General features: G+C 41.1%; 2 protein-coding genes and 1 long non-coding RNA gene across 3 annotated transcripts; 1 reads left to right on the top strand and 2 right to left on the bottom strand.

Moving 5' to 3' along the window:
* Nucleotides 1-32,541: 32,541 nt before the first annotated feature.
* Nucleotides 32,542-35,642, bottom strand: LOC134174437 (uncharacterized). Its single transcript, XR_009968646.1, has 2 exons — nucleotides 35,546-35,642; nucleotides 32,542-34,441 (listed from the first exon to the last, which is right to left on the bottom strand). It is a non-coding gene; the product is annotated as an uncharacterized LOC134174437 (long non-coding RNA).
* Nucleotides 35,643-36,026: 384 nt separating this feature from the next.
* Nucleotides 36,027-112,114, top strand: USP7 (ubiquitin specific peptidase 7). Its single transcript, XM_062639391.1, has 31 exons — nucleotides 36,027-36,782; nucleotides 70,460-70,564; nucleotides 76,388-76,586; nucleotides 78,458-78,596; nucleotides 79,297-79,385; nucleotides 80,064-80,172; nucleotides 86,627-86,757; nucleotides 89,518-89,572; nucleotides 90,069-90,149; nucleotides 90,247-90,337; nucleotides 91,103-91,185; nucleotides 92,134-92,243; nucleotides 93,119-93,275; nucleotides 94,380-94,524; nucleotides 95,105-95,235; nucleotides 96,307-96,441; nucleotides 96,619-96,720; nucleotides 97,401-97,506; nucleotides 97,782-97,874; nucleotides 98,548-98,615; nucleotides 99,847-99,947; nucleotides 101,363-101,516; nucleotides 101,892-101,959; nucleotides 103,054-103,162; nucleotides 103,260-103,337; nucleotides 103,703-103,803; nucleotides 104,429-104,528; nucleotides 105,401-105,520; nucleotides 106,864-106,935; nucleotides 107,840-107,930; nucleotides 110,727-112,114. Exons 1-31 carry the CDS (start codon nucleotides 36,704-36,706, stop codon nucleotides 110,831-110,833), a joined length of 3,309 nt encoding a protein of 1,102 aa, XP_062495375.1. The 5' UTR covers nucleotides 36,027-36,703; the 3' UTR covers nucleotides 110,834-112,114.
* Nucleotides 112,115-116,922: 4,808 nt separating this feature from the next.
* On the bottom strand, nucleotides 116,923-121,680 carry LITAFD (LITAF domain containing). Its single transcript, XM_062639379.1, has 4 exons — nucleotides 121,437-121,680; nucleotides 119,139-119,204; nucleotides 117,824-117,983; nucleotides 116,923-117,386 (listed from the first exon to the last, which is right to left on the bottom strand). Exons 1-4 carry the CDS (start codon nucleotides 121,540-121,542, stop codon nucleotides 117,278-117,280), a joined length of 441 nt encoding a protein of 146 aa, XP_062495363.1. The 5' UTR covers nucleotides 121,543-121,680; the 3' UTR covers nucleotides 116,923-117,277.
* Nucleotides 121,681-121,896: the final 216 nt, after the last annotated feature.

Below are 121,896 nucleotides of genomic sequence, written 5' to 3' on the forward strand. Positions count from 1 at the left end.
ATTCACTGCCAGCACTGCAGTGGTCTGAATGCTTTTGCCTGAGGAATTCTCTAAGTTCCCACTACAAAGCCTGCATGAGTAGGGCAAAGGAGGCTGACAGCTGTCTCAAGCAGTGATGCAAGTACCAAGTGCATCCTCCCTGATGCACACATACAGAGCAGTGGCTTATGGACTTTTTGAGTCCAAGGTTTCATCCATTTCCAGTAATAACTGTCTGTTAATTAATACTATCCCTTTATAAATATAACCAAAACTCTTGAGAAATTACATACTGTGGGATTATTTTCAGCAAACCAGACTGTGAGTAGCATTTCACCTTCTGTCTGGCCCAGGAATGAGTGGCTCTGGCTATCCAGACTCTTACTGTTGTACTGAGGCGTAACTCGACAGGACACTCGACACTCCCCAGTATAAAACTGCAGCTGAAATTCTCTGCTCTGTGATAAGCAGAAAATAAGGCAGATTTTCATACAAGCATTTCAAGTAAGCATGGGAATATAAATTGGAATTCTAGATAAAGGCTTTGGTTGAAGCACTACCTCATTTCTGGGTTTAAACCCTTTCTCATTCTGGGCCCCATCCTTGGATACGGTTCCTCACTTTCTATGCTGTGTATTCTGTGTGCTATTAAGGGAATGTTATGTTCCACTTGAGAGGTGGTAAAAAGAAAATCATATAAATACTCGGGGAAGAGCTCCTTGAGATGCTTCAAGTCTTAAAGGGCTATGAATTTGCAAGCTCTAGTAGCATGATCTCCTTTTATGGCATACATTTGTATTGAAATATGGTATTCTCACACTCAGATTTGACACATGGATTCCTTCCAACAGGAATAGAGAGATGCCATCAGTCATCTGTATTTAAAATCCAAACAGACGAAGTTACATATAGCAACTGACATTAGGTGATGAGAGGGAGGATGCCAGTGATCCCTATTGATATCCTCAAAGTGTGACCCTGAGTGAGTCCCTAAACCTTTCTGTGCCTCAGCCTGTGATGCTGAGACACAATTACCATGTGCACTTTATCAGCAAGGATGTTGTTCAAGTTATTTAATGAATGCTTGCAAAATTATTTGTGGCACTTGAATGAAAGAGGCTATGTAATTGCCAAGCGCTGCTGCATTGTATAACTGTATATGTCGCAGGAAGTGTATGGCAAGCCACTTGCTGAATAGCCTGTGAACAAATGATCTTTTAGCCTGTTACATTGAAGCCTAAGTGCAGATCCTCTGCTTTTCTGGGCTTCCTTGTGCAAAACCTGGTGGTAGAAGCCTGCTACTGTGTGCTAAGCAGATTTTTGTACTGGTGTCTTCTGACTTGGAATTACTATTTAGAAGCAGAGAAAAATCCATCAAAGTCAGTAACTTCCATCTCAACAGCAGGGAGAAAATACCACATTTCAAGCATGTTTCCATCAGGATTGAGACCTTCTCACTGAAGGTGTCTTTGTCCCATAGGAGTGCAATCCTTGCATGTATATGGTCAGTCGCCTATACTGCTCACACATACAGCTGGGAGGTCAGACCCATGGATGTCTCTTATCACACAGTACTGAGCCCTTCTGAATGAACATGTATGACAGTGATGAGACTGGTTGCTGGATCTCACTCATGCCATATCACTTGCCTCTCTCTGCCACCTCTGACTTCAGGGCTGATGCCCTCCCTGATTTCCTGACCCCTGACGTACACCACACACAGCTCCAGCCCGTGCTTTGTCTTGCCTGTGTAAAGAAAACAACTGTTTTTTGATGTTTGCACTAGAATTCGCCAACTGCAGCAGTGCAGAGAGGAACCAGTTCAGCAGTCATTTTTGCCACCAGTGTTTCTCCCACACAGATGCCTTTTTGCAGAGTCCTGTTTTAAAGCTTTACTGCATGTGTCAGGTGGCTTTGACATTTAACTAAAAGCACAAAAGTATTTACTGTTAAAGGAAGTCTACAGGACCTGGTACAAAGAGTAGCCCATATGAAGGAGATGAATTCTTACTGATTTGGCCTTTTCCTCCAGCAACATACTGGTTTTATTGCAACTTTCTACTCATCTTTAGAATCTTGCTTATCCACCTGCAGAGGAGAGGCTGTGTGCATCTCACCCTGTGCATGCTCTGCAGGCACAGGAGTGCTGGTCACGGCACTGTTCTCCCCAGCGGCAGCACAGGGAGCCAACAGCAGGTTCAGTGCTGAGCTTTGTTCTCCCAGTGAATGGGAAATCCTCTATGCGGTCTTTATGTAGCTGTTTTCCTTTGGAAAGCACTGCAGGATCTGTGCATGTGTGTAACCTGTTTATACTGCATGACTACAGTGGTCATTTCACACGTGTGTCAATCAGGCTTGAAGAAGGGGTTGAGTCTGGCAGGGACAGAAAAGAACTGGAGCCTGTGCAGAATAGGTATGGCTGCTCCGGCGTTGATGGAGTCCTGCAAAGGCTACATTCATGGGTGCATGCTATATGAATAGGGGAATCATAGAATCACAGGCCGATTCGGGTTGGAAGGGACCTTAAGGCTCATCCAGTTCCAACCCCCTGCCATGGGCAGGGACACCTTCCACTATAGCAGGTTGCTCCAAGCCCTGTCCAACCTGGCCTTGAACACTGCTAGGGATGGGGCAGCCACAGCTTCCTTTGCCCTGTCACTGCATGCCCTTGTCAAAAGTCCTTCTCTAGATTTGGGCAAACATTTAAAACCCGTAGAGCATGATTACGGTTGCTATGGATATCCAAGCTAATCTGCTCTAAAAAGGTGTTTTGAACTCTCTTTTGATTACTAGGAAAAAATACTTCATCAACAGCCCCTGTATCCCAGAGAGGCTTCCTGGGTGCAGTGCAGCAGTCATTCATGGTGGCAGGACTGGGTGGCAGAGGAGGACAAGCAGCTGGGCATAGCACCTACATATTTCAGCTCTTCTTCCCATTAAAAAATAACAGGAAAACTTCCTAGCAGTGCCCCACTGGAACAGAAGGCGAGCAGGAAGTGACTTGTTGGTGCTGGAATATTCACTGCCACCTGAGCAGGCTCGACTTGGGAAAATACAGATTCCAGGAGCTGAATCCCAAGGCTTCTTCACAAGCATTGCTTTGTGTTCACACAGACATTGATGCACTGGAGTGCTGGGTGCATATTTGTTTAATTTCTTGAATTTCACCTTCCTTTCTCACTGTAGTAGATGAGAAATACCACAGAGCTCAGTTCTGCCTCTTTAGGGCAGTGAACACTACACAAACACCCCTTAGCTTAGGGTTTAAAAACACTATTTAAAGATTAGCATGCAGTTCATTTTGTTCCATGTCGAGGTATATGCCCATTCATTCTGAATGTGAATATGAAGTCCATAGATTCAACGTAAGCTGCTTCATTCCTCAGTGTGGATTTCACTGGGATGGAAGGAATAAAGCTGCTGCCCACCCCTGGACACAAGCTAATTTTTGGAGAGGATTGGCGTTAGCAAATCCTCTCCGAAGGACAGCACAAAGGCAAGAGGTGTGAATTGCTGTAGCTATCTTACCTAAATTTAATTTCAGTCTGTTTTCTTTAAGGAACTACTCATGAGCTTATTTGAACAAGTGGCCTTTAATAATAAGCCCAGGGGTGCTCGTGATTGTAGGTGATCTGTTTCTGTTATTAATGCTTTATTTTTCTATATGATTTTGGGGGAAAAAAATCCTGAAAGAGATTTTTAAACAAATCAGCCAGTTTCTTAGGCACATGCCAATTTAGGTGACAAGAAAGCTGGAGAGTGACTTTTTACAAGGGCCTGTAGCGACAGAACAAGGGTTTAACCTGACAGGCTTTAACCTGACAGAGGGGAGATTGAGATGAGATCTCAGGAAGTTCTTCCCTGTGAGGGTGCTGAAACACTGGTAGAGGATGTGTGAGAAGCTGTGGCTGCCCCATCCCTGGCAGTGTTCAAGGCCAGGCTGGACAGGGCTTGGAGCAACCTGATCTAGTGGAAGGTGTCCCTGCCTGTGGCAGGATGGAACTGGGTGAGCTTTAAGGTCCCTTCCAACCCAAACCAGTCTGGAATTCTGTGATAATCTGTAAATACTTATTATTTGTACCAGTGCAGTTTAAAACAACCATGACTCCAGCATGACCGTTTTGAGCTGTGTGTTAGAGAATGTGCTGTCAAAAATCAAGTCTTTGACTTTTTGTGTGAGCAAATGTGTGTCTTGGGCAGTTTGCAATCCACTTGGTGGGCTCAGGAGCAGGTCCCAGGGAAGTGCCACACAATTTGATGTGCTTTGCAGGTGATGGAGCTAAAACTTGGAGGAAAACTTGGCAAACATGAGAAGACTTGGGACTACACAAGGGCTAACCTGAGAACAAGGACTAACCTGAGCCATGGCTCTTCCATACACAAAGGCAGCAGTTCCCTGCTTGTGATCCAGCAGTGGGGTTCCAACACATGCTCTGGAATGACCCAGCCAAAAACTGCTTTGTGTGCTGTAAGGCATGTGTACAGGCTCTGAAGGACAAGAGCTCCTGTGCTGTTTGTGCGTAAGTACTTGTGACCAAGAAGCTCTGGACCAAGATGTGAAAGCCCTGAGGTGTGAGTATCCCAATTGGCATGGTCTCCAGTATCACCACATTGTACTGTGTGAGACAAACCCAAAGTTTTACTAAAGGCCCAAAAGCTATTTAGCTGGGAAAATATCACCCACTTAAATGGGCAAAATTTTTGATACCTTCCAAGAGGAAGGCTATCTGGGAAAGCATTTCAGATTTCTTCCTTTTGAATGCACATCTCATTTTTTAGGCCAACTGAACAAAATGTCTGTCTGGAGAGCTCCAGAAAGAGGAACAAAACTATAAATATTCAGCTCTTGACTTCAGGTTTTAATAAATGATGAGCTCTGGGAGAAGCATTTTTTCTTGCAAATATCAAATGACTTGATTCATTTTATAATTTGGTTATATAGTGCTTGTCACTTTCTCTCTGGATACAATACAGCAGTCTCTGGCAATGCTTTAAGATGACACATCCCAAAGGAAATTGGGTCCAAGAGTCTAATGAGGAACAACCAGCTGAAGTTTGTTCTAATGAGGAACAACCAGCTGAAGTTTGTATCTCTGTGTCTATATCTATAAATAAAATCTCCTGCACTGGAAGGTCTGATACAAAACATGATGTTCAAAGATTATTGACCTAAATATATATCTAAATGACTAAGCCCCCAGGGCAGGATGATGGGTAGAGGCTCACTCTGCTGCTGCTTGCCCACAGACCTAGGCTCTGCTTGCAGCACTGGCACTGACCAGAACTCTGCCTCCCAGATCTCTGCCAGCCAGCCTTGCATGGACAGAAGCCTGCCATCTGTGTTTCCAAACCACATCTGGCACACCTGGATGCTCATTCTTCTTGAAGATGGATCCTGTGGCCCATCCAGTATCACTGGCTTTTATTGAAAACCTTGACATGCAGACGCCTTCTACTCTAAGGGATGTTATTGTGAAGCCAAAGCAGACTAAGGCCCTTGTAAATTGTTAGTGTTCTACTTGCTTATATGCTATACATATCAATGTTTACCAAGAAGTACACGTGGCTGCTCAGTGCAGTGCATTGGCACCACCTGAGCATGCCTGATCCCAGTAATGACAAAATAGCTATGGTGTGTTGCTGGCTGCTTCCGTCTGCTGCTGTCCACTGCTTCTGCCCACTTCTGCCCACTGCTGCCCACTGCTCCCTGCTGCTGCCCACTACTGCCCGCTTCTGCCCACTGCTGCCCACTGCTCCATGATGCTGCCCACTACAGCCTGCTTCTGTCTACTGCTGCCCGCTTCTGCCCACTGCTCCGCGCTGGGGCCCAGTGCTCCCTGCTGCTGCCCACTACTGCCCCCTGCTGCCTGCTTCTGCCTCCTGCTGTTTGCTTCTGTCCACTGCTGCCCACTGCTGCCTGCTTCTGCCCACTGCTGCCCACTGCTGCCTGCTTGTCCACACTGCTGCCCACTACTGCCCACTGCTGCCCACTGCTGCCTGCTTCTGCCCACTGCTGCCCACTACTGCCTGCTTGTCCACACTGCTGCCCACTACTGCCCACTGCTGCCCCCTGCTGCCTGCTTCTGCCCACTGCTGCCCACTGCTGCCTGCTTGTCCACACTGCTGCCCACTGCTGCCTGCTTGTCCACACTGCTGCCCACTACTGCCCACTGCTGCCCCCTGCTGCCTGCTTCTGCCCACTGCTGCTCACTCCTGCCCACTGCTCTGTGCTGTTGCCCCCTTCTGCACGCTGCTGCCCACTGCTCCGTGCTGATGCCCACTACTGCCCACTGCTGCCCACCACTGCCCACTGCTGCCTGCTGCTGCCCACTGCGGCCAGCTTCTGCCCACTACTGCCTGTTTCTGCCCACTGCAGCCAGCTTCTGCCCACTATTGCCTGCTTCTGTCCACTGGTGCCCACTGGTGCCCACTGCTCTCTGCTGCTGCCCACTACTGCCCACTGCTGCCTGCTTCTGCCCACTGCGGCCAGCTTCTGCACACTCCTGCCTGCTTCTGTCCACTGGTGCCCACTGCTGCCCACTGCTCCCTGCTGCTGCCCACTACTGCCCACTGCTGCCTGCTTCTGCCCACTGCTGCCTACTTCTGTCCGCTGCTGCCCACTGCCTGCTGCTGCCCACTGCTGCCTACTGCTGCTCACTTCTCCCTGCTGCTGCCCACTGCTGCCTGCTTCTGTCCACTGCTGCCTGCTCCCTCTGTGCTGCCGGCTCCCTCTCCCTGCTGCCTGCTCCCTCTCTCTGCTGCCTGCTCCAGCTCCCTGCTGCTCGCTGTTGCCCCCGCTTCAGTGTCTAAATCAGACACCAGCGCCGGGAATCCTGGGCTTTCCCAGTTTACACAAAGCATTTGCAGTTGGGGTGTATCCCTTGAGTCAAGCGCTGCATGTGACGAGTATCCCTCTGGTGATCTTGAAACGATTTCTTGTAACTTGAGGCTAAGAGAGATTTTATCATTAGTTTAATGCCCACCTCTAGGGAAGGAGAAGTGTGGTCACCCTTCCCTGCGGGCTTCCATGCACTGACCTTCCAGGGATTTTTATGATTATTTTAAAATCGACACAATAATATATTTAGGAATTTCAAGGAATAACTTTCCTCCCAAACAAATCCTGCCCCGCACTGCGTGGGCTATCACACGTCACACCAGGCAGTTCAAAGTAAGAAAATGAATAATTAATCCTAAGTGGGATTGCACTGCACGTACAGCAAAACTTCAGAGGGAACATCTTTCCACAATAGAAACCAAAGGTTTAAATTCTACCTGCTGTTTTAAGCGGGAAATTTCAATTTACCCTAAGAGATTGCTAAACACTAACGTAACCCTGACTTTGGGAACCTGTTTAAAAGTGTTTGTTTCCATGAAAGAAAAGCCTTTGGGAAATGAAAATAGCATGAGTTATGTAAGGAGTGACTTAGAGAGCCATAATACAGAGAGAAAGCCTGAATTACAGATGAGTGTCTGCAGGGCTGCTCCAGGCTCCTCCAGAAAGCTGCCTGGCCACTGGCACACAGCTCAGTTCCCCATCTCCTCAGGGGCCAAGCACCTGCAGTCAGCTCACGTCGGGTGCAGCAGGTGAGGAGGGCACATGTCTGCCCAAACACACCTCTGGGGAGAGACTGGTAAAGGGAACACAAAGATCCAAAGAAACAGGCAGAGGTTTGTCTGAACCTCCTGGTTGTCTGCCCCTGTGCAAAGTGGCTGCTGTGCTTGAAAAGAGAAACATGCAGTGTATGAGAACCTCTGGACGAGCAGGTCTATCCCTGAAGTTCCCCTGGGATGCTGCATCCCTGCAGCCAAAGTGGTCCTTACTGGCTCAGCCTCTCCACCGCATCACCTCTACAAGGGGAGCAGTGTATTTATTTTCCTCTTCCTGCTTTCAAACACTGTATGGCGCTGTGTGTGTCCGCTTCATCCCTGAGCCTCCCAGGGAGGGAAGCAGTTTTGGGGGAAGCTGCTCATTGTGCTGGTGGGCCTCATCCTGAGAGCAATTCCCCAGCTCAGCCCGAGATGAGAAGGAGTGCTTTTGCCCAAGCACTGCCTCAAAAATCACAGAGCTTCACTTTCCCCTCCTCTGAAAGAGCAAGTTGTGGGTTAGAAAAAGAAAAATCATGTGAAATCCGGGCTGAAATTCTCACACAGTGACAAGATTCGGGCATGTGGAGCTATAAGAAAATCAAATCCCCCAAACACACCAAATACTGTGAAATGCCTCCTATAGTAATTAGGAATTGGCGGCGCTGCAGGAGCTTGTACACCTGAAAGGCCTTTCTGGCCAGGCAGCCAGCTTCAGGTACAAATGGTACCTGTTGGTACCATTAAGATCTCAAGATAAGGGCAGAGCCCAGGAATGCGGGATGTTAATGAGGCATCTCCCACCCTCTGGCACAGGGGTCTGGGTGGCAGCTGCCCTCCCCCCGGCTGGTCGTCACCTTGTCAGCACAAGAGCTCCCCTTCCCACTTCCAAGCTTTCCTTACTGCTTTCACTCTGCAAATCCCAATGTGCACTATTTTTAGCTTCTGCAAAGATGGACCATGGTTTACTTTGCTCTTGAGATTGATGTCCTTGTGCAGCATCCTCCTGCCTTCTGCTCTGACTGGCAGCATTCACTCACTTGGCATAAAGTCTCATTTTTTTTTTTTGCTAGAATCCTTATGTAGCAAAGGGGACTTGCATACACTATGTGGTGTGGGCTCCTTGCAGGCTCACTCTGTCAGCAACTCTTGTTAAGGCAAGACTGCAAAGGTTTAAACACAACCTCCTGCTCCCGCTGAGCACTCAGATGTGTTTAAATCCCTCTTGGTGACTCCTGAAGTATGAATGTGCTAAGATACAGAGTATTTGTCATTGTGCACTCTAAATGTTTGAACCGGTGCCATCGCCCGTGGCCAAAACAACGAAACTTCTCTCCAGAAGTGGAGCAGAGATGGCCCTTGCAAAGCTTGACTCTGTCTAACATCAAAGTGGGTTACACAAATCGAAGATGAATTCAGCAGCTCTGAGGAGGTTCCCCTTCCTGGCCTCACCTTAAGAAACCTTTGTGTGGAGCTGAAGCCTTTCAGACAGGGATTCAGGTAGGGGGAAACTCGGAGAGCTTGGCCTGGCAGCCATGAGTCTGGGGAGAGGCTGTGCCTGGTGCTTGGCAGCTCAGCACTAACACCCTTTGCTCTGGGGGAAGGAGGGAGCTGGTCCTCTCCCAGACATGTCAGATGAAGGGGAAGAGAGCAGCAGACTGGCACTGAGGACCAAACTGTGTCAAAGGGGCTGTATCCCACATGCTGGGTGCATTGTGGGAGCGGAAGAACACGGAGACCGTCCGTCATTATCCCCCGGTGCTGTTGCTCCGCAGTAATTCAGAGCAGGTTTAAGGTAACAGAGTTATTACAGTGTTTCGGTGAAAGCCACTTCCTCATGGTCACAGCATCCCAGGAAATCCCTGTACACCCATGTTGCTGCCTGTCAAGGAGGTACGTGCACTGCAGACCGCGACAGGCAGTGGAGCACCGGCTCTGTTCCAGGGCCAGCTGCAGGCTGCTCCGCTCTCCAGCCGGGAGCTGCAGAAGCACAGGGCTGTTTGGCTACAACAGACAAGATCCCTTTTCTTATAAAGGAGTGTGAAAGGTCTCAACAATGGGTGCTTCCTCACCAGAAATACTTATCTCCAATGCATTTGTCTTTTGCTGCATAATACTTGGCTCAGGTTCTTGGTGCCTTGGTCTCTATGTAATTTGTCTAGAGCAATATTCAAAATCCAAGTAGATTAAGAACTTATGTTCTTAAATTGGGTTTGGTTTTTGCTTTGTTGTTTTTTGTTTGTTTTTTTTTTCCACTGTGCAGCTGTACAACTATGTCTTTCTAAAGAAATAAGAAAACCAAACTATGATCCAGAATGCTTTAGACAGATATTCCTGGGATAACCAGTGAGTAAGTTTTGCTTTCTCGGAAGAAATCATTTCCACAGTCCTTAATGCTGATCTTTCACATCAAACCTGTTAGAGGGAGCAGAATCATTACACCCATTTCAGTTACACTTAACCTTTTGACTTCCAATACCTTTAGGTTCAGACAAATTACAAAATCCTGACGCATATTGGGACTTTGCATTTCATCATACCATATAGTTTCCTTGCTAACGGTGCTTCACAGACTCATGTGAGACAGATGCTACTGCCAGCTTCATTTCACTGACTGAAAAACCGAGGCAGGGAGGGATGGGATGATAAGAGCAAGACGGGAGACTGGCAGGGCTGAGCCTGGCCCTCCCCGGTTTTGTCTTCTTACAAAGACTTGGGCAAGGCTCCCTTTGAACCCGGGCTGGTTTCCTGAACTGCTTCAGGGACTGTGATTAGCCAGAGGAAAAAATGTAAATTTGTAAATGTGTATTTAAGAGAGAAAGAAGATTGAAAAGGTACACACAATAAAGCCAAGTGCTTTGGAAATCATGGCCATTAGGTCTGATTATCATTAAATCACAGCTTTGAGCAGAGCCCTAGGGCTCAGCTCAGCTCAGCTCAGCTCGGCTCAGCCCTGGTGTCATCCCTGGTGCTGCTAGGTTACTCCCGCTGAAGGGCTTTAGCAATCACAGAGGTGTCAGCTCCCTGCTTGGAGCACTCAAACCTGTCCTCAACTTGCTATTCAAGTACTAAACCTGCACAAAATAAGTAAATAACATCTATTGGGTACTGAGAGCTGAGACATGAAACACGAAATGAAGCAGTTGGTAACATACATTTATCTTTTGGCATTTTTAGAAGATTACAGGAGTGCAATGATCTCATAAATTTCCTAATGCACTGAAGTCCGTGCCATGCTGAACTGTGGGGCTGGCAAGGCGAGAAGCCAGCTTACATAGGAGAATGACATCACTGTCCCTCACATCATCCCATCGTTAGTCTTAAAGTACAACACATAAATGCCGCTGAACCAAAACTAACCCAAGTAATTTCTCACACCAACGGACCTATGGGGGGTTCTATGCTCTTCGGTTTCATGTATTTCAGATGCTGTATTAGGTACATCTAACTTACTGCAGGACCTGCTGCCTGGATGGGGGGCTCAGGAATGGGTGGCCATGCAGATGCAAGCACCCCATCTGTAAGCTTCCACCTGGGATGTCTGGCAGAGGGGGGTCCCCAGGGAGCTGTGCTGCACACCCCATAAAGGGGTGCTGCTGGGAGAGGCAGCAGACTCTGCCTGAGTCCTTGGGGAGTGGGCTGTGAGCAGGCAGACATACAGGCCCAGCTGGCCAGCTCTGCACTCATTTGGACCATCTTTAAGCACGTCTGTGTAGCCTGTGTATCAGTTCACACATGGCCCGTTCAGACGTGCTGGATGAGGAAACCTGGAGGGGACTCTGCTGCTAACCTCAGGAATTATCTGATGCCCAAGCACTGGCTGGGAGCAGACCATTTAGTTACAGCTTTTTAGAAGTCAGTTCCCCAGTCACGGAATGACTAAACTCTACAGGGAGGAAAACAGCAAAAGAAAATCTTCTCCAAGGCAAATAGATGTTCCAATAATATTATTCATTTGGTCAAATAACTGGCATAAAAGCAATATTTCCTGAACCTCTTGAGAGATGTTTTGCTTTAAGCAGAGACCTGACAATTAGGAGACCAAGGGGTGATGGAGACCTTGAAGGATTCAGACCCACACAAGGACAGAAATACCAGGACCAGGATCCCCATGAAAGGAAATAATTCTATTAGACTTCACTGCTTGTCTCCAGTAAATCTGCGTCAGTCCACCCACACTAACACTATCCGTTTTGGAAGTGAGAATCACTCAATAACTCCAGCCAAAGTGCATGATTTTTTTTTATGTTGGACAAGAAGATGTCAGAAATCATCAGTATTACCTTGTGAATTCTCAATGTCAAGATGGTTTTGCACTGAATCTGGAGTGTTGACTACATGGGGCCAGTGGGACTTTGTGCTTCTCACTTCACATGTGAGTTATACAGGATAGGTGACTGAGGGTGAGGATGGAGTGCATCTTGCTACTTCTTATCAAAGCTCTATGTGCTGGCACAGGTTGCAGAAAAACATTAAACCATAGCTACAGATAGAACAAGATTTAGGAGGCACAAGAAGCTTGCCTAGAAAATTGAAGAAGTGCCTCTTTGGGAATAGGCCTGTGTTAGCAGGGCATTTTGGCCAACTGAGAGAATTTGCATGCAGGTTTTGCTGCCTCAACAAAGCAAAAGAAAAGATTTTTCATCCTTTTGGCTGTTAATTCTTCCAGAATTTGCTTGCCAGGGTAATTGGGATGGTGAGTGATTAAGATCTGCTTGCAAACAGAAGTATAATGAGGTTTTAATATCTGGCATTTCCACAGCAATACTCTAGAATCCCCATAAGATAAAAAACACAGTCAGTAAGAACAACAGACATCTCTTGGGTTGTCACCAAGTAGTCTCTGGCTTCAGTGCCTTTGTGTGGTTTTTAAAAGAAAAAGGAATTGAGATGTGAGATTATAACTATCTGTGATGGCAACACAATGCTCACAACAAGAAAACAATGCTCCTTGGACTTCAAGCCAGGGCAGCACCCGTCCCTTCCTCTCTCCCTCCCAATGACTAGCTGCATTAGAACTAAACCACCACCGGAAGAGCAGGCACGCTGCCCATCGGCAGAGGGAGCACTCCCTGCCCTGCCCTGCCCTGCCCTGCCGTTCTGTGCCAGCCCAACTCTGGCATGAGCCATCGAAAGGCCCCCATGCCGCAGTAAAGTGCATTTGGGGCCCGTGCAGGAGGATACTGGATTATTTCTTGCTTTGAAACAGGAAGTCTGAGACAAGGCATTTCCCATTCTTGTTCCAGCATTATATGAATGGCCTTTTAAAGTGTTGTGGAGAACTAAACACAAAGGAATGTCCCACAGAGGAATGGGTTTTGACAAAGGCCCTGTTTTCTTCATGTCCAGCTGCTTGGCTGAGCATGATCCCTCACAGGTCAGTGTAATTCTGCTTGCTTCATGGTGTGGTGAGCTTCTTCCTTGGTCCCCTCCTCTTGATGTCACAAACCATGAGATCTCTTGCACTTTAAAAATGGTGTTTCCTCTGGGGCTTTAGGACTAATGATCATGTTTCCAACCAGTGTGTGGGGGTTTAGATCCAGACCCACTTTTCCAGGTGCTGCCCAAATCAAATGTTGAACGCTGACTTCAGTCATGGAGGAAGCATCCCTTCCATGCTCAAGTCTCACTGCTGAGGTCCCACCGCCTCCTAGACGTGGTTGAACAGGTTTCTACTGTCCTTGATGTGTAGGTAGAGCCTCTTCCAACTCTGCCTCTGCTTTCTGACCCTTCCTGGCTCCTTTCCCCTTCCACCACCTCACCCTCTTCTACAAACTGCTTTTCTTCCCACATCTCTCTCCCCACCTTAACCCCTTCTTCCACTGTGCCTCTAAAATAAGATCTTATGTTCAGTACCACAATTTACAGCACATCTTGGACTCATTCCAGTCATTGTGTCAACAACTGGATGTACAAAAGTATAGTTGATGCCTTCGCCATTGCCCATTTCATCCTGTTCTTCACCCATCAGCTACTGAGCAGAAAAGATGTGGGCTCTGCATCTCAGGAAAAGAGGATCTCTTCTGAGACTGACCCAAGGAGGGAGAAGAACAGGGTTTGCACAGGTTAGTGCTGGACTGTCTTGTTGATAGAAACCTGGTCTTGAAGCAGCTGCTGAAGCTATTTTCAGCTGGAAACCTCTCCTGAGGAGGTCTCAGGTATCCCAAGTCCTGTTCTGAGCAGACAGGGTGAGTCCCACCTTTCTGAATATTCTTATAATAAGAATCAAATCCATGTCAGAAACAGTGAGTGGTAACTTCTTTGGGTTTATTTGTTTGTTTGTTTGTTTGTTAATGATGACTAACGATAAAGCTCAAAGGTTTTAGCTAACTTGTGATTACAGTCCTGATTATGGCTTATGGTCAATGTTAGATCCCCTGTTCACACCTGTCACTACAAATCCACTGCTGACTGTGTGTTAAAAGGGAATTCAAATGATGGATTATTAGATGGAAATTGAGTTCCCTGTCCCACAGAGACTCCCAAGTTGTGCTGCTCTCAGCTTAGCAGTTTCTGATGAGTACATCTCCAAAACGTCATGTTGAAGGCTGATGCAGGGAAGCGGCAAGCACTCTGGATGGCTGGTAGAGCTGCCAAATGGCCTCCTGACAGTTCCTTTCTTTTTATTATCTTGATTATCGTTCACAATGTTTCTGCACTTTTACAGTATAAAACTGCAGACATGCCTCCTGGCTGCCTCTGTACACTGTCCGTTAATCAATGCTTAGCTAATTCATAAATATCCCCTTTAAACTTGTCTTCCAGCCTTTGGGCTGCTCCGTAAACTTTTCTATGGTGCATTTTGGAAAGAACTTGTAAATTATTCAAATCCCTGTGTCAAGGTCAGGTTGGACAGAGCCTTGGGTGATATGGTTTAGTGTGAGGTGGGGTGGCAGGGGGGTTGGAACTAGATGATCTTAAGGTCCTTTCCAACCCTAACTATTCTATGATTCTATGATTCTAAATATTGCCTGAATTTTTCGCGAGTCCTCTGCAGAGAGGTGACATTCATCTGAACAATCCATCTTTAATTTCCACCAAATGGGACAAAAAAAAGTTAATCTGTCTCCTCAAGGTCATGCAACAGTCCAGGTAGAGAAGTTTGTTTAGCAGTTTCTTGACTCTAGTCAAGACCTGGCCTCAAACCGTGCGGCAGGTTTAGCTGCAGATCTGCCACTAACAGCAGCGGTGTCTAGCAGCTGCTCAGACACACTCACCAGGCCAGTCTCACCTTAACAATGTAGCCATCGGTGGGGATGGTTTGTAACCTGTGTCACCTCACCAGGAGAGAAGTGCTTTGTGACTGATTCATATTTTGATAGTGCTGCATTTTATGTGCTGTATGTCAGGCTTTGGCACCATCAGAAAAAGTTCTAGTGAAACCATTTTGTGAGAGGCAGAATGGGAGGGGGACAGGAAGATGGCTCTTCACCCTGCCTTGGTGAATGGAATGAAAAATATCTCACATAAAAAAAGAGAAACTGCCAGTTCACAGGAATGTTACGCAGTCTGCCTGTGGCTCTGCCATGTACTAAGTTCAGAAACTCTAAAAACCCCGTGTTTTTTTTCCTTCTGGAATCCAGAAAAGCTGTATAATGTTCACATCCTTCTTTAACAGACCGAGGGGGTGAGTCACCTCCCTTATCTCACACTGTGTTTCCTGACAGCATCACCTGAGGCACTGAGCAGCATCACATTATTCAGGGTAGGACTGGGAGAGTCAGCACAAGGGCTGGAACTGGGGACCAGATTCACATCTGGCGGCTGAGTGGTGATGATACACACACAAGAAATCCAGCCGCAGCTGAGGTTATACTCCTTATACTTAAATTGGGGCATATTATTAAAAGATCTGAGAACTCTTGGTGCAGCCAAAACCCAAACAACTTAAACTTGGTGAGTTAGTGTTTCTTTCAAGCTTTTCACCCCACTTGTAACCTGGTTGGTGCCAAATTGTACTTGAAAGACAATTTTCATCTGATGCTTTATGTTATTCCACTGGATCAATGTAATATTAGTCACCAGACAGAGCAGAATGAGCTGAAAAACAGCACTGAAACTGCATTGCTCTAGTCTGGTGTACTCAGACACAGCTCAGCATCCAACTCTGTCACCTTAAATTGACCTTTTGTTCCTAATCCTACCTTCTCTGGAGATAATATCCAGTGAAAGCACTGTAACTTTATCTGGAGAAGTCTAATGTCAATCAAAGAACAGGGTACTTTAACATACAGAACATTGTGAGAAAAATACCAGTCTTAGAAACAGAGAGGATGCAGAGCATGCTACGTCCTTTCATAATGAGCTGTGACAGGGAAATAAAGTTATTCATCTAATACCTCTGAATTTAGGAGGACTGAAGAGATTTCAAATAGGTCCTTGTGTTACAACAGTTGCATTATTTTATCACATTTTTATATCCTTTTGTATACTAATAGAGACATTTCTACTTCAACATTTGCAATCGTTTATCTTTCCTGCCACTGTGTTCCAAATATCCATTTCTCCACTGAGAACCTTCCAACACAGCCATGTAATCACTGTCAACCAAGCACCTTAATGTTTGAGTATTGTATCATAGTTGCCTGTATCATGAACTGCAAGCTTCTTGGGACAGAGAGTGCAATGCACTTTTAGAAAAAATGTGAAACAATGGAGAGAAGATGAAAGTTGGTCTTGCTATAGAGCCTTCTCGTGACCTCCTTCAAGCCCTTCAAACCTCCTCTGCTGAACTTTGTTTCTTACTTTTTCACTAGAGCACTGTAAATCCTTACAGTCTCTCAATAAAGCAGGGCAGCACATTTTGTTCTCCCCCCTTAAAGGTGTCTTATGCTTTGGGATGCGAGGCAAGAGGTAAGCAAGTTGTTTTTGAAGGGCCTTACAGTCTGACACTATGCCAGAGCTTATGAAGGTTTAAACAAAAATGAAAAACAAATGACATTAACTGAAGGTGTTGATTGGAGAGGGAAATGAACATTTTGGGAACTGCCAAATATTTTTTGATCCAGTGTCAATCTACACGCTTCGCCTTCCATTGACTTATCACTTTATTGCTCTTTCAGCTCTTGCTTAGTTTCAGAATGACACAGGTTCTCCCAGGCATCTGGTAACCAGGGAGAATCCTTCTCTTCTGTAGTCTCGCACGCACTGCATACCTCACATTGGTGGCCTTGCAAGCTGTGATGATGTCCTTCCTGCAATATATCACAAGTGAAATAACAACTGAATGCTGTACAGAAACTTTGGTAACATCTATGTGCATTGCTTAGAAGTTTGCAACATTTAGCATGTTAGGGGCTTGCCACTGCCATACTCTGGGCTTTACACCGGGCTCTAATTTTGGATCTATGACAAGTTCCTTTTGCCTGGGCAGTATGTCTCAAAGTTTGCCTTTGTAATCCCCATCTTACTCTTGACTGGGAGTGCAGTGGAGCTCTCAACAATGCAGACCACATGGGAGACCTTATAGAATCATAGAATAGCGAGGGATGGAAAGGACCTTAAAATCATCCAGTTCCGACCCCCCTGCTATGGGAGGGACACCTCACCCTAGACCATGTCACCCAAGACTCCATCCAACCTGGCCTTGAACACTGCCAGGGATGGAGCATTTACCACTTCTTTGGGCAACCTGTTCCATTGCCTCAGGAACCTCACAGTAAAGAACTTCTTCCTTGTATCTAATTTGAACTTTCCCTGTTGAAGTTTAAAACCCTTACCCCTTGTCCTATCACTCCTTATCTTGGGACACTTACTGCAGCCAACCATTAAGACAAGCTTTTACCTTTAAAGATGAGTTTAAAATCTTCAAAATCTGACATGAGAATCCCTCAACAGATTTGAAATTTCTCCCTACAAGAAAGACCCAGAGCACTTCCTGGCTGTGAGGCAGTGAAGTATTTTCACATGTCTCATAAGAGAGCCAAGCTTTCATGGGATATAAAGTGCTTAAATCCTTCTTCTGTAATGGCTCCATCTTCTGGGATGCAATCAGGGAGCTTTCTAAGTACATTATCAGTTTGATGCCCAAAATTTTCACCGCTCCCTAAGCCCTATAAGCTTGGTAATAATGTCCATTGAAGTCTTCGAACCTGCTGAGCCTGCACTCCAGTTGGAATTTACTAGTCCTGCTGCCTCTCTAGTACCAAGTCCAAACTTGAGAGCAAATGACTCTTCTTTCAGGAGTCCTACATGCTGGAAAGCAGAGATAGTTTCATTATAATCTCCTATGACAGCAGGATGACTCTTAGCCCTGGGAAGAAGTAGGTCGTATTAGGGAGACTAACAGGATTATGAGCAGTTCAGTAGGACACTCAGAGGCCACAGATCTCTCCCCTGCTGCAGCTGATAAGCACTATGCAGCACATCTGAAAGTGCTGGATGTCCCTGACAAAGGAAAGACTTAAATTATTTTTCTTCAAGTACACACCTGTTTTTACCCTGAATAGAGACAAGAACAGGCAGCCTCATAATGGGGTCCAGAGAGCCATTGGGAAGACGATGCAAAATGATTCCCATTTTACTCTTGATTCATCTCCTCAAAATTCCCACCGTCAGAGTGGGAGCTGTGAGTATGTGCAGGTTGCAAGGCTGGGCACAGACCAAAGTCCCTGCTCTAAATCTCCAACCGCTGTCATAACAGCAACAATTATATCCTCTCCACTGCCTCTAGAGGGTAGAGCAATCACGAATGTCGTTAGTGGTCAGGTTGAACAGGGCCACTTAACCCCCCCTGTTAAGTGGGCAGGTTGAACAGGGCCATTTCAGGCTCCTAAAAGCTTCACAATTTCCTTGGCAACCCTGCACAAAAATCGCCAGTCAGTGCAGCCAGCTGGCAGCCCTGAGACTGGTGATACAGCAGTTTTGCAGTGCTCTGCCAGATTTATCCCGCTCCAAACATATTCATAGCAGTCTCATGGAAGTCCCAGGACTGCTTTGGCAGCAATTGTGCAGGATAAATAAAGCTCCCATTGTTGCAGATGACTCTGCTTTCAATCGCATGGGAATCCAGGACAGCAGAGACTTCTGACTGATAAAGGTTAGCACATTTGTACTACTTTTCTAGTAACACAGGGAATCAACAGCACCACTGAACTGCACCTTTTGGAGTTTGGTTTTGGGCAGCTGTTTCCTAATTCCTTGCAGTATTTTTCTAAGCAGCTAAGGCTCCAATACAATGTTTAGTTCTTGTGTCCCCAGCCTTGCTTCACTGCTATCTGAACAGGCATGTAAATATATTCTCAACCACAGGTATGTCTGGCTCTTCACCTAAATACAGAAGAATTTCTACCTTAAAAATCATCAAGGGAGGAGGGGTTTATATCATGAGAGGAGAACACAGATCTATAATCAAGGGCTTGTGCGATTTTGGAATTGTTGAGTGGAAGAAATAGTGCTCTTTTTATGATATGCTTTGATAGAAAGTCTTTTTATAGTTAAGTATAAGCCATGCAGGTTCACTTAAAGCAGCCCTGATCACGACCTCTGAACATATTCCTGAAAACTCTTTGGATTTCACTAGCTGTAAATATTCCTTCCATAAAATAAATTAAAAAAATCTGAAGCAGTTCTTTGCATGAAACCTTAGCATTACATTTATTTGTCCCTCCAGCAATTTACCAAACTGAAGTTACTGCTCCTGAATATACAGCATGTATAGAATAGAGATACAACCTCTTCAAAGACAGAAAGTGTTCCACCTTCATTTGCATAACTACCTTCCTCCTAAAACACTTGAGAAACTGCATGCAACTTCCCTGAACCAGAAATTTCCCACTAGCAGGCACCTGAATAATTAGGGGTGTTATTCAAAGTTGTATCCCAGCAATCTGGTTTGCCTATACAGCATGTGGGGTTTTTTGAGCCTAATCAGAGCTTAGAAGGCAGTTTATATAAATCAGCCTCAGGATGGTAATATGATAGCAGCCGCGCGGATTTATAATGCAGCCTTCTACATGGTGCAAAGTCTGAGTTTGATTGTTTATAGCAGGCAATGAAAGTCATACCTCTGCCTTGCCCTTTGATTTCTCACCTGATCTGAACAATTAAAAGCTGCAAAAAAAACCTTGGCAGCCTTTTTTTCTAGATCTAATTCACTATGTAGCAGCCTGTAGAATATAAAAAACAAATGTAGTGAAGTTAAGGCAGACAGTTTTTCTGAAGTCTAAACATCCTCACATGGGGCAGGATGAGAGTGTAAACATGTGTGTCGCTCCATAACAGCATAGGAACAAAATTGACCATTTCACACTGCAGCGACAGCTGTGTGCCTGAAGCCCAGCAGTGCAACAGCACATTGCCTGCATGCTGGCAGCCAGCACGCTCAGGCAAGCTGGTCCCAAAGAGAAGGCAAAAAGTGGCATTGGGACTGGGAGAGAGTTGTTTGTTTTCCCACTTCTCTGGATGCCAGATGTCTCAATCTGCCTGTAATTTGGGGAGGGAGGGATCCCCAGGGGAGAATGAGGGAAGGGAATGGAGGAGGCTGCTTCCTTTGGTCTCTCAGAGTGGCAACTCATTGAGAATAAGGGAAGACAGACAAAAATGTTGTTAAAATATAGCCAATTAGGGCTATACAGGGCCATACAAAAGGAAGCAATGCTGCTTATAAACAATACTCTATAAACAGAAGAAATGATGAGACTTGCTTTCTGCATGTTATCCCATGCAGATTCTCTGATGTCTGATAGCACAGTCATGCTCTTCTTGCAGCTTTTATACTTGGGGAGACATGGTGGGTTTCTCCCCTGTGCAGCACTCTTAACAGAGTGACACATGGAGCACTCTGGATTTATTAATTTGTGAACTTATCTCCTTGCTTCTTTTGTGTGAAGGGCACAGCCTGACCCCAACACAGCCACGCAGGGCCAATGCAGACAGCACTTCCTCACCATTAAAAACAGGTTGGCACACCTGGGCTTTGTCCCCAGCAATCAAAAGTAATGTAATTTGTCTGACTGGGGGATCGTCTTCACTTTTGTAAGCTAAATGGCAATCTTTTTGCTAATGGACTTCCCACAGCCCTCATGCAGCTGTTCAGACCATGTGTGGTTGGCCAGAGAGGGCAGACAGCGCTTCTCGGCACTCCTGGTTCACCCCAAGCACTGTACACACAGGGAGCCCCTGTCCTCAAATCACCCAAAGTTGCAGCTGGGTCTCCATCAGCCCTAGCATAACTTGCCCTTCTAAAGGTCTCAGAGAACAGATCATTTGACATTACGTAAAATACAATGGGAACACGAGTGGCCAGGACTTGCTCTGCAGTGATGACCTATGGCCATTGTAAAGCCTATGTGGAAAGTCACCTGTTGCTGGTGGCTTAAGACAACTGTGGTTTAGGGCACATTGTTTTTCCTTTTATTGTGCTTCTTCAGGAACGTGGGGCCACCCAGGATTTGCAAGATGCATATTCTGTGGTGCCCAACAGCCCTGCAGTGGGCTGAACTGACACACATGTATTGACCCCATGGAACTGTTCAATTTTATGGCAGCTGAGGATTTAGCTTGCAAAGCCTGGAGCGTGTTAACTATGTTATCCTTGTAACTTTGTTGTCAGATGATCCCACAGCTCCCTGGGAATGGGACTGTGTTCACCCAGTGCTGTCCTGTGTTCTCCCCACAGGATGAGCTGGTGGTGGTGAATGAGCTCCTCTTTGGAGAGCTGTTCCAGGCTGTGCTCGCTGTGAAAGACCAGGATATTCAGAGCATACACCCAGGTAAGGCTTTTTTGTTCCTTTTTTTTTTTTTTTTTTCCAGTATCTTCCTTTAACCTTAATTTTATATTTATACTTTTGGTACATAATGCCTTTCCTTCTCACTCTGAACATTGCTGACAGTAATAGTGTAGCTATACAGATGCATTGTCCTGGTTGGTATACAACAAAGATTTTAAACCCATAAAGAAAAATTAGAAGTGTTATTTTGGTGATGAGCTCTTTTATTAGAGTGGAATACAAATCACAGAACTCTTAATATTCTTTACCTTGCTGCCCAGTCCCCTCTCTTCTTGAATTAGCTGTCATTTTTTCCAGCTTATCACCAACATGCTAAGATTGCAATAAACTTCACAGCAAATTATTGTGGGAGTGGGAGTAGGGAGTCTGAATTTGGGAACTCTGAATTCCAGATATATTGCAGAATCATTTTACCTCTCTGTTACGAAATTCCTCTGGGGCAAACTGAGATTGCCTACAGGTTACTTTTATCCTTTTGTGCTTCTTTCACCTACTTAACCTATTTTTCTGCTTCCTGGATTCAACTACTAAGGTTATCCAGTCCTTCAAGGAAAGATTCAAATTCCCTAACAGAGATGCCATTGATATTTGAAACCTCTTATTTCTTGAGAGCAGTTCCTCTGGGACCTCTGCAATAGCTAAACATATGTTGGTTATTTTCAGTGTAAGGGTTAAGGAGCTGCCCCAAGAAGCAGAGGCAACACCAGGCATCTAGCTGCAAACCACCACACAAACCTTCCATTTGTAACATCCCTATTCAAGTGTTTTTGTTGTTGAATGCTTTTACTGTGCAAAAAACAGGCCACAAGGAGTTTGTGTCATTGTTTGATACAAGAAATGCTATCCGTGAGCATCTAGTAAACTGCAGATATGGTTTTAAATGTCACCAAATGTGTGGCTTGAAAAAGAATCTCTGTCTGCAAATTGCAAAGCAAGATGACAGATCTATATAGGAAGATGATCTACATTGTTCCTGCTCTAATAGCCAGACTTCCTCTGTTTCACTGAGATGAGCCTCTTTCATATAATTTCTATGGTAATTTTTCTGTACACAAACTCCCAATTACTACAATATGCATGTAATTGGTTGTTGTGTTAGTTAATCATATAGCCAAATAATCTCTCCATAAATAAAGCAGGAAGAATCACACCCCATCAATCTAGGAAAGCAAATGAAAAGAAGATTTTCTACATAAAGATTTGTAAAAACACTTCATTCCCTTAGTCTCAAGAAAAGAGAGAGTGTGCTCTGCCAGTGATGCTGCTGCTGGGCCTGGCTGTCTCCTCCTCTTCTTGGGTGACGGCTAGTGTTTCCAGAGGGATCCTCCTTCCAGGGGATCATCATGCAGGTTCAGGGAGTATTTGCTAGGCATTAGGAAATACGAGATTTGGTATTTCATTGATCAGTCTACTTCACATTTTGTCTTTTGGAAATGGAAAGAGGTGGATTCAAAAATAACAGGGAAAGAATGAGGAAGCTCCTCTGGGCAGGAACCAGCAGAGAGCTGATGAAGCCAGAAGAACAGGAAAATCAACAACACAAGGGCCAATAGGCCTCTCTCCTTCACAGAGGGTATTGCTATTTTGTCTTCTTCGAAGTCTCATATCCCCAGAAATTACTCCTGAACCAGCCTTGGCTCCCTCCAGTTCCTTCATATGATGTTTTCTGATAGGAATTTTCAAAGTGCTCTGAAGAATTAAGCTTTGAAAAGTTCTGGCTTTCCTGACAACTATAAAATGGTGCGCATTTTTATTTATTTAATTTGTGTCCCCCCACCAAAACAGTCATTTTATTTCAAAATAATGGGCAAGGAAAAGTATTGAACCTGAGTTGGATGTAGCAGAGAAAGACAAGAGGGTGAGTGAGCATTCCACAAGGAGCATGAGTTTGTACATCTGCCTGTGAAACAGCAGTTTTCCTGCAGTGCTCCATACCCCACTATCAGGCAGAAACCCACAAGCGGGTATGTACTTCTGCACTGCAATATGCTGTAGACGTCGAGTGACTGTATCGCTCTCCAGAGCTGCACCCTGCCACAGGTTGTGGGTACATGCTGGCTTCCCTGCGCACAGGAGCATTCACCTGCACTAATTTCACCCCTCCGCACCAGGACTTCTACCTACCCTTGCAAATTTCCTTCCCTTCAGGTAGTGGGTAAGCCTGGGCTTCCACTCTTGCCTCCCTCCAACAACATACCCTCTGCTCAGCCACTGATTCCCAAAATCAGTATCCATTCTTACAACCCCTTAAACACCAGGTAGAGTCCTTCCAGCTGTGGATCCTTAACATATTTCCCTGCTGTCCTGCTGCTGTGTGTGTAAGATAACTATTTTACTTTTCTTCTTCCTTTGCTGAAGCAGAAGAGGACTGAGGATGTTCCATGAATTTCTAGACAGCCAGTCCTCAAGCTTTTGCGTGGCATGATTCAAAAATAGCTTATCAGTATGTCCAAACTCTACACAGCCAGCAGAATCAGACCAACAATCTACTTGGCCCCTAGTACCTGTCACATAGCCCAGAACCTCTCCCTCATGGCTACTATATGATGCTTAACCAAGCACCAGCTCATGTGGGACAGCAGATTAAAATCATCAGTCTGAGGTTGCACTGCCTTCAGCCTTATTCCTCTCCAAGGCAGAGACATCTGATCCTCTGGGGAATCAGGTCCTATATTGCCACTGTCAGCCCAATATACTAAAGGAAAGTAACTCTAGCTTGGGTTGGCCTTAATACAGAACTGCAGCAGTCCCAGCTCTAAATCATAAAAAGTTGTCTTTGCTTTTGGGGGGCAGTGACACCTGACAAAAGCATAGGAAAGGTGACTGACAGTAGTGATATCTTTAAGCATCATGATCTTTGCAATGTAGTATTTCTGGGACTGTCTGACATTGCTATTAGTTATTGTTCAGGAACATAAGAAATGAGGACATTGGACTGGAAAAAGTTTCCTATTTCTTTGGAAGTAGAGCCTAGCTGTTGTATTGAGAGATGATCAGTAACAAGTTGGAAGTATCCTTAAAGAACAAAGTATTTAAACATCAAATTACCCTTGTGTTTGAACAACACTCCCTCTACTACAAATAATTTTCAGCCCTCAAATTACAGGATATAAAGAGGAAGAAAACTATTGCATTAGATTTGCAGGTCTGCAAAAGTGTATGTGTAAAGTTATGCACAGGAGTATCCCCATTGAAAAGCTGTGCCTGTGCCTGAAGGCGTCATGGCTCATCCTCTTCCAGCTGTAGCCATGCTGGCCAAGGCAATTACTGCCTTGCTCAAGTCCCAAGAGTCTGTGTAACAAGTACTTCAGCCTGTCCTATCTGTTAATACAGGATTGCTTCCTACTATTTCAAACCCTTTAAGGGACATGCTTTGACCTTTTTTCCTGGAAAGATATGTCCACAATTTAGTAAGTAGCACTAATAAGACAGTTTTCACATACTCAGCCCGAAGTTTTGAAAAAATATTCTGTCCTCTCACTCAAATTCCCAGAACAAATAATGGCTCTTTGGTTTTTTTTCTGGCTTGTTTTTTTTGTTTTTTTTTTTTTTGTACCTGTGTAAATCTGAACTATCTCTTAGAATAATCCATTTCTGCATTAATGTGTGCATTGTTTTGCCTAGTTGATGCTTTGTTCTCTAGTTTCGGTTAAGCTTTAATGCTGTGAATGCCTAATGACATCTTACACTATACTAGCAACACCCAAACAGTATCAATTGAAAAATACCAACAGCCTAAACCAAAGAAAGTTACTGACCTATAATTTTTCCATTTTAAAAGAACATTCAGGTTCTCATTTCAGTGAAGATTCTCAGTCCTACATCCTGATTACTCAGAATTAGATAAACACAAGCCTTAATAACCGGGAGAGGTTTGGGTTCATACAGTGGTTGCTTGGTACTAGTGCCAAGCACAAGCTGGTGGTCTCCACAGCTGGATCAGCTGCTCCCAGTTTGAGCAGGAGCTAATGTTTTACCAAAGAAATAAACTAGCCAAGGAGGGAAAAAATAAGAGGATAAGAATGGGAAGAGAGTCTGACAGAACAATACAGAAGTTACAAAATCAGTATCTTATTAGAGACTCTCCAACAATAGGACAGAGGTGAACAGTCTCTTTAGGGAAGTCAGTTCTCATGAGTGGCTGGCCATCTATGCAGGTCTGTCTAGATTCTTACCCCTGGAGTAACAGGAGGTGACAAAAAGAAGCTATTACAACGAGAAAAGACATGTAATGATGGAATTGGTAGGATAAATGGATGGATACAGAAGCCAAGACATATTTAAAACAAAAAATAAGGCAACTCTCTGAAAGATACATGTGAGACTACAGCAAAAGAAACTGAGCTAAGTAATGCTATCCTGCAACAGATGAAGTTTCTGCTGGGTTGAAGAGCTTGATTCCTATAACACTGGAAACTATTTCCACAGCACAGGATGACTAAAATAAGATTTCTTGCTGCAGACTAAATCTAAAGCATAGTGGTTTTGTAAATGCATGGAGAAAGTCCACATAGCTAGTTACCTTTGATGGAAATATCCCTGAGACAAACAGTGTAAGGGATAGAGGCTGCTTTGGTCAGATCAGATGAAGTTTGACATAACTTAAAACTTCAGGCCAGATAGGTGATAAAACCAAAAGGTATTGGAGTAGTTTAGCCATTAGACAAGGTATTGGTAACAGAGTTCCCTGTTGTGTTGATACAAAGTGAGACAATAAGTTAGATAAACCTTTCAGGAATTAATTTGCTCAAGTAGCACTTTACAACTGCTAGAACAGGGCTCCATTATAAGATGCAGGGTAAAGTAACTCAAGTCTCCTCCTTGCAGTGATTTTCATCTGAGTTCTCTACCAGGTAAAATCTATGAGAAAATAAGCGACTGATGAACGAAATTCACTTGATGTCACCAAGAAAGTATTTAAGAAACCAGACAATGACTGATCCCAAGGAAATGAGAAGGCCAGACTCCATAAAGACCCTAGAACAGAGCTTTTTGTAGGAGGTTTCAAAAATACCCATTGCCATATGAACTCATAACAAGGTGTTGAGCATCTACCTTGGAGAAATTCAGTTTAGATAAAACTTGTTGGCATTTTTATATCAAGGAGCCTGACTACTGGGATGTACTGCTTCCCATGTGATTTGAGGAAGGTCAGTTCTTTAAGCTTTAGGTTCTCATGGACTTACCACCAAAGAATCATCAAGAAAACTGTCAGTTCTTCTTTACTTTCAGCTGTAGGTTTTCCCAGATATGAAAACCAGCTGAACATCACTCAAAATCTTCTGCTTGTTCTGATCTGAGGCCAGAGGTAAAGGATTTGCCTTTGTTAGAAAGCCCCTGGCAAGATCTTTAAATATTCGATCCTCCTGGGGTTTGGTGTGTTTTGAAAGACACTCCTTCAGCTTCTGCTGTAGAGGAATTCTGGGACTGATCTCCTTGAAGCTTCTCAGAAGCACAAAATCCTATCCTCTCCCCTGCCCTGACTGAAGCATTCAGCTGACACCATGAGTTAACCATTGGTGGAATCCTCCAGTTTGATGGTGACAATGTACAGGGCCTATGGATAGGAATATGAAAAAGACATCCCACTGAGCATGCAGAAACACCAAATTAACCCTTTTGTAGAAGATACTGTGTGTTACACTCTTAAAGAAAAACTTCTTGAAAGTATCAATGCAAGGAGTACAATGAATACCAACAACAGTCTGCCAAAACACTGAATTAGCCTCCAGAAAAGTCAAAGAAATCAAGTGTCAAAGCAGGTTCTTATATGCATCATATTACTCCAGGCAACAGCCTTCAGCATTGGCAAAGCAGTGATGATTCTGCAAAGACTTCCTTTGCCAGGTACAGTCAGAAAGAAATGATGGGGGATATTAAATATGCATATACTTGGTGGAAAGGGCAAATGATGACCACAGGAATCCTGCTTTTTGCTCAATGCAGCAACTGTAGACATCAAGGATCAAACAAAAAAGTTATTGAAAATTATCCTAAGGATCCCAAATCAAGAAGTGAATTCTGACCAGAGGCAATCTTTGAAAAAGATCAATTCAAGGTTTTCAGTGAGTAGTGTACCTGAAAAACTGAACTGATAATTCTCTCTCTTCCACATGCCCTACTGCTACCAACCACACCATGCATCACAAATTATTTCAAATACAATATATCTAAAACTGCCAAAAAGATCCTCCCCTCACTCCAATTTTCTCAGAAGAATTAAATGGTTTATTCTTACTGAAAACCAAGCTCAGCCAAAATGCACCCTGAGTGAAAGGCCACTTCACTTCCACTACAGTGGATATAGGAGGGGTTGCCTAGAAAGCAAGGCATGCTGAAATAATGACAGCCTGCTTTGAGCTGTGATGTTAGCACCAACTGAATGTTTAAGTAACTTTTCTATTCAAATCACAAGACAGCTTGTACCAAATATAATTAATATTCATTATTAAATATCAAGAACAAATAAATGTAGAGAGATGCCACATTTTGCTTTGACTTCACCATTGTGGAAATGTTAATTCATGCTCTCATCTTGCCTCCCACATTCTATTGTTAGTTCTTCTTCTATGCTCCTTAAAAGTCCAGCTTCCTGAACTCCTCTGAATGTAAACTACCTCTGAATGTAAACTAATAATAGGAAAAAGTGCAATTATGTGATTCCAAACAACTTTACCAGTTTCAGTTCCATTTCAGGATCCTGGTTAAATTCATCCTTCCTATTTTTAAGTCTTCAAATGCAATTGCCCCAGGGAGCCTTCCAGATGTTTATCTCTGTGCTCCCAGCCCTGCTCTTTCTATTACTCTAATTGGTATTTTCCTCCTCTCTGCAACATTCTGCACAATTCTCATTGCTGTGGTGAGAAACTCCACCTCATCAAACCCCACATATAGGAGCAGTTTTCTAGCATTTAATTCTCAGTCTCTGCTTAAATGTCTGTAGCAATCATTTCTGTTCATATATGCCTCTGAAAATACCTGTGGGGGGGGAACAAAAACCCCATCTCATTTGTTTCTTAAGGCTTTTATGACAAGAGGGTGAAGGTATCTTTTTTAATTCTGTCCTGGGTTTTTGGCTTCCTTGCACTTTGACCTCTCCAGCTTTACTAGCTGGCAGATAGCATAGAAAAACCAGGAGGATTACAATAGGGCCGACATCTGAACAATCAGAGAGCAAGGGTTTCTAATCAATATACTTCTTCCTCCTACTGAACTCAAATTCCTAATAATACTTAGGAGACAACTTACTCTGGGAAAAATTCAGCAGTTCCATCTTTATCAAAAGTCAAAGGGCTTTCACTTCAGCAGTTTCTTGTAGGAAAAATGAAGCTTCGTAAGTCTAATACTCCTTTCATACACACACAGAGGGAAAAATATTTTTGTGCATTTTACTGAGACCTTCTGAAATCAAAACTCAAGGCACTGAAGGACACTACATTGGTTCCTGGATCTGCCTGCACATAGCTCCCTGCATGATCAGTGCATTTGAAAGTGGTCTAAAGAGAATTATGTCTTCTAGGACCTAGTTTATTCACTTCAAAGCAAAAGGTTTATCTTCCTAAGTTTATCTTTAAAAAGTTTCCGTTATTAGTTTCGCCTCTTTTAATTTATTCCCTCTCTACGATCTTTTCTCTGCCACTTGAACCAAATGGATTAATTCAGCCAATGTTGTAACATTTCATTTGACGTAAAAACGCTAACTTCAGATCTCAGTTCCCTTGTTTTATTTGGTGATTTTGTGACTACAGGTTTTGTGAGGTTTGCATGTAAAACAGCTTAAAAGAATAAGCGGAGTACTGGAATCCGATCCTCCTGTGCAGACTCCACTGACTTCATTGGGTTTACCTAAGCTGATCAAATTGTAGGATCAGTTCCTACATTTATACTGAACTCTGACAGATGTAAGTAACACATTGAAAAGAAATCAAATCTATCCCTTAATATACCACAGATTATCCTTATATGGTAGACAGAGATTCAATGTAGCCATAGCATCACCTATGCTTATGCTGTCCCTGCCGTTTGTTAAACTGTCAGGATAAAGTGAAGACCAGGGTGAAGAGGAATCTGGCAGAGAGGAGGCAATCATCAATGTGGACCCTTGAAAGAAGGGAAGGATTTGTGGAGGCAGGATTTTCTTCTGAAGAAGGTAGAGGAAGGTGATAAGGAAACTGCAGTGGATAGATGGCACTGTAGGTCTCATGCTGATGCCTGTGCTGCCATTAGCTTCATAGTACACAAGAGCTAAACTCAGCATCCAGGTGGGGATCTGATGCGCAGCCAGGCAAATGGAGGTGCTTTCATGGAGGAGAAACAGCTCAAATTTTGAAGTACTCAGATTTTCCATGTTATATTCTATATTTATTTTCACTTGAACATAATAGTTTGCATACTGGTTTGTTTGCTTAGCAGCACTAACACTTGGCAGACCTACTCAACATCAGGAAACACTTTATTTAGCAGAGACAGTACCTGCCCATCTTTGTGACCCTTTCCTGTGATCAGACAAGCAGAGAACTACATTTGTTGATACATAACTACCTCCTCTAGTTAGCAAGACCCAACTTAAATGTGTGTTGTGTTCTAGATGAGTAATCAGGTGCTTTGTAGAGGAGATGTCACAGAAAAGGTCTGTGACAAAGCCAAGAACTGAAGTCCCATTTCCTAAATCTCAGCCTGCTACCTTAACTGGAAAGTTTCTTCTTGTCTTCAAGAACTTTCTTGGCAAAGGGAATAGAAATTCTTTAGTATCCTTCACAGCTGGATAGACAAATGGCCAAATACCATTACATGTGATAGTTACTTTTGGTGTCAAAAGTCAAGAGACTTAAACAACAGCAACTTTGCAACAAGGTGATCAATTGCTATGCTGTGCCTGAGGAATTCACCTTATTTTCATTCCACTACTCTGTACCACCTTTTCTTGTATACGTGATAGAGGGATGGCCAGAACATACAAACTATCATTTTTTTTTCTAAAAAAGACCACACAACTCACTTCTCTAATACATATACAGCTCACATTCTGGTGCTGACAGTGAGTTAGCTGTTGTATGACCTGTGGTGCACAACAAGCTACTTCATCTTTTGCTGCCTGTTTGTAAATACAGGGATCTTAAGCACCTCCCCTCCCTTATAGTGGAAATGTACAGATTATTCAAATTCACCACGTGACAAGCATTTTGAGAACCTCTGCTGGTCATGTGCTTCAGCAGAACAACCCATGCTGCATGAGAGGCATCCGTTTTCTTATTGTCAGTACTTATTTTCCATTAATAACACATGTATTTTAAAAAGGGCTGTTGCAAGTGTACTTAATTGCATAGGTACTTTCCAGCTTCACCTTCTGCCTTCTACTCAGAGACACCACTTTTACAGCTACCCTTAGTTGTACAGGAAAAGATAGACCAGTAAAGTACCTTCCATTCCCTTTTTTCTTTGAATGTATATCACTGTAACATGTGGCTTCATAGTTTACTGTATCCAACAAAATTTGATGAGAAAAATGAATCACTGGACTTTTCAGTGGTAGTAAACAGAGACTGAGTTACCTCCTAGCAGCTTAGATGTAGACATACAACTTTTTAGGAAAATGGGCTTGGTTTTATTGTGAAAATGAAAGTTCAACAATTCTTCTCTTAAACAGCAATGAAATTATATGCCTTGACTCTGTGAAAGTTGTATGAAAGATGTGGCTTAGAATAACTGCTCAAAAATGTACTTTAAAACATGTAAATGCATCATGGATGCATTTACAATTAAGTTCTAATGGATTTACCACCTTTGATTATTAATGATTTATATCTCTCCTTCAAAGATGTTTGTTCAGTTAAAGAGAAATCATCAAACCAAAGAGCTCTGAATTGAAAACATCCCTGAAAATTTTGTAATTATGTATTTTACCCTGGTTTCTTGATGAAACAGAGCTTAGGAATTTCACTGTCTGCCTGCCTGTAGCCCTCAACATAAAATGGTAAAGGAAGAAGACTGAAAGAAGACTGAAATAATATTCCTGCAAACTTTGTGGAAATTGCTGCCTCATTAAAGAACCATAGAATTAATTTCAGTTGGGAGTGACTTTCACAGCTCATTGGGTCCACCCCTGCTCAGAGAAAGACTGGGGTTATCTGGAGCTATTTGTCACTTTGTGAAAAGAAAAGCCATGAAGGTCTGGGTTTATTGCAGATGCTGAGGGTTAGAAAACACTGAAAATGCATTTACAGGACATGAAACTTCATCCATCTCACTAACAGCACAACAAGTTGTTATAGCTACATACATTGCAGCCAAACAAATTAATCTAGTCTTTCCACCCAGTTTCATGCCTTTAACAACATTCTCTGCCTTTTACCTCATGTTCTGCAGGAGCTTGTGATTATTTTCTTCCCAACACTCAGCTTGAAGGCGCTTGCAAGAGCCACTGATCACTTGGTTGAATGGGAAGGTCTCTGATTTGCCATTGTGTTCATCTAGAGTGTCCAGGACAACGGATTTGATTCTTTGGTTCCCTAAATAAGGTCTCCTGGGATCCACCTTTCACTCTTCAGGTACAAAGCAAACCAGGCAGCATTAGCAATAGGGCAAAGCATCAGAAGGACCACAAACAAGCAAAAAGAATGCTTCTGGCAACCATGAGGATATTTTATCTACTTTTATCCATGTAGTACCAATCATCTCTGATCATGGATATGGAATGAAGGAGAAGAACTGTGACAAATGAAAAGAGGCTGCCTGAGTGGGGAAAGCAGCCTGGGTATGGTGGGTATGGTCCACCATATGCAAACTCAATGTCTTGAGGAAGCACGGTGCTGGCACAGAGGCACATTTGCATTAATGTATATTCCTCCAGAAACACAGCAGAGTAAGCTGCACAAACAGTAATCCCAGTTTTGCTGGTTTAGTGCATCTATATTAAGTGTGCTGGTTTAATTGCTCTTCTGTCATTAAATGGCTATAAATTTTCTTAATTATAGACATAGCCACCTGCACACATTATGGAGCACCATAAGTGGTGCTGGAAGTAAGTGTAGAGACTGGCCAGGAGAGGACATCTCTGAAGCTGAAGCCAGGGCAGCAAATGGAGCAAAGACAGAAGCAAGATTTCCTGAGGCAGCTGAGGAACAGGGAGGAGAGCAACAGACTGGCAGAAACACTCCTGGTCTAGCTGACTCTGCCATGGGGCAAAGGGCGGGACAAACACCTTCCTGCTTTCCTTCAGCCCACTTTTCTGTGGTTCACTCCTATAGTTTTCCCTGCAGTAGCCATAAGGCCCTGCTGAAGACAGGGGAATCCCACCAACAGGGCAGGGTGGGCCTCCCCGGTTTCAACATGGCTAGGATATCTCACCTTGAGGGCAGAAACACAGTGCAGACCCAGGACTCGCTCTCGTTCCTGAAGGCTCAGCTTGCCACACATGCAGAGGAACACAGGCTTGAGAGCGTTTTAAAAATAAACAGCCTGAGTTAGATTTATTTTTATATTTCAGGGAGGTTCGGGAGCAGGCCAGCCTCACAAAATGAAGCTCATTTCTTCAATGGCATTTTAAAGATGATAGCAGCTCTTTAACTTCATCTCTCATTACAATGACTAATGTGGAGAGAATGCCAGGAGGCTGCAGCCAGTCTCACAGCTCCGTTGACCTCCAGAGCACACATTAAGGGATCTCCTTTGCCTACTAATCTACCACCTCACCTGGAGGATAAAATCCTCTGCTCAGGTGCAGCTTTCACCAGCATTTCATGTGGGCACAGGGGCCAAGAGGGACTGGGTTAGTTGATAGGACAGAGGCCTAAATTTAGACCAGATTCAGTAAGTGGCTGTAAGAAATGAAAGAGTAGAAAAAGAAGGACAAGAATAAAAGCAATAGGAATGGATACATAGATTGTATTCATCATGTTCCCACTTAAGATCTTTATTTTTTGAGTATCAATAACCCTTGCCAGAGATTTGCCCAACTCCTCTGAGCAAGGAATTTGCCATCAGAACTACAGTAGACAGGAATCACTTGCAGAGGAATGTGGCTGTTGAGGATGGGAGGTGCAGTGCAGAAACACATTTATTAAGGAAATAGAAGGCATTTGTGGAACAGCTGGAGAAATAACTGACTGGGTATTAATGCTGGAGTAGAGGTTGGGTGAAATGCAGGCAGCAATGGTGTGTCCAGGTGGTTATACAAAAGGTGACTGTCCTTTCCTTCAAAGAACAGTTTGTGTGTCTTGTACTGAAGAAAGGTGAACAACATAGTTTCAGGATGGAGTGGCAGTGGACCAGAAAAAAAAAAATCAGCATAAGTATTTTTCATGTAGTTGGGGTAAAACATTAGAATACGTTGAGACCTGCACTTCACCTTAGGCTTGGCAATTAATAAGATTTCTATTTCCTGTCTAGAAACAATCCAATCACAGTGCTACAATCACTGTCAGATGGTATAAAATGCCTACTAATTAATTACTTCATAGATGCATCTGAGATTATTATATACACATACTTAAAATTTATTCCCTCTTAAAATAAGTACCTGAATCAATTCTCAATAGATTTTTTCCTTTTTACTCATGGCTATTTTCACACACTATAAATGATATATTTTCACATGTCTTTTCAAAACATTATAAGGTAATTTAGTCTGGATTGTAGCTGGACTCTGAGAAGATAAAAGTTCAGTTAAATTAGGAATATACAATCAAGTGCTAGACTGTGATATGCCATCTTTACAAAGTGATGACGCATCGCTCCTGCATCCAGTTACTGACAAGAAAATTCCTGCCTCTCTCGTCCTTACTGGCCTTCCCAGAGCAAAAGGTTTGTACAGTTACATTTTGCATGACTTCTACTCCTCTAAACCAGCATAGGAAGTCATCAATTTTGGAAAATCAGTTACCTTAAAATGAACTGAAGCTCAAAGAAGTTTTTGTATATAATGGAATGTGTTTAATGCTTACAATAACATCAGCTTATGGTTGACTTTAGGGACTCAATCTGTGCAGCAGTGAAATTGTGTTCCTCAGTTGCTCTCTGCCCACAGACTCAGTGTCCATGGCTGAAGAATCGGGTAATAAGCTGTACCCACCTTGTTGTTGTGACATACTGGTTCATCCTGTATTCAGGATGGCTCGTGGAGGGAGGACAGAGGGATGAGTTTAAACCTGTGTATGATTTAGGAGGTTGGAATGGAAGTCATTAGGAAAGAGCAATTGTTCTGGGAGGTAATTATAGGGGAAGACTGGCAGTAGGGAATTCAGAGTTTAGGACATTAAGAAACTAAAGATAGTGCATCAATCTCTGTCTGAACCTCTGTCCTAATCCTCCTCTTTTGTCAAGATATTTTAAACCCAAGTCTAGCAGATGTTATGTTTTTGCTTGGGTCAATGGTAACAAACCATTTCCAGATTATAAATCATTTTTCTTTAAACAGCTTTTGAAAATTCAGGGGAACACCATGGAAAGTTAGAATGTACTTTTTGGAAGGTAAAATATCAAATTTGCTGTTTTTAAAACCTGATCTTCCCACTAATATCTTCAACTTCCCTTACTTTCCCTCTTTCTAGAGTTTTATTACTTAAGGCAGAGCTTCAGACTTGAAAATTCTTTTCCTCTCCTGCCCACCCCTCCAGACTCCATGAAGGGGCCAGCTGGAGCCCAGACAGGCTGGACTTGTCCCCCAGGTCGCTTTTGACTTGCTCATTTTATAAACTAGAAACAAAAATAAACTTTCAGTTCACTTATCCACTTGCAGTCAGAGCAGCACTGTCTGCTTTGGGTACACTTTCAGTCCCTTCAAGAGGCCAAATTTTGCACGTCCTGAACCCTTCCCTTCACAAACGATTCAGCTGCCTTTTTCCCCAGCCCGTGAAGTAAATACTGGACTGTTAAATACAACTCTCCATTGCCTTCCACATACTCTTTCATCCCTAAGTGAAGTTGCTTCATGTGACCAACTGACTTGGTCCAGTTGTTACTTATTTACCTGCACCCCTCCTTTCTCCTTCCAGCACAGACAGGTCCCTGCCCATAGCAGGGGGTTGGAACTAGATGATCTTTAAGGTCCCTTCCAATCCAAACCATTCGGTAAGTTTATGATTCAATGACTATGCTCTCCACACAAGCAACCCAGGTCAGGAACAGTCTTGTTTACAGCACGTTCCTTTTTCCTCTCCCCACACATCACACAAACTCACCCTTTCTGCCTGCCCATGCACTACACGTGTGGCCTAGGGCCGCGAGGCAGTGAGGTGCCCTGCCAGGCTTACTTCAGACACAGCTGATGCCTGTGCCCCGGCTTCAAGGCTGGGGCAGAGGTCTGGGAACGGCTCCGCCGTGAGCCCCGCACCAAGCCGCACACACGCGGGCCTGGGCATAAGGGGGAAACATGCCCACAGAAGCCCAGCGGGGCCTGAGAAACCGATACCGGCCCGCGGCCCCTGGGAAGTCCCGGCGGGGGCCGCCGCGTCTGCAGCGAGAGGGCTCGCGGAAGAGGAGAGGGCCCGGGCCTCCCTCAAGTGGAGCCGAAGCCCCTACTCCTGGACGGCGGCAGAAGCGAGCGTCCGCTGCAGAGGTCGGGAGGGGCCCGGCGCCTCTGCCGATGGGCAGCAGCGGCCGCCCTCCCCGAGCTACACGCAGGTGGCGGCGGCGGCCTTCGGGGAGACCACGGCGACGCCAGGACCCGAACCCAGCCACTGTAGCCCCGCCCCTCCGGCCTCCTGTGGCGGCGGCGGCGGCTGCTGTTCCCGGGGCGGCCGCGGCGCTGCCTCCCCCTCCCCGGCTCGCTGGGCTGCCCCTCATGCGGATGTGACATTTCACGGCGTTTACCGCAGCCGCCATTTTGAGACAAGAGAGCGCTGGCGGCGGCGGAGCGGCACCAGCGAGCCGGGGCACGGGCAGCAGGGGCGGCCCGCGGGCCGGGAGCAGTGAGCCAGGCGTCGGCTAGCGGCTGTGCCGGGGCGCTGGGGGGGGCGGGAGGGCAGAGGAGGGGCCCCGCGGCGCCTCCCCGACTTCGCAGCGCCGGGGACACCTCGCCGGGGGAGGGGGAAGCGCCGGGCGCCGCCGCCGGGCCCTGACTCCTGGTCTCCCGTCCCCCCCTCCCCTCCTCCCGGTCCCCTCCCCTCCGGCCCCCCGGGGAAGCCGCCACCCCCGGCCGGTCCCTCCTCCCCACCCCTTTCCCCCGACCGGGTGCCGCCGCCGAGATTGGGCGAATAGCGAGCAAATACGTGCGCGTCTCGCTGCCTCCGCCGGCTACCCGCTCCCTGTCCGCCGGAGCCCAGCCGCAGCCCCCCGAGGTGGGTGCTCAGTACCGGCCGCTGCCGAGGCCCCGCCGCTCCTCCACCCCTTCCCTTCCCGACACAGGCCTGCAGCCCCCAGCGGGAAAGGCCCAGGCCGCCGCCACCGCTGATCCCGAGCCCCATCCCGACATGAACCACCATCAGCAGCAGCAGCACCAGAAGCCCGGGGAGCAGCAGCTGAGCGAGCCCGAGGACATGGAGATGGAAGGTAAAGCCCGGCCCGAGCAGGGCCTGCGCCCTCAACTCTGAGGAGAGTTTCCCCCTCTCGCCCTTCTCTTGCTGGTTCTCGGGGCTCCCCCGCCCGGCGCCGCTTACCCCGCGGGGAGCTCCCGTCTTCCCTCCACGGTAAACACGCGCCCAGCCCTTCCCTCCTTTGCGAGCGGACTGGCCGCCCCTCGCCGTCCCGCGGCTAGCCGGGGATCCCCCTCCCGGGGCGCGGGGAGCTCCGCCCGGCGGCACTTTGGCCGGGGAAAGTTGAGGCGGTGAGGAGCAGTGCGGGGCCGCGGGAGGCGGCTCGGGGTTGGGGGGGCTCCGCAGGAATTTGCATCGCGGGAGGGGGAGGATGCGGGGGAAGCGCTGCTACAAAAGGAGCCCCTCGCCCCCGGGGCGAGGCGTGCGGACGTGAGCCCGGACCTTCGGCCTGGCGGGGCTGGAAGCCTCCCCGTCGGGAGGTGAACCCGGGAGGCGGATGGTGGGGACAGGCAGCCGCGCCCCGAGGGGTCCCGACGGCCGGGATGAGGGGGTTTTGGGGTTTGTCTCAAAGTAGTTGTGATTTCGGGGGAGGGTTTTGCCTTCTGCGGGGGAAGGGGGCGCGGCTGTCCTGAGGGCTGCCGGGCGGTGAGCGGTGGGCAGTGGGGCCTAGCCCGACGCGGCCCGGTGTCCCCACTCCTGCCGGTGGTGGGCTTGAGTCCTGCCCTGCCCGGGGCGGCGCGGCCCGGCCGCTCATTGTATGCAGGCAGCCACGCTGCTCGCCATTTTTAATTAACCCTCCTCTGAGGGTTATTTACAGGAACGGCTGCAGGCGGGCCTAGCGCGGGGTCGGCGGGCAGCGTTGGCCGTGTTTAGCGACTGCATAGCCCTCGGCCCGGATCCTGCACCGTCATGCAGTTGTGCTGGTTTCATAAAGGAGGCACTACATTTTCAGGCTTGTCCCTCTCCCGTCCGGTGTGGTCTCCGTTGGTGCCTTTTGCATTTTATTTTGCATTGTGTTGTTATTTTTACGCACCCTCCCTCCCCCCTTTGAACAATACCTTCCGCCTGGATTTAGCGATGTGAAAATTATTTTGAGCAAATGTATGGCAGGATTTTGTTCCCTGAGGAAGGGCAGCTACAGCATGCTGCTCATACCGATGGAATTTGACTTGGAGGTCAAAAACGCCCAACTACCTAAATATCGTTTAGAATGCCTGGCTGCGAAGATGCCAATTCTGTTACGACCGTTCTAATCAACAGTGGCATAAATATTTGCTAACACAAGATATTTTACTTGGAAACAATGACAGTTGACTTAGTAAATGTATCTTTTGGCTAAATAATTGCCATTGAAATCAGGAGGAGCAGAGATGGAAGTGGAGTGGAAGTTTGTCACGGTCACTGTGAGATTACATTTCAAGATTAGAAGGTCATTACATAAAGCTTTGCTTTCCTGAGCATAAATCTCTATTTCATGAAATAATAGCTAAAATTTATTTACTATGAGAGTGATTGTTTCTGTTTTTGTTTTGAAAAAATCTCCAAACTGGGGTTTATATACTGTGTGACAAATGCATTAAAGGAGGTGACTTTAAGTATATGTAATATTTGTTTGTATGCACACAAAGTTAACATCTCATGGGTTATATTTTCCAGCAGATTGTTTGATAGCCCTTAGCAAACTGCTTTTTCTGAATACCCTTTTCAAGTCCTTTAGAATATTGACTGTATTTAATGTTTCTTTTAGTTTGATTTTTGTGTGCTTGATGCCCTACGATGCTGGGCACACTGTGAAACGCTAAACTTTTTTATGCATTTTAAAGGTTTTCTGAATGTCTTTGGATTGCATCCTCTCTCTGAGTAGGGATACAGGAGTCCAAAATACAGGCAGAAGTCCCTTTGGTTGTGGAAGTCTTACACAGGTCACCACCTCCATTGGAGGGGTGCGGAAGGAGTCTCTGCATATATCAACATAGCAACACCAAGAATAAATACAGCATTATCTTGGAAATCTAGTTGAGATCTATTAGGCCACACACAGCTGAGTCTCAGTGATATTACAAACTGGCTAATTGGTGAGAGTTTACAGAACTGTCAATTTCATTTGTGCAAAAACAAAACTAAGAAAGTTTAGTCTTTGGAGATTTTTTCCTGCAATACTTGATTTTTCTTGAGAAATATGTTCAGTACAAGATAGCAGATTATTGCTGAGTTTTAATAATCATCATGGGTGTATGTTCATTTAGTGTGTAAAACAGTGTTTATTTTAATTTATGGGTGTGCTTTCTTGAGAGAGATGCTTTCAAGCAGTGAGGAAAATACTTAACGTGTAGTTAACTTAATTTTAACATGCACGGAACAGTGTTGGGTGCCATTCTTCAGTGAGTGATCATGTTAGATTTAGGAGGTATGTGAAGAATGCGCAGTAGAAAATTGCACATCTTGATTTTGAGTTAGATGCAGGTTCACTTATTCTATGTACAGCTACAGCAGATGATTGATTTTGGTAAGCGAGATAACCATTTCAGATGTAGTAAAAGAAGTGTGGAATTAAACTCTGTAGGATTAAATCAGATGTATTTTGAGTGTCTGGTCTCATGTCCCTGTTTTTCTCCCTTCCCTTTCCCTTATGACTAATTTACTCTTCCTTAATGACATTATGGACACTGTGTATAAACAATAGTAGTACTAGACAGGGCCATAAGACTTAACGTGGGAGGAAGAGATTCCCTTTAGAAGGAAAAATTAATCTCTGCATCATGAAGGAAAGAAGCAATGACAGCTTTGGTAAGGGTAGGTCCCTGCTCAGTGGGACTAGATGTGATGCAGGCTCACCTCCTTGCAATGCTCAGAATGCAGTGGTGTTACAAATCACCTCTGTGTGTGTTTAGTCTTCTGTTACCTGTGGATGTTGTTTGTAATCAGCTTTAGCCTTGCTGAGGCTAAGCAGCCGCTATACGTAGACAGAGAAACTTTAAATTTAAGGGATGTCTTGAAGGAGGTTGTGTTTCCTAATACAGTTGGGCAAACAGTGTTTGCTGCTGCTTACTTTCATCTTGTGTGCCATGCCAGCCGCTGGGCTGATGCACCTCTCTGTGAAGGTGAAGTCCTCAAGATTAAAAACAAGAAGTGGGGGTTTAATTTGGTTCACCCTGCAGCACCATTTAGTGTTATATGGTTGTGGTGAAGGTTTGGCATTGGGGTGGGAAGGAACAAGAAGGGCTGCTTGAGGCAGTGCAGATGCTGGCAGTTATTTGGCCAAATTCTGTCACTGGTTATGGATTTTGTGTGCAGCTCTGATCCACTGTCATATAAAAGCTTGTGATTCTGGCTGCTGTTGCTGCCTTTGGACTGAAACCACTGAGTGGGAGTGTGCAAGTGAGCTGCTGGTGCCTGAGTTTTAGATAAATTAACAGTTTGTGGTGGTGATTAGTAAATTATCCTGTAGAAATTTTGAGTTTATGCTAAATAAATTTAGTGAAAGAAATAATAGTTTTTCTGTACTGTAAGTAGGGTATATAGGTTGCTTTATTAGGCAAAGAATTACAGCTCTTTAGTTGCTAGTGAGTTGCTCTATAAAGTGTAATTGAATCCAAATACCAGTACTTTTATATGCTGCTTCTGTAACATGTTTTCACAAATGTGTCCTAACTTCAAACAACTGGGTTTAATACAAACCTACAGTTACATATTTCGTAAAGTTTTTTAATGGAAAGTCTCATTTGTGCTTACTAACTTTAAGTTTCCCTTGTTTATGGTTTGAATCTGCTTTTTTGGTAGGTCCAGCCTCTGCCCATAGTGATGTATGTACATGTGTTTCGCATTATGGAAGTTTATTTTCCAAAGTAGCCAGCGCAAGCTTACTGAAACATTGTCACAGTCCATGAATATGTGGTGACTGGTAGTTCAGGTTGCACACTCGTGTTCTCCTTGTGTTGCCTCTGCAGCCGCTCAGGCAATGCTGTCTTCCAAGTTTTATCCTAGTTAGGGCAATTATCCTAGTTAGGTTCAGGTTTGATTGCCAGGTGAAATTATGCAAGGTATTTACAAAGAACGATTTAAAAAAAAAAAGGTAATTGACATGGCTCTGTGCGTGCATGTATATGAAGAGTGTAAAATTGCACTTTTCTGTAGTTCCCGTGTAATTGGAAGTCTGTGTTGCTTGCTTTTCTTTCTGGTTTTGCTTACTACTAGATTTTACTAGATTTCTGACCCACTGTGATACTGGTCTCAAGTACAGAAGTAGGTTTTTTTTTGTTGTTTTTTTTTTTTTTTTTTGTTTTTTTTTTTGCCTCTTTTCTGAATGCTTACTTCCCTATCATGTTTTATCCTCATTAATATTCTCAATTCCTAGCAATTTAATATCATTTGCATATATAAAAGTGTTCATTTCTTTTTTGCCTGCTTCCATGCCTTTCTCCTGAAGGCCTGTGTCTCCCTTTTTTTCCCTGAGCTCCTTTGCTGTCTTCTGTGTTGCTGCTAGCTAAGCAGTGATAAAGTAGTGCTATATGTTTGGGAGGAGAATATGCAGACAGATTCATCATACAACCGTGGGTATCTGCTTGTTTGTATGTTCTTCCTGCCCCTTCCCCTCTCCAGCCTTGACATTTTTCCATGAAATGGATGATGCTCAAGTGAGGGGAGATAAAAATGCTGATGCAGCAGACAGCAAGCAAAATTAAGTTAATTCTGATGTTATACCTAGAGAGAAGGACCAGGCCTGGCTTTTTATTCCTGGTAGTGATCATGTTTACTACCTCTGGAAACAGCATGCTTGGCCTTGGGAAAAGATGTGTATTGCATTTTTCTGATGTAGCTGCTTCACACCAATCGAGAAAGCAGCATTGGTGACTTTTAAAGAGTGTTAACTGTGTCCAGAGTTTCTTCTGCTAGTTCTTTATAAACTGGGTGCTCAATAGGTTGTCAGATTTAGTAAACTTTCTGTGAAGGAGAAATGGAAAATTCAGAGGGAAATTTAGATGGCACACTATTGAGGATGAGCTATACAAAACAGATTTCCTTACTCCGCTCCAGTATTCAGAAGAGAAGTTAAACTGCTCCCTGTCATTACTGGATAGCTGTACTACATAAGTAGCAAGGGGTGTGTGTATAAAATAGAAATATAAGCCCAAACTTTCAAAAAGCAGATGGAGGTAGTTGTTTGAGACGAGCTGAATCAGTTTCATTGCTGCAGAATTAATTTATCGCAAGAAAATCTCAACACTGCATCCAGCCTGTAGCAGTTAAACCAGTTTAACCAGTACATCTTGCATGACATCATTTGATATTTGGGGTAAGGGTGAAAATGAACTGGTTTAAAGCTTGTGAAACGTCCGATTTTTCTTAAATGATAATAAATTTAAAATAGAGCGTTGTTTGCTTTAGTTTGTGCTTTCAGGTGTTCAGATCCATTGCTTTAATTTAACTTTGTATTTTGTAACTGTGAAGGAGTAAAATACTGAGTAGTTTGCAACACAAGCGTTAGTAATAGCAAGCGTGCTTTTCCCTCTCAAATCATATGTATATAAATATATATATTTGCAATTATTATGAAGTGTCTTGGCAAGTAAGAGTGGGGGCTGGAGACTGGCTGTCTTACCTGTCAAGTCATCAAATATGCCCTGCTGTTTTCTGAAACTTTTTTCATTGGTCACTTAAAATAGAATGTGTTTTGCTCCAATAGTTGCAATGTTTTCATTTGATACACTAGCAAGAAGAGGAAGAGTGCACCTAGCATAATGTATCTGTGTGTATTGTTGCAGGCTTAGACTTAACACATCTTAATATTTCTGCTAAACCGTTTTTTCTCTTCAGCCTGGCTTACTGCTTGTAGTAAAACAAGCTCTGTAAGTTTAGAAACTGAATGGAGTTTGAATGACTTGCCAGCAAAACGAAGAATGGTCAGCTTGGAAGTAGTGTTTTATTCTGACTTGTATTTGTGTAGTTTCCCTAGAAAGCTGTTACTTTGTCAACTAGAAGTAATTAAGCTTCTGAAAATTAGTAGATGGATTTTTGAAAATACTGAAACTGTACTGAGTATTTGCAGTTTGGGGAAGACACTGTTAGGTTTTCGCTGTAGTGCCTAGGAATCTTTGGGACTCTTTTCAGAATATAAACCCATATTTGCAGGCTGTTTTATGTTGGACTTATGCATCTGGAATGCCACAGCTTGGTTATTCAGCGTAGCAGCATTTGCAGATTTGTTAAACAAAAGATCTTAAATTTAAACTACTATATGGTAAATTTTGCTGTAACTGAAGTTTTGTTATGTAATCAAGATAGCATATCTCAGTTTGTGTTTTTAATTTACTGTTTTAAACATTACTGAAATAAGTAATTCCTGACCCATTTAATAGTGGAGATTTAAACAAAACCATTGTGCTTTGTAGCATCAAACATTTTGGGAGAACAGGATGTCCAGTGCCTCCAAACCTGCAGTTCTTGGCTGTAGCTGTAAAGCAACCTCTGGAGTGATGCTACTCAGAGATGATGTATCAGGAGCATCCTATTTAAATTGGGGAAGAGAAAACGCTGGTACCTCAGCTTATTTTTGCATATGTGATGAAGATTTTTTTAGTAGTCACACTACTTTGATATGAAACATCATAAAAGTGCTGGAAAACAGAATTTGGAGCTTTATATTTTGTATATTAAGGGGTTGAATTCACTCCAGTAGAATTTTATGTTTAAAAGCAGAAATCTGTGAAAATTCTTACAGTGATTTTCATAATTTCTTTTTTCCTAGTGTGAGTGGGAAAGGATGTGTAGGAGTATCATTGGTGTTCACCGTAGCTCTAAGTTTGATCATTTGGTGCTTTCACATAGTGCAACTGTAAGGATGTTCTTAAAAGCTATGTCATCTCCAGCTGTGCATGTGTGTTTTTGTTAAGATCTAAGGAAGATTATGGCTTAGGGCTCTAAATGTGATGATGTACAACCATTGGATGGATTTCTGTTGAGCTGTGTTTAAAAAAGGGAATGGTTGTGTGTTTCCACAATAGAGATTTTTCCCTCCCGTATGTTTCATACGTTTTGGTAAGTTATTTTCTAACATCACTGATACTGTTTGGCAGAAATTTGATGGAGATTTTGATAAAAGTATGAGGGTGCAGACACCTATTAAAACTTGGCAAAGGTTTTAAATCCATTTGGCTTAATATGCTTATTGTTAAACAGATCAGGGTGTAACCTTATTTCATAAAATGGCTGATCTGTGAATTATGAATGTACAGGCTGTATCTGCAGTAAATAAGTTAATAAATAAGTTCATATAAACAGTATTTAAGAAAAGTGAAATTGAATTTTTAAGAATAGAAACTTTCCCAGTGTAAGATGAACACATTCTGTGAGTAGGTAGGAAATGTTTGGTGTAAAACTTGGTTCTGAGCCATGAAGGTACAGGATAAATTGTGGATGTCAGTTTCAAGCCTGGGCCACGTGGTGCCTGTATGCACTCTGGAGCATCTCACGTGTGGTTGCCCATGCCTGCAGTGGGAGCCAGCAGAGGGCTGGGGACCCCCAGCTGAGGAAGAAGCCACCCTGCGTGTGTTGGGGCAGGTATGCCACCCCCTTCTGTTGTTTCACTGTGCAGATCAGTCCTTATCTCTCAGTAGATGAGGACTTTTGGGTAGATGTTTTAAACTTGCACATATTCTGTGGTTCTGCTGTGCTAGACATGGCGGTGGCAGCAACAGTGGGGTTGTGGTTTGTTATGATACAAACGTTCTGGTTTGCAGGTCTTAAGACCAGAAAGGATGGCCACTCTGTGTCTGGGGTCTGTATTTTCATTCATCGTTATTTTATCCATCAGCTGTGAAGGGACTATTACTGATCTGGTCCTGCTAGGCTGCCCCAGCCCCTGTATGACTAGAAGAGTATCTGTGTTGAATTGTGTTTATTTAGCAGTGTACAGTTTTTGGACAGTAGCCTGTTGCCTTTTGGTTTTTTGTATCTTGATAATCTCTGGCTACTGGAAAAGAATGAAGACATTAAAAGGTGTTTGGGGAGCAATCAGTTTCAGGTTTTGCCTTCCCACCCCCACCCCATACATTTTGTTTTAGGCAATCAAGGTGGAGTTGACAATCCTGGTACTGGAGCACTGTGGTTTCTGCATCATCTTTGGGGTTTTTTTCAGTAATGGAGATCACCCCATTTGGAGATGGGGAAGAACTTACATTCTCCCTTCCTCCTTGTAAAACCAGGCAGCTCTCCTGATGCATTCAATCCATTGCTGTTGCTTTACAGTAGTTGTGAAATACTTCAAACTTGTGTATCACCAGAATATTTCTGGAAACCATGATGAGGTACAATTTTTAAACACCAGTTTACCTTCACAGTATGTTTTAACTATTCCATTTAGATAAATGGTTGGTTTGCTTCTGTTACAGATGTTTCTGCTGATGGGACACTCAGATGCTGTTGCATAGGTTTACAGACTTCAAGTCCTAAGACAGTGAGGTGTACTTTTGTTTAAAAAAGGAAATGTGCTTAAGCAGAGGCTGTGTGAACCCTCTTTAATTGTTCATTAAGTGAAGTTAAGGATAGTTAGATTCTCTTCTTCATTGGGAATAGCAAGGAACTGACCTCAAGAATTTCTCATCTGGTTGTGTACTGGTTGCTTAATAATGAGAGGTGAACCCGATTTCTGGAGAACAGTAAATACTATTAGAAGTTTGGACACAAGTGTGTCTGTAAATTATATGAATTAAACAGAGAGTCACAAGCCCTCCTTTTGTTAGTAGCAACTACAGTAGTGATGTTTCACAATTTTGTTCTGCTTTCCCTTGTCACATTCTTCCTCTGTGGTTTTTATCTCCTCTGTTTCAGTCTGACTGTTTGAGATACTTCTTGGACTTCAGCCGTGTGTCAGAAAAACAGTCTTCTTAAAAACTAGTGTAATGCTTTGCAATATTTCCATCATGCCGTGAAGGTAGTAACCATAAGCATGAGTTCTGTTGTTCAGTGTTGATTTATTTGTTTTTCCTTCTTAAATTGTCCTTACAGATGAGGAATTAAAAATAAGCAGCAGCAAAATCAAACTAAAACATGCCAGAAATCAAAACTTACTAATAATTTGTAAAGTAGTTTACTCTAAAAGTTTAACCACAGGATTTGATAATTGATTCTTCAGGTGTATTGCTTCTGTTCTGTATTGATTTGAAGATATTCTCAGATTTGTCTTGGTTTTTCTAACACATTTTATTCCTTGGGCTCATGCTTTGGCTCGTAGTCTGTGCTCTGGAGTGTATCATCCAAAGTAAGAGAAGGGTTGGCGTGGAAGGGATAGGGACCTTACTGGAAAAGATTCTTGGGGCTTCCCTCTAAAGGAGGGAAAGCTGTGCAGCTGCTTTGCTTACCAGTGGAGCTCTCTGGGGGAAGCGCTCTTTTGCTCTTGATAATAGCACAGATTAAGTGGAAAACTAATCAGAAAGTTGCACAAAATGGATCTCACTTCACCTGTGCCAGTTGCCTGTTCATAAGCAGCCTGGTCAGCCATGACTTTGTTCTGTCCCCTCAGCTTTGCTGGAGTTGTGTAATGTAACCAGTGGGTCCTCCAGTCCCTGCAGCTGAACAAAGAGCTGAGCTGGCTCTAGCAAAGAGTAGGTTTTTAGAGGTGTGAATGAGCCTGGGGACTGGGTGTGTTAGCATTGCCATGAAGAAATGTGGGTGGAATTGCAGTATCAGTCTCCAGACTTAAACTTAGGATAAAAACACTTCAGCTTTATTGGTTAGTGACCTCCCTTGCTGGATTAAGAAAACATTCCAACTAATTCTTTAAGACCTTTTAGCAGCCTTCAATATAATGAACTGAGAGGTGTTAACATTAATGCAGCGAGAGACCAGTACCTCAAGTGGCTCTCCTCAGTACCTTTATCCGTTAGCTGCCTTAGAAATTATGCGTGCCTCAGGAGTGTTTGTATAAATTGATACTGCAGACTAATAATAAAAGATGAATCAAAATCTAGATACTTTGTGGCACCTTAGACGAACAAAACTGAAGTCAAATCCAATAAAAATTCTTGGTTGCTTGAAATACAGCATAGTCAGGGTCTGAATCATAGAATAGTTAGGGTTGGAAAGGACCTTAAGATCATGCAGTTCCACCCCTCCCTGCCATTGGCAGGGACACTTCACACTAAACCATGTCACCCAGGGCTCTGCCCAACCTGGTCTTGAACACCACCGGGGATGGAGCATTCATAACTTCCTTGGGCAACCCATTCCACTGCCTCACCACCCTTACAGTAAAGAATTTCTTCCTTATATCAAATCTAAACTTCCCCTGTTTAAGTTTTAACCCATTACCCTATCCTGTCACTACAGTCCTTAGTGAAGAGTCCCTCTGCAGCATCCTTGTAGGCCCCCTTCAGGTACTGGAAGGCTGCTATGAGGTCTCCAGGCAGCCTTCTCTTCTCCAGGCTGAACAGCCCCAACTTTCTCAGCCTATCTTCATACAGGAGGTGCTCCAGTCCTCTGATCATCCTCGTGGTCCTCCTCTGCACTTGCTCCAACAGCTCCATGTCCTTTTTATATTGAGGACACCAGAACTGCACACAATACTCCAGGTGAGGTCTCACAAGAGCAGAGTAGAGGGGCAGGATCACCTCCTTCGACCTGCTGGTCACGCTCCTTTTGATGCAGCCCAGGATATAGTTGGCTTTCTGGGCTGCAAGCACACACTGAAGCTGGCTCATGTTCATTTTCTCATCGACCAACACCCCCAAGTCCTTCTCTGCAGGGCTGCTCTGAATCTCTTCTCTGCCCAACCTGTAGCTGTGCCTGGGATTGCTCTGACCCAGGTGTAGGACCTTGCACTTGGCATGGTTAAACTTCATAAGGTTGGCATCAGCCCACCTCACAAGTGTGTCGAGGTCCCTCTGGATGGCATTCCTTCCCTCCAGCGTATCAACTGAACCACACAGCTTGGTGTCATCAGCAAACTTGCTGAGGGCGCACTCAATCCCACTGTCCATGTCACCAACAAAGATGTTGAACAAGACTGGTCCCAACACCGATCCCTGAGGGACGCCACTCGTTACTGGTCTCCAGCTGGTCATTGAGCCATTGACCACAACTCTTTGTGTGCGGCCATCCAGCCAGTTCTTTATCCACCGAGTGGTCCATCCATCAAATTGATGTCTCTCCAATTTAGAGACAAGGATGTCATGTGGGACAGTGTCGAACACTTTGCACAAGTGCAGGTAGATGACATCAACTGCTCTACCCCTGTCCATTAGTTCTGTAGTCCCATCACTGAAGGCCACAAAATTGGTCAGGCAGGATTTCCCCTTAGTGAAGCCATGCTGGCTGTCACCAAGCACCTTGTTTTTCATGTACTTTAGCATGCCTTCCAGGAGAATCTGCTCCAAGCACAGAGGTGAGAGTGACTGGTCTGTAATTCCCTGGGTCATCCATTTTCCCCTTCTTGAAAAGGGGGGTTATATTTCCCTTTTTCCAGTTGTCAGGAACTTCACCTGACTGCCATGATTTTTCAAATATAGACAGTGGCTTAGCAACTTCATTTGCCAGCTTCCAACTTGGGTGTTGTGGTTGGAACATTTGCCAGTGAAGACCAAGGCAAAGAAGTCATTAACAACCTCAGCCTTCTCCAAATCCAGGATAGCCGATTCTCCTGATGGCTTCTGGAGAGGGCCCACATTGTCCCTAGTCTGTCTTTTATTTGCAGTGTACCTACAGAATCCCTTCCTGTTATCTTTCACATCTCTAGCCAAGTTTAATTCTAACTGGGACTTAGATTTCCTAACCTGGTCCCTAGCTTCCCAGACAACATTCCTGTATTCTTCCCAGGCTGCTTGTCCTTGCTTCCACCTTTTATAAGTCTGAAACATGAGCATAAGATCCTTCCTAATGCCTTATGCGTCCAAGTGTATGAACAAATGCTTTTGCTAGTAAAGTTATACTAGTAGCACTGAATGCAACGCAGAGCACATCTTTTATTAAATAATAATATTACTATTACCTGTTTTTTTTTGCTTAAATTTGTATAGTGGAAGCCCACTTGCATTTAGCAGGGTGCATCTTAGAGCTCTAGAGTAAGGGGCATCAAATGTCTCCCTCATCCAGGTAGTGTGTCTGGACTGGTGTGGTGCAAGGTTGCTGTGCTGTGCAGCAATCAGCTGAGAATAGTGCCTGCAGAAATGGGAGTCTAACCCAAAGTTGAGCACAAGCTGCAGGGAAGGTCCTGGATTTTGGTCTGGACACCAGACTTCATTATGTTGTATGACTTATATGCTCCTGGGAGCCAGGAGTAGAGTTTGTGTCTGTTTGACTCTTAACACTGCTACAGAGAAGAGTTATCTTCTGGAGCAGGGCTTTTTTGACCTCTGCACCTCTGTATTGCCTCCTCACTTGCACTGACACCATTGTGTGGGAGCACGTGGTAAACAAGATGAATGAAGATATCTGAATTTCAAGTAACTTCCTTATTTTGGGTTTATTTTTAACCTGGCTCAGTTCACTGGTCTGCTTTATTGTTTGGCCCTGCGAACAAGTGGGTCAGCTTAGCTGAGGAGTCAGGAGGGAGAAGAAACTCTGAAGCCATTAATAACTTCTCTAACTTCTTTTTTAAACTTTCCCAAGACCCTTTATTTGACACTTGGATCTGTCTCCCCCAAGAACTACATTAGGGGACAGGGCTATAGCAGAGTTCCAAGGATGAATATCAAATCCAGGCTTACAGAACACTAGGTTTTGCCATTGTAAAAACTGAATGCCATTCAGCTGCAGATCACTTCTGGGGGTGAACTTGTTCCCATTGCAGGTCTGCCTCTGAATGTCTTCACTTCTGTTGCTTTTTTTTAACCACAAGGGTAATCCTTGTATCTGAAAATGTAGTCTCTTGCATTTTCCAGCTTAAAGATCTATCTGAAGCTTGCCTGCTTTCTCACCTACAATAAGTGGGTTACTATTTTCTGATTTATGTACCTATTAAAACTGCAGACAGTTACCTCAAATCATAATCTAAATGTGTTTGTGGGGGGTTTAACTTCCTGTCCAAACTAGCTTTCCTTCTGATATTTTCAGCACAATGATAAAAATTTCCAGGTCACATTCAGACCTGGAGTTGGTGCTTACTGCAGCTGTTCTGTCAGCCAAGCTCTCTTGCCAGTGTCATGGTCCTAATTTAACAGGAGCCACTGGTTTCTGGAATGTGGTTGGATCATACAAGGTTTTAGCAGGTCTGTTAAAAGAATTTTCCAAGTTAATCTGCCTCCTGATCTGGGAAATTTGCACGAGATGATGCATGGAATTTTGGTAATTTTAAATTCAATGTAGAGTATACATATTGCAGTTAGCATCATGTTCACAGATAAGACTGAAGAATATAAAACTGGCTCAGTACTGGCTGGCTTAATGCTAGACAGGATCTAGTTAGTGTACCTGGGGGAGAATACTGGCAGAAATTAACTGGGCTAATGTTAATTTTTGATCTTTCATTTTTAATATACCTTGACATGCACAGTAACCACCTCAGATGCATGCTTTGTTAAATCAAAGGAAAGGTGTACAGTAAAAGTATTTGAAATTTTGGCAGGTTGCAACTTTGTAAATAGAGATATTTGTGTTTTTTGAAGTAAGAATTCCTTTTTAAGTAAGTGGAATTCTTGACTGATTTATAGGTCATTTCTACCCTAAATATGGACAGCTGCATGCTATGAGAAGCTCATTAAACTCTCAGTATTATAAACCCATTCTTCGTGGTAGTGTTGCATTTTTGATTTCGACATCATGCTCTCAAATTTGGGGAGGGGTTATTAATTAATTTAGCAAGATGGAAACCTGCTTCTCCGGTGGGGATGCATCTTGTTACTGGCAGCACTCTTTCCTTGGGAGCAACCTCCTAGTGGGTGACTTGGGGGGGGATGGCAGAAGCTAGCTGGTATGCCCCTGTGTTTCCTAGGTGAGGGTGCACCAGAGGTAGGGGGAGAAGTATCTTGGGAGAATAAGCTTTGAAAATGGGTTACTACTTCCAAAAGAATGATTTTGCCATACCTACTGGTCTGGTTCAGCAAGGCAGCTGGAGAATTGGGCAGCTGAGAAGGCTTTGGTTGCCTTTGGGCTTGAGCAGAGGAGCGGCTGGAGAGGGGGTGTCTGTTGCTTTCCCCCTGCAGCCAGGGAGAAGATGGTATGTTAACTGCCTGCCAGGCAAGGAGTGGAGGCAGGGCTCGGGTGGATAACACAGGGTTTCTACTGGTGTGTGTTAACTTCAGAAGTTCAGCTTACATTCAAGAGATAGCTGTATAGCTGATTGAGATGGACATGAATTTTCTGAGAGCTGGAATGCTTTCCTCACCCTACCGTATTTCTCCCCCATGTAAAGTCACTCACTGGACTCTGTAACTTGTGTCATGGTTGAATGTATGCAGCTTCCTCCTGGGTGTGCAGGGAAATTTGGACTGTCCTTGTGATATTCATCAGTAGCAAAAGCTATTTTAAAATGATATTTTAACAGTGGTTTGATACCTGGGCATGCCTGAATAATGTGGGTTTGGCCTACCCAGATTGTTTTACTACTAGCAAGTAGTTGTACGATTTAGGAGAAAATACAAATATCTCTAGATGTGCCAGCTGTAGTGGTGAGAGATACCTTCTCCTTTCCACAGAGCTCCACCAGTTCTTTCAGATGTGTTTTTCAAGCAACAATAATTAAATATAAGGATGAGAGTTAAATTGTTGGAGCTGTATTGGAATGCATGTTATCAACTGTAAAAAGTTTAAAGAGCACCAGTGCATTGTGCAGCCCAGCAGGCTTTTTTAATGCTCAAAATGCTATTCTTCTAAAAAATATTTAATATTTGTCTATTAAAAAATAACTAGGGAAAATATAAATAAATAAAAATATTAAAAATAAAATAGAAAACTACAAAACTATCTCAGGAGCAGTAGTTGTAACATGTAGTTAGTGCAGCACAGGCAATGCCATCATGTAACAGGAGTTTGTAACTTAGTGCAGGTTCTTAACTTCAGCTGTGGAGGGATGCCATAATCCTGATGGAGCACTGTGAGCATCAGTGTCTTTTTAGTTTACATGTGTGCAGATGCATATGGGGTCCATTTACTGGTGGATCTGGAATAACCTTTCCTTTTTTCCCGCTAGCTGGAGCTTGGCATTCAAGTGGACATTCCCTGAACAGTTCAGAATTGCTGTGCCAGAGAGTGAAGGTTGCAGAGACTTGAAGCGCGCTCAGACATCAAGAGTGCTGGATTATATTAAGTGATAAGGAATAAGCACTGTTGGCATTAATTCTTATATTTACAGCCTTTCTGTTACCTTGTGGAATTGATGGAGTTGGTTGCTAATAGCATTTGCAGAAAATAATGGAAATAATTCCTCTCCTCCGCCCCAACTTTGTGAACACTGCATCAATTAGGCAAGTATGATGGCAGAATCATAGTAAAAGGCAGAACTGGGTGCCTGTAAGATACATTTGGAGGTGTTTCTCTTTGTTCTGGGATCATTTATTCTGTCTCAACACTTTGAAGCAAATATTTTAATTTTCAAAGAAGAGAGGGTAGCATTTGCAGTGGTTTGTACAGTGAAAGAACATGGGGTTTGGCTTGGTTTGTGCAACCTGGCAGCAGTGGGTGTGATACTTGCGCTGTGTGTGCAGTTCAGTCCCTGTGATGGGCTTCCTCTCTCTTGCCATGCACATGGGTTAAGTCCCAGGGCATTGCCTTGAGAAGGGGAGTATGGGGAGATCTTACAGCCTGATAGAAGCTCTCCAATAAAATCCCAGAGATCTTTAGCATCCCACAGATTATCATCCAGATATTTAGTGGAGTCTCTTGTTTACCCATACTGTCCAAGCCAAAGTGAGACAGACATCTGCTCACCCTTCCCCTTCTCTCTCGCCGTCTCTGTGGTCTTGTGGGGTTTCTTTGATCTTAAAAAGTGTGCTGAAAATGCACCAAGAGTAAAATATCCACAGGGACATTAAAATACCTGGATTTGGCCATATGAATTAGAGCAAATCAAAACATGTGTATGTTTATTTATTTATTTTAACATTTTTATGGTCAAAGGATGTAACGGGGGCATAGAATATCTGCTAGGTAAAAATCTAGACAGTGTATTGTGTCTGATGGGGCTTGTGAACAAGCTTAAACAGGTAAAGACTCTCCTGTTACATGTGGACATATTAATTTCCTTTTGTATAGCTTAGCTGTTAGAAGTATGCCAGTGTTGTGTTACCACCCTGATAAACGTAACACATTGCCATTTACTTGTAGTCACCTGGGTTTTGTAGGTGAAATAACTGAATATTGTATCAAAGGGTTGGTTTGGTTCTTTTTCTAGTCTGAGTGCTGTGTCCCAGACTGCAGCTTCTCCTCTCTGCTAACCATTAGCAAAATAACTCTTCTTTCAGTCCCAATCTATTTTGTATTTGGGTTTGTTGACTTTTATATCTCTTATTATTCTTTATTGTAAAGGTATGGCATGTGTCTTTTCTGAAAGAAAGTTTTCCCCTTTCAGAAGGGGAAAGGTATTCCTGTGTGAGTAACAGTTGCCGTTAAATTATTACTGTCTCTGTTACAGAATCACAGAATCCCAAGGGTTGGAAGGGACCTCAAAAGATCATCTAGTCCAACCCCCTTGCAAGAGCAGGGTAACCTAGAGTACATCACACAGGAACTTGTCCAGGCAGGCCTTGAATATCTCCAACATAGGAGACTCCACAGCCCCCTGGGCAACCCATTCCCGTGCTCTGTCACTCTCACAGTAAAGAAATTTTTCCTGATGTTCACATGGAACCTCCTATGCTCCAGTTTACACCCATTGCCCCTTGTCCTGTCACTGGACATCACAGAAAAAAACCTAGCTCCATCATCCTGACACTCACCCTTTACATATTTGTAAACATTGATGAGGTCACGCCTCAGTCTCCTCCAAGCTAAAGAGTCCCAGCTCCCTCAGCCTCTCCTCATAAGAGAGATGTTTCAGTTGCCTGTAGAAAGCCTCATCAACTCCATCCTGATCAGGAGGTCTATAATAGACCGCCACAACTGTGCCACCCGTACCAGCCTGTCCCTTAATTTGCACCCACAGACTTTCCACTTGGTCCTCATCTGCCCCTGGACAGAACTCAATACGTTCTAGTCTCTCTCTCACATAAAGAGCAGCTCCACCACCTCGCTTTGCTGACCTATCTTTCCTAAAAAGGACATAGCTGTCCATGACCACATTCCAGTCATGTGAGCTATCCCACCATGTCTCTGTAATTGCCACCAGGTCATAACCTTTAGACCGCACACAGACTTCTAACTCCTCCTGTTTATTCCCCATGCTGCGTGCATTGGTGTACAGGCATTTCAGGGAGTAAGCAGAGCACGCTAGTGGCACCCTTGGGAGGTGGGAGGCCTTCTGGTCTTCATTCATACTAGAACAATGCCCCACTAGTTCAAACCCAGCTACAGCCCCCTCGCACTTTGAATCTAACCTAAAGCTCTGTGAGTGAGCTCTGCTAACTCTTGCCCTGGTACCCTTTTTCCCCTGCGGGACAGGGTCTAAACAACTCTCCCTCAAATGAAACAATAGATTGAGAGTCCTCCCTAGTCCACCATCCTTCAGGCCCTAGCGTGTTTCTCTTGGGCTTGTCCCCAGCAGGCCCAGTTATCTCTCCTTCTCCCTTCATATCTAGTTTAAAGCCCTGTCAATGAGTCCTGCTAACTCCTGCCCCAAAAGCCTTCTCCCCCTCTGGGACTGATGTATCCCACCTGCCACCAGCAAACCAGGTGTCTCATATAGCAGCCCATGATTGAAAAACCCAAAACCCTGCCTTTGCCACCAGTCACGTAGCCATACATTAATCTACAGACTCTTCCTATTTATCTCTTCTCCCTTTCTTGTAACAGGTATGGAGGCAAACACCACTTGTGCTCCAGACCCTCTAACCAGCTGTAATTCTTAAATTCTCTAGTAATTCTTAAATTCTAGTCTTCTTCTGACTTTGACCAGTTAACATCTGGAGTTCATTTCAGGATTGGGTCAGACCTGACTACAATCACAATTAAATTGGAGTTCTGCTTCAGTTCTGTCAGTTTTAGGTATTAAAAAACCAGGGACTTTTAGATGAGAAACCTTCAAATAGTGCACTCTAGTTGCAGATCCTTATAATTATTTTTTTGTTCGTTTATACTTTTATTTCTTAAGCAAGATTTTTGGTGGAAAAGGTCTGGAGCTGAGGAAGTGCAAAGGAATTGCATACTAGTAAGACAGCTTGTGGTGTACCTCTGTGTTCAGATGTTTCTCTCTTCTCTGTGATCCACTGCCATGCGCTGTCTCATGCTCATCCCGTCTGAGAACTGTTAGCATGGAAAAGTACTTGAAGAAAAAGACAGGAGATGAGATGAGATGAGATGAGGATCCAGTAGTGGGGAGGAATAACAAAAAAATCTGCTTTTATGTGCTCCAGGAGTATACTCAAAACACCGAGAGCAAAATAAGTATTGAGCAGTAAGGGTTTCTATCCCAGCTGTGTGTGTGTGTAGTGGCTGATGATGACACGGTCCACAAATGCTGCATTATTGAAGAGAAAAATAAAGGGTGGGGAGAAAACTTAATGCACTTAAGGTTTTCCTGAGACAAAGGAAGAATCATTCATCATCAATAGAGTCAGGAATCAGAGATACAGCTTAATCCGGTGGTAATGTTTATACCAGCTTCCAGCCAGAGGCAAAGCAGGAAGGCAGTAATTAATTTTGAAAGTCCTCAAAATTTGCTTCAGGTGAGTGGTGTTCACAGTGGGGCAAAAATAGAAGTAGTTGGGAAGATTTGCCAGAACGAGCAGGGTGTTAAGATTGGGTATGTATTTGTAGAGTGAGGGTCTTCTGCAGAGCATAAGATGGAATTCACTGAGTGATACATAGTAGTCAGCTGTTGTAAAACACATTTTCAAGTCTGGTTTGTTGCTGTTATCCTCTAAGAACAGTCTACCTAAAAGCTATTGAGGTAGGGTCTGAGGATTTGGCTTATGAAACAAAAAAAAATAAAATGTGATATATAATAAGAAAGTACAAGACCATACACAACAAACATGTGGGTAGTGAAGTACAACTTTTCTCTTCAGAATGTACGTTTGCACAGAAATATACTAGTTATGACTGCTGCCATGTGTGAGGTGACTGCCTTTCTGAAGAAGAAAGAATAACTTTGGACAACTTTGGTCTCCCTTTTCATGGAAGAAGTAATTTGGGTGGTTACTTGGGGTGGTGACACATCAGGGCATTAATGAGAGTACTGAAATATATGAGAGCCCCAGCATCTAAAATAAACTTCATTGGGAGCATCATCGCTCCACCCTTCAGCCACTTGGTTGCACTGCAAGACAAAATCTAAATTATATATGTGCAGGGTCTTATTTCTTGAATATGTGTCTGAAATCTTGTTTCTAAAATAGTTGTTTGTGTGATTTGCATAAACCACATAGTTTTGAATTTTGCAGCTGCAAATCTTACCTTATGATGTACATGGCTCAAGCTCTGTCTGTGATAAAGTACAGTTGTAAAAATGATTGCTGCTTTACACGTGTTCCAGTATTTATCAGTAGGTTGTATTTTTTCTTATTATTGTTTGTATTCCAGGTAGCTTTGTTTTGGAGATCTGAATTTAGCTGTACTCAACTGATGTGGAAGAGGATGCAGTAGTTGCTTTGCCTCATTGATTTCAGTGCATTTGTATTTAGATTTAGGCTTAAAGTGTGGGTATGGTTGTGCCCTTTTTTTGGATGTATATTGTTTTCTTTGGTGAAGGGTCTGGAGCACCAGTCTGATGAGGAATGGCTGAGGGAACTCAGGTTGTTTAGACTGGAGAAGAGGCTTAGCGGTGGACTTGGCAGTACTGGGGTAATGGCTGGACTTGATGGTTTTAAAGGTCTTTTCCAACCTTGTTGATTCTGTGATTAATTTCTGATTGCATTTTCTTAGCCAATATGTGGACTTAGCTGTATGGTTCCATGGCTGCATGGTCCCATAGCAGCTTTTTTGGCACCAGAACAACTGGCTATTTAACAGTGAATAATAGTTAAACAGAAAAAGGTTGGTGGGGGTTAGAAGTTTTCCTTTGTTTTCATTAAAAAAAAAAAAAAAAGTGACTTAAAGTTGCTGACCGAAAAGTGATAAAATTGTCAGTGGAGCTTAACTGAGGATTACAAAATTCCCATTCTGCATTCTTTTAAGAATTCCTCAGTAAATGATGGAAGCTAAAGCCTGAGGTTCTGTCTTTTCTATATAAAACCGTTTTTCAGCTGTGCTATTTGAAAAAAGTTGTTCTCCCTGTAGACAGTATTAAATAATTAACACAGTTTAGTGCTAATTTTGGCATCTGCTCACATTTGGATGTTTTCAGTACAGTAACTTATGTCTTCAAAGCAGTAGAGAAGCTGGTCTTCAGAACATTTTACAACAATAGTAAGCTCTTCCTCAGAGCCTAAGTTGTTATTTTCTTGCATTAGCATCTGGGGGTTGAAAGGTTGCTGTCAGAATGGGAAGGGAAAATAGAAGTTAAATCTCATCTGAAGGTGAAGGCTGAAGAAAGCCTGAACTGCTTTGGGACCTAATGGTTCTGTTGTAAAGGCTGAGGAAGTCTCTTGGTTCATTCCTCTGTTAAGACTTTGTAAATAATGTCAGTGATTGGTAGTGCTTGTGCTGCAGAGTAGAAGGCAGAGTAGCCACCTGGCAGATGATTCAGGGAATTAAGGCTGGCCAGTAACTTAATGGCTGTGGTTTCTCGGGAGTGTCCACACCCCAAAATCTTTGTGGAGACTGGTCAAAATGGGGACACTTGTTATGTAGGGAAGGGGCTTCCTGTGCCAAATGGGAGCAGGATGGGGTAAATCACCCCACAGCCCCAGCTCCCCGAGGCATAATCACCGGGCCCACTGTCCTGGCTGGACACTGCTCCCAGGTACAGTCCTTCTCTGCTTGTCCTCTTTGGCTCAGTGAGGTTTTTGTGCAGCATGGAACAATGCTAACAGATGAGGCTGGAGAATTGAGCTTATGAAGTAACAACCTCAAAAACTCCTGGGACAGTTTTGTTTCAGTAATTTGGGAAACTGGTGAAGAATGGAAAGCTCTGTCTTAGAGAATGAAAAAGCAGCTTTTTGTCCAGCTCATTGTAAAACATCCCATTTGAAAAAGGAATGGGTTTGGTTTGCTCAGTCCCCAGTTGTTAATTTTAGATGAAAGCTGAATTACTTCTTGTTAATTACAGTGAAAACAAATGGTAAAATTAACCCGAAGTGTATAATTTTGGTGTTTTTTTTTTTTTGTATTAGGAATCTCTTAAAATCATAGTTTACCATTACACTTGAAATGTATGTGTTAATAAACATAGTGAAAATTTCAGTAGAAAAGAATGATTTTACCAACAGTGCTCTTGGTATCGCTGGGAGGAAACAGCGAATGTTCTCTGTTACCAGGATCTGCACGTGTGCATTAGTACACATTAGACTTAACAAGAAAAACCCCAAACCACCAGTCTCTGAATGGTTTAATTGTTGCTGTAGTTCTCGCCAGAGCTAATCTAAATTGTAAAAGTGACCCTGACTTGAGGTTACTGGGCAGGCCCATGCCGATTAGTTCAGCTCTGCGCTGCAGTACCACGGCCACTGATGTGCCGTGCAGTACTGGCACGGAGGCACGGAGCAAAGTGTCAGGAGCACCAGCGCTGGGCTGGGAGGTGAAGCTGGAGCTGGTGCTGTGGGTGTAGGGCTGGAGGGGAGCCTGGGGCTGGTCCCACTCTCTGCCCCACATTACCTGCGTGCTTCTCACCAACTGGGTCTGTCTTCAACTCGAAGGGAAGCATGGCTTGGATGCACTCTTGTTTTAAATACAAAGTGCTAAACATTTCTGTGATAGGTGTGTGGTGTTTCTGCAGTGAAGTTTATAGCACGAAACTGTGTTGTCAGGAATCTTGGATTTTTATTTATTTTTTTTTAAATTTCTTTTTAACGTTAGCTGGTAACAGGTTTTCCAGTGTGAATGTTACCAAGCTGCTTATGGAAAAGCCCTGTATATTTGCATGAGGTTAGCCATCCTGGATTGAGCAAAAATCATTTAACCTGGTGTGTTGCCTCTTGAAGTCTGTCTATAGCACATGTTTATGTTAAATGTTAGGGCAGGGGGGTATGGTGATTTCCCCTCCCTGCTGTGCGCCCCCTAAGGGTGTCTGGGCCTGGCCAGGCTTCCTCCTTGCCTTTTCGCTGCCCCTGATGGATTCTTCTTTCATTCATTGCTTTGCCTTCAGAAGCAAATGGGGAATAATGCATGCTTTGTGTAAGTTCATTGTGTGACTGTGCTTCTGCATCTTGAACACTGAGTGCAGCCTGGCTAACAGCCTTGCTTTCCTCCTCCATTTTAAAAAAAAGGTATAGGAGAAGTAAAGAAGTTACAACAAGGAAAATAAAGATCATAAAAGTTATCAAAGGGACACCATAGGGATAAGGACTACATAGGCTAGGAGGTGTCCATCTGGGTAAGGGAGGCAAGGTGTGCTGAAGTCTGGAAAGCACAAGTAGCAGAAGAAAGTGAAACAGAAGCAGTATAAGACCTGGAGAATATGGAGTGTAACATCAGAGGGCAGGTTGAAAACAAAGAGTTATTTTGTATAACATAGTTAGACTATGGCGCTCCTGGCTGTGATGTTGTAAATACTACTGGTATCTGGTGGTTTGGGAAGTGGGGACATTTTGAAATGCAGAGACACCATCCATGAATCAGGCAATCCCAAAGCCATGAGGTGGGGACCTGGGAGGGTGCCCTGCAGCAGTGTCCCTCCCCATTCCTGTTCCCTTTAGACTGCCAGGTCTTCCTTTGTTGACTGGTGTCAGACCTGCGTACTGTGCTTTGTGGATGGACCTTCTGTTTTGCATCACTGATGCTGCCTTTGAGCCAGAGGGAGCTGGGGAGGTGTCTTGGCCTGCACAGCATCTTTAGACACAATGTTTTTGTAGCTTTCAGAAGGTTCAGGTGCAGCATGAAAAAGCATTTTGTGTCCTTTAAATTCACATTCGGGCAATTTCATGTAATGCCTTGTGTATTTGAAGTAGTAATGTTGTTCTCTGGTGGGGTTTTTACTTATTGATTGGTTGTTTTCCCCATCTCCACCTCCATGTTATTCAGGATATTTGTCTGGTGTATCCTGTAACCCCCACCTGTTTTAGTTACCTTTTCTCAGAAGTGAATATATCTGGTCTGTTTTCTCTGTCCTCATTCTTAACCTGTTTCTGTGTTATATGAAGCCAAACCAGCATACGTGGCAAGCTCTATTGACAGTTCTCCTTTATAAATAGTATGTTTCTGCTTCCATGTTAATTATCCAGTGCGCTGTGCTAGTTAGAGCCCATAGTAGTTCTTTATAGAAGCAGTCCTTCAAGAACAATTTAGTCAGACACTGCTTTGGAAGTGCCAAGATCTTCCAGCTGTGCATCCCAGCTGAGCAGTGTGTGCATCATGTGGCATGGCATGGCACGGGTCACCACTGTCTGTGTGCTCACAGCCAGTTTTACATTGTTGTGGATTTGCCATAGATCTACCAGATCCAGTTTGCAGATGATTTGGCTTGTGTTTTGATGCTGCTTTGCTATAATAATCACCTTTAAAACAGGTTTTGTAGTTGCATAGTTATCCTAAAAGCAGTAATTTTCTTGTGAGTATATTTGGACTCTTACTATTCAGCGAAGAAGCCTGGATTTAAGCTTGTTTGTATTGTCAAATGAGAAGGAAATATCGTTAACTCTGCTTGCTTGCTTTATCACAACGGTGTAACAGTTTTTGAAGTTACTGTCCTGAATCTGATCTGGTTGCTTTTTCTTCTCACAAAAGCCTAGCCTTAGAACTACTAGCTAGCTAACCACCAAGTCAGATACCTGTGAACCTAATTTATGGATCTGTCCGTTTCTCTGCACAGCAGAAAGCATAAGGAAAACAAGATCAGTGTTAGCAAATCTCTGGTGATAAAGGAAGACATCACTGAAGATAACAGGAAGAAATGTTGAAGGTGTTAGAGGTTAGGTACGAGGTCTCTGATGTTCCCATTGCAGTTTCTCTAGCTCAGTAACTGAATGCTTGTTACATACTTACACAGCAAAAGGTTTTGCACTTTTGACAGCAATATAAAACGTTGCCTTACCTAGGTGTGTATGATTACATATGCCAGCTGTCCTGTTTAAGGTATAAGGCTAAAAGATGTTTTGTTTTTTTTCCTGCTCATGTCTAAAATCTATTGCAGTGCAAAATCCGTATCATTATCCATTGTTGTTCTCTGGTAGGAAATTTTTTTTTTGCATTCAAACTCTAACTTGGACAGATCAACAGTGTTTCAACAGTTTAAAAAAATCCTATCAGAATTAGGAAAAAAATATTTTGGTGCGTTCCTGCTAGCTTTCTGTGCTGGTGCTAGTGTGAGCAGAGCTCAGCATGAGTTTAGACTGAGTTTAGGAGTGAGCCATTAGCATCAATCTGTTCTCAAACAGAATTTCAGAATCTGAAATAATGGCAAATAAGATTTTAACTTTATAACAAAGTACTTAGAATCAGTCTGCCTTCATAGCTAGTTTGGGCAAGTGGTATATGTAATCATACAAAACCATGTAAGGCAACATTTTATATTGCTGTCAAAGGTGAAAAACCTTTTGCTGCCTAAGTATGTAACAAGCATTCAGTTACTGTATTTACTTTAAGAGATATACCCCAAAACTTTCTGACACAATGGTCTGACTTAATCATCCAAAGTGATACAGAAAGTAGTTCTGAAAATGTGTGCAGTTGACAGACCCCTAAAACTTACGCGGTACAGGTGGTGAAAGGTGTTTGCTTTTCACTACTTTAACAAGGAAAGGAGCATAAGCATCACCCCATAAGGTGCTTATATTACTATCCAAATAAACTCATTTTAATTGCTGTGTAGTTGTCTTTTTTTTAAAAATGCCAAGTGCTATAGCACGCTGAGTATAGTATCATGTGCAAACAGAAATGCTCTGTGATGCTCGGAATGCCCTGGCTCCTGTTGCAAGTATATCCTTTTCTTCCCTGTGTCAGAAGTTCATTTTAATTTGAGTAGTTTTTCATCCTTTCTAGTGATGATTGCCGAAGAGCTTAGCATTTGTTGTTGCAAGAGATAAGTCCATTACTCAGTAAAGCAGTAAAATATAAAGAGGGGTGTGATACTGGAAAAGCACATTGTTTAGGGTGTGCTCAGTAGGTTGGGACCAAGTGCCTTGTCTTCAGCAAAGATGTAATCATACTACCATCTCTGGAATGCACGGAGACAAGATGTGACGAGTTGGGGTAGTTGCTTCTGTAGCCTTGCTGCTCTAGATACAGCAAAGAGAAGGTAGTGCAAGTCCCGTAGCTGTTGCCGTAACAGGTCATGACACTTCTGATGTTTCAGCCTTTCCTTATTGTGGAAGGAAATAATTTGTCTTGTCAGCTGTTCTAGTTACTGGGTTTTGGGTATTACATGGGAACCAGAAGCAGTCTTTCTTACTTTCCTCCTGGTCTGATAGTTTTCTAGAGCTGCAACCTAAGCTAAGAAGGTTCATCAGTCTAAGAAAAGGACCTATGAAAGGTTTTTCAGCAGACCTTCTCTTGTCCTGATGACTGCAAAGGAGGGGTTGTGGTACTGAAGAATGGGTAAAGCCAGGTTAGTGTCTGAGGCAGGCAGGTTGGTGTCTTTCTAATAAATAACATCATTGTACTGAAGAAAAACTCATGCTGATGCTGCTGTCTAGCCCAAGTTATTAAACACCTGAAGCTTAAAAAGTGTACGAAAAAGTTCTTAAAGGCTGTACAAACTCCTTCAGCAAGAGCATGAAGTTGTAAATACGCTGGCTAATTATAGGTGTGTTGTTAGTGTCCAAACTGAACTCTGGTTTGTGCAGTCTTTCATTTGACACTGAATTATTCATAAAGCAAAGAGTTAAACTGCTGAAAGGAAGCAATAATGTACTCACTGTTTGTTTTAGTAAACTCTTCAGGGTGACTTCTTAAATAGCAGGTTTTGGTCCACTGAGTGGTTGCACTGATAATACCTTAAATGCTTTATGCATGTCTATAAGAAATTAATCACTTTTTTTAAGACTTAAAATTTTGTTTCGTAAAGTGCCATCAGACACAGATAAGCAGATAAAGGAGTTATTGCAGCAAATTGCCTAGTTTATAGAGCAGTATATACTTCTGTGTGGGTTATTTTTCTCAGCTGGTTTTCTATCAACAAAGTTACACTGTACCTCCCTTTTATTTTCACATAAAGATAACTCAGTAGGATGATGTTTCAGATACGATTTGCCTTACAGACTGGTATCTTTCATGCATGGTGTTCAGGAGCTTATTAGAGTAATAACTTGTTTTATCCAAGAATAGTCATGTAAACTATTAATAACTTTATTTTCAATTACTCATTAGGTAAGCAGGCACAATTTAAAACCAGTCAGGCCATCCTGGGTTTTGTCGACATGTTCCCTTTGGACAGGCAGACATAATGATAGGAACACAGGGCAACAGCAGTATAATGATTGATCTCTATAATAAGTGGTGGCTGCAGCGTTACTGTCCAGTCATTGCTACATGTTTTGTAGACATGGCAGAGATGATGAGTCTGCTTGCAGGAAGTCGTCCTATCCCAGCAATGTTTCCTTCTTTATTTACTGTCTTGTGTAGCATCATCTCCTGCTGGGGGGGATTTGCAATTCACAGTCAATAATGCAGTAATTCTTTCAGGTGGCAATTAGAAGGCAAAAGACCTTCTGTATAATACTATTTCTTTTCTGGCTTTTGCTTTTGGTGGTTTTTTTTGTGTTTTTTTTTTTTTAGGACCTGATGTTGGATACTTGCTCTCTAGTAAATAAATGTCATTTCAATATTTTTTTTCTTCCTTCCTAAATTTGCTAAGGAAAATTTTGAAAGCATTGAAAACTTTTAAATTTTGTCTCCTTAGCTACAAATCATCTAACTTCCTATGCTCATAACACCTTTCTCTCTTAATCTGTAGACTTGCCTTTTGCCTCCTGATACTTCTCTAGAAGCGTTTTCCCCTTAAGCCTTAGTCATTGTCCTTCGTAGCTTTCTTGTCTAGAGGTTTACATTGCGAGATACACCTTCTTGACACCAGATCAAGTAATGAAAGCGTGATGAACTGTGAAGGAAGAAAAATAATAAATGAAACAAAAGCAAATTACCCACCCTTCTGCTGATCTGAGAATTAACTTCTAGCTGTAAAGGTGTATTACATGATTTTTTTTTTATAAGCCATGGAAACATCTGTGGCAGAGGTTACCTACACCTTGACATCAGTACTTCCCTTTCCCCTCCCCTGTGCTACTGGCCAAATGAATCCCTGTTTCTGTTACTGTTTCATCTTTAAAAATGTTTGACATGGATTGCTTTACTTTTGGATGCCTTTTGAAAGGCAGTCACACTACAGAAATCAGTTTAGAATTTCGTTACAGCAACCTAGGACTGTCTTGACAAAATGAAACTGTGTAGAACAGTTCTAATTTGATTCCTTTTCTCCTGAGTCCCTTTGTGCGTAAGTGGTGATTTTACTGTAACTGCTGGTAGGGATCACAGGCCAAGTAGTTTCTCTTACTTTTGAAACGCCAAATTCTTCCAGAGCAAGTGGAAGTGCTTTGGTTTGGGGTTGGTTGGCTTTCATTTGGTTTTGGGTTCTTTTGGGTTTTTGTTTGTTTGGTTTTGTCTTGTTTTTGTTTGGGGGTTTATTGTTATTGTTATTTATTTTATTTAATTTTTTAAATTTATTTTATCAGGAGACCCTGTCTCCTGAGAGTAATGCTTATTAATCTGGCTTTTGTAGCAATGGTTTCCAGATTTCTGCAGAAGCAAGTTCCTGGAGCCCCCAGGTTTTCTTGTGAGCTGCTAAAAAGCACTGCCACTGGTTCTATAGAGTAACTGTAGATCACTTACAGGCATGGTTTGGGGAGTCTGCTACAGGGAGTTGTGAAGTTACCGGTTCTCATTGCCTTTCCCAGTTAAAGACAGATACTTATTCTTCACCTTCTTCATGTTATTCTAAGTTTTCTGTTTGCTTTCAAGAAGCAGTATTACTGCTTTAAGGCTTTCTGAATGAGTCCTCTTTGCATCACCACAGTTCAGTAGCTGCTTCAGAAAGCACTGAATTTACTACTCCAGGAATTTTTCAAGTACATATTTTTATATGCTGCCCAATAGTTAAAATAGAAAAGGTCAATTTGGTGGAAAAAGAGGTTATATTTAATATAATGCTTGAAGTTACTGAATGTTTTTTCGTTATAATTTCTAGCAATGTTGGAGTTTAATTTTTTTTTTCCACTTGTGTGGTGTAATCCATGCAAGACTTGACATTCTGAAATGTGCACTGAAGTAGTAAAACTTCTAGATGTTTATTTGATGTATTTAAAATACTGATGTACTTAAAAATATCATGGTTTAAAACTCTTTTTAAGAAACTGTAAACTCTTAGAGGCTTGTTTGATATATTTAAGATACTGATGCTTTTAAAAATACTTAATTTTTAAGCTCTTTAAGATGTGATAATATGTTTCACAGCTGAAGAGGAGTTAGACAGAGAGCTGCAGATCAGTGGCTCAGTGGGGCTGCCTGTGGATCCTTACAGGTTCCTCCGCTCTCAAGTGGTCCAGTGGGTTCTACACTGAGGTGCAAAGCTGTACCTGGACTACATGTTAAGCGTGCAATTGATATCCTTTGATGCCGATGTAATTTAACTGCTACAAGACTGACTACTCATTTTTCAGTGAGATTTTCATTGCAAGACTTCATTCTTATCTCCTACCATCTTAAATTTTGCTCAGTAAGTCCCTTTTCTTAGTGTTTCCTGCAGCTTCACTTACCCACCATAATTCATGCCTGCCCAATTTACCATACCTGTACATACTGTTCTGTTTATATTTAAACAAAAAGTATTAAAATGCCCTTTAATATCTTTTATAAAATCTTTTGAATTTGAACATGCATTTAGTCCAGCAGCAGAGGAGAAACTTGTGTGTTTTCAGCTTTCCTCTCCTAAACGCAGAGTCCTGGATATAAAGTTTGGTTCATCAGTCTTCACGTTGCAGGCAGCAGTGAATGACTGACTTCAGCCTGATAATGCCTGCTAATCTTTAGTGCAATTCCCTCGCTGTTTCTGGGATTGCTATGGCAGCTCTGCACAGAGGCCTGTGGAAACCATCTGTAGTGGCATGTAAAAAGTCCTCAGGACTAGTGATTTCCATTGTGAGACAGTTGTACATGATAATTGTAAGCAGGTTTTTGGTATCACTATTGCTCCTCCATTGTGGTCTCCTTAACCTCAAAATGAAAGAGAAATGTTTCATAACTAGCTAGAGAGAGTGCTTCAGTTTTTCTGCTGTGGCTGCCAGATCCGAAAGCTAACGACAAACATAATGTTTCAGAACTTGAATACTTGGTGTGATATGAGGCATGACTGAAACCTATGAAGTCAGGAGCTGCTGTCATCATTGTTAAAGTAGTAGCAGTGTTCTGTAATTTAACTGCTGCAATAGTGGAGTCATTCTGTTGCTTTTGTCCATATGTGACTGCAAGCACGTGTTTACTGCTGAGCAGCGTAGCCTATGTGAAATTCTGTGGTACTCCTGTCTTGTAACAAGACTTATGTTGTGTCAAAAGCCGCATGATCTTGACAGACAGAAATCTGATCTGCTTTCTCATTAACAGGAAAACTAGAAATAGCAAACTTCTTGAGATTCCTTCCCTGTAGATTTAACTTACTGTAAGCAGTAGAACAGTAAAGCAGTAGGTCTTTCAGTGACATTGAGTTCATTTTGTTAAACCAGCTGAATCCATCTCTGAGTACAATCTCTTTTAATTATTGGTGCTGGTTTTGCTCTGAGTACTTAACAGTGTGAGTATTTGAGTATGATAATGTTGAGGTCATAGTCCATAACAAGGAGATTTTTATTTTAGTATTTTCTGTAAGGTCATGGCAAGATTGTAGTTCCAGAGAATTTTGTTGTGTCTTTTTTTTCTTTCTCCCTTCACATCAGTTACAATAACCATTTTGCTTTAAAGCTTTCATCTCAACACCTCGGCAACAGACTTAGTTGATGAGTGATGTGAAGTGTGCACTAGCAGAGTTATTTATATGTGAGCCAGTGCTTTTTCTCCGTAAGATGACTGACACTTCTTACTAACTTTCTCAAATCTATTGCCGTGCTTCTTTTTCTTTCCTGTTACACATGCCAAGTTTTAGACTTGATTTCATCTCAGCATTCATGATCTTTCAGTAAATAAGTGAATGCTCTCACTTTGCTCAAACCATTAATATCTTAAAAGCCTCTTCTTGGAAGGCTTAACCTCCAAATGGCAGAGACCCCCTTTGAACACTTCAAACTGTATTGCTGGTTTTTAGTTCAGTGGAATGGGTAGATGGAAAACTATATATAATAATAAATCTTAGATGTTTTGGAGGAAATTGTTATCAGTTCACGTTGTCTTGCATTCCTTTTTGTAATGGAAGAGTATCTACGAAGTTGTGTGTGTTGCATTTTGGGGAGGTAGCAAACAACTTCAGTGCTCTTCACCAAAAACTGACAAAGTGTCTAAAATTCTGCATTTGAAAGCTATTTTTTTAGTTAATATTTTGCAGTACTGTATTTAAAGAGTTAAAAATGTTCCTTATTCATAAGGTCACTTCATACTTTGTTGTAATACTTTCTTGATTTATGTGATTTATGTTAACTTTTGTTTGATTAATGCACTGTGTCTTTATACCAGGGGTATGGTTAAAACTGGGTATTCTGGTCTAGGAACTGACAGCTGACATGGCTGGGGTGATGTTGACACATGATGGTTTAAGCTGCATTAAAGACAGTGCTGTATGAAGTGATATGCTTGGTAGGAAGGTTTTTCTGGACATTGTGGACAGGTTTTGTTGTTTTGTTTTCTTGATCCTGTATTGTATAATTTGAATAAATCTTTGACATCATTCTGCTTGAGGCAGAGGAAAACAGGATTCTTAATTAACTGCTGGTAGGATTTGACAGTTCCTTCGTATGAGCTGCAGAGGACCAGAGAAGAAAACAGAAATTGCTGGTTGTCAGTGCTAAAGTTGAAAATAAATTTTGCCGTCCTGCTTGCTAAAAAATGTTGAACAAGAATGGTTTTGCTCGTGCAAATTATTTACTGTAATAGTTGAATTCTATTAGAAGTTAGAAATGTTCCTTATTCACAGAAGCCACCATACTCACTAATGTTGTCTGGATTCCATATCTGAAAGCTGTGTTACAAAATGTGTCAGTACATGAATGCCACTGCTGCTTTTTCTGACATCATGATTAAGTTTATCTTATCATTAAATAGTATCTCAGAAGCTGCCTCTGTTTTTAAGTTGATTGCTTTTGCTGTGATCTCTTTGGCATTTTCTCCCTCCTCTCTCTAACACCATTCATACTTTTGGGGAATGTAGAGCAGTATCTCATAGGAAGCTCTTCATTTTCTTAGTTAAGGACAGTGCTTTCCCCATAAAATACAGTATCAATGTTTAAATCCTCTGTTAAAAGGAGTATTTTGGATGAGCTCTTATTGAAGAACTGACTATTCCTCAGATGTTTGCTTTATTTTGTTTCTAGATACTAAGCTGCCTTGATGATAACTTTAGAATTAATTTAAAAAAAATCCTAGTATTAATTTTGTGTAAGCAATTGTTGAGTTGCTGTAGGCATGCTGTATGCTCCCAGACAGGAGTGACACAGGGGGCAGCTCCCTTGTTGGACTATCAACGCATTGTTCAAAGATAGCAAGGGAAAAGACAAATCCACAGGGATCTTCCCTTCATACTCTTCTTCTTGTCACTTTTCCTGTTCTTTAGTTGCAGCAGTTCAAACCTGTTCCTCCACCCACCCATAATTTTGTTGTAATTTGGTTCTGTTTGGTTTAAGTTTATTAAAGTTGCTGTTCTACTGGTGCTATGACAGCTGCTAGTGGGGGCTTCTGCAGCTGCATCACTCAGGAGCCCATCTTCTGCAAAACTTTTTATTAGAAAATTAAAACTTTAAATCATTCTTCATTTTACTTTTGTACTCATAATAAGAAGGGTGCACAATTTGTTGCGGGTGCTGCATACTGTGTTTCAGCATTCACATTTCACTGGTGCCTTAGCAGGATCTGCTGCATCCTGGGAAGCTTTTGAAAAGCTGTGTTTGAGCATTAAGTGCGTGATCTCTTGTACCTCTAATCCAGAAGTAAACCTCTAACCTGATCTGTTTCTGTTCACGCTCAGGGTAGTGGTTATTAGTTCTGTGGCTTTACTTGAAGAGTAAATAATCAGACTAGGAATGCTGGTTGTGAAAGTATCTTGTGTGCTGTGAATTGGAATGAGGCTGCAGGAGCTTGTTGCACACACCTCAGCGTGACTGTGAGGAGAGGGTAGTCTGTGAAGCAAATGCAACTGATCCTGCTTTGCTTCTTGTGTGACTTACAATGGCTTTGGCCTTAGTTCCCTAGCTTTGGAAAGGGACCGGTACCCGTCACCGGTGGCCCGTAGGCGGGAGCATGGACACGGGGGTGGAGGGCAGCGCTGTCCATGGTGCTGACAGGCAGGGCCGCACCGTGACCAGGTTCCCGTTAGCAGAAATCGTGGTGTTTCCTCGGGAGCCGTTAACTTCTGAAGGAGAAGGTTACCTGCGGCCCTGAGGACCCACACAGCCAATAACTCGTGTGTAGCTTTTGTGTATAAAATCGTTCTTAGTTACAAACACCAGTGACTGGGCAGGGGGTGGGGTTGGTGTGGTGTAGCAGAATATACAAGGTAATAGCAGGACTGGTATAGTTAACAGAAACTTCTCAGAGAGTGTCTTTTAAGGTGTGCTTGGCCTTGGGGTGGTTGCAAGAGATTATCGGTTTTACAATTTGATTATGAAAAACAGTTTGTTAAAAAATATATCCACCTCCCTGCAGTTACACTGAAATGATCCATCAGCTTTTGGTGTGCAGTGATAGGAGGTGGTGTTCTTCAGTTGCTGAATAAATCATGAAGATGCTTGTTCAGTCGAAGCAATGTATCTTTAAAATCATGAGGGGTTTATTTCATGGGGTTGTTTCATATTTCTTCAGTGGTGTTTACATATGTTTTAAACAGTTATTGGAGGGAAACTTCATAGTAGTGATGGCTAGAAACTGGAAAATGTTACGTCTGAAATGTTCCTGATAGTAAAGGATTTCCTTTCCAATTTTGCCCAAGTAAAATATAAATCTTATTGTTACATTTGATTAAATGTTTAAGTTGCTTGTTTGTTTTTAAAGTAACACCAAAGACATCTTAAAATAAATAGTTGGTTTAGAAAGTCTCCTATTTGAAATTTGTACCTGTATAAAAATGTGGAACTCCAGAAAAAGTAATTTAAAAATTTGTTTTTATTTAATGAGACTTGATGATAAGATGCTGACTGTAAGACAATTTGGAAACTACAAAATAAGTTTCTATTCTTCGTATTTGTATTCCATATTAATGTGGACTTTTTGTTTCATCCATAACTACTTACCTATTTGAGGAATTTTACAGTTAGATGGGTATCAGTACCATTGTTTTTTCTATGCTGTTTTGCACTAAAATATGCCATTTGCATGTCTCATAAGCACTGCCTGAAACAGAAATGTTAGTGTAGCTGATTAATTGTTACTTTTTGGTTTTTTTTTCTGTGTTAGCTGGAGATACAGATGATCCTCCAAGAATTACTCAAAATCCTGTCATTAACGGGAACGTAGCAATGGCTGATGGACATAACAACACTGAAGAAGACATGGAAGATGGTAAGTAAATATTTGCTAAAAACTTGCGGTTTGTTGGCTTATTTCTATGATTTTTGAGGATAAAATAAAATGGTCCCAGTCTTACATGTGTTGTCTGAGCTGCAGCTCAATAAAAAAATGAAACCTTCTGTAGTTATGGTTTTCTGTGTAGGCATCCTTTTAGCATAGCTATACAGTAGGATTAAGCATCTGAGGGCTTGGAATTTTTTTTCCCTCTTACTCCTTCTAGGCAATTTAAAATTGCTGAAAATGATACTGTCCATTGTTACATTTTGTGATAAATGTCCCTTTAAACAGCCTGCAGCTGGTGCTTGGCTGCATGGTAATTGTATCAGTTATGCAGTTCCTTCAGGACATTTAGAATCCTTATCTATCCCACTCTCTTGTCAGGTGGCATCTGTGATCAGTGTTTGACTTGGTATGGTAAGTCAGTGGTAACTGTTCTGTTGAGGAACATTGCCCGCCCCCGCCCCAGGTCTGATGCCCTTTTACTTGCAAATGCAAATGAAGAAGTATGTACTAATATCCAGTTAACAAATGGGGATGTGTTTGTGAAACTTTTATTGGCCTGTTCAATGAAAATAGGGGTATACAGGGTTTTTTCTTTTGCAGAAGATCAAATAATTTTGAAGTGGATGTGTCTGGGCTTATTTAAAGAGGGATGATAAGTTTGATTCACTTAAGTCTGTTGTTTAGTGAGGAAAACGTAGAATAATTTTTTTTTATAGGAGAGGATATGGGGGGGACTGTGGTTTTTTTTGAAGAATTACATGAAATTTGAATTGGAGAAAGGAGACGAAGTATAAGTAGGATTTCTTCCCCTTTGATTTTTTATTTCTGCTCTCTTGTGAGAGGATAGTACATTCAGGACTAGGCTTAAACTTTTAGTTAGATTTGTGCAAAATGTTGATCAGTTTTGGTTAGGAAAAATGAGAGTTTGTGGTTAAAGGTCAGAAATGTGCTTACTTTCATGTATTCATGAAACGTATAGTAGAGTACTGATAGAAAATAGTAATGTTCCATTAAGAGAATATGGTTTAAATTCAAGACAAAAGCATCTCCTGGTTGAATTTCCTCCATATCATTGTCAAAGAGAAAGTTTCCTATGATCATATTCTCACAATAAAGTAAAAATGAGGTCTGCTGAGTCTATGAAAATTTTTTCATGTCTGATTGCCTGATCTCATTCAGAGGGCTTTGATTTCTTGCTCAGAGTAACTAGCTGAGGCTGAAATAGGGAATTTTGTTTTTATCAGAATCAAATTACCTGCTACAAAAGAAGCTAAATGTCATTGTCAGGCCATGGTGTTTGGAGGGAAGATCACATGGGTGGACAGTGACGGGCAAGGACACTTCTGTTGAAGCTCTATTCTCAGTAATGTTATAGGTAGAAAGCCTGATAAGTGTTTGCTATCAATACAGCTAGTAGATAACATGCCTGCCAACTAGCACAAAATTTTGTCCAGAAGTTGGTCTGTATGTACTTGCATAAATGAAGCAAAAGGGTCTTAAGCTACAGAAACAGCAGATGAAACCGAGGCCATGTCCAGGGTGGCATGTAATCATATGTACCCCTCTTCGTTCAGAGTTATGGTGACTTTTAACCAAAGAGCTACTGTCAGCCAGTTTTCTGTCATGTATCAAATACTTGACTCAGCTCAGAGAACTGGATATGAAGGAGTCATAGTAGGTAGAAGGGAGGATCTGACCATAGTCGGCAAAAAGCTTGTGGAAGATTCTGTGTTTATGGGGGTACTTACGTATTTGTGGACTTTCTGTAGGGTCAGGAGCTTTGATGCACTCTGCTGTGGAATATCTTTTGGGGTTCAAATGTGTTTATTAAGCAGTCCTTGTAGATCCTCGCTATCATATTTGCATAAGGAGTGTCTGACTACATCTTGGTGCTGTTAAAGTTTGCGTTGACACATGGAAAATAGTGTTATTGCAAAACGTTATAAATGCAAAAACATTCCTGAAGACTTGCATCATGGAAGTGGATGATGCCTCTTTTCCAAATCTTATAAATCAGATTAGTTGCCTGCTGTTGCATTATTTGCACATGAGTGCAATTGCTCGCTTGCTGTTTGTTCTCTTGCTGTCCTGGTTTGCAGCATGATGTACACAACTAATGGACAGGTTGGAGATTCTCAAGATAGGAAAAAATGGAGGGAGACATTTGATAAACATGTTGTGTTTTCCACTGCTGTTATTCATAGCAAGTCGGATCAATCTGAGCTGATAAAGAATGCATGAAGAGAACTTAGGTACCTCTTCAGTGAAAGTCTTAATGAGTTTAATGGTTCCTGTGAAAGAAGTGAAGAGTAAGATAAAAGGTTGAAGCTTCCAACCGGATCATAGAAACCAGCTTTCTGGTGAATTTCTGAGTTCAAGAGACTTCTGAAGTTATTTTGTTCTTTCTGCTTAGCATAAAAAGAAATTACTGGTAAGACTGGGGGGAAGGGGGGAAGTGCAGCTCTCGCCCCCTTTGCTAGGCATTAACCACAGGCATTGTGAAGAACACATAATGGGAGCAGCAGTGGACCACCCAACAGGACCTTCAGATAAGGCTGTGTTCTCTCAAGGGGTTTGACTAGAACCTGTTGTTGCTGGTGATGTCTTGCTAGTTAAAAAGAACCAGCTGAAGGAATGTGTTATGCTTTGTACAGAGAATGACTAAATGACCCAGGCTTTGTGATCTGGAATAGCAGCTTCTGCAAGTAAAGTAAAAAATAATAAAAACAAGGTTCTGATAAAATCTTGTTTGCAAGTGCCATCAGTATTCAAAACAGCACATAGAATAAATTATTGTGGAAGTTAAAGTTCAAACAGAAGGTCCCTAGCTAAACATAAACTCACAGCTTTGCAATTACCTACTGAAGTCTCATTTCTGTGAAGAATTGCAGCGGCTAGGAGGCTTTTGGAAACATCAGTCTTAGCCATTTGCTAGTATTGCATGCTGTATGTGGATCATTATTAAAATATTCATAGAATATTCAGCCAGTTTCTCCATTAATAATTCAGGTTCAGAATATTTTAATAACCTCAGTGTACTTTAAAGATAGCCACATTTACTAAGAGAATAAAGAAATCTGCTTAAAGTGTACTTCAGTCTTAAAATGGATCACATTCTGTAGATGGATCTGATTTGAAGGAACTTTGTAACATCAAAGTGCTAAACATGACATTCACCTCATCAGTGAAAAAATCTTTCGCATCTTTCCCATATAGCAGATGTAATCCATTGCATGTAACTTCACCAAGTGTGGTCACTCGAGTCCGTTCTTTTTACCTTGTGTTCAGGACCATGTGTCATATGTCATATGTTTGTAGTTCAGGGATTTATAGAAGCCTTACTCATCAACTGCTACTATATCATCCTGCTGCCAGTTGCAGTCTTTTATGGAAACTGGTGGACATGTTTGTAAAAATAGTGAAAAAGTTTTTATTTATGTGCTCAGTATAGTCATCAAATGTTTTAATCAATTACACTTGCTGAAATAAGGGCTTTCTGGAAGGAAAGGGAGGTTGTTACTTTGGGGGATTGTGTTATGTATTTTTAAAGAAACTTCTGTTTTAGGGTTGACTTACATTATGAGGCTGCATTTCTGTGGAGTGGTTACTAGTCACTGCTCAAATATTTTACAGAGAAGAGTACACTTTCCTGGTGAATTCTCATACATAGGCTTTCCTGAAAAGAAATCAAGAAATAAGGCAAACTTTCTCTGAAGCTTCTGCAGATGCTGCGTGGGCTGCTGTTTTTAGCTGACACCATGGCAGCACTGCTGCATCCTTGTAGTGAAGTGCTCTGAAAGCTGCATCAAAGGAGGCAGAAAGCAAACTTGATTGGCTCGTTTTTTTGAAGCTTAGACTATGCCCAGAAGTACCGATCTTGATCGTGAGCAGGGAGGCGTTCTTGAGCTGGTTCGAGATACGAGTGATGTAGGATTGATCTCTAACCATTGCCAGTCAAGTGTGAGAATGTACAGCTCCTTTGGATGCAACCTGTCTGTCTCTTGGATGTAGGATACCAGCTGTCTACTCTGTCAACAGGCAGTGAGTAGGTAAAATGGGCAGGGAGCAGTTTTTGGGTACGTGATGGACTACTGGTTAGCTACACTTACATGCAGGGGAAAAGAGGACAAAATAATCCTTTGAACTCTTCTGTTACTGAGGAAGCTGGTAACGCACAGTAATGTGAAGGTCATCGCAGGTGTAGAGAGGAGAGGAAGCTGGTTTCTGCTGTAGTACTATTACTTTCAAGAGGTAAGTGGGAATGTTTAGTGCTGTCAGGCCATACACAAATAAGATCAACTGTGTTGCCAAGATCACAATAAAGAAGTAGGACAACAGCTTGAAAAGAAAACTGGTTTGCAAGGGAGAAGAGTCTGCCAAAGCTCCCCAGCAGCGGTGGGCAAAACTTGTTAATTTTCTGCATTGAAGTGTATACTCATTACACTGTTGCATGTGGTAATCAAGAGAGTTTAATTTTTTAAGTAAGGGCTTGCCTGTTTTTTAATAAAAATCACTCAACAGTGTCTGGTGCCATGCAAAGCTTCGAGTGAGGGACTGCTTTGAGTGTAGGGAAATAATCCATGTTAGGATTCTGTGCGCCTTGTCACATCCTTTTGTGATCTGATCTTCAGGATCTTGGTGGTGTTGTACATCAGTGCTTTTGATTTCAGATGTCACTGTGACATACCTGCTTGAGCTGTGCATCTCCCATGGGTGGTGCAAGCATAGCAGTCTGACCATGGGTGCTTGTTTGCTGCCCTATATGGTACTCGAACCTCTGTACACACAGTAGCAAATCTTTCCGTGTTACATGGGTGTGAAGTTGGAACCATGGAAAAGAGGGAAGTGTCTTGTGTGTACTCTGGTTTATCCCTGCCCTGTAAAATTCTTGGGATAAGTTGCAGGGTTTTCCTCCCTGTATGTCAGTGAGGCACGTCACAATAAAGAGAGCCCAGCTTTGTGCCTTCCCGAAGGTGTTGCAGTCTTCAGCGCCCTGTTATAGCTGTGTACAACAGAAGCAGAACAGATGGTAATATATGAAGAACTGGGGATGTGAGAAGAAGGCAAAATTAGTTTAATTGTGTGTGTCAAGCCATTTTAAAAAGAAATGTCTCATTGAACTTTGTTTTAGATCACTAAAACTCTTTAAAATGCTCACATACCACAGTGAAGACCCTACTCTTGAGCTATTCTTCAGCAAACTGGTATGAGATTTTAAAAGAAAAAAAAATCCAACAAACCCTCCTCAAAATTTGGGGCTCATCTACTTGAAAAGATACTATTGCAAGAAATAGCTAAATGGTGCCTTGATATCGATAGGGCATATATATCTATATATCCCTATCGATAGTTGGAGAGATTGTGAAAATCCTTTGCACATCTTGGTTCATGCAAAGAGCTAACTTAAATTGGGCTGGGAAGATACTACACAGCAAGAAGAGTTAGAGTGGGCTATGATTTGAGTTGTAAAGTGTTTGGCTGTACCCACTGCTTTAGAAGAAACTAGAGTGGTATTAGGTGCTAAAGAATTACTTAAGAAAATAGTGTACAAAAGGAATGCTCTTCCAGTACTCTGTTTTCCTGAAGGATGTTGCAGTGTTTTTTAAAACTAAAAATCAAAGCTTCAGTTGCTCTGTGCCTGTCAGGGTTGGGGGTTTTATTTGGTTGCTTCCAATATCCCACTATATAAAACATGTTTGTGTTGCATGATTGTTGAAAATGGCATTTTGGAGTGAAGAACATATCGGTTTTGGTATTGGGTTTTGGTGTGGTTTTTTTCTTTTCAAATAATTGCGTATGTGTTTGTTCCAGACACAAGTTGGCGATCAGAAGCAACATTTCAGTTTACAGTGGAACGCTTCAACAGATTGAGCGAGTCAGTTCTCAGTCCTCCCTGCTTTGTACGGAATTTGCCATGGAAGATCATGGTTATGCCACGACTCTACCCGGACAGACCACACCAAAAAAGTGTAGGATTCTTCCTTCAATGCAATGCTGAATCTGATTCCACGTAAGACCCTTTTAATTACTGTATGGGCCCTCATGTGCTACTGGCTAATCTGCATTGCATCTAAAAAGAATATTTTACCTCTCTGCAAGAGGAAAGAATTCTCACAGGGATTTGATTCCCCCTTTTCCCCCTGACCTTTCTAAATCCTAAAGCATAAGAGTAATCGTCTCTTTAGGAGCTAAAAGTAGCTTGTGTAGCCTCAAGTTTGTGGTAGAATTTCGATACATTTGTTTCATTGCTGGGGGCGTGGAGAAGTCTTTGACTGATAGTTTTCTTGGAATGGCAAAAGTTCTGGGTTTATTTCAGATTGAGGTGGTACTGGAGCTTCTCTAACCCCGCAGAGCTAAAATCCTGCCCTGTAAAGTGTGTGAGCAGGTAACTGCTTACAACTGAAGCAGAGCAGTGTATGAGGTAGTCATCTCTTGTTTAAGGAGTTCATTGCCTGTCAAGCAAGATGTGAATATATGCATGTTAGAATTGTAAATAAAATGGTTTGGGTTGGAAGGGACCTTAAAGCTCATCCAGTTCCAACCCCCCCTGAACATGGGCAGGGACACCTTCCACTAGACCAGGTTGTTCCAAGCCCTGTCCAACCTGGCCTTGAACACTGCCAAGGATCAGGAAGCCACAGCATCTCTGGGCAGCCTGTTCCAGCACCTCACCACCCTCACAGGAAAGAACTTCTGCCTAAGATCTAACCTTAATCTCCCCTCTGTCAGTTTAAAGCCATTCCCACTTCTCCTGTCACTACAAGTCCTTATCAAAAGCCCCTCTCCAGCTTTTTTGTCAGCCCTTTAGGCACTGAAAGCTGCTCTAAGGTCTTCCTGGAACCTTCTCTTTTCCAGGCTGAACAAGCCCAGCTCTGTCAGCCTGTCTCCAGAGCAGAGGTGTTCCAGCCCTTGGAGTATCTTCATGTTATTGGAGTCCTCCATGCAATCTGTGTGAATAATATAGAAATTTAAAAGATAAATGCAGACTTCTGGGACATTACTGCAGCTTATCCAGCTAGAGTGCAAAACCCTCATAGGTATCCTTTCCGATAGAGTAGCTCCATTCTGTCGCCAAATTTCACACAACTTGTAGTTCACACTGAATAGTAAGTTGCTCTTTTCCATCAGTTTTGTAATCTAAAAGGTGAGTGCTTGGTGCAAGCAGTAAGGAAGAAAGTTGTGTCACAACTAGTGAACCACTAGTCACAGAAATGGTTCACATGCAAGTAGTCACAGAACAAGGCTAATGTGATCTTCAGATGTATCAGCTAAGGTGCAGCTGAAGGAGCTAAGCAAGCAGTAATGTCCCTGCATCAGGCAGTGACAAGACCACGTGTGATCTGATATTCAGTCTGATTGTCTTGCACAGGTGGGATGAATTTGAACAAGAATGGTCATAAAGGAGTGCTTCTGAGAAAATCAGTTTTGAGAGTTTATCTTGTTGGAGGGAGGTTAGAATCGCATCCTCCTTTCCTTATTGAAAGGCTGAGTTAACCACACTCTGTAGACAGACACCAGCACTACTTGGTGACTACTACAGAGAAGGCCTAGCCATCTATATTGCAGTAGATCAGAATTAGCTCACCTCAGACAGCATTTAGGTTAAATCACTGTTACCTGCAGTTGCATGACAGTATTTTCTCAACATTGTTGCCCTCAGAAAATCTCCATTCTGGATTCATACTCATAGTGTGCCATCAGAAAGCCCCAGGGATTCATGTCCTCGATAACAATTAACCAAATCTTAACTTCTAAGGGGGAGGGGGGGAATCCTGTATGTGAAAGTAATGTCCCATAATCCCTAACAAAAAAATATTATTCAGTGACTATGACTATGCAAAGCTTGTTTCTGAGTTTCAAATGTTTCTGTTGTATTTATAGGTCATGGTCTTGTCATGCACAAGCAGTTCTCAAGATAATAAACTACAAGGATGATGAAAAATCATTCAGTCGTCGTATTAGTCACTTGTTTTTTCATAAGGAAAATGACTGGGGCTTTTCCAACTTCATGGCCTGGAGTGTAAGTAATTGGACATGTATTAACCTATTGCTAGATAGGAACATTTTTGAACTTGCACTTGTGGGTACTAAGATACCTGTAGAAAAGGATTTTCTCCAGGCTGTGTTTTTTCCTGTCATTGCTGTAGATTCTTTTTCAGTTTCTCATAAGTTCCTGTACTTAATTGTTGTAGATGGCTTTTACTTACGTTGTGATTTAAATACTCCCTCATTACTATTTCCTGCATACCTAAATGTTTTTTTTTATTTTCACTGTGATAGTCAGTGTCATTCCAAAACAACATAGATTTTCTTGCATTTCCTTGTATTTTTGTGTACGTGTACACATATTTAATGCCCTAGTAATAAATGCTACTAAGGCTTATCTCGAATTGAGACAGCTTATTAAGCATTTTCATCTGTCTGAGATACTGGTGAGAAGCAGCAGAGCCTTTGATTACTGACTCTTAGTGTCCACAGAAATTGAAATAGTACTGCAGAATACTAAAAGCCAGGAACAAGATTTCTGACTTGAGACATGAAAAGAATTAATGTATATTGAGCTGAAGAACAGTTTTATTGTTGCCCTTCAGTTTTTCTTCATTTTATTACTGCTGATAGCCCAGGCCTGCACATTAGAAAGTGATGTCTAACTGGTTGCTTCACTACAGTCAAGTTGCAAGTTCCAGTTTTCATGTTCGTGGGTTATTCCTGTTTTACAGGAAGTCACTGATCCTGAAAAAGGCTTTATAGAAGAGGACAAAGTTACTTTTGAAGTCTATGTTCAAGCAGATGCTCCACATGGAGTGGCGTAAGTATCTTTGTTTAAACACAAAATTCTTAAATCTAATATTTTTATGTTGCTCAAAATTGTTCAAGTATTTTGTGTTATTAACATTTGTAGCTCTCATTAGACATTCTCACTTTATCTCCTTTAATTGATGAATTCTTACATGGCAGTATTTTTCATTAATCACACAGATTTTTGCATAGGTTAAACTTCAGCTTGCATTAGTCAGCATAGTGTTGTGGAACTTTCAAATTCTCTATGATTTATCTAGCCTCAACATTTCTGATCTTAGAGCTGGTAAGGGTTTTAGACACTTGTGGCTCTGGTGTCCAACTTGCCTTGCTTTACAGTTGCTTTAAAACTGCCTCATCTGAGTCATTCTACTTAATGTCACTTGTAAACAGTAGTTGTACTGAAATGAGACTGGCCATTGAAAGTACAGCTCTGGGTTCCAGTGTGCTTTCATTATACTTTTTTTCTTGCCATATAGCACATCTGTAAAAAGAAAACGTAACAAAATTGCAAAACATTTGATTGCACACTGTTGTTACCAGCAGGCAGGAGTGAAGTATAGTTAATTGGAACCTGAAGTAGTAGAGAAGAGTAGCTGATACCTACCAGCAGTACTACCATAGAACAAGTACTCTTTGTTATAGTTAGTAAAGAACTATCTTGTTTTAACAACTAACTATTTCCTAGGTGGGATTCAAAGAAGCACACAGGATATGTTGGCCTGAAGAACCAGGGAGCAACTTGTTACATGAACAGTTTGTTACAGACTTTATTTTTCACAAATCAGCTACGAAAGGTAATTAATATGTGAAAGGAAACAAGGTTGCTAATTGAAATATACAGTATAAATGCTTCAAAACAGAATTATATGTTCCTTTTGCTTCCTTCATCCTTTTGGAGAAGTGACTTAAATGGTGATACATGTTCTACGTAAGCCTGAGTGCAGAAGGCTTGTTTTTTAACTTCTGCAGTTTTGGTTTTTGTGAAAGTAAACAGAGTACCTGGTGAAGATCTGACTTCAAGGAGTGTTTCTTAAACTGTATTACGGGTTCATATTGCTACAAATTGCTGGGGAGTGGGGAAGGATGACTACATCATGCAGGTCAGAGATGGAAATAATTTCTCTTTCTTGATATAGTTAAAATAGAGAAATCAATTATGACTTCTTAGCCCACGAACAGCGAGTGTATAGAAAAGATAAACATGTACAACCTTTGCAAGGGTTTTTTTGGTGCATTTTAATTTTTATTATGCTGTTGAATTTCGTGCTATTATGGTTAGCATCTCTAATTATGGAAAGCTATATAATTTTAGTAAACATAATTTTGTATTTGCTTCATTCATGTGTATTTTGCCTACTGTTATTTCTTTGCTGGAAAAACTTTAAATATCAGCTTAATGAGTATCTCATTCAAACCCAGGATGAAATATTCTAGCTAATGTATCATTTTAGAATAGTGCAGTAGCCTTAATAGAATAAAAACATAAATGATGACTTGATACTGGAGGTGACTATCTGGAAGAGGGGATATACTTGGGAAGAAATGTAACTGCACCATTTAGTTTATATTGGAGTGTCCTAGTTATCCTGATTCAAACTTCTGCACATTCCTGTGCTTATTGTATCTCAGTGAAAATGAGCTGTTCTGACTTACACTTTTTTCTGTGTATACTAATTATTACATTTCCATTTCACTTCTTTCTCCAACTTTTCCCTTTTTAATGTACCTACTTTCCACTGTCTTGGATTTTGAATCATCATTATTTAGATCATTGGCCTTTAAGTGTCCCAGTTGGGATTTCTTTTTTCTCTTTTGCAGCGTGCTGCTTACTCTGAAGCATTGCAAAAAATAGCACATCAAGCTCCAGCAGACTGTAACTGAGATCTTACCAATGCCATGCACAAGGAATAAACACTTGTTTCACATGATGCACCTGTTTCTTCCTTGCAAGATCTATAACATACTCATTCAGCTTATCATTCATTAGAACGCCTGTTCCTTTTGTTCAGCACTCACAATGTTTGTGCATTTTATGTTTTTGGACAACTTCACTTGGCTCTTGAAAGAAAGATGTGTTCTTATAATAGCTACATCTAATCCAATTGAGTAGTTCCTTTCAAGACTGTCTGTAGTCAGTAAATCAATATGAACCATGAAATAATCTTGTTCTGTGAAGAAGAAATTCTTTTTGTGATACAGATTTGTTTCAACTGAACTAATCTTTTCAGGCATTTCCCTGCAGTTCTCCAGCCCCCAAATAAGTATCAGCTTCTAGGGAGTGTTAATATCTGAAGAGTGAACATACGAGAAAGCTTGATTTACTAGCTGGTCACTGCAGCTTCCTTTATGAAAATGTTACTGGACATCAGCTGAAATGCCTCATTCTTTGCTCGTACTTCAGGTTTTCGGATCCCCCACAAACAGAACAGACTAGTGGTAGTTTTAGACAGTTTTACTTCTTGTTTGCCATTATTACAGATAAGGGAAAATCAGTAGTTATCTTCTCTGAGAAGATTAATTTCTTGTTTTCACTTTGAGCAAAGCTGTTCCTCTTAAAACAGGAAAGAAAAAAGAAAATGTGTAGTATGTTTAGTTTGCTTATCACCAATTCCATTATTTCTGTTAATCCTCTTGATTTAGAAGAAATAATGATTTCTGTTGCTGTTACTTAGAGCTTTGTTAACAGGAAAGCTGCTGTCAGGAGTAGATCTGGAAAAGCAATGAACAAAAGCAAAGGCAAGCACATACCTATTGAAAGTCAGCTTCTGATGAAGCATAGGTGGGGATGGATGGAGAAGTCCTTCCTTCCTTTCTGTTTTTAGACAGCAGATGGAAGGTTCTTAGGTACTTGGAATGAGATCCTCCCTTTATAAGCCGCCAGGTGGCTTCAGTGGTAGGGAACTGTCATGGTTTAAACCCTAGGCAGACAAAGCAAAAGAAATTTCAGAGAGTATCTTTATTTGTCTGCCTGTAACTGATAATGTTTAAATGTACTCCACCTAGGCTAAGGACAGTGGTAACTTCTAAAATTGGTCCCAGTTTCATTATGAGCCATGTTTACATGAGCCTTCCCAAGTCTGTCAGCGATACATTCAGTCAGTACATGTAGCTGCTTCCAGTCCATCTTAAAACTCTCTGCTGTTTCTTTGAAAAATTCCTTACAATTCATGAGAACATTGCAGATTGTTTGGATAACTGTATGTCGTGATTTAAACCCAGCCAGACAGCTCGATCACTCACTCCCCCCGCTTCTTGCCCTCCCCTTACTCCTGGAGGGATGGAGAGGAGAATCGAAAAGAATGCAACTCCCATGGGTTGAGATAAGAACAGTTTAGTAACTAAGGTATAACACAGATCACTACTGCTATCACCAATAATAATAATGATGAAGGAAATAACAAGGGAAGAGAACACAGCACCTCACCACCTGCCAACCGATAGCTTGTCCCACCCTACCCTACCAAGCACCGACCCATACCTCGTCCAACCCCACAGTGCCCTAGCCCTTCTGGGTAACTCTCAGTTACATCCTGGGCATGACGTGCTGTGGTATGGAATACCTCTTTGGTCAGTTTGGGTCAGGTGTCCTGTCTCTCCTTCCTCCCGGCTTCCCCTCCTCCCTGGCAGAGCATGAAGCTCACAAAGTCCTTGGTCAGACTAAAACATCATTGTTATCAGCACTGTTCCCAGGCCAAAAGTCAAAACACAGACTAAGAAGGAGAAAAATGACTGCAACTGCTGAACCCAGGACACTATACTAAAATCATGAATACTGGTCCAGTACATTTCTCCCTGATGTGGCTCTCCTCAAGTTGTCCAGTGTATTTTAACTTATATTGGAATTTCATACATAGTATTTTCTTCCCTTTTTCAAGTAGTCATCTTGACTTTAAGCAGTATGTTCAAGCTTATCAATAGCATTCTTTTACCATATCAGTTTCTAGAATTCTTCTCATATCTGTGTGGCTTTTGCTTATAGCCATTGCCTGTACATGTTCTTGTCACTCTTCTCTGTTTGTTTCCTGAGGGAACTTCTCAGGTGTTAAATTAGACATTCTGCTTTTTTCAAATGGATCACAATCCTCTCTCCTTGTTCTTGAGGTCAAGCTTTCAGAGTTGGGAGGGTAAGGCATAAAAATAAAAGTTTGTAGAGCATTGTATTTGAAAAGTGTTTGGTTTAGATTGGAGAAACACTTGAGCTTTGAGAAATCGGCTTTGATACTGTTTATCTACATAAACAGAATGAAGTACCAAAGAAGGGCTGTGCTTTAAATGTTTATTTTGTAGTAACATGTTTAGGATTTCAGAAGAAACAAAGCTGGTGTTTTTATTTAATGGTAGCTGGAATGCAGTAATTGTAAGTAAATTGTAACTTATTACTTTAATATTTCTTGAGAGGTACGGGAAAGGAATTAATTGTCCAGATGGTATATGAAGAAAGCAAATTAGAACTAAATGCAAAGGATCTAATTTTGATTAACTGTCAAGGTAATCCGAACTCGCATTATATCTTTGTGATAAAAGAGTCAACAAGTAGGTTGACTTTGAACCTGTAGTATCATCTTGGTTTGTTATGAAAAATATTTAGCATTTTAATATTTATGTTACGAGAATGCATCAGTACTGGCTGTATTTGTATTCATTATGTGACTTTTGTATCTTCATTTAAACATAGCAGGTAACTTACTATATATTTGGGGTTTTAAAAGCATTGGTAAGATGACAAAAACAGTTAATAGAGGCTGATTAAAAAGATTTGGAAGATTTGAGGCTTGGTCTTTCAACTAGTTTCTGTATCTACCTTTAGGCAGTAAAGACCAGCTCATAAAAGGGTTCATAAACCAGGGGCATCAAGAGGTTAAATTCACTCTGCAAGATGCCAACTTGATGTTCATATTTTAAAGCAAAAAATAACTTTTTGTTGCAAAATCAAAGGTATCATTTTAGCTATTCATATTTGAATTGGAGTTTGCCCAGATCAGCACGGTTAAGTGTAACTCTGCATTTGGATGATAAAAACAGAGAAGCAATTGAAAAGAATTTTCTTTGTTAGTTTTATGTTCTGATCTTAGGGAAAGAATTTTCATAACATGGGTGGCCAAAATTTACAATAGGCTGTGTAGAGAGGTTGTGGGACCTCCATTCCAGCAGGTGTTCAGAGCTGAACTGGGTACGACCCTGAGCAGCTGGACCCAGCTTTGAACTTGGCACCTCTATGCACAGGGGCAGAGTTCAAAACCTACGGAGTTCTCTTCCAGGCTGAACTACTACAAACTCCAAACTCTTAAAGCAGATCTTGGCTCATAAAAAAAATTGCTGGTGCAGCTACATAAAAAAATACTGTTTTTCTCTTAATTTTTCCAGACTAGGCAGATAGTTAGCCAGATGGGTTGGCAAAAATAATGCCATGAAGTTCAACAGTTCAACTTGTTGCTGGTGATAAAATTGAAGATGCTATTTACTTCAATTTATGAGATTTCAAAAAGCAGTTTATGCAAGTCTCAAAATTAAAGCAGAGGAAAAGAAGCCTTTTTTGCTGCCATAGAGGTGGGGCTGGGCTGTACTTAAAATTATCTTAAGGAGGTAAGGTTGGCTCTCCTTCAAGAAAAGTTGATGATAACTTTCAGCTCATTTCTATTTATGTTTTCCTTCTTACGTACATAAGTACTTGCAAATAAGTAGGAACATAAAATGTGGAAGTTACTAGTGTTCAGTCATGATTCTGCTTTAGATCATCTCTGTTAAATTTTGAGAGTTGCATATAAAACTTGAAAGATGAAAGTCTTGTGAACTATCATATTGCTTAACAGTTACATAATTAAACAGTGGTTTTCTGTCTGAATATAAGGGATTTTATTTCTTTATGATACCTTTTGATATTTTTGTAAAATTATTTTACTTATTACTGTAGCTGTTCTGCTGATATTTTATATTATTCCAAGTATTTATGTTGCTGTATTTTTGAAAATTTTTGTGGATATTCAGAACTGGAATAGGAAACTGGCCTGCCAACTTCTCAACAACTTTCTTTGCCTTTTCTCTTTCTTCTTTCCTTTTTTGCCACTCCCTTGTGTTCTTTTTGCATCAGCTTTGTCTTTATCTAACGGCTATGTCATCTGGTTAGTACCACCTCTGTACAGAGCTTTCATATAACAATGAATGTGTTTCCCCAACAATTCAGCTATGTACTGGAAGTATTACCCTTGCTCTCTATATAGCAAGCTGAAGTGCAGGATAAGTTAGAGGTGCTGGACACCTCTTGAAATCTAGGCTGGTACAGAAGCAGAGTGAGAACTATTGAGATCCAGTTACGCTCTTCACTTGTAGAAATGTATCATTCCCTGTTACTTCACAGACAAAAACTCAGGTGGCAATTTTTCTGTTGCTTAACACGTTATTTTCTCATATGCTACTAAATAGCCGAGTCCTTACTTTTTCATGTGTTGTTACCTAATCTCTTTCCAGAGCTTTCAAAATGAACATCTCCCTGTAAATACCTTTTCTTGGCTGCAACTTTTCCTTGGATATATTGGTGTACACGTCTTAAATCTCATTTCGGTGCTTGTTGAATTCTCTTAATCCCCATTGGGTCTGTTTGTGTAATTTCTTTGTTCTCAGTCCCTCCCAGATCAGTATAATCAGAGAAGTGAATTGTTAAGCTGATTATTTGCTGGACAGTGATGACATTAAGTAAAAGTGAATGTATTGGGGAATCTCAAAAGCTTCCTCTGACATCCTTCACCTCTCTTTGGATCATTTCTGTTTTCAGTTGCTTGCTGCCCTTTATTGTTTCATGTGTTTTTCTGTGTTTTTTCCCCACATGCACTATAGGTGACAGTATTCACAGATAGCCTTAGCTTTGTGCTGTAGCTTGGCTGTTTTCAAAAGCCTATAGTATTGATCCGTATATCTGGTTTCTACTGCGATGACATGCCAGCAGTGATAAGTTGTTTGAAGGTGTTAATGCTTTAGTGCATTTACTTTTCCATAGTGGAATAAGAGAACTGTTTTAGATAAAATAACCATGGATGGAATCTGTTCTTTGCATCTGTCTGACCACTGTGTGCTAAGAAAAGCCATTCCATACAATTAATATTTTTACACTACAGGATGAGATTTTTTGTAGTCTCTTGGAGTGATGATTGAATAGAGTGATATGAAGGAAGTCGCTGAAGAGGAAATAATATATTAAACAGTATGAGCATTAAACTTTTCCTTAGATACTAATGGAACTAAATGCTTTTTCAGGCTGTGTACATGATGCCCACAGAAGGAGATGATTCATCCAAAAGTGTTCCTTTAGCATTGCAAAGAGTGTTTTATGAGCTGCAACATAGTGACAAACCAGTTGGAACGAAAAAGTTAACAAAGTCTTTTGGGTAAGTTGCAGAAATTTGGGCTATTTATTAGGCTGTTACAGACTTCATGAAGCTTTTCTTTTAAAGGGTTTTATTTAAATCAGGCTGGTTTTAGAGAGGTGCAGAGAACTGAATATGTTAATGGCTAACTTTCCTTAGTTTACTTAAATAGGTTTGTATTTATAGTTAGTAGCAAAGACAACTGATCTAAAAGTCAGTTTTTTGGGGGGGAAAGGGAAAGGTACATGAGCATAGCTGGTAGTAGCAGGGTTATAGTTTACATACTACATGAAAATTGCATTGCACATTTGACTTATCTAAAATTCAGGACAAAATACGTTGTTGAACCGTTGTAGTTCGTATGTTGTTGTTTGGGGGTTTTATAATCTAAATCCATTTTAAATTTAGAGAAATGTCAGGAATTTGCATTCCTCTATTGTTCTGCGTTGATGACAGGTGTAACATTTCCTTATAGCACATCCAAGGTGCATGTATATTTGCCTGTGCGCAATTTCTGCATTTAGTGCTGTATTCTGCTTTGTGATTGAAAGCTTAAGAGGAGTATCTGTTGCATGAAGTAAAGGTGTTTGAGCACACGCACAAAAGTAATTCTTCACATTTTCCTCATTCTGACACCCTCTTTTGCTTCATAAAATGATACAAAAATGCTTGCATTATGTTTTAATTTTTGCCTCATATCTAGTTCACTGGCTGGTATTTTTTCCAGTCTGGTGGTACTTCTTGTGGTACTCCTTGTGAGATGGTGTAATTTTAAAATTACAGGGTGTAATTTTACATCTGGAACATCTAGACATGGAATTCTAGAATTTCACAATATAGCTGTATTGAGGGTGTTGACTTTTTTTCTTTACTAGCTTGATGTTTAAGCTGAGCACAAATTAGAACAGAAGATTAAGATTAGCATAACCTCTACAAGCCTTCTTTTTGCATGTCGTGTAACAAGGTGTAGGATTTTATCATAAACTGTTCTAAAAGATTATATTTTCATTACTTTGCCCAGTATTTGTAGACTTCTGTGTTAATTTGACAAGCATTTTTTATTTAAAAATAAGGTAGGAAGTTTGTATTGTCTTTTTCACATAGGGTCCATCCTGCATCTTCTGCTAAAGCTTGTAGTAGTGCTCTGTCCTGATAAGACTCCTTGTAGCCTTGCATCTATATAACCTTTACTTTCCACCTTTTGGAGAATTTTAAAATGAGACCACCTCAGCCACTTCATTGTTGTATGTTTATCTGGTCATACCCTCTTCCTACTAGCACACTGTATGTTTAGTTTATTTAGTTTATTTTTGCTGTCCTGTTACACTGGAAGGACTTGCTGATGCTATAAATATTTCATCTTGAGTTAAGATCCCAACTGTGCCTGCCATCTTCAGTAGCATGAAAAGGCTTTTTCCAAGGGTGTTGCAGATGCTTAATTTTGTATCCGAGAGCAAGGTTTTAAAGGTGTTTTCATGCCTGCCTTCATTCTTGGGAAGGAAGTTTAGATTATGCTTGAAGATTTGGTCTTTCTCACCATATTAAATCAGAGAGGGGTTTCTGGCCTTGTGAGATCTATCTACATGCTGGGCATTGAGAGTTCTTAAGGAAGTTTGGCTGCTTTGAGTAGAAAGCAATCCATTGTCTGAAGGAACCCCATTTTATCCTAGTAGAATGTAACCTTTAAGATGTCTAGTATTGAAAGCCTAGGGAGTCAGAAGATTGTTTTCCGTTCTTCATTCTTAATTATCCAACAGGTCCCTTCCTTCAGCTTGTTTAAGTGTGGGCCACTACACAGTTGTTTTGGCACACTTATGGGAGTAGTACGCTGCCCTGTGAGTCAGCAAGAAGAAAGTGGGAGGGGAAGGTAAAGTTGGTATTGCTCCTGATCACCCCTGTGATTGTGGCTTCAAAGGCTGGGGTTGAACCTCATGCTAAAGCTAGAACCTACAGTAAACATAGGTTATCTCATATGGCTAGCAATGATGACTTGAAAATTAGTTGTCAGAGACTTAAAAAGTATTCTTGAATTTAGGTTACAGAGTTCATAGGATAAAGTATTTCATGTGGAAACTAAAACCAGTTTATGCTGCTTTTCATTCAAGGCAGTAGTGCTGAAACCCCTTGATGCAGTGTGCCAGGCTGTTGCTCTCACCCCTCCTTTGACCTGACTGTTCTTGCATAAGGACAGTTTGGGAAGCCGGATGTCTCCTTGGATCCTTGAGGTGCTATGAGTTCAGGATTAACTGTTTAGATGAGCACAAAGGAGCCAGTATTTCCTATAAATCCATTTTCTACTTTTCATGTGCTGCAATAATCCCTTGAACACTACTTGACTGCACCTGAAGGGCCCTCAGCAGAGAGGCAGCTAGAAGCAAACTGCTGCGGAATCAATTCTGACGGCCTTCAATTGGTCCCAGACCCTTTCTTCAGAGGTTTTTGACGTGAACTGAGACTAGGTTGTGGACAGGAACAAGAATTCTGCTAGCAGCAGCATGCCTCTGGCTGCCTTCCTGGTGCCTGTCCCCAGATCCATAGAGAGGGAAGGCAGAGAGGGCACGACTTGCTGCCAGAATGTCCTACAAGTTCACTGCCCCTTCTTCCTGCCGAGTAAATGCTACATGCCTGAAAAAAACAGTGCATCAGCCAGTACTAAATCTCAGAGTCTTTACATCTTGCTGAATATTAAATTCTTGATCTGCTGAGAAATCATGAAAAGGTCTTTTGAGCTGTAAGTTTTCTGCATAATATACTAATTTTGTATTAATTTGCCTTACAAAGGTGGGAAACTTTAGACAGCTTCATGCAACACGATGTCCAGGAATTATGTCGAGTGGTATGTTTTTACTATTTCTTACTAAACTGTGATGCATAAATTTGTCTCTTGATATTGTGTATACATAATATAATGTAGTAACAGTTCTAGTAATACTGAATGTACTGATTAGTTTAAGCTAAGTCTCCCAGACACAGAGGTTTTTCATTGTTTTGTCTTTTTTAAGAATGGGATTGTGTGGCTTTCTGTGGGTGAGGAATTCATAAAGGATAGAGAAGGCTGAAAATAAAAGGACTGTATGCTTGTGATTCTTGTATAGTCATGGAGCGAAATGCAGTTTTGAAGACACAAATGCATCATTACATTTGTGAGTTTTTCCAGACTCGAAAGAATGTAGCAATGTAGTTTTTAGGGGGAAGACAGGGATTTGAAGGATTATAAAGGAGATGGCAATAAGAGTAGACTAATATTTCATTTTTATTCAGATGACTTAATCAGTGAAGTAGTCACCAAAACCTGCAAGTTTATCCTATGTAAAAGCTAATTTTTCTTTCAGCTGCTTGACAATGTGGAAAATAAAATGAAAGGCACATGTGTAGAAGGCACTATTCCTAAACTGTTCAGAGGGAAGATGGTGGTATGTATTTAATCCTTTAGGGTTTTTTTATTTAAATAATTAAAGTCAGCAGTTACTTGTATACGTTGAAACTATATGTTTCTCTTTTTATTTACAGTCTTACATCCAGTGCAAACATGTAGACTATCGATCTGAACGAATAGAAGATTATTATGACATCCAGCTAAGTATAAAGGGAAAGAAAAATAGTAAGTGATATGCATCAGTCAAATATTTCAATGTCTTGGACACCTTTAGTGCCTGTTGATTTCAAATGGTTTTCCTGGTGCTCAGCACTTTGAAATATCATTGTTTTAAGACACCTCATTGAAAACATTTTTGCTGAAAATGTTTTTTGCTTACGTAACCTTTTTTCCCTTCTCCCATTTCCTTTCCTTTCTAATTCTCTCACTTACCTGTTTTCATAAAACTATGAATTTTAGGAGTTTTCCTGGTGCTTACTGTGCCATAGTGGTAACAGTAGTGTCACAATAGGTTATCATTTATATCTGAAGTTGAGCTTGGAGGTAATAGATTCTCCTTTAGATCTAACCAATAAGCAAATAAAAAGAATGAACTAATTGGAGCAGCATAACAGTGATCCCTATCATCACTTTACCAAGTACTTGGCAAACAAGACACGAAAAAGGCTAAATAAGAGTCTAGCAAATGGAATCATCTAGCCTTGATACTTAACAGTTGCAAAGTGAGAAGAGGAGATTTGGCAGACAGCTGTAACTGTGATTTTAAAATCTGTTGGTATTCTCATTTGCAGTGAGAGTTCCTACAGTTTGGTGCATTTTGTGACATTATTAAGCAATATAAATTCTTTAATTTCAATAAAGACAAATATTCAAACATGAACTCATGTTTTAATGTTACTTGATTAATACATTGTGAAGCCCTTAGGCTTAGAGTATGCTTACATTTTTCTTCCTTATTCCCTACGATTCCCTCATCTTATGTTCTTTCAGTTTTTGAGTCCTTCATTGACTACGTTGCAGTGGAGCAGTTGGATGGTGATAACAAGTATGATGCAGGAGAACATGGCTTGCAGGTATTTTTTAAATTTATTTCTCCGTCCTTGATAAAATAAGAAAGCTGTGGTAGCCAAAAAATGTTGCAAAACCCATTCTAGGTTGTATCAACTGATTTTGGTGATGCTTCTCCTTAGACAACCTTTTATGTAGCTCCTCTCAATATCTGTTAGATTTCTTAAAATGGAGCTTGGATTTTAAAACGATCTAATTAGCAATGAGTTTTATTCTTATACGTGTGTTGTAGTGACTAGAATGCTGAACTTCTCTGCTGATCTCAGGCCTGAGAAGTTCTTTCTCTAAGAGAAGTCTGTTCTTATGTGTATCTTGTAAAATAGTGGCATATCTCTTAAAGTAATGTTAGGGAGGTCATTTTTCTATCCTCAACAAGAACACCAAATGAACCCCTGGAATGTCACACATTTATGTTTGCACACGTTTCTGAGCTTTTCAGCTGCACTTTGCTGCACCCACTGCAGGAAGCTGAAGTCCCTTATAAAAATATGTTTTACTAAAGCTTATTCCTCCAGCTTCCATATACCAGGCTTTGTCAGTAATATAGTATGTATTCTTCAGCTGTTCTTAGGAAGGTGCGGCATGGTGGCCAAATACTTGTTTGCAAGATGCAATGAACGTGAAAATTTTAATTGATCAAAATAGAGTTTTTACCTTTGTATTCTTTTTTATTTATACAGATAACTCACCCTTATTGAAGTGAGGTGTTCACATATACTTGTATGAATGGCCTAAATTTAAATGAGGTCTAAGTGTTACTGGAATAGCTCTTGGGAAGGTTGGTGCCATGTTATGATAGTTAACTTCCCCCCAGGGTTTGAACTGTTCTTTGCACATGGCGTTGTCAAGCGTATAAAATAAAAGCCCGTAAGAAAAGTGTCTGTAGCAAGCAAGTATTGAGAGTTGCTAAAAATGTTGCAATTTAAAACATCTGTTTCCTTTAAAATGTCTAGGAGGCAGAGAAAGGTGTGAAATTCCTAACATTGCCACCAGTATTACACCTACAGCTTATGAGATTTATGTATGATCCTCAGACTGACCAAAACATCAAGATAAATGACAGGTAACTACTGGTGGTGTTTGTTGTGCTTGGGGGGGGGAATGTTCAGTGTAGCATTTGGGCCTGTGAATGTATTTTACCAAAAAACACTTTGCCAAAATCCTATTTTGGATTCAACTCTGAGGAAGGTGCATACAGTCACGTATGGTGGAGATCTCCAGAAACTGCACTGATTGTATGTTCAGGTTCTGAGTAACAAATTCAGTACTCAAACAGTTATTTGTAGCTGTTGTTTTGAATACGAAACAAGTGAATACATCTTTTAGTACTTTGTGGAGCATTCTTTGTGGCACTTGTGGGAGGTTGCTACATTCCCATTGGCTGTCACAAGGGTAAATAGGATGAATAGGTAGACCTCTGCTTTTCCTATCTTATTTCCATGCCTGCTCCCTGTAAGTAGAGGCTGAAAATTTCTCAAGGAGGTGCATTATTGATTGTAGACTTAAATCTGTATTGCAACAGTTTCAGTCTCAGCCAGAAAGGTTGACTGCAGCAGCTGAAAGACATCCCAAAATCAGGTTCCAGTCCAGTGTTACCTGTGCTAGAAAAGCTGTATTTATGTACTAGAAAATAACAGGTTCTGAGCTTCTTCCTTTGGCACAGTGAATCTAAACCAATGCTATTTCAATTCAAGTGCTCTTACCCTTGTAACTGAGGGCATACTTTTTCAGAGGTGCTTATGAAGGTTGTTCTTATTCCATATTAAACCAGTATAAAATCTGCCACTGTAAGCAGTGTATCCTGGATAGAAATGGCATTGTAGCAGTAGCTTGTTCAGGTTTTGTAGCATGCTTTAAGAGTAACTACTGATGTCCTATGTAATAACATGCATCTGTCTTTACTATGAATATAACCAGCTTAATTCTTTTCAAAACTAGGTTTGAGTTTCCTGAACAGTTGCCGCTAGATGAATTTTTGCAAAAAACAGATCCCAAGGATCCTGCAAATTACATTCTCCATGCAGTTCTGGTACACAGTGGAGATAACCATGGTGGACATTATGTTGTTTACTTAAATCCAAAGGGGGATGGCAAAGTGAGTATTGAAAAGTGCCTGAACATATTTGTGCTTTGTGAATACTTGCAGTTTTTGTAATGGGCAAATCTTTGTTCTTTGAATATTTGTTCGCTAAAAGGAAGAGTGTGCTGGCACAGTCACCTCATCTCACAGGGGGTTGACTTCATTTAGTTCTTAGCTTGGTACTCTTTCATTTGGTGCCTGTTCAAATGTATTTGGAAAAATTCCTTCTTATTTACAAAAAATAAAAGCCAACAACAGCCCACGTGTCTAGTTTTTGCTCTTCAGGGAGGATCCTGCATTTGAAGGCAGTAAAACAGTTGCCTTCTTAAGAGGAGCAGCTTCATCTTTGCTGTTACATGTTTTGGGCAAAACTTTTAAGTAAGGGAATCCCTTCAGTTGTGTGTGTATACGCATTGAAGTTGTGCTGCAATCAAAGTTTATCCAGCATTCTTTCTTAGGCTGACTTCATGCTGAAGCAACTATGAATATTTCAGATGTTGCCATGACTCAGAAGTTCAGTATCTTTGCATGTCCCACTGTTACAAGTTTAGATGAATTAATTGTACCTGTTTATAGCTCAGATGCCTCTTCCCTTAGGTTGACTGCGTTTGTGTGCATATGACTGTCCACAGTAAAAATAGGTCAGACTTTGCTGTGAATTTCTTACTGTTTGTTTCTTAATTGGCTTTATTGTTTTAATCAAAAATTTGCTGTAAATTACTTTCAGTGGACAAATAATTACTAGATATCTTGTGCATCACTGCTTTATATATTATCTTACAACAAATAAGATCAATTTTCTAATTCATATAGAAATGTTTGGTATTTGAATAGCTGTTTAAGATAAAATTCGTTGAATAATTATTGGGGTTTTGATATTCAGTGTAAAATGTTGAACTATTTCAGTAAAGATTTGGTATGTACAGCCTGCCTTATGCTGAGCACCAGTAGCAGGTAGAACAAATGATACTGAACTAGGGTTTTTTTTAAACTCGTGCTGCTTGAAGAGCTGTTTTAATTACTGCAAGGAGACATGTCAGAAATAGGTGTAATTTACCATTCAAGAACGTGGTTTTGTGTGGTGTATAAAATTATATTTATATAAATTTTTTTCTCTAGTGGTGTAAATTTGACGATGATGTTGTATCACGATGTACAAAGGAAGAAGCGATTGAACACAACTATGGAGGTCATGATGATGACTTATCCGTACGGCACTGTACGAATGCCTACATGTTGGTTTACATCAGGGAATCCAAATTAAGTATGTATACTCTGCATGTGTTCCAAGTTAGCTTTTACGTACCGGGATTTAGGGCTATATTTTACATATGAATTCTTAACAGTCTTCCAATACAAAAGGACTTCATTAGTTGCAGTTAGAATTTTTAGATTCCGTGGGATCAACTGGCCTTTCTGTCTTTTGACAAGCATGTGATAATCTAGACGTCTTGTCTTAGCACAGTAAGGCAAGATTGTGTATCTGCAGAGTTCCCAGCCTTGTTTGTTTTATAGGATGGACAAATTAGTGAGCTACCTTCAGTGATGGAAACTGAATCAAATTAATTACAAATATGTAAAACAAACAAAAAAAAATGAGTGGCAGCAAGTATTTTTTTTAAACCCTGAAATGAATATTTAATTCAGGAGCCTATGATAGGCACTTCATGGAAGTACTACATTTTTGCTTGGAATAGAAAAGGCTTCTTTTGCCAAAACATGATGATATCAAACCATGTTTTTAAATAAAAGATGAAAAAAAAACTGGTTTTGACTTCAAATCACAGGAAAGTCAAGTGTGTCTGAAGAAAACCCTGTTTGATATAATAAAATCTGCTTTGTAGGTGAAGTTTTGCAGCCTGTCACGGACCATGATATTCCTCAACAACTTGTAGAAAGGCTACAGGAAGAGAAAAGAATAGAAGCACAGAAGAGGAAGGAGAGGCAGGAAGCTCACCTCTACATGCAAGTGCAGGTCAGCTTTTGAAACAGATCAAGTTGCAACTATCTTACTATTAAAATTCAGAATGTTGAGCCACCAAAGACAAACCTTCATTTTAATTTTTTTCATTTGTGTTTGGAAGTAGTGTTTGAAATTAAATACTTACAAGCACTAAAATCATAATATTTACATATGCAATTAATCCTAATGAAACAAACATGTTATAGACATGTCTATTTCCTCTAGAAGTTAAGTGGTTGCAAGTAGAAGTGGTAAGTTCAGGTGAGAGGAGGGAGGACCAGGTTATTTTAAATGGCTCCCTGCCACTGCAGTTTTATCTCCTTCAGGAGTTATTTTCTAAAATTAGAATGTATCTGCCCATAGGCTGCAGGCCTGGACTACTGCCAACCTGAGCTCATCAAGTAGAAGCAGAAGGAGAGTGCTTATATTTGCAATTACCTTTTTGGAAAAGCCAGATGGACTAGATTATTATGAATTGCCTTAAGGAATCCTGTTTATGGCTCTTTCCAGAGCCCACCTGGCACAAGAAAACAGAATTCGTTTTCCATTTGCCTTCATGTTTCCTTCCATCTTCTTTCTGGTGCTCATAAGTACACTTATCAGTGAAGCTTTACTTGTTCTACACTGCAGTTACACCAGAGCTGTTGTCAGTGGAGAGACTGGCAGAGTTGCACAGTTCATCTTTCTGTTGACCAAAAATGCATGGGAGCTGTGGAATATCTAGTAGACGTTTTAGGCCGGCCTCCTTGCATAACAAGAGTAGAATAATTATGTAGCCTTTTTTTAAGTGCCAAGATTGCTAGAGCACATGTTTTCAAGATTGGGATCTAAGCACAACTGGGTTTAATTGTGTGGAATTTGTAAGATTTACTGTATTTTAATTACACTGATTTGACTATCAATCACAATTTAAAATAATTCATTAGAGTCTGTATACTTGCAAATTTTCTTCATGAGAACATAAATATTGTTAGCACTGTGCCACTATGCAGAGAGCCAGTGATGTTGCATAGTAAAGCATCATAAGAAGCTACTACATTGTGCAGTTAACATGAATAGTAACCTTTAAGTGTAATTTTCCAGATAGTGGCAGAGGATCAGTTCTGTGGTCACCAAGGCAATGACATGTATGATGAAGAAAAAGTAAAATACACTGTTTTCAAAGTATTAAAAAACTCCACGCTTACGGAATTTGTTCAAAATCTCTCTCAAACAATGGTAAGTTTCCGGTAGCTGAATATCTATGTATATTTAGGATTGCTATGTGGTCTTTATCTTCTCTAAGTATTGGCAGCAGTAATAATACAGACCTTTTAACATAGAAGAACTGTTTGGGTTTAATAAAAGTATCATTTTTGTTTGTTTGTTTCCTGTCACAATTTCTATTTATTTTAGGGATTTCCCCAGGATCAAATCAGATTATGGCCAATGCAAGCTAGAAGTAATGGAACAAAAAGACCTGCAATGTTAGATAATGAAGCAGATGGCAGTAAAACGGTAAATATTCACTGATTGAGGACATTATTTCTGTAAATGACCCACGATTTTTAGTCCTCTAAGAATGTGTACATTTGGGGCATCAGAGTTTTCAGGGCTTTGATTTAACCTGTATCTGGTAAAGCTTAATATTTAAGAAGACTTGAGATTTAGTGGATTGACTTGGATGGGAGGCAGGAATGTGGTCTGTGATTAATCTTCCATGAAGAAAAAAAAAAGATCATGAATTCTTATGTCCAATTTCAAACAAAAGTGTCTTTTTGAGTCCTCCATTATTTGGGCAGTGATGTCTGGATTAATGAAATGTCTTGCTTACTTTGACGCAGTGTTTTACAATTTATCACAGAAAACTGATCGGTTTCACTGTCATGTTACTTCTCAAAAGTAATTTTCTTGCCATAATAAAAACAGCTGTAGGTGTAGTACTTAAGTGACAAAAGAAATAGGTCAGTTTTAAATAAAACCTGTCATTTGTGCTTAATTGAAACTTTTTTGGTGTCTTTATCTCTGTCGTCATTTCTCTTAATAAACTTCATAGAATTCCTGTCATTATTGCAACTAAAAAAAATAAATCTCCCACCCATAGAATGTCAGAAAGTATCTGATGAAAATGCAGATATCCAGTTATATAGTATATTCTCCAGAGACTTTTTTTTCTTCTTCCATATCTTTCTGTATAGATGATTGAGCTCAGTGACAATGAAAATCCATGGACAATATTTTTGGAAACAGTAGATCCAGAGATGGCTGCTACTGGAGCAACATTACCCAAGTTTGATAAAGATCGTAAGCATATATGCTGACACTTGAGTAAATACAAAATACTTTCATGTTGGCTATATCTCAGAAAATTCACGTTTTTAGAATCACTGAAAAAAATTATATGTATAAAGTTGGCTTATAAAAAGTCAGCATTTAAGAATATTCTTAAGGATGCTGATAAAATTAATAAATCAGGCATACCTTTGTTACTGTTCAAAGAAAAATACTGAGGTCATATCCCCACCTTCACTCTCCAAATAAGCCTTACTTAATTTTAAGTCTTGTTTCTTAATTTGTAGATGATGTAATGTTGTTTCTGAAGATGTATGATCCGAAGACTCGGAGTTTGAATTATTGTGGACATATCTACACACCTATATCCTGTAAAATACGTGAGTACTAAAATTCAATTTCATGGCTACAATAGAAACTTTTTAAAGACAATGGATTGCATATCTTTTTTAGTTTTTTTTTTAATATTTGTTTTATTAGTTTTAATATTGCTGTCCAGTTTTTTTTCTATTTCAAGTGGTTTTGGTTGTGGAATTTCTTCCTGCAATAGCTTTTAAAATAAGTCTTCTACAACTTTTCACTATGGCCGCCTGAGAACAGCTGCTCAGGCTGAGTTGGTGTGAGCCTTGGTTTTTATATGGGTCCATGTAAAGAATTCAGCAAATGTCCACGGAGTAAAAATACTTCTGTTTGTCATTTGGAATGTCTGATTTTGTTGAGTTGTACATGCTTTCCGAGTTTTGTATTTTAGCATGCTCATAAGAGATTAAATATTTTCTCGGGGGGGGGGGGGGAGCTGTGCTATTTCATCTCTTTGATCTTGGGTGGCCTTGCACATAATTTTTTTGTTACTGTTGTTCAGATTAAGTGGAAGGAAAACTTAAAAGTCTGTCTTTTGTTGAATGTCAATAAGGGAAGCTTTAACCTAGAAGGCTCTCAGGCATTTTTTGAACTATTTATCCAGGGTAGAAAAATAGGTTCTCTCCTTATTGCTGGAGGTCTCAGTAGCACTTAAAGTGCAACACATTTCATGATCCTTTTCTTTTCCTATAGGTGACTTGCTTCCAGTTATGTGTGAGAGAGCCGGATTTCCACAAGAAACTAACCTTATCCTCTATGAGGTTTGGACTGATAGATTATTTTTTTTTTGTAACATTTTTGTCTTTTACATGGTATAACTAGAGGGGGGAAAAGCTTTATTGGTTAAAAAAAAAGATTGCTCATAACAGTGGTAATTTATAAACCGTAAGCACTCTGTAACATGCAGCTGTGAAGTCTGCAATGCTGCAAGAGAATAGCAGCACACAGTTAACTTCAGAACAGATTTCAAATTAAACAACCAGAAGTGTGAGGCTTTAAAACGAAAAAACTTCTTCATGAAATCCTGCATGAGCAGCTTTGATGTGCTGAATCTGTGCATATCGTCTGAGTCACAGAGTTAGATGAACTAATAGTGCTAACATTGGTGGCCATCATATTTTCAATGCCCTCCTTAGGCAGTGGGCATGAGAAAATGTTTCATTTTCTCTTTCCTTCCCCAGGTCAGAAGTCGGCAAACAAAGTACTTAGTCTGGTAACATGTTTCTGCCCAACTACAGAAATAACTTTATAACTGCTGTATTTAATGAATGCTGAAAATGCAGATCTTGCTAAGGCAAAGACCTTGCTATAGTAAGAACAAGCAGTTGTTGGGTGGTTTTAATTGTGAGTTTTGTTAGTAGTTACACTACTTTCTCTGGTTCCAGCGCAGCACATACGCTTCCATCCTAAAAAGCGGAACTGTCAGGTACTCTACTATGTGCCAGTCAGGGCTGTAGATTGACTCCAGTTTGTTTAGACAGGTGTTTTTACCCCAGGAGGTCAACTTACAAGTGTAAGTATGTAATATGCATATAGGTATTTTATAGTATACACATTTTTAATATGGCTTTTTTTTGATTTCTTGACTTTTTTTTAATTAAAAAAGGCAAGTGATTTGCTATACAGAAGTACTGCACTATTAAAATAAGTGAGCATAATCAGTGTTGTCTAGCTTCCTGGAAGCTGCTTCAGTAGAAAATGAATCTCTGAATTTTGGAAAGTTTTTAGTGCTAACAAGATAATGCTAGATGATAAAATACTTCTGAAAATTGCAGTAAATTGAGGGAGACTCCAAAAGTAAAAATGAGCAGCCAGCTTTATGAGTGACAATTAGATGTATCTGGACCTTAGCTAAGATTACACTTGATTTTGTGTGTTTGTTTTAATTGTAAGAAGATACAGGTTATTTTAATGATTTCTTCACTATTGTGACCTTTACTTGTATGTTTTATTTTTATTCTGGGATCAACAGTTTTTTGCTCTTTATTGCAGGAAGTTAAACCCAATTTAACAGAAAGGATTCAAGACTATGATGTATCTCTTGATAAAGCTCTTGATGAACTCATGGATGGTGACATCATAGTGTTTCAGAAGTATGTATTTTAAGGGGCTGGCTTATCGTTGCAGTTAAATCACCTGGTTCACTTTGAAAGCAGAACTTCTTTAACATAGCTTTCTTAACAATAGCAAAGTAGTTTTCCAACAGTAGACATGTTCTCAGCAGTTCTCGTTTGTTTATTCAAAGGGGAAACAAAAATAAAAAATTCTACCAATATTTTAATTATCCCATGCCACATTATTTAAGCAAAATAAGGTTTTGTGCCAGTTCAGAAAACTAGTAACTGTATAAATAGGTCTTAATATTACCCAAGAGTATCGTTCAGCAATGTGTCTGAGTTCAGCAGCTTTTTACTGGGAGCCACTGTAATTCAGACCCTGAATGAAGGGGCCTACCAGCATTTCAGCTCTCAGGCTCACTACCATTCCCACTATACAAGGCTCTTGGCTTGGAGCTCCTTTCAGCCTAGAACTAAACTAAACTGCTTTCCCTTTTTTTCCTTTTGCTCATGCTCACAGTAAGGTCCTTAGTCTGCGGTGATGCAGTGCTCCCAGTTTGCCTGAGCATATGCAACTCATAGGTGTACTGGTGCTTCAACTGGAGCTTTCTCCAAGGCAAAAGGAGAACTCCTGCATCTTGTATCCATTAAAGGGATCTTTCATAAGCTTGTCAGGGCTATAAATCAGCATTTCAATGCTCTCACTCCTGATGGTCACACCCAACTGTGTTGCTCTGTTTCTCTCCATGGGCTGACAGTGGGTGGAAGCCAGCTAGTCTATCTTCAGCACTCTTACCCCAGATTATGTGAGATGAATGTATTTCTCATGTCATGCCTTGGAACTCGCATTCCCTGTTGACCCAGTTGGTGTTATGCACCTTTGGCTGGCTGCTGACTCCTGGGTAAGTGCACAGCTTGTACCCTGGTGCTATTTCTCTGCTGAGAAGATAGGGGTACCAGTCAGTAGTGACCCAAACCAGTGTCTGTGTCAACTCTTGCTTCTGTGGTTCAAGGAGTGCTATTGTACATCTGGCCTCTGTTCAAAACAATTAATGCAGTAGTACCTCAGTACAGGAGTACCTGGAAAGCTGTGGCAGCATTAGTACAGATGCGCAGTGATGTGCCAGGGTGGGAGGGAGGGACGATAGCTGCTAGAATGCTGCTGTGAAATGACTGCATCCAGGGTGTTGCCAGATTGCCCAACAAGTGAGCACAGTGTGCAAGTGTGTTTGCCCTTGCACCGCACAGAACTACTCAGGGGTGTGGGTCACTACTGACTGTATTAGTCCTACTGTGTACAAGTGGTGGCTCTTTACAGAGGTTTCTAAACTTTATTTCTGTGTATCTCAACTGTTGCTGACTTACCATAGGACGTGTTTTTAAAAGCCCTAACTGCTTTTATATGTAACAGTGTGATATGTAATGGTATTACTGTTTGTTTGCTCTTGTAGGGATGATCCAGAAAATGATAACAGTGAACTACCAACAGCTAAAGAATACTTCCGAGACCTCTATCATCGTGTGGATGTCATTTTCTGTGATAAAACCATCCCAAATGACCCAGGCTTTGTTGTTACTTTATCCAATAGGATGAATTACTTTCAGGCACGTGTCCTGTTTGTTTCTCTGCTTTTGTTTCCTTGTTCTGAAAGTAACTTTTGCACTAGTTCACAAGTGCATTGAATTATGCATACTTCAGAAAAGAGTAGATCTGTTCTTGTACACTAGTTTTTGGATTGTGGCAATGAAAAATTTAAGGAAGCCAGTAATGTTTGTGAGAAGAAAATGCTCCCGAACCTCCCTAGTTTTATTAATAATGACTTATTTGACAATAGCATTCTTTCTTGATAGGCCACTCTGCTCTTGTCAGGTAGTTTCAGTAGCATAATATATTGGTGTGTAATGAATCACTCTGTGATTGTAGAGCAATATCACAACTGCCTGTAGTAATTCAGAATGTACCAAAAACTTTATTTGCAGGTTGCAAAGACAGTGGCACAAAGGCTTAATACGGATCCAATGCTATTACAGTTTTTCAAGTCCCAAGGGTAAGATAAATTTTCTGTGTCTAAACTATTCTTTTAAAATGCTTATTACAGTATTTTATAGATAGGTGGCAGTTACTTTGTAGCTTTTCCAGGTGGTTAACTAACTCTTGACCAGTGAAGTGTTAGTGTTCTGGCTTGCATGCACAGCAAATTGCACAGTTTTAAGTGCCACAGTGAATGGCTTTAGACCCTCAAAGAATTGCATGTTTTAGAAGAGATCTAAGTGTGACTGAAAAAAGCTGGACTAATTGTTTAAATTTATGAAAACATTAATTGCTTCAAAACCTTACTGTAAGGGACCAGTTATTAAATTAAGGTACTTGCTGTTTCAGTGAATGCAGATTTCCAGAATGGGGGAGAGCAGTGCACATAAAAGCAGCATTTTTGCTGATTTTACAGGTTTAAATACAGAAGTTAACTCCACTGATTATTTCCCCTCCTCCCCCGATGTCTGCAAATGAGATTTTATGAAAACGACAATGATCTAAAGAATTCACAGCTGCTTAAAGGGATATTTCTGGTTAAAGTGGTGTTCTCAGGCACAGTTGTGTAAAATTGGATTTGAGTCTGCATAAAATTATAGCAGAAAACAATATATTTGTTGTTACATGTATATGCTGCAGGAATAATGCACACACAAAAATGACATAATCTTTTTGTATTCATGTAGATTGGTCTCTATTAAGCTGTAGGTATCTCTATCACCAGTGAGTCTGTCGTTATTTGAATAGCTCTTTATAGTTGACAGTGCTGTGGTCACTCTGGAATTTGCTGGGTCATATGGCTCTACAAATTAACCTTTCACAGGCTAAAGCATGTGCTGCTGTACTAGTAGTTTCGGAGAAATGTAGGTCTGCCACCCTGCAGCATTAAAAGTGAGCTTGTAAATGTCCAAGAGGGTTAACATGCACAGTAAGTTGTATTTCTGTTCCCATGTGCTCACCTGTTTAGAAATGACTAAAGCACTGAATAGAATGCTGCTTAGGCTGTGCTTGCAATTGTGAAACTGGAAGCCAGGGAAAAAAATGTTCTTGATTTACTGAACAGTGGTGGACTATAAAGAGATACTAGTGTTTTTCTTTTTCCTTCTGTAGTTATAGGGATGGCCCTGGTAATCCTCTTAGACATAATTATGAAGGTACTTTAAGAGATCTTCTGCAGTTCTTCAAGCCTAGGCAACCTAAGAAACTTTACTATCAACAGGTAAGAGTCTTCTGTTTTTATTGGTGTGAATTAAAAAAAAAGATAATTCTACCCTGTACAAATTATGCCTAAAGTGTTTTTTCTTTTCTTCCTTAAGCTCAAAATGAAAATAACAGATTTTGAAAACAGAAGAAGTTTTAAATGCATATGGCTAAATAGCCAGTTTAGGGAAGAGGTGAGTGAGGCTGGTTGTTATACACATGCTGTCACTTCTGTGTCAAAGCTGCTATGGCTGTGATTGTGGTTTACACACTGTTGTCCCTCAACAACACAAAATTAGAACAAAGTTGTAGATTATGTAATGGGAAAAAAAAGCCCTACCACCAAAAAATCTCCCACAACCAAAGCACCAAAACCTAATAACAAAGAACTGTTTAAAAGTCAGGACAGTTCGTAAAAACTAAGATAACACAGGTGTTCACTTTAATAATTATTATATTTTGAAGATGATTTTGTGATGAAGAATCTTCTAAATTCTATTTAATATGGCTGTTTGCATTTCCAGATTTACTAATGATTTTCCTGTTTCAAATTCTCTAGGAAATAACAGTATATCCAGATAAGCATGGGTGTGTGCGGGACCTGTTAGAAGAATGTAAAAAAGTTGTAGAACTCTCTGAAAAAGGTTCAGGGAAATTAAGGTAAAGCTGGAAGATTGTGATTTCTTTTACGTGATCATGTGGATTTTACACAGAAAAGTATCCCTAGAATTTAAAATATTGTGGAGAACATTATTAGCAAATAATAGTCTGATACTGTGTTAAAAAGCTTCCTGGTTCACATTGTTAAGGGAGTTCTTATTAACTGAGAATACAAATTTTATATCATTTTGTATTTCATAAAGTTACATCCTTGAGATGCATAATTTCGTCAGTTGCATTTGTTACGTTGCAATGTAATAGCTGTTTCCAATTCCAGCATTTCATGCTGTTGTTCACTTTTCAGATGTTAAAAGTGGGGTCATTTAAAGAGCGTTTTAAAAATAATCTAAATTTGAAAAACCCTTTGTTTTGTAGTTGCACGCAGTGAGTCTTTGTTTCACCATGAGCCAGTAATTCCTTAAACTTTAACTTCCTTTAACTTTACAGCTTAATTTTTATTAAAGACTGAATTTAAAGTTTTACAAATATGGTTGTAGCATCTTTTTACATCCTGAGTACACTAATCCTCAACGTCTGAGAAAGAAATGTTGCATTGATTGAGTTTTTTATTTTAATATGATTTTTTTTCCTGCTTTAATGCTTTTCCTATTTGTTTGTTTTTAAGGCTGCTAGAAATTGTAAGTTACAAAATAATTGGTGTCCATCAGGAAGATGAGCTGTTAGAGTGTTTGTCACCTGCAACAAGTCGAACGTTTCGAATAGAGGTAAATACTACTTTCTTACAGAAACTTGAAAACTTGACTCTGAGAGAAGAAACTCTCTGAAGTGGTAATTCTCCTTGGCTGGATTCTGATTTTTAAATAGTGTGATACGTGCAGCAAGCTAGATTACGTTATAATATGGATGTGTTTTTAAAGATAATAACTTCTAAAACTTTTCCTTTGTTCCATCTGCTTCCCTATAATGATTTCATTCTTGAATTTTTTTTATGTATGTTTATTATTGCATGAAGACTTAGCAAGGGAGGGCCTGTGCATAGGCCATTTGCTGCCTTACCAGTAATTCCAGTTTGAGGACTTATGATATAAATGTTTATGTTTAGAACCTGCTTTCATACTCTGAACTTAAGTGTTTAAGAATACTTCGTTTTTCTGTTAAGTTTGAGCTTCTTGAGCTAAATTTAAGCCTTACAATGTGATTGATTTTTTTTTTTTTTTTCTTTTAAACATTTCATCATTAAAATCTGTTAACTTGCCTCAAAGATCAGAAATTAAAAAAAAAAAAACCAAAAAAAAACACCACAGTTTCCGGTGTAAACTTAATGAGGAGATGACAAGAAGGCTTGAGATACTGCTGTCAGCTACTGCTACGGCTGACAGATGATTGTATGTCCAAAATGCCAACTGGGAAAGCCAGGAGAGTATTTACTGAGTAAGGGAACCTGGAATGCTGTCCTGCCAGGGGTGAGCGACTCCTGTAAAAAGACTCTTGTCAGACAGCATGGTTCTTTTGATTGCTTTCAAATAGACTTGCCTGTATCAGTAACAGTGCATGAGTTATGCTGTTAGTTACTGGATAAGTTACTTTTTAGGGAAGTTTTAGCTGATTGCAGTTATAACTTTATGTCTGGATCTAGGAAATTCCTCTGGACCAGGTAGATATAGATAAAGAAAATGAGATGCTAATCACAGTGGCACATTTCCACAAAGAGGTTTTTGGGACATTTGGAATTCCATTCTTGCTGAGGATACACCAGGTACAGTATGCCTTCCTTTTTCTCCCCATGGGATTATACTGATGATGTTTTCTTAAAGTACTGTCAAAGAAATTATAACAAGTGTATAAAAAATATTGCTCTAGTATAAAAGGTTCTGCTCCATATATGCCTTTTTACACTTAAATCGTTTACCATCTCAGTTCTCTTTTACATGTACAGACTATTTCATGTTTCAGTGAGCATGTGCAATATCTAGAAACTATTCATTGCATTGGCCGAGAGCTTGAAATGCTATTAAAACAATACTACCCTTGATCCCCCTTGGAACCTTCCTTCCCCTCTCCAACAAAACGGAATCCTATTTCTAGTACCACTTTAATAACCATGGTGCAAACTTGTTGGCAAAAGTAGCTAGGCAGTGGTTGCTTGGTTTCTTACAGAGACATGTGATGATGAAAAATGAGTTTGCTCCCTTCAGTGTTTTCTAAAATGACTTTGCATTTCCTAGCCTCTGTGATTTGATGTGCTTTATCTTCTAGGGCTAGAAGCAAATACAGGCGTGAAAGCGCATTTTGAAAGCTTTATTTAAATTCTTAAGGTTTTTTATGTGGTGCTGCTTCAGCTGAATGTCACAGAGATTCTTTGACTATTGGAGTGTGTATTTCTGGGGAAGTTAGCAATTTGCTTCTAATCTAATTTTAATTAGTTTGTATGAAAATTACCTACTTTTCCTAAAAGTTTGGGAATGAGAAATATGTCCACATCTCTGCATCTCATAGAATTTTATTGTATTTCTATTTTTTTATCAATATGAAGTAAAACCTGCATGTTGATTTCTGGTGGAAACCATTTGCAGTGCTTCCACAACAGTGTGTGTGTGTATATATATGTATTACATATGTAATATATGTATATTATATATATATTATTGATCTTTAAGTTGATGGTATCCATCACTTTTTTTGGCAGCTTACATATACAGCATGCAGAAACACACAACAAAAGGTTATTGATTGAGTGGGAGCATCACAGGTGTAGACGTTTCTAAAAGTGATGTGCTTAGAAAGGATATGTAAATTTTATTTTTCCAAATTCTGATTTTGCTGCTAATATTCTAACTTTTTCTTAACTTTAACCTGACTTGCACATATCATTAGCAGTGCTTGGTTGATCTATGGGACAGTTACTGAAAGACTTAAAGCGGATGAGTTCACAGCAAGTTTTATGTTGTTATTCCATATTTTAGAGGATGATGTTGGCACTTGTGTGGTTTTGTAAATAACTGAGAGATTAAGGCAGTGTATTTCAATGAAGGTTGAAGCAGGAAATACTAACAGTGTCCCTGTATTTTTGTGATACTGAAAATTTTGTTGAAATTTTAGGGTGAACACTTCAGAGAGGTTATGAAGCGGATTCAGACAATGCTGGACATACAAGAAAAAGAATTTGAAAAGGTAATGGCAAGTTGTGAGAGTTCAATTGCTGATTATAGACCCTAAAGGAGTTTATTTTAAGAAGCTGAAACACCACAGAATTGGGATAAGTGTAAATTTTGATCAATTGAACAGTTGTTTGACTTAATAATGCTTTTTTCTGAGAATTATTAGGTAGGATGTGTAGAAGTGTTTCTGTCCTGCATCAAAAGAGGTACCTAGCAAAACATTAAAGTAACCTATGAAAGTTTAGATGGTGCAGGACCCCTAGAAGCCATTTACTTCAGGTTCCTGCTTGGAGCAGAAGTAGATTAAAGTTAACTGAGGTTGCTCAGGGTCTTACCTCATTGCAATTTGAAAACTGCCAGAGATGGGAATTGTGTCATGTTCTGGACGCTGTATGTTACAGCATTACCACAGTCATTGTGAAGACTTTGGTTTTCTTTATATGTAATCAGAATTTTTCATTTTGCAGCTTCTTGTGATGGTTGCCTGTTGTCTTTTTTGCTGTAGAGCTCTTTGAGAAAAGTCTGTTTCTGTGTAACATCCCACAGTTGGTGGAAGACTGGATGCCCCAGTTAGCCTTTTCTTTGGGCTGAACAGATCCGTTTCCCTTAACTTCTTGTATGTTCCAGCCCCCAGCTGCTTGCTGAACTTGATGCAGTTTGTTGCTATCTCTTTTTCCCTGGAGAGCCTGAACCTGGACACAGTACTCCAGAAGCAGGTTCATGATTTCCTGAGCATTCATTTTTTCCCTTTATGCAGGTTGTTGGTGAGCATTTTAAATAGGATTGGCCTTTATCAACCCCTGAAGAATACTACTTACAGTGAGCTGCAAGTTAGACTGTGAAATTAGACCTTAGGGCTTTGTTTTAATGTGGTATCTTACCAGCTGGCTTTTTTTTTTTTTTTTCCCTTTTCATAGTTTAAGTTTGCAATTGTAATGATGGGCCGACACCAATATCTCAATGAAGATGAGTATGAAGTGAACTTGAAAGACTTTGAGCCCCAACCTGGTAAGTTGTTAAGATAACCTCACTATTCTTTTGACCTGCTGAAGTTGCTCTGCCAGTTGTTACAATGTGACAATCCTTAACTCAGGGTGCAGAAATAGTTTGTTCTTTGTACATAAAATATATGTAGTAAATAAGCAGGTATTTGTATACACTTGTGCACGCACTTAAGTGTATATGTTAGTCTGAGAATTTGTATTTTATAGACATACAAATAACTAAATCTGTTTCCTTCCGAATTGAAAGTTTGCATTTGAGTGACTAAATGGGTCAATATCAACATACTTTACAGAAGAGAATAACATCAGTTGTACCTTATCTGTACTGTCCATCTGCTCCCTTGTATGTTTGATTCTCACATTGTTACTGAAGTATACGCTCCTTTTATTGCATGAAAGTGGCTTATCATAAGATCCTTATTTTGAATGTGCTGCAAAGAGGTATTTGAACTCTCATATTCACTGAAGATACTTCTTTGTTCTTGATATCTTCAATGAATCTGGAGAATCTAACAAGAATATTGTGAATGTGAATAGGGTGCTGTTTAGATTATTTTCCTAAGAGCTGATCTGCCAAGCTACAAATGCAGGTATGTTCTGAATTTGTCTGTGGATGGTTTCCCATCTTGCTTACTTGACCGATGTTTAAAGCTATATTCTTGGAGGGATTTACACATGGGAGAAACTAGGTTAATAATTCAAAAATTCCACCACAGTGGAATTTGAGAGTTTCAGTTGGAAATGGCACCACTGAATCTGCAGTCAGGGTTCTGCTGAAAGCTGTGAATTCATTGGGATATTTCCCCCCCTGGTTTAGCTGAGTGTTCCTTTTTGTGAGCTGCTCTGTCTAGTAGAAATGAGATTGAGGACATCTTGCTCTGTAGTTCTGTTTTTCTGATAGTTACAAGCTCTGTCTTTTGTTGGCAGGTTATGCTAGGACCAAACTTTCACTCAGTTGTTTTTGGTTTTTTTTTCAAGCTGTGTTCTGGATTTATGTAACAGTTGTAAAGAAATCGTGTAACTGGCCCTTTATTTCAAAACCCACAGAGAGCGAGACCTATACTATTATTGAGTACTTTGCAGGAACCTAGCAAAACATTCTCTGGTTGTGGTATGTTACACAGCCAGGTTTATGGCTGTGAATACAAGAGGACTTGCCAAAGCTTTGAATGCCTGCATCTGTGTGCACAAGCCATCTGTGAGCAGAGGCACGTGTCACTGGAGAGATCTCTTTTTCTGCACTAGCTGTGAGGAGTCTCTGGATGATGAACTCAGGGGTGGGCAGTTCTCCATGGGCACATAAACTCTCTCTTGTGTGCTCAGAGCAGGCAGAGTCTTGATTTTATTGTGAGTCATCTTCCATAGGGCAAAGCAACAGTCTGAAACTGTTGGGCATTCTGAACAACGTAGAGCCAGTATTGCCAAAACAGTGTGAAAGACTAACCAGGTAACTAGGTCAAGAGTACAGAACATGGCAGAAATTGGAAAAGGGAAAGCTTGAACTGTTTGTAGGAGTTGTAGGGAATGAGATATTAAAGGGCTTTAATTTAAGACCTCATGGGAAGTTGCCCCTTTGATAGAACTCATCACACCACCCCTGGAGTTACTGTATGGGGTGATATGATGCTCTAATGCATTTTAATCTAAGTAGTATTTCAAGGAGTGGGGCTCACATGTTTCTACAAGTACCAAATTTGAACACATGCTGGACTGATTAAACCAAAGCTTTGGCATTCTCTAATTTGATTGATGTAGCTGATGTCAATAGTTTCCATCTGCCTTTACAAAGATGCGCTCTAGCAACAATTGTGCTAGCACTAAGTGTAGGACTTAATTTCTTTCTTTAAAAGGCATTCAGGTGATCTCAGCAAGATTGGCAGTTCTGGTTTATGTTTGGCATTGACTGTTATGTCAAACAAAATGACAAATACTTTGGACTGAAGAAAACATACCCAAAACGTAGATGCAGGCAACCAGCAAGGTCAAGTGTTTTATGCTTTAGTGGTTGCATTTGATGGCTTTGAATGTAGGAGTGTGCTTTTCTTGCTGGGGCGCTATTTAGTTTCTGCCTTTATCGTTTCACTTCAAAGCACATTTGATACTCTGCATTGAGGACATCTTAAAAGAGAATTTTTCACATTTGCAAGAAGTATGTGGACTGTGGATTTTCATGAAAAATGGTTGTAGATAAACCCCTATTGGGTTGAACAAGAGAAAAAAAAAAATCTGTATGCTTTCTATACAGCCTAAATATGACTAATTTTTTTTTTCCTGGGAAGATAAAGAGGAGGTCAGTTACATGACTTATTAATGGATTATTTGAATTTTACAATGAATTTAGCAAATACTCCCACTTAAACCAGGTGATGAGAATAAATTAATATAGCAGAGAGAACTTCTAGTATGGCAAAGATTATATGTTGTCGTATTTGGATGCTGGATGCCTTCCTGTTTCAGAGGCTGGAAGCTGATACTTTGGTGTGCCTATGGCCATAAATTATAACAGTAGTTCTCTTTAGTGCCCACTTCACTGCTTTAAGCTCCCGTAACTGATTGAAGAGGAGAGAAGTCAGCTACCTGATCCAGGAACAGCTGTCAAATGTGTTACTGGAAGAAAAGCAGTGATCAGGAATGCCACCCTGTTGGCTGTGGACTATAGGGTTATTCTACAGTCCTCTTCTATATACATTGGAATTCCTTGCAAAATGTGAACAGGGCACACAGCAGTAGCTTGTGTAAAGGAAACTTTCCAATTTAGTCTTAAAGCTTACTATTTTTTTTTCTCTCTTTTCTTTTCTAGGCAACATGTCTCATCCAAGGCCATGGCTAGGGCTTGACCATTTCAATAAAGCCCCAAAGAGAAGTCGCTACACTTACCTTGAAAAAGCTATTAAAATCCATAACTGACTTACTTAACCAGATTGTCAAGGCAAGGGACAAAAATAAGTGTGTGTGTGCACCTTTTTAACAACTGTAGAACTTTGGTACACGTGCACTATATCTGAAGTCTTCAGCAAGAGGATTTGCTGCTGATGTTAATTTTATTTTGTTGAGGCTGTTCAGTTTGGCTTCTCTGTATCTATTGACTGCCCTTTTTGAGCAAAATGAAGGTGTTTTTATAAAGCTTGGATGCCAATGAGAGTTATTTTATGGTAAACAATGCAAGGCAATTGTCAGCATAATGAGGGAAGAGTTTAGTAGAACAGTTGACATTGGCAAAATATTTGTCTGTAGTACGTTTATAGATGGCATAAGCTGGCTGGCTGCCCATCCCAGTATGGTGTTCACCATCACTGCAGCTAGTAAGTCTTATGTTTAGACTCACATCAGATTTATTTCCTTCAGTTATACTTTAAATGACATTTTTGTGCATTTGTAAATGCAAAAAAACTCACATCATCAATAAATAGCAATCTCTACTTCATTGTGTACATTGTTGGCACTTATTCGGGATTTTTGTCTCCTCCAGCTGCATAGAATCTTTTTTAATAAACTAGTTTTCGTTTAATTTAGTCACTACTTTACATCCCGTTTTGCCAAGTGGATGCCCCGAGTCATAAAAAGAAAGATATTTGGGTATTTTTATTAAATTTTCAGCCATTGATAAACACTGTTGCGATTTGTTGTGCCATCTTCTGGCAAATAGAATGACACTCAAAAGTTGGCAAAAGCAAGTGAAAAGATTATAAATACCATTAATTTAGTTATTTTGGGAAGAGATGGGGAAAACACAGGAACTAGCCTTTTAGCACAGAGGGCATGCTCACTAGTGTTTAGTAAGCTGTTGACTTTGTATAAAAAAGGAGGAATAAAGAAAAAAAAAGAAAAAAAAAAAGAAGAAAAAAGAAAATATGAAAATGTATATTTAATGACTGAACATGTACAATTTAACACTTGGAGGTTAATTTTATTGGGTGAGTCTGCAAGTGAATTTCACTGATGTTGATATTCATTGTGTGTATTTTTATTTCAGTCCCCAGACTGCTTCCTTTTCTTTTGGAGCTCATGCCAGCTGCGTGTCTAGTTTTGAGTGCAGTAAAGATAGAATCAGCAATTCACATTAATTTTACATTCTTTTCCAGTATTTTATTTTGTTTCTGTAGCCGCAGTGTACAACAACTCTTCCTGTATATTGCCTTTTTTTGCTGGAAAATGTTGTATGTTGAATAAAATTTTCTATAAAATTTTTTTCGGTGAGTGATCACATGGACATTGAAGATTTTTCCTCTCCTTGGAAACAGAGTTTTGGGAACTGTTTTCATTTGTGAGGTTTTGCTAAAGGTGTGGTGTTTTGTTTTTGTTTTGTTTTCTTAAGTGTTAACAATAGTGTAACCCTCATGTTGTTTGTTTTGGGGAAGATTTGTGGGATTTTTGTCTCATTGTTTTGGGTTTGGAGGTGTTTTTTTTGTTTGTTTTGCTTTTGTTTTGTACCTCCTAACTAGTCAAATTTGAGCTTAATCAATAAAAGGTTTTCCAGGGAGGAGCCATGTACAAATAAGACAAATGGAAGAACTTATTTTACTAGTTCATTTGTAAAGCTTGTAGAAGAGTTTTTGTGGTAGACTTGACTCTGCCTGCCTGTACAAAATTTTGTGGTCCAGATTCTCAAGTCTAATACTATAAATGCTGTAAAGTAAAATCTGGAGTCTCTAAAGGTAAGCTTCCTTAATAGAGCAATAGATCCCCACTGTAATGTCTTCCCTGTATTCATAACCAAAACAGAAAATGCTTAGAAGCTTCCCTGTCTCAGACCTGTCAGTAAATGTTTAGTAGGGCATGAGTACTTGTGATGGCCTTTATACCTTTTTCTGAGATGGATTCTGGTGATTACTGAAAACACCAGCAAGGATTTGTAAATTTAATTTTAAGATCTAATTCTTTCTTTTAGCTTTAAAATGAATTAATTGGTCAAGTTTTAGGCTTTTTTTTTTTGTTTTAATTTATATCTTTCAGTGCTTTTAATTGTCTCTGATTTCTAGTCAAGGCTTTTCTTTTTTGTTACCTGAGTGCAGAGCTTCCAGGTAGAGGGAAGTGCTTTAAATGACTTGCCTTAAGTGGATAAAGTTTTCCTTTAATTTGTATTTGCATCAAAGTGGTGAGAATTACAACCCCATCCAAGTGGTGTTCTTACTAGTACTTGGATTGTCTCTGCAGGCTTTCAGTAAATGTCAGGATTTGTATTCAAAACATTTTGGTAAAATCAGAGACTCTGGTCAGCAGTAGTAAGTCCTAATTATGTTTTGTGACTTTAATGTTACAGTAACTGATCTAAAAATGAGCTTGTAGCCAAATGTCACTAATTTTTCATGTTCATGCATAGGATGTTGGAAGCTTTTAGGAAATACCTTAAGGAATCACAATACTTCCTATTTCAGAAGAGAATACCACTAACGAAGTAAATTTTGGGTGCCTTTTGATTTTTTAGATGACGAGTTTTAACGTGCTTCAGTGTTTGTGCTATTTCCTCACTAGTTTTGAAGAGATGATACATTCAGGCATTCCAGATGCAGTTCTCAATAACTGAAGGTTTTTAATGAAAAATTAAAGTAATTTTTTTTTGGAGCACAAGTAACTTGTTCAAAAGTGGAAACACCTACAAAGAGAAGAGGAAGACAGGATGTTTCTCAGGTGCAGTATATTTAATTCATTCTAAAAGTATTTACAACAATACAGTCCTCAAAATTACCTTTCTTTCAAATTTTTTATTCAGATTTTGGAATTATCTGGATAATAAGCAGTGAATGCATTAAATGAAGTTAATAGAAGTGTTAAGCAATAAGGACGTAATTTCATGGTACAGATCATCAGAGCAAAATGATGTTAAATAGCCCGTCTGAATTCTCCCTAGGAAAATAGCAAGCATTGTTCCTGTAGATTTACATAGTGCCTTTTATCCTAAAGGAGTCCAAAGCGTTCTGTGAGATCTAAGCAAATCACACCAGTGACATAGCTGCTGATTAGAGAGTGACAGCCAACCAGACACCCTGTGTACAAGAAGGCCTACTGAGCAACACCTGGACAAAGCTGTGCTGCCCCAGGATGTTGGAGGGATCGGGCCGATGTGCCGGAGGATGTGTTGAACGTGCAGTGCCTCCTGCATACTGGATCTACCTCAGCTGCTGCCCCTCCAGAGCTGGCACGCCAGCATCCTGCCCACATCCCATCTGGCATCCCACTGGAGCCCAGTCCCCCTGCCCTGTGGGCTCTCTGCTGGCTGCAGGTGTCAGGGCCCAAGCACAAGCTGTGCCGTAGTTTTGCTGGTGAATATCCTTTGTGAGAAATCATTTTCTGTAGGAACTGTATATATTGTAAATAAAGTAGACTAGGATAAACACTGGATTGGTGTCGTGTCTGTTCATTTTAGAGAAGATTGGGTATGAAAGCTAAGGAGTCACTCAGAAGTCAGGGTGATTTTGGTTAGACCAGGGTGATAAATTCAGCTGACCTGTGTGTTAGGAATGACATTCACAGTGTAGGGAGAGCTGGCCACAAGGCAAACATTGACTTCTGTGGCAGTTTCCGGTTTTTGAACTCTTGTTTTTTCCTTGGAGGAACTGAATGATTTGGATATTGAGGCAGAGAGCGTCAGTGTTTGGTATGTTAATGCTGTGGTGTCATGGTTGGCTTTTAAACCAGCCTGGTCTTTAGGGTCAGAAAAAGGGGAAATACTCACCTGTGCTGTGACCAAATCTGGTTTCAAATCTGTGCTCAACATAATTTCTGTCCCAGGTGGTGTTGAAGTTAGCTGTGTACCAAGCACAGCAGCAGTAAATTACATTTGCCAACCACCAGGCTGTGCCTGGAAGCCTGCATTTTGTTATTAAATACTTGTGTAAATTGTTGTTTAAACATCTCCAACTATTGATGTAAAAATGATCCAACTACTTCTGTTAAATGATTCCTGTACATCTTAAATCATATAAATAATTTCTTATGTATATATTCATGTGGGGTTTTGCTCTGTCACCTTTTCTCCTGTTACTGGTTCCATGCATTCTTTACCACTACTTAACAGCAAAGCTTGCTGTTTCACAGCCAGATTTAAAAATGGAGAAAAATCTTAACATTTAAAAATAACATGTGAAATGGCATGAAACCTGTTGGGCTGACATCTCCGTGAGTGCTTGTGGATTTAATCCGTGTGGTATTAATTTCACCCTGGGTTGAAGTAGGTTGGGTCCCCATCGGATGGGGCATTACTGACCTGGTACAACAGAAGGCACTTACAATTGTACCACTGGGCTGGGAGGTGGAATGTGTCAGCCTCGATAGAAATGCCTCCCTTGAACTGCACTGTGGAGCCTGTGCTGCTTTTGGAGGTTGTGAGTTTCTAAGCGTGCGTACAGCAGTAACTCACACAGGTGATAGGCACTGTGTTTCCAGGTGGTTCGCTTTGGCTGCTGCTGGTGCTGAGGTCCTAAGGAGGGCCACGTCTGCTCCAGGCGCTGTTCTTGGTTCGATGCTCATCAGCACGGGTTGTGGCCCATAGAGCTGCGATGTGGGGCATGCTGAATCATGCTGTGCTTGCTCTACCGACAGTTTGTGCTTGGCTAGTAGCCACGGTTTCCTTCAGCAGTGTCCCTCAGTGCTGCTGTTCTCACCTTCAGCAGGTCACCGTGCCTGTTTGTGCTGCTGCCACGCTGCCCCAGCCTGATACTCCCTCTGGTTTGAACTGCTTGGAGAACCCTCGCTCTGCGTTATCGCTGGCGTTGATCCAATGCTCTTTGTTTCGCTCAGGACCGCGGCTTGTGCCGTCCGAGGCCTGGAGCTCGGTTCCATCCGCCCTGCTGCAGCGAGGGGCCCCACAAGGGGGCGCAGTGTGGCGGGAAGGGCGCTGCGGCGCTGAGGGCTCGGTGGGCCGCCTCTGGCGGTGCCGGCTGGGCGCGGTGCGGCGTCAGCGGGGAGTGGCGTGCTGCTGCGGGAGGACGGCGAGTGCGGGCTGCCCTCCCGGAGCGGCCTGCTGCCCCGGGGGAGGCCGTCGGGCTCTCTGGTGTCCCCTTGGGGTGTCCTGAGGAGAGGAGGGTTCTGTGCGTGCCGGTGGCGGCAAACCCCTCCTACGGCGAGTCCCGGCCTCGAGGGGGTTCCCGCGGAGCTGGAGCCAATGTGGCTAAATGGCTGTTGAGGGGGACACTTTAATTTTTGCCGCTTAAGCGGACTAAATAGCTACAAGAAATAACTCGATCAAACTTAATGTCAGAAGAACTGGGAAGTTTAAAGGTGTTTTTAACTGCAAGGTGGTAGGGATCCTTTGGAGCGCAGGCAATGTACCTCATCCATAGTCAGACAATGTCAGGGGAACAGCCTGAGTGCTGCCAGACACGCGCCCCGCTTGCCACTGAAATTATGGTACTAACACGAAAACGCTTGTGGTAGAACGTTGAAATCAAGGGTTTCTTACATTCTTCTGTTGACTTTTCCAGCCAGCAATAAACAGCAGCTGGTCCTGTCAGTGTTGAGCAGGTTCTTGGCACCTTCTGGGCAAGTAACTGCAGAAATTTGGTTTTGCAAGTGTCTTTGGATGAGATCTGTGAAAGCTCTCTGCAAAGTGTAAAGCCCAGTAAGGCCTTGTCTGGGAGGTGGTGCACTGCAGTGGTGAGGCAGAGAGGTAAAATGAAGGCCTTGTGTTGTGGTACTGGTGGCTTTTTTCCAAGCCGTGCTTGCTGATTTTTCTGTGTTTGCCTGTTGGTTCTTGGTTTGTAAACAGGGTGTCCCAGGCTGACCAGTGTCTCTGCTCAGGATGCAGTGGGTCATGGAAGCAATGCAAACAGATGTTTTGCCAGTATTGTTAACAATAACAAGTTTATTTTCTTACCATGTATGTAATACAGTAAAGACAGTTTCATAACTTAGTGTTTTGTTAATAAATAATCAGCTACACTGTACCACCCACAGCCCTGCAGGGGTAGTACTATGAAGAAGAGCAGAGAGAGATGAAATCCCAGCCAGACAGTTCCAGTGCATAGAAGGTAAGTGCTTCCCTAAAATATGCGTGTCCAAACCTCTCGGTTAGTGATGGGTTGAAAAGTCCAGAAGAGTCTGTGTCCCATCTGGGTTGGAGATTTGAGAGCAGCAGTAGTAGCACTGAAGTAAGTACTCATTAGCTGGTCACTTCACACCTCAGGACAATGAATCAAATAGAGCATAAATACAAGTGACACTAAATTAGGCTTCAAGAGTTTTTAAGTAAGTCCAACTATGTGATGGTAAACTCCAGACGGATTCACCAGCAAGGGAGCAAGCTGCAGAACCTAAGCCTACTCCTATATATTTCATACCAGTAGTTTTATGTGTAGAATTTTATGCAGTTAGGAAACAGAGACTTGATGCCATCTGGCTGCATAAACTTTGTTTCTATAGTCTTTTGTATCTATAAATATGAAAATGGCAGCATGGGCAGTAGTGGTCTGCATCCTTGAAGATCCTCACAAAGAAAGGTACAAAGCAGCATCCAAAACAGCACCTACAGCCAAAGAGGAAATGGACATGCATGAATGATTTACTAACTTTGCTTTCTGCTTGGCTACATCTGTGGTTTTCTTCTGCCTTATTCTGTCTGCCCTTTCACTGCATAAATCTCAAGTCTTACAATGTTTGAAGTATCTTCCAAAAAACTATCTTCACCATTAACACCTGATGCATTAGTCTGATTCTGAGCCTAAATCCTAAATTGTATTGGGGCAGTAGACAGTGTTGTACTAATTTTTGCTTGTCAGTTAAATTTAGCAAGTTTGCATCCCCTGTAGCCATGATGACTGTATCTAGAATGGACAGAATAACTAATTTCCAAGTAGAGAAGGGTAAAAACCATCTATACAAGCACTAGCTAGAACTTTGGGCTTTTAATACTTTTTTAACCTTCTGCTATGAAGAATCTTCAAAGCATGCATGAAAGCTTACCCAACCATGCACAAGCTGGTGCACAGAAGGTAGGACAGTTTGCCCAGTCTGTAGGTGACCTGTGTGGTGATGTGCTGGCGGCAAGAAGGGCATATTGTGGATGTTGGTTTGCTTGAGAAGATTCCTGCTACGATGATTGGAGGCTGAGACACCATGTAAACTGAGAGCAAGAGGAAATGAGAAGGAGCAAAATTAGAAATAAAGGAAATCTTTTACAAGTTATAAAGTCTTAATTGGAGAACGCAGGTTCTTAACATGGCTGATCTAGAAGCACGTATGTCCCTATTGCTGATTTCAAGTATATTGATAAGAACTACAGTAATGCTTGTTCTGTGTATCCCAGTATGTTGCTTCTACCCACAGCGAGTATTTACCCGGATGAGGACATACACAAGGAATTGCCTATACGATAACCCTCATTGTCAGGCAGTCTCCACTAACCACTCTGACATAGAGAATTTATCTTCTGAGACTTAAAATAATATGAAAAAGCATGTTCTCCCTGAAGAAGATACTTGAAGGCTATAGAAGAACTTTCTGGATCAACTTTTCAGTAGTTACAACAAATTCATCGGGGTAGTTATTCTAACATACAAATGTCATTACTTGTATGCTGGTGCTGTGCTTACTCAGTGAATTCTATAGCTTCCCTCATGTTTTCTCAGTCTGGACCTGACTGTCATAATTCTTGAGGGGCATGGCTTTTGTGGGTACATGAAGACTATTTTTCAGAAATGTTTTCAGTGAAAACTATGATTTTAAACATCCTAAACCAAATTTAGGGTACATTCATACTGTAGCCTGAAGCAAACTTTCAGAGTGGGAAGGTATTGTCTGTTAGATAGATAGGATATAGTATATCTGAGTTTAATTGCCTTCTGGTCTTAGTGATTTTTAACAATGTTATGTGTCTCCTCCTGTAAGCGATCTTATTTGACTGTTCTTTGAAGCCTTTCCTCAGCATCTCCTTTGAGCTTCTTCACTTCCATAAAAGTGACTAGAACAGGAACAACAAAATACACTGGACTTAAAATTGTTTGTTCTGAAAGTCCTAGTTCCTAGCTGATTAAAAAAAAAAAATAAAAATAAATTGGGGGCTTCTGTAGATTATCTAATGCTGGAAAACCAAGTCCAAATCTCTCATCTTAGTTTATCTTCCAACATTTCTTGGGAAATTTTCCAGCCTCTTAGATTGGGGGGGGAATGTGGTCAGAAAACTCCATCTTCTGTGTTGATTTTAAAACTAAAAATATTTCACTTTTGTTAGCATGTAGAACCTTAAAAATTATCAGAAGCACAGTCCCCTGGCACTTACCTGGTTGCTCAATGGTGGCTGTTTCCCGATAGGAGTAAGGTGGGGGAGCAGGATATTCATAACCCCCTGTGCAAAGAAAAACAGGGAAAACCGTAAAAATGCGTACAGCTTAATGCTTCCTGAAAGCCCCATTCAGAGTCTGATAAGAAGCTGCATTGGGAGGTGCCTTGCAGGTGGGGCCTGATGTAGCTCAGTGAAGTACAGGGCAAAAATGGTGCGCTGAACCATGGAATTTTAAAGGCAAAAGAGCCCACAGTGGCAAGCTGGCCTCATTTCCAATATAACATAAACTGAGAAACCAAATTGTTTTTTCTACACAAAGGCAGTAAATGCATCTATTCCAGCATACCGTTGAAATGATACTTGGTTTTAATTTAAGGATTCTATTGATAAAATATCCACTGTAACTAGTTCCAGTGATACACTGAAATGTTAGTATTTAGACCCTTTTCTAGCTCGAATTTTATCTGCCCTCAGCTTCCAAGTATTTTCATCATATCCTTTGTTCTAGAAAAAAAAAATTAAAGATCTTTTTACTTTTGTTATGGAGAAAGGAAGCTGGTGACTAAGACACCTCGTGCTTTTCTAATTCTTTAGTTCTGATCTCACAGATTAGGAGTGTAATCAGCTTACCTGAGTGTGAAATAAATGAATATGTAAAATATACATTCGTGAATACATTCAAAATAAATTAATGTATAAAACTTTACAGCCAGCTGGCATAGATGTGGTCTGCAGCAGGAGGACAGTCCCTGTGAGAAGTCTTGTTTGATCAAGCCTGCACAGCATCAGAGCTTTTGCCCCCAGGCAAAGCAGCATTGACCTGGCAGTCCAGCCTGCACAATTGAGCCTTGCAGGAACAGTGTGAGCTTGAACAGGGAATAAGCCCACAGAGATACAAAATGAGATGAAAGACTGGATTTTTCGAAAGTGAGACAAAATATAGTGGCAAAGTTGAAAAAATGGTAGCAATGTTTCCTTGAATGGCTTGCCAGAAGTGGTAGAGATTTGCAGCAGCATTTGGTTTTAATGGTTGGGTGTTTATAGTTGCCAGGTTGTTTGTTGGGGGGTTTTTGTTTCTGTTTTGGGTTGTTGTTTTTTTGTTGGGTTTTCTTTTTTTTGGGGGGGGGGGTGGTTTTTGTTTTTTTTTTTTTTTTTTTGAGGGGGGTTTGTGGAAAAACAAATATGTAAAGAAATTAAAAGGTAAAGGATTTCTTTCTGATTTAGAATAGGAATATTACCAAAAGTGAGATAACACTTTATGTGTTTTTGTGAAGGATCTGCAAGGACAAGACACTGCAGCTCAGTGTTAACATGTGTTGAGTGCCCATCCCTTGGCTGAGTAGTTCACAAGTGACTTTTTCTCTTCAGCCTCTTGCAAGCTCGTCTGACTTTAGAAAGAGGCCAGAGAGGTCTTTGGAGACAAAAACACTTACTGAGAGAGCTCATCAGAATAAAATGCTCTGACAATGAGTCAGGGTTAGAGGCACAGTACTGACACATCTAGCCTTATCAGTCACCTTCTGACCTCCCATTCTGGTTTTCTGTTCCAGTCCCTTCTGGTGAATGGCAATTTCCTCAATAGCAGGAGGGTAACAAAGGTAAAATCACTGATATCTCAGTGTGTCTTTTAATGAGTGTGGGCTTGAACAGGCACAAGACAAAGAGGTTGTTGTGAGGTAATTATGTAGGTGTGAGAGCAATGCCTACTTTCAGAGGGAAAAGCCATCCCAGCAGAGCAGCAGCTGTCCACACTTGTAGTCATTGGGCTGAATTGTCAGCACTCAGTCATGATGTTTTCCCCATGGTACAATAGTGGGGAGGGGTTGTTCGTCCCTATAGAACCTGGCTGCAGAACTGACTCATGTAGGGATGGCAGCTCTGGGCAGCAGGAGCATTTGGGAAAAGGCCAGTCCTCAGGAAAACTAGATTACAATTCAAGCAAGACAGCCTATCCAAGTACAGTTTGCTGGCTGAACATTTGCTTGTTAGAGATATGAAATTATTGTAGAGATACACTGCAGTTCTTTTTCCAATAAAGCATATGTTGTTTCAAAAATTATTAACTAAACCAACAAAAATGTTCTTTTGCCATTTTAAGTGATGTTTCTGTTAGGAGATTGTATCAGTTTGCGTACCCTAACTCTGGTTTTATATTCTGGCATAGGTACTTTCTAAACTCATCATGTCCTGGCTAAGCTGGGCCCTTTAGAGCTGGCTTAGGTACACTGTCAATGTTTGCCACACAGCCACGAAGAGGGTTCTCTTTCCAAAACCCTCCCAGTGAAGCCTGCTTACCTTCTTGACTGCAGTACTCTGGTGCAGAGGGTTCTTGTGCATAGGGCTCATGGCGCGGTTCATACATAATCATCGGAATTTCCCCATGTGCCTTCTCAGTGGGCATCTCTGCAGTTCACCTGCCAAAAGCAGTGCAAACTAAAATCCACTGTGACTTCCAGTGCCCTGTAATGCCTGCTTCTGTAATTCTTAGTTCTCACACTCAGATTTTACTTAGAGGAAAACCAGAAGTTCTCATATTCTGGCTTTTTTATATACTGAAGTGCAGTCAGTTCCTGTTACACTTCATGATGAGAGAGATGGGAAGGGAGAAGAGAACATACCTTTTTTACATATTTCTTTGTGCTGTAAAGCTAAAAATGTTCCTCCAGGAAAACACACTAGTCAAAGTGTGTAAACTCGTGACTGGAAGTGTTACCTTTGCAGAAAAGTTAACCTGATTTTTTTCTATGGGTTGTCA

The sequence above is a fragment of the Pezoporus occidentalis genome, unplaced genomic scaffold, assembly GCF_034315485.1.
Source record: "Pezoporus occidentalis ecotype Australia unplaced genomic scaffold, CSIRO_AGI_Poc_V1 ctg60, whole genome shotgun sequence".
NCBI lineage: Eukaryota > Metazoa > Chordata > Aves > Psittaciformes > Psittacidae > Pezoporus > Pezoporus occidentalis.

What these genes read in the sequence shown, in the direction of transcription:
- LITAFD (XM_062639379.1), bottom strand. Translation starts at nt 121,542, where the DNA reads ATGCCCACTGAGAAGGCACATGGGGAAATTCCGATGATTATGTATGAA. An exon ending in AGAGTACTGCAGTCAAGAAG is followed by an intron (nt 119,205 to 121,436) that starts GTAAGCAGGCTT and finishes TTCTTTGCACAG; the next exon opens with GGGGTTATGAATATCCTGCT. An exon ending in ACCAGCTTGTGCATGGTTGG is followed by an intron (nt 117,387 to 117,823) that starts GTAAGCTTTCAT and finishes CTTTGGCTGTAG; the next exon opens with GTGCTGTTTTGGATGCTGCT.
- USP7 (XM_062639391.1), top strand. Translation starts at nt 36,704, where the DNA reads ATGAACCACCATCAGCAGCAGCAGCACCAGAAGCCCGGGGAGCAGCAG. An exon ending in ACCCAAGTTTGATAAAGATC is followed by an intron (nt 97,507 to 97,781) that starts GTAAGCATATAT and finishes CTTAATTTGTAG; the next exon opens with ATGATGTAATGTTGTTTCTG. An exon ending in GACATCATAGTGTTTCAGAA is followed by an intron (nt 99,948 to 101,362) that starts GTATGTATTTTA and finishes TTGCTCTTGTAG; the next exon opens with GGATGATCCAGAAAATGATA.